General features: G+C 42.3%; 1 long non-coding RNA gene across 3 annotated transcripts; it reads left to right on the forward strand.

The window, feature by feature from the left end:
* Positions 1-47,528: 47,528 nt before the first annotated feature.
* LOC121671825 lies at positions 47,529-115,076 on the forward strand. Of its 3 annotated transcripts, XR_006018632.1 has the most exons (5): positions 47,529-47,628; positions 49,705-49,751; positions 85,669-85,843; positions 93,222-93,311; positions 97,710-115,076. It is a non-coding gene; the product is annotated as an uncharacterized LOC121671825 (long non-coding RNA). The 3 variants fall into 3 exon arrangements; XR_006018634.1 differs by lacking the exons at positions 47,529-47,628; positions 49,705-49,751 and adding an exon at positions 78,226-85,571; XR_006018631.1 differs by lacking the exons at positions 47,529-47,628; positions 49,705-49,751 and having other exon boundaries at positions 78,226-85,843.
* The last annotated feature ends 29,103 nt before the right edge of the window (positions 115,077-144,179 follow it).

Consider the following 144,179-nt stretch of genomic DNA (forward strand, 5'->3'; position numbering starts at 1 on the left):
AGAGTCCTCTTGGAGTCCTGGAGCTCAGCCTGGCACAAGTCTAAACACAGAGCCTTTCTCTGTGTGTGGTAACAAGATTGTCACTCTGGGCTTGTAAATTACCACCCATCAGGAGCAGAAGGTGAGCGTTCTTCTTGTTGATGTAGCAAATATTTTGAGTGAAGTTTTCACATGTCCGTCTTGAGGGATGAGAGAGGACATTAGAGATGCTTGGTTTACGTCTGCGTGTATGGGGATTTTGCATGCCTGCAGGTTTGCTAAGTGTGTTCTTTACACTTTATTTTCTAAATGATGTTGCACCTATGCCAGATAGAAAGTACTGATTTGTGCATCGTCATTTGGAGCACCAGCAATTCCTGGTTATTTGTGATACAGACAAAGCCTTTAGGGATGGAAATGTATCTTCTTCAGACGAACAGGATACTTTCTAATAACTGGCTCCATATGAGTAAAAGCAATAGGATGACTGGAAAATGTGACAAAATATTTTCATTACAATGCATAATGCCTTCCTGAAATTCCAGCTGTGGTTTTCACTGTTTTTTTTAAAAACATTGCTATTATATCTTGTCCATTAGGTTAGAAGACAAAGCTGTGTAGTCAGTCTGAAAAATTAGAAATCTCTGCTATGTCAGAATGATTATTGTCTTGTTAGAATGAAGATCACTGAGAATTTGCTGGGTCTAATCATGGCAAATAATTTCCAGTAGCTACTTTCCAATTTTTGATAATAATTTTAGACTATCTTGTTGACCAACAGACAGCATAACCTGTTCCTAACTCTAGATGGTACCCTTAAAGAAGAAAATAGTCTTGCACTGCGTTCTAAAAACTACTCTAACTTGAACATGGTTCTTGAGGTCTGGAATACTGAGCCACAGCTCAATGCCAAAGTCCTGGCATTTGACATAATGACTTATACGAAAAATGTACATAGTTAAGAGTAAACAGGAGACACATACATGGAAGCTGGAAAATGTCTACTGCCATTATATGCCTTGCTGGCAGTGAGTGAAAGTGCCTGTCACTGGCAAAACATTGAATGCATGTTGAATATAGGTTCTGCGGTCACATCCAGTCTCTGGGTTTTTTTCCCTTTTAGGGGTGTATTATTTTTCCTAATTGGTATGTATTCAATTTCTTCTATTTATCTTCTAAAGTCTGCTCAATAAGACCACAAACTACTGCTGAAAGAAAAGGAAGACTGAGTCAGTTGTTAACATTAATTGCCTAATGGCATGTATGTGGGTTTTAGAGGACAAGAGGGATTGTGAGGGGAATAAAATGGAGACCTCCATGGAATAAGATTTAGCTTTAGCATTCTGGCTCAGGAGAGGAGAAATTATCATTTTAAAACTTTTGGGTTTTAATCTCTGTCTTGGTCTATCTTGTCCACCAGATTTGCTTGCAATGATATCACCTGAAACAAGCATTTCCTGAGTAAATGCATGTAATGTCGATGTTAGAATACAGCAGAGCTTAGTGTGATGCTGGTTCTTTGGCCACATAAGTGGTTCAACAGCACATGTAAGTTGTCTGTGCTACACTGGGTTCAGTGGTCAGTAGATTGACTGTGAGGTGCTCCCCATCAGCACCTGTGGATTTGGCTTCATTAGGGTTTCTACAAAGTTTGTCAGTCTAACCACATAGCTTGTTTAGGATTTTGGAGGACCGAGCCTTCTTGAGGACAAATCATTCTAGGGTGACAAGATACACAAGCACAGCTACAATCAAGACATCTGTAAAGGAAATATCACTCCCTTGCAAATTTATCTGGGAAAAGCACTGAACTTTATAAAAGGCAAAGTATCACTCTAGTAAATCTATGCCAGGTGATTTCACTAGGCTTTTACCAGCAGTGGATTTTGTTAGGGCTTTGCCATAGCAAATAATAGTGCTCTCAGACAGAACAATAAATTAGCACAACAAATTAGGCAACCATTGCAAGTATGCAGGTGTGTTTACTGCCTCATCTGGGGAGTAACTTTTGATTGTCTTGGTGAAAGTAAATATGTTGATTGCCCCAAGCACTGAGTATTTGCAGGGCAGTTATCAGCCCCCTGCAGGTAAAGCAGAACAGGCTGCTGAGATGCTTGGGAATTGTCACATGATCTGTACCACCTACACCTGGCACTCGAGATGGGATGTATGGTGTTTCAGAACAGAATAAGAATAGTCTAATTCTGGCATGAACTCTATCTTTCACCTTCTGTATAACAGGAAGTGAGATTTGGAAAAATTAGAGCAGAAACTTTGTCCCCAGTGCATTCTGCCAAGCTCATGCAGGCAGGATAACTTGTGGTTCTGCTTTTCTGGGAGCTGGGATGAAGGCAGGTACTATGGTAGACCATAAGTTGTCCTAGACGGTGGCTGGCTGATGCCCTTTCTCTTGATTTGGTCACAGACTTGCCGAGATGGATCATGTGCCATATAAAGAAGTAGCTGTGTATTTAATCCATGGGGAAGTAAGTTGTTAGCTTGCATTGAGGTTCAAGCCATAACCAGTCCATGAAGTCAAGGACTGAATTAACTTTGAAGAACCTCTAGTGAATGCAATGCCCAAAGGCACATTCAGTTGAAGAAACACACACTTAATCAAAGTCTTCCATCTGAACATCTGAATCCAGGAGGTGCAGATGGCTCAGATATGCAACTCTAAATGAACAGGTGAACACCTGTTTGAAAATGAAGTTTGTTTTAATCTGAAGTTAACCTTTTAGAGATCAGTGAAATGGAGTCACATTTTACATCTTGCTTTGGTTTCTACAAATATGTTGAATATTTAGTGTAGGCAAGCACCAGAAGCACCGGCCATTAAATATAACTCCTTCTAACTTCTACTTAATTTAGTTAAGCACAATTCTTTCCATCACTCTCCTTTTTGTTTTGCTGCAGGGAGAGGCTGTACTAGTAGTTAGTAGTGAAATGGATCACATGTGCTAGCCATTAAATAGTCCAGTGTCGAGAATCAGAAGTATTAGAAACCTACACTTGGGCTGTCTGATGAATTTTGTGATGCTCTTCTACAGGAGTTAATGCACTCTCCTGCCAAGTGTAGTGTAGACACGTTTTATGTTTGAAGCTTGCAGGATCACACCACAGCAGTTCTGTGAGAGAGCGCCTGCTTTTGTAAAAGCACAGCAATCCTTTAGGGGTGTAGGAAGAGTTTATGTTAAAGCTAGTATTTAACACTAGGGTAGCCCTCCCTTGGGTTTTTAGCGTGTTTAGGGACCTACTGCTTCCTGCAGGCTCAATAGCTTTGAAATCTAGCCAAGAGTGTCTTGAACTCTGCCCTAGGTAGGAAAGCCAAAGGTGGCACCAAAATGTTCATTTTCTGTATATTTCTAAACTTAACAAATAAACTTCAACCTAGATAGATCACTGGTTCTGTGGATTACAGCAAAATGTAATTAAAGGAATAACCGTAGGCTTTAGTATCATCTCACACAATTGTATTAGTGCCCAATTACTTTTTTGACCTCTTTGGAACCATGCTTCCCTTAAAACACTCTCAGTCTGCAGTTCTCACTGTCCTCTCAATGTCTTTTGTGTCAAGCAAATTGATAACTTTAGTATTACATCATGCCCTGGCTCCTGTTTGTAGGACCACAGCAATGTGAAAGGTGTTGTGTGTCTTGAACAAAGTGTTTGCCTGCTCAGTGACTGCTTGCTCAGTTTCTTGGACCCAAGAGGACTCAAGACAGCTATTTTTCTTTTCTGAAATTATTAAGCAAATATGACAATTCTCTTCTGTCAGTGGCTGAGTTTTTGAAGTCAATAGGCTCTTTTCCTGATAAGTTCAGCCTACTGAACTAATTCTGCCACCTCCTTCAGTAGCCTATCTAGTCAATAGTGCTAACGGACACCTTTCATCATCACTCAGGTATGGTGAGATACTCCCTGGCTCTGATTTAGGAAGTAACTCCATCATCTTCCTGGCTGTTTCCAGTAAAGAAAACATTTTGCATAAACTGATACTTGAGAAAGAAAGATGTTGACACTGCCACTGGTTCTGGATAGTCTAGAAAGGGCACCAGAGAGAGTAGGTTTTTGTCTACAGTTGTTTTGAAATGTGTCGTAGGATTTTTGTTAGCCCACAGCAGGTGCAGGACTATTGATCTTGTCTTTGTATGATACTGATTGGAATATGGACCAATCAGAATTGGTGTAGCTGCACAAGAGGCCATAAAGAAGAATTGCAGGTTGTTTATATGGACTAAATAATCCTGGACATCTTATTTTATCTTCCCATGGCTAAAAGCTCAAACAAGATCTTAAAGGTCTGCAGGATCAGATTTAAGTGCTGAATACTCACAAATCATGCTAGGTTTATTGTACAATGGAAGCAGAAAAGTACAGCTTGGCAGCTCACTTGATCAGACCCGGAAAAACCCAACACATAACTGTATAAAGGGGTAGAAGCTACATACTGAAGTCTTGAAAAGGGAGATTTGCCATTCAGTCTGAGAGCAGTTGTATCTCACAACTGTGGTGTTTTCAATGAAAACTTCTTTGCAAATGCCAAGTCCCATAACATTCTAGATGTTTCTAAAAATAATGAAGGGAGAACTCTCTTAATTAAGAAAGAAGTATTTATTTTGTGCAAGATATCATTCGAACATATAATGCATTTTATGTGATGTGTATGTGTAATATTCCTTCTCAACTTTTAGTAGAGAGATTGAGTGCTTTGATGACCTGCATTAAGTCTCATTACTGTCTCTGAAGCTGTCCAGCTAAGAACCAATCACCATAACCAGAAAGTATTTTCCATGTTGATAGGCAGAGATGCCCGTGCTGATGCAAAATGTACTACTGGACATGCAAACTCTTCAGCGTTTCAGGTTCACAGTTTTATGGATCTCTCAATCCATTCCAATCTTCTGTGTTACTTTGAAATATGGTCCTGTCAGACACCTCCTAATGGAAAGAGCCCTCCCTGCAGGTGGCAAGACCACTGGTAATGAATGCCCGCCTCTGCTCTGTAGTCTCATTACAGATAAAGAATGTAGGGTTAATGGGGAGCACTAGTGTCTTACTGGACAAATACTTTCTAGTTCATTTAACTGCTTAAATAAAATATTTCAGGACCTCTAGTTAATAGAGATACTATTACCTTTGCAGTTAGTATTTTTCTTTTTTTTTAATAATCTTTTGTTTACAGATAGAAGGGATAAACTGGAATGCCATCATTCCAGCGGGTTTTTCCCCCTAGATATGAAAGAAGAGGCTAGATGGGGTGAAGTAGTGATGGACATGAACTTCTAGATTAGTGTTGTTTGTAAATGAGATTTTGAAGGCAACTCTAAGGCATTGAGGACTGTGAATATCTCGTCCAGCTTTAGCACTTTTGTCTCGATGAATAATAGAAAGTGTGTAGATGCTTCAAGTCTCTTAAGACAGCATGTCTCAAAACTTGCTCACTCTTTCCCAGCTGTGAGAGTTCATCTCTTACATTACAGTGAAGAAAGAAAAAAAAAAAAAAAAAAGACTTAAAAAGAAAGCAGAAGGGATGATTGCAGTGAAAGAGAAATATTAAATGTAGTTTAGAGCTGGGGGCAACCTTTGTTTTGCAGATTATTTTCTGGCTTTCAGCCTGATCCAGGAAACCACTTCTATCAAGAGAATGAAAGATTAAAGTCAGAAATTTAATTGCTTAAGAAAAAAGATTTACTACCCATGAGGTTCATTGGCATCCAAAATAAGGCCTGTTCTGTAGTGTACACTACATCTCAACCACACAGAAAACTATCACAGAGAAATAGAAATCCTTGCAGCTCCAAGAACAGGCTTCTAGTTCCACCACAAGAAAGTGATTTCTCAATACCACTGGAATGTGGTTTCTAGTACAGAATTTCTGCTTACAATATTCTTCTGTCATCTGGTGAATTTAAAGAATGAAATTATAAAGGAGGAAATATTTTGTTATTATAGATCAAATAAATTAAGGCCCAGTTAGATGAATAGCTTGTTGAGTTATCCATAAGACACTTTATTTTTCTTCATGTCTCATTCATATAAAGTAGTATAAATGTTGCTCTTCTGAATATTAGCATGTGATGCAACACATACTATGTCTTTGGGCTGTCTAGGCCAGTGCCAGTAAGATAGCTCTTCTAGTGCAAAACAGGACAGCCAAGAGGCTTTAGAAATGCCAATTCAGTATTTTCTGAGCTGTGCTCTTATTACTGTCATTATTATGAGAAAGAAAAATAATTGTGTGGTTTTAGTCTTTCCAAAAAAGAAGCCCCCCAAAAAAGCAGCAAAAAAATCCCCCCCCCCCCCCCCCCAAATAAATCCCGAACTCATGCACTGACTACATGTATTAACACTTCGTATTCTAAGTTACCTTGCTGTGGATTACCTGCCTAGTGGGATAAGGGCATTCCTTCCTCAAAGGACAGTAAGAGACGTAATGGAATAAAAATCCTGAAACTTTTCTGTGTTTTACTCTTTCATTGTTGTTGTTGTGGTTTGGTTTTGGTTTGGTTTTTTGGCTTGGTTTGTTTTATTTTGGTTTTGCATTATCAGAGCATAGAGACCCTCTAGCAGGAACTCTGATCTCTCAAGGAGAAGAGAGCTCAGATGAAAGGAGGGAAGAAGAACTGTGGGATAGAGCAGCAATTTGAGAGTCTTGGATGTTCAGTAGCTGTAAGATTAATTTAACACTGAAAAGGGAGGTTCTGGACTCCCAGTCCAAAACCATACACCCTCAGCCATTCTGTGTCTGTCTCCTTCCATGCACTGGGAGGAAAGGCAGGGACTGGGCTCTGGAGGGGAGCTGGCTCCAGCATGCTTCCATCAGAAAGGACTGTGCTGGAGTGGAGCCTCTTGAAAGATGAAAGAAAGGGGGAGACTATGCTTGGCTTTTGTGCCCATGGTTCAGTCATGACAGAAATGGATCCAAAGCAGCACTGACGTGAACCTATGGCTTCAATCAGTGGAGAACATTGTCCTAAGGAGGCTTCTGTATTTTGGAGTGTAGTCTGCTTCTCTTGTGCTTGTCACAGTAAGATCACCAACAACCTTTTGGTAACAACCTTTACTAGAAATGGGCAACTTGGGGAAAAGCCTGAACTTGGTGCCAAGCCAAGGCATTTGGTTTACTTCCACATGTCCAAACACCAGAAATACCGCTAAAGCTATCTGCAGGCATGTACCGTACAAAAATGTGCCGAATTATATACATTGGAAAGTGGCTGCCAAGAAATAATGACAGTAATTATTTTCACAGGCTTTTTATTTTTTTTGGCTTGTCCACATCTGGAGCCTGGAAATAAGTCAAACCTGGGCAATGTGTTGGAATCTGAATTTCAGATTAACCACCTTCTCGGCATCCCTCTGGCAACACATTTGCCCCAATGGCTGATAGACATTGTGGTTCCTCTGTGGACTGCACCAGCTGGGAGCTGTAGCAGAACTTACCTTACCAGAATTAACTTGGAAACACGATCTTCCCTGGATGGGACGATGGAGGATTGCAATCCAATTTAAAAGTCAATCACAGAAGGAAAAAATATTGTCGAGTACTTCTACCTTCTGAATCTTTCAGTTCAGTATTCTTTAGCATGAGCAGTTGCTCCCCTCTTTTCCCAGCTCAGACAGAGAAGCCTATCTGCTTTGTAATTAGCAGGCTGGTGTCTGAAAAACTCTACCCATCTCACTGGTTTAATGTTTCAGAAAGACTTAAATTTGAAAAAAGCATAAACATCTGGGTTTCATTCCTTAAGCATCCTCACATATCCTGAGAAGAGCAGAATGGTACGTTGGATAAGCTGCTGTCTGAAGGTTTAAAGGCTTCTCGTTAGTGCTTTGTAAGATATGACTTGGCATTTTGTGGTACCTTTCACTTCTGGGCTGTATTTCCTTACTTCTTTTGAAGTTTGTTTTCAGGTTTTTGATATTATTGTGATTTGACTAGAAAACTGGTCTTATTTTTGAATCTACAAACTTCTTTTGTTTTATGCCTACCAGTAGGTACCAGGCATTTATGTTAAAGGATCAAGAATTGCTGAGATGTTTTCCTGCAGCCTGTTAGCTCATTCATCAAGAATTCAGTGGTATCTGAAGCAGCTTTCTTTTTTCTAAAGATAGAATAAGAACCACTGTGTTTGCAAGGCTTTATCCCCTGTGCCTTTTAAATAGCTGTGCTTTTTACATGGCAGAGTTGTAGCAGGGGTCCCGTGCTCTGTATGGCACATGTGAAGATGCTGATTTCAACAGGATTCACAGTAGAATGTCAAGAGCTTATGAGGCTCATGTGATATTGTAAACAACAGAAAAGAGTGTGTCAAAATGCAAGGCACATACAAAACTCCCTGGAATGTGCAAAGTGTGTTTTTAGTGTGGTACAGGAGTCAGGGTAACATGGTCTTCTTGTTTGGACCATGTCAATCCTTGCTGCTTTGCAGCCTGCCTGTGCTGGGACATGTGACTTGGTGGCATGTGCAAGAATAGGGTTTTCCCAATCTCTTTTCCTTTTCCTGAACCATTTGTTCCCCAGCACTTAGGTAAGTGGGAATCAAAATTGTTCCTGTGTGAGTTCTTGGCTCTTGAAAGCTGCTGGCATCCTCTAGCAAAGTCTCGCTGGATTTGTAGACACTGTGAAGCTGGTACTCTGAGCATGGAATAATATGCCTTTCCTGGCACAAAGAATGAGCTAATTGAATTAACAGGGGAAAACCTTAGTGTAGAGCAGGTGGTGGGGCAGGACGAAGGTTGAGCCAAGTCTATGGGTGTTCCTTCCGGTGATGTGAACACGGTTACTGATGACAGAGGTGCAAGGATAGACAGCTGAGATCAATGACAGGCAGAGGATGAAGCTCCTCTCTTGTATGCTGCTCTGCCATGGGGTTCTTTTAAATTGCCTATCTCTGTCAAACAAAAGATGAAATAAGTACATAGAGCTTGCTCTGGAAAGACTTCCTCTGTGTCTCCAGTACTTGCTCAGCATATTTTTATTACAATGAAAAAATACTTTCCAGTTAGTCAGCTAAAAGATCCTTATTTGTTTATTCCATTTAACTGAACCATGGAGGTCTAGGGGGAAAGTTCAGTGCTATGTTTGGGAAACAGCATGTATGCTCCTTGATTCTGCTAACAGGAGACTGGTACTTGATCTATCTGTCCTGCCACTGGTGTCAAAAAATAAGATTTAAGTTGACCCTAAAAGGTATAATGAAGTGGACTACTGAAAAAATCTCCTAATTTCTAAGAATCAGAATAATATGTGTCTGATAGCTTCAGTTTAACCTTCATTCACTGAGTGAGTTTGACATTGTCTGAATTCCCCCTGCCCCAACATATCTTTCGCAGTCATCATCCAATCTGCTACTGAAAAGAAAGTTACTATCTCCTTGTTAGCACCAGTGGGATGCAAGCCTGATTGAAAATCCCCCTGAGAGGTGGTAGATGTGCTGCAGGTGCAGTCCTGTGGAACAAATTCCACAGGGAATTTATTGAGGCACAAGGGGAGAAATACAGAGATGCCTTCTGAGTTCTTTCATACCTCCATGAGGACTAAACCAGCAATGCAGCCTGTGTCTCCCAAAGAAGAAAGTTTGTTCTCCTGGACAAGCAGCTTTAAGATCCTATTTTCTATTACTTTAGGAAGTTATGAGTCCTTGGGTATCGATTATGTGCAGGGTGAAGCAGAGACATCCCGTGGCAGCACTTACCTTCTGTGGCCCTGAATCAGCAGGCAATGAACACCTCTGTGCTCTGTTCTTGAAACCACTCCGGGATGTCAGAAAGTCATAGGCCCCTCCATCCTTTGGACTGGAATATTTGCCATATCAGAACTACTATGGACTCTCTAGATTGGAAAAACTACTCTTCAAGGCCTCTGTTCCCACTCTAGAGGATGGGGTGGCATGTTTGTGGGGTGCCTGCTCTGGGGCACTGACATGCGATGAATCCCCTCTGGCTTTGAGGGGTTCCCCAGCAGTTGAGAAGCTGGGGAACTGCAGGATTGCCTGAAGTGTTTGGGAACTCCAGGAGTCATAATAGGATACTCTATTATAGGGAAATAAAACTGAAATGCTTCTTACATGAAAAACAAGCAGTCTCTTCCTTTGACATATTTTATCAAAGTCATTAGTTTTCATCCCAGAGGACAAAAACACCCTCAGAATATCAATGTTTGCAAAGAACGGAAATGTTGAGTGATTTGTGGCTTCTCTTTTTTTAGGGTAATGATGCCACAAAGACATCAGCCAGCTATGTGCTTGCACTTTCTTTTGGAAACAATATTGCTGTCTTAAACTTTCTCAGACTAAAGCTTTCAAGGCTTTCTCAGGGACTGCAGACCTCCCTGTAGCTGGGCTTTTACCAAAGAGGTTCCTCAGGGCTGGAGGACACAAAGAGGGATATCATATTTCTTGGTCATCTTGAAAAGGACTTGCAGCCTCATCAACAATCCCCTCTGAAAAAGTTTAGAACAGTGATGAACTGTGTTGTGAAAAATGCCTGTGGTGGCTGTCCAGCTGTTGTTACACAGTACCTGCAAGGCTCATGGACAGGACATACTAAGGGAAGGGTTTGCAGAATTTGAGGCATGAAGAAAAGATATCCTAAGAGGAGATAAAATTGAGGGGTTTGACTTCAGAGACCCATATGCTTTCATTTAAACCTAGGTGGTGTGCCTGTGTAAAATATGTAAAAATGACTTTGTAAGGATTGAATTGATTAAACAATGGTCAAGGCAAGAAGGAAACAGGCTTGGTCCATGAACTAGAACAAGGTAAAGGAAACTGCTTTTAGGTCTATTATTTATGATATCTAGACATAGCATCATGAGGTTGAATATAATGGATATCTTATTCACTAGCAGTGCTCATCTAGTACCTGTGATGCTGCTTCTGGCTTGAAGCTTTTTTTTTTAAATACACCCTTTGGCTGTATTTATTTGCCACTTATGGCTCTTTTAGTGAGGATCAAGGGTCAGAGGATAGACAAAACAAGTATTCTTCCTACTCTTTAAGTATGTGTTACCTGGTGTTCAATGACCACCCCAAAATGGATGTCACTTCCAGCCCTGGTGGTGGACAGCAGAGAAGTGCTCACAAAAATCATTGCTGGCTTACGGCGAACTAGAAAAAGCTGTCTTCTGGACTGTGATGTGTTAAACACTTGCAGTTCAAGGCCCTCTGGTAGTCTCTAGCTGAGGTACCCACAAAGGCCCCATTGAGCTCTAGTGGAGCAGGACAGCACCCAAGAGACAGATGGATCATGAGGGGTCTTTCCTGTGCAAAGCTCTGGATGTCAATGCCTTGCAGACGCTGTGGAAGAACAAAACATTGGTCTGTAAATGGAAAAGCAAGAAGATCATGATATAAATATTGCTGGAGTAGAAAGCCTTACCTATAAAGAAATAAAAAAATGTGCAGTCAGCTTTGCACTAGACAGCTCTTGCAGCACAGGAGAGCTGTGAAATGAACACCTGGCTGGAAGAAAACTTCTTGGGCATGATGGCCATTGGCCAAGCTCCAGGATTGGAATGAAGACTGTAAATCAGAAAACTTTTTCACTGGTATCGGTGGCTGTGCAGGGTCTCAGAAGCTGCATCTCCCTGTTTGTGCAGGCATTCCTGATTGCAGTGTAGGTGGTCTGAGGCTCTCAGTGTTCCTCTAATTTCAGTTGCCTTCCTCCTGATGAGCAAGTTAGGGATTTATGATGAGAGAACAGTCCAATACTGCTAAACCAGCATGGGAAGCTTTCCTCCAGGTGTGATCTTCAGAGCAGCACAATGGAGCCTGGATGGTGAGAAGACCTGGCTGCAGCTTGGGAAGCAGCTGTCCCCTTTTCTCAGCTCGTGCCCACCACATACCGGGTCCCTGCTTATCCTGTCTCATCTGTGGCAACATGTGGCAGACCTGATCCCTAATGGAATAGCATTTAAAAAAAGGTATTTTTACCTATGCTGATTCATAATAGGTTTATACAAGCTTGACCATGCTTTCATTTTGGACAATCAGTGTGGGTTTTTCCTTATGAAGTAAATAATTGCCAACTCCAATACAGCAGCAGTGTTTTGTGCTTCAGAGATGGTACCTGAAATGAAGGAGAAACAAAGTGCAAATCATCAGCTCTAATCCACTGATCAAAGACAATCAAATTTATAGAGGGGAACAGCTATGAGAATTCTTCCATTCCTCCTGAATCTTACAGAAATTTTACAGGATTCAGTAAGACTGGGTCAAAATTATTTTTATAGTGAACACTTTCTACCTGTAATACGTAATTTAAACTTTGCTTGAAATGTCATCATAGCACTTTCATTTCTTGTTTTCAAAGAAATACTTTGAAATATATACATAGCCTTTCTATGACTTACTGTCTGTCTATAGGTATGTTGTGCAATTTACAACAGTTTCCTTTGTCACCTTGACTACTAACAAGTAGTTAAAATGGTGGCATTGAAATACCAAGTTTTCAAGTATGCCAAAGGGCAGGTGAGGTTTTGCCCTTCTTTCTGTTAAAAGTTGAGTATAAATGTTATATAGGTAACTTCAGTTCTGGGAAAATTATTGGTATCATTTTCTTTACCAGCACAGTTCCCAACCATAGGCAAATTAAAAAAAAAAAAAGAAAAGAAGCCTTGGTGATTAATTCACAAACAGGATGAGAGAAATCTGCATTGTTTCCATGCATTAGTCAGCTAAAATACCCCTGGCAAATCCTATCCCTTTATCACCCTAATCCTTCAAGTCTGGAAGGAAAATGCAAAAGCATGTTTCAAATGGGAAAGCACCCTCAGCCCCTCTCCCTGTTAAAACTTGCTTTTCAGCCTCACACGGTCTTGGGGCGTTATTTGACTTAACACTGAGTTCCCATATGCAGAACAGAAAATTCAATTTACCATCTCTAGGGTCTTGGCTGACAATTATTCCCCTGACGAAAGACAAATGGTTTGGCTTTGTGCGTGTGAGCAAGATGTTAACTACCACTGCACTTTCTCTCAGAGAATTGCTCTGTTGCTCTTTGTTTCGGAAATGCTGACTTTTGAATCTGGAAATCAAACCACCAAGGCGACGCATTGTCTCAGAGAAGTCATGGGCTGCACATCTGAAACACACTGCTCTTCTGCTAGAGATGTTAGCAGTGTAAACTGTATTCTTGATTGCTTTATTAGTTGTGTGTAGTCATTGTTCTTGCTAAAAAAAGGCACAAGATTCGAAATCATGGATATTTTTTGCCAACAAAAACTACTTTGGTAGTTTTACCTTAGGACACAAAACTCTTCCATGTTTTTATCTGGCAAAATCCAGCACTGCAGCCCAGTTCTTTACGCATCATTGAGCCCTGGCTCTGTTGCACAGGAGTGTGGAAGCAGCTGAGAGGAGCAAGTGCCAGCGTAGAGGCTCCTTCAAGCAGAACTTCAGCCTGGGATCCCTGAGGAGCATAAGCAAAGAGAAGCAAGACCTGGTGCACTGGAGGGGGGCTTGCAGAGAGTTATCAGTCAACAGCTGTAAGCCCAGACTCCTTGCAGCTGATAACAGATCTGCTCATTCAGCCTGGCCACTCGTGCATGGAAAATCAAAGAAGACTAAAATCTGTTTGGGGCAGGGGGAGGGAAATTACCCAGCCTTCAGTAAGTGCCAGACTACCACAAAACTGTTTTCAAGACACTGTGTGTAGCAGGAGAAGATTCACTTAGCACTACTCCTTTTAAAGATGCCTCTGCTGGTTATTGATCTGTGACATAGTCCACTCACCTCTTGTAGCAGGAAATTAGAAATATCTGTATTTAGGGTTTGTGGTTTGAATTCTTGGTCAGTAGCAGTTGATAGAAATATTGATGTTTCTCAAACTATAGTTATTTACAAGCCCATGTTGCCTTCAAGCAAACTAGGGATGGATAAAATTCCAACCTACTTTTAATTGGCTAACAACACTTCCAGTTTCTTACTCTACCAGACACTAAAGAGCTTCCTTGTCTATAAGGCTACATGCAGCAATAAAACCGAGCACAGAATAGTGCTTACAGTGTTTTAAAAAAACCCCAAATTTCTGCATCCATGTCTAAATTGTTATAAAACATATGCTTCTCCCTTGCAGTCTTTAGGCTACTAGATATTTCTATGCTTGGCTGCAACCACTTGTGTAGAGCAAGGATCCCCTCTCCTCCCTGTTTTTTAAATGGTAAGGAAAGCTAAGCACATCCCAGAAGGCAGAGCTGCTGCATCCTCTGAAAAATTTTTGGTCTGGATGATGGAGGGGACCAGGAGCCTGAAGAAATACAATGGTACATCCCAGGGAGAGTGCAGCCCTTGAGACTATGATTGCCCTGGAGCAGGGGCACAGTGGAGAGATCTCTATGATACCTCCCATGAATGTGTAGGTGGGAACAATGTGCAAGAACAAGCTTCTTATTGAAAAAAATACCTCTGGATGAGCCAGTGTCAGAGGCAGCAACAAAGCTGTATGCTCAGGACAATGACTAGAACCCAGAATAGGTATGGGCCTGTTTATGATGAGGGTGCTTCACAGGAGTCAAAAGGAATAGGACTTTTGGGGGGAAGATTTGCTGCTATGTCTGAAAGACAAACCTTACAGAACTTACCCAATTAACTCAATAGAGAGGTCTCTCAAAAGCTGCTGGTGCTCATCATCCTTCTGCAACAGCTTGGCACCTCCAACTTGAAGTTTAAAATTTAAACTTGAAGTTTAAAAAGTCCAGAGACTGTATAAACAAAGTCCAGTCTTCGTCTGAAAGGCACTAACTATGCAAATGCAAAGCGAGTCATTATCCTTATGGTCCTTTCATGTTCTTACTCAAATCACTGATGCACCTTCTGTGTCCAGCTGACCAAGCAGTATTTCTTGCATTATAGGATTCTGATTCCACTTCCATTGTTAATGTTCATTTCTTTCTTAGAGAGCTACAATTTCATTATTAATACATCAGTGTAACAGAGCACAGATTACATAAATGCATTTCTGAGCATTAGCTAAATATTAGTTTTAAGAACTAAATATGCTTCCTGTGCCAACAATATGTTCCTCCTTATACAAATACTTTATGGCTACAATTGCAAAAGTACTTGGAAAAGGCTTTTATTGTCTTTAAAAGAATATGGTAGAATAAATATTTTCTTATCTTCTCCTTCTTCTAAGGAAAATCAGGATTTTGAAAAGTGGTTACCATGAATGTTTGAATCTGTTCAATGATAGTATCAGTAAATTTTAAACCTCTTATCCCAATGAGAATCAGAGGGGGAGTTCCTCATGTCTGATCTGCTTCAGTGGTACAGCCTCAGCTGTGGTGTGGTTGTCTCTAACATTGGTGGTCTCTCTAGTCCTGCCTGGAGAGCTGATGTTGTTTGAGCTGAGGAGAGTCCCTCAGCTGAGCAATGGGATGAGAGCAGGGTGATGACCATAGTCTAGTGTCACCTGATTTAGCTGCAAACAGATGTTTGGAGCATGGATGTGATATATCCAAAGTATTATTTTGCTGTGGTCAAAACTGGGCTGCAGCTGTCTGTGGGACTAAGGAGACTTGGACCTGGGTTTGGTTGAACCTATTACAATAACAATTGAGTGTTTGGAGTATCTCCTTGTGTTGACCTTCTTGGGAGAACTGGGGCTAAACTGTAACACCTACCTCCTGCTCCAGGGCAGAAGCTGGTGTCTCATCACATGCTTGGGGGGATGTCTCCCTCCTGCTAGCCTCGGACAGACAGACATTGTGGCTGCAGCTGGTTGTACCAGGGCTCTTCTGTCCTGCATGGATTCCCGGTATTGTTTTGATCCATTATAATGAGACAATCTCCACTTCAGGTCTAATTTCTTGAAATAACAGTAAAAGGACTGGGCTGCTTTATAAGAAAGTTCCTGTGCTTTAATGTTCCCCTCTCACCCTGTGCTTTCATGTTTTAGCCTTAAAACTGAACTTGGGAATTATTTGGAGATCCTCTGAGCAGGTCTCTTCTCATTCTGTTCAGGGAAGCCTCAATGCTCACGCTGCTGAGCTCATCAGTTTTAGCACATCATTTTGGGACCTCTTTAAAATGCAAGCTAGTTGTGTTATCTCCTCCAGAGATATTCACAGGACTGATGCCCTGGTGGATTAAATTAGTTCATGCATTGTAAACAATAGGCTGATGGAGCTGAAGTGCTGAGGTCCTTTTTTAATCAGAGGCACCAGATTAACTTGCTTTTAGTCTTTCAGAAACTCACTTACTCTTAATGAGTTTACCATGATATAGGTCCACAAATTTCCTGTCTGGCTTCTTTTGGCACTCTTAGATAAAAATGCCATCTGGGAAGGAGATTTATTGGTTTTGAGATGATGTCCCTTCCTTATCACCTTGTTTTGCTGGCCCTGAGCTCATCCATGATAGCAGTACTTACCTAGACAGCATCAGTTTGTCAGACACAAATTGTGGAAAAATAAATTTAGAATACCTTGACCTTTCTACCCCGCTAAGATAGGATTTCTTTTTTTCCATAGTAAAACCTCTTGCTAATGTAAAATGCTTACATATATATATGTATATAAATACGTGTATGCATACAAATAGGTAAAATGTTTACCCTTTTTCTAATATTCTGCTCTGCTTCCACTGTAACTCTGCCACAGTTTTGTCATGGAAGGATTCTATTTTGCATCTGTATTTATTTTGCAGAAGTAAGTTTTGAGCTTCAAATGGCATCTATTGTTGTGTGCTAATGCCAGTGCCAGCCAGGGGCACTGTTCTGTGGCACAGTTTTATTTAGAGACCCTTCAGCTCAACACAATTTTCACTATTTAAGTCCATATGTATGGCTGCCCTAGAGGGATGGGTGCAGCCACCGGGTGAAGTTTGGCTGAAGCACCACAGATGCTTCCCATGACATCCAAGTGACAAGGACTTCCCCACTCTCCATTTCTGGGGCCTCAGAAAACTATAAAACATCATTTTATCAAGATGGCACCAGATGTGTGTGCTGTACAGCAGTAGAGGGTTGCCTCAAGAAATGTATGCGATGTGCAAGGAGGGAATCTTTCAAATGTGTTTTAAAAGCATTGCTTTACTTTCCTTGCACTTGTACTTTATTCCCTTATATTGGTTTTCCACAAGTTCCTTACAGCAAAATGTTCCTCTGATGTAGGAGACTGATAGTCAATTGGTTTCAAGGGATGACTTTACAATGATTTTTCTTTCCTGTGAGTCTTTGTAGCTACAGAGAAGGAAGCTGACACATAAGCAAAATTAATTTTTGCTTCTTCCTCTCCGTAAAATTTACGCTTAATGATCTTGCCTCTTCCTCAGTGCTATTTTTTACCACAGTGTCCTAATCCAAGCTCTGATCTCACTTTCACTTAGCGTCTGAGCTCTGATGAGCTGTCAACACTTGATGCTGTCCCTTTCACTCCTTAGTCTCTCATTTAAGAGTGGAGTATTTGACTCTCTCAGTGGCTCTAGCCATCAGCTAAATTTTTACAGGACTCTCTTAAAGGAATATTTTGTATTTGTTGCCCTGTTAATGGAAGATGTGAGAGCTGCATTTGCCTTATCCCAGCATTCACATGGGAAATTATCATCATGTTAAATTACAGCTTCTGACTCCTGCCAGACAATCCCCTGCCTTATCTTATCTATCTACATTTTTTAATGCCATGCTCATCATTATGGCATCTAAGTGCCTTAAAAGTTTTCCATTGCTTCAGAGGAAAGATGCATTTATGGGTGTGTTAGTGGAAAACTTTCCCTGGTTCTGGCTATTTGGTCAATCTCTGTGTGAACAAGGGTGATAAAGGTTAAAGTGAATTAACACTGAAAAAGTGACCTTCTAGTGCAATTACTGCAACAACCTTTGACTTGACAAACCTGATCCTTGTTGATATTTTGCCCAAAATTCATCGTGTGGCTTTTACTTCTGGTTATGTTTAGGGATTATCTGGATTCTGCAATGCCTCTGGCACTGGTGATGGAGTGAGGAAGTGAGAACTGACACAAGCTCTTGCTCTGTTCCTGTTCATGCTCTCGTAGTGATCTTGGGTCTGGTTTGAAGTATTTGAGCCTTTTTGGTCGCCAAGTAGGTGGCACATTCATTGGAAATAAACCAGTCTGGCTTCTGCATTTGAGTTTTACTTTGTACTTCACATCGTAAGGAGACCTGGTGCAAAGGTTGTTGGATGTTAAATAAAACAATTTAAACTAGGAATTGTTGAGATGGCAAGAAGCCCACAAGGGATTTCTTCCTCATTAATCACAATTCTCAGCAAAACCATCATTTATGTCACATAAATGTTCTGGGATATCAGTTGTACACAACTGCTGTTTATTTTTCAACATGTACCAAAAGGCATAAGAATTTAATATAAGGGTTGAAACCCATGTGTGTATACAGGCATGTGCTTCTGCATGTGTGAGTGCTGCTGGCACCCTTCACATGGCAGATCTGTGTCTCTAGCTCTTTTTATTGTCTTCCACTGACTCCAGTTCCTCAGTCTCCAGAGGTCTGGTCTGAAGACAGACACCTGACTAATGCTGGAGACCAAAGCATCACTTGCCAAGCACTGCCTTTGTCCTTGAGACCCCTCCTAACCATCAGGATCCTTCTACGGCTCCTGGGATATCAGATTTTGCCTGTGCACTGGCTGTGGTTGCTACTGTGCCTTTCCTAGAGGTTTGTGCTGTTGTGATGTGCTGTGCACTGCTGCTGCCCAGCTCAGCGCTAGGCAGCAGGCTGTGAACTCTTTGATCCTTTGATCCTCTCCTCAAGTCACAGCTGATCCATGGAGATCCTTATCTGATCTGACAGGTCTCCATGTTTTCACCCTTTGACCTAGAGCAGTATTGGCAAAATTAGCCGGCCCAAAGCAAGCTCATAGTAGTTTATTATTTGCAGTAGAGTGTGACTGTGATGCTATTTCCAGAGCTTCTCTATCAGCTAGGGGGGGTGATGCTTGTACTCTTTGGTGATAATTTGGACTGGGGGAGCAGGCCAAGGGTTGAGGTATTTCAAAGACATTTTACTATTCTTTCCTACTGTTGTAGATATTTCAAGGTAAACAATAGTAGTAAATGCAGATTCTCAAGTCAAAAGGAGTAGCTTTCTGGCAGTTAGTTCTTCCCTCTTGCTAGATCATGGGGAAGGGGAACATAGAGGTGTGACTTGGTGCCAGTGAAAACATTTTAACTTGTTTAACGTCTCACTTAGCTGTACTGCAGGTTGTTTTCTTTTTTCTGTATCTTAGCATAACAGCAGCTTGCAAACAATGCCAGAGTTTTATCTGCAAGTCTCTGCACTGTCAGAGATGAACTTGTTCTGCTGACATGCTCAAAAAGAAAAAAATCACAATGAAACACAAGAAGGAGAGCACTTAATTTGGCCTGCAGTCTGTACCTCATCCCACTCAAACTGGGTCAGTGTAAAGCAAATAAACTGCAGTCATGTGTGTTCTAATGTAGGAGCTGTTGTGCTGCCTTTGATCTTGGAGAAAGTATGAAACTCCTGGATCTGACTCATCAAGGTTCTCCTTCATGCACCTAATAAAAAACATACAAGCCGTCCTGTTGAAGTTGGTAGGATGACCCACCCATATGCCTAAATTCAAGCACACACCTAAAATGTCCGGCTTATGTAGGGAGGTTTTCATCTCTCTTGGACAGTGTTGCTTGGACTTCCACTGAGCTCTTCTACAAGAAGAGAAGAAGTTGAGAGGACGCAGAGGGGAAGAGAGAGATTTGATCCAGATCCTCCATCAGCGGACAATTTTCGCTACTCAAGGTACAGTTGCTAAAGTCTGTGTGATTGGCTTTGCTGCGTGCTGAAAGATTGCTTCCTCCAAGCTTGTGCTCCAATTTCCTGCCTTGTAATTAGCTCTTCCACATGGTTACCCCAACGTACACAGCATGCAGTCATATGATGAGCTTTTGGCACTGGACATCCTCAGCTGGCCGAATCACAAGGCAGCACATTAAATCCTGCCCACCAGGTCTGCTGGACAGTAACACAGGCTGACAGGCAGAGGGGCTGGCTGTGGAGAAGCGACCCCTGAGGGCGGGGACTTGGTTGCATTTGGGCAGAAAGGGATTACTCCAGTGTTTTGAGAAGCGCAGTGCCTTGTCTGTGCCCGGAGGGTCACAGCAGATGCACCAGCCTGCGGTACAGGGCCCACTTGGAGATACCTGCTGTCCTGGCACCCATAGCACAGGTGCTACTGTAGTGGGCTGGGCTGAGATGTCTTTTCCCTGTAATCTCAAGGGAGGAAAAAAAGAAAAGAAGAGGGATACTGTGCTTAGGAACAATGTCTGAGCATCCTACACTGGGAAATCAGATTTTAGCCATGATGGTTTGTTCTCTGAAGAAGAGTAACAATGATGCTCCATCTTTACAGGCAGCTCCAGCCTCAGGCAGATGCCACCATCACCAGGCATCCCCCTGACTGCTCACTGCTCATTCTCCCTGATGGTGTGGCTGACCCTGGGGTTTGGGGCAGCTGCAATTCCCCCCCACTCATGAAAGTCACTGGGCAGCACTGACCTTTATTTTCCATTCCATTATGCCGTAAAGGCCAAGCTTTCATATGGGCCAAATTTGCACCTGACTGCCATAAAAGGCTCTTGAGAAGCCTAGGAGGAAAAAAACCAGGGGGGATATGCTGTGATTTTGTCAAATTTGGCTTGGACTGAGTTACATAGCTTTCTCTGCACAGAGGGGCACTGGACTGAAACAGACAAGAGTTTGACTCCAGGTTTCACAATGAAGATTTACCCTTTCTTTGAGTACCTGCAGTTCCCAATTAAAATTTTAACTTGAAGAGACAGATGTAATTTCATTGGCTCTGACTCCTCAATTTTGTGCAATTTTCTGGTTTATAAGGTTTTATTTTACAGCCTCTGTTTTCCAAAGAGGTGTTTGGTGTCTTGTTGCTTTCATGTCAAAACAACTGGGAGCAAGGTGACCTGAGCTCCTTTCTAGAGCCATGGCAACAGAGGAGCTGCTAAACACAAACAAGGTCAATCCCAAACTTGAATTATGTCAGATCAGCCTCCTGATGAGAAAAATGAAGAAGTGAGAGAGGAATCTACTAGAAAACACCAAATTAGATACGGTAAGCACCACATAGTGTTAGTTTAATGTATTTTAAATGTTTCCAATATGTTTTACAAAAAATTGCTTGAAGGTTATGTACTTGTGGAAGGATGAATATAATCTATAAGGGTTTTTCAGTGGCAGGACATTTGCACCACAACAGGCAGCTGTTCCAGCTGTTCAAAGGAACCCATGGTCCTTCCAAGTCATGATTAATGAAGAGGCATCCATGATCAAATCCGATACATCCTGTCAATACCTTATTTTAGCCCTCTTGATTGTTGAGAGAATGAGCCATGAGTTGTGTTCATCTGCCTCATGCTGTGCGTTGTGGTGCCACTAGGAGTCACTCAAAGCGCCTGCTGCTCTGAGGACCAGCTGCGAACTACCAGCTCCTGGAAACACCATACAGTGCTGCAGGCCCTGGTGGAGCGAGGATGTCTGTCACGGCTGGGACTTGCAGCTCCCCTGGCTGGGAATGGCTTTTCGAGCTTCATGGCTGCCGAGGCCAGGGGCTTGAATGGGCATCCCTTGGGGGTGTTGGCGGGTGACTCAGTGTAGCTCAGGCCCACTTATTCCTTTGTTATGTGAATATGGTGATCCTTGAGTATGCCATGTTCCTCTGCCTGTCTAATGGATCATTTTAAGTGCCAGGTAATGTGTTTTAGAGCCACATCGTTACAGAATAGGTGTGACTCCTTGCCAGAGAACAGCAACAGTCTTCCTCTTGCCTTGCCCCAGTTACAGGAGCTACAGCCAGAGTGTGAGGACAACTCCTTCCCTGCCTGTGTTTCCAGCCCTGGTCGCCTTGTTCTGTGCCTATCTCACCCTCTCAAGTATGACACTTCTCTGACAACAACCCCCACAGAGGAAACAGCCCCCCCACCCTTTGCTGCCCTTTTTGTGTTGCCTGCGCTGGGTATTTGTTTGCAGAGAGCTTGCATCAACACTCCATACTGCCTTAGACTAAGCAGACTAATAGACTCTTTCAACACCTCCATAGTGCTGCCCGCTGTCGTAATCATTCAGCGGTCATGGCTCTCTGCAAACAGCAGCACTGAACTCGCCGTTCAATTACCAATTTATTATTCTAAGATGTCTGGGGAGCAGAGCGGTGATAGCCATATGCCAATACGGCTGTGGGCTGCTTGTGAAGTTTCTCGTGGGATGTGGAGAGCCAAGCCAGGGGTCTGGGCAGTTCTGTCAGGCTGGTGACTGACAGCATCTGACATAGACTTAAAATAACCCACCCCAGAAAAGAAAACACATCCTCCTCCAAATGAATTTCTAACATGTGTAAACAGCTCAGAGGTGGGTGCCTGTGTTTGGGAGTCAAGGCTGTGTTGGCCTGCCTTGTTGACCTACCTTGTCAAGGTGTGCTGACCTGCCAGGACTCCCTGTCTTTAGCAGTGCTGGTTCAGCAAGATTGCAGGCAAGTCCTTCTGGTACTGAAGGACTTGGTTGCTTTGGGGTTTGGTGAAGCCACCATGGAATAACCCATTTTTTTCTGAAATTCACAAATTAAGCAGGAACCAATCCTCACTTTGGGCTGATGAAAACTGAGTCTTTCCTGATGCTGACACAATGGCCTCTGGCTAGAGAGGGTCTCACGTTGTAACACTTGTTCTGGGCTGGTTCCCGCAGTGATCCTTGGAGGAAAGCTGGGGCACAATGACTGAAATAACAAGAGCTAATCATCATGAAAACACATCTGCTGGGTTCAGAGTGTGTACGCTTTGTGAAGTGTGGCTGCTATTAGAAAGCTCAAACTCTTCTATGGCACTAGAAAACTGAGCTTCCTTGAAATATTCAGTTATGCCAAGAAAAAATAAAGACATAGTGGATTTCTCTGCGGCTCCAGAAATCTGAGGAAGCCTCCCAAAACTTAATGTCCACTCCTGAAGTGTCCATATAAAACAATTTATCTTCTTATTACTGGCTTGTCAAACAAGAATCACTTCTAGAATTCTTCCATTCACTAACTTCCTCAACTATGGGTTTTTTTTTTTCCTTTTGTCTCCATTCCCCGACCTCTGTCTCTGCAATTCAGTGTATTCTAAATGCATGCTGAGGGTGTCCATGATAGATTAGTAAGTGGAAGGATTTGTTGGAAGTTGTCTTCTGAGCTGGTACAATCCAAAGCAAAACATTGCCATTTCTATTTGCCAAGATATTTGCAGACTCATTACTCCTCTTAGCAGGAAGGCATCCAAGAGATAAGGAAGTTAAATCAGACCAGTGCATGTATTTTAACATGTCTAAAATCTTGCTTATGCTATTATGCCTCATTCCTTGTTATTGCTGACTTGTGAAAAGGATAAATCTACCAATAGTAAAATCCTTCTGGTAGCTCGCTTATTCCAAATTTCTCTCTTGTGCTGCAGCTTAAGCATTAGAAACAATTTTCTCATGAGACAGCTTTTTATTTTTGTGTGTGTGATGGGGGTTGGTGCTGGTCCCTGTGGGCAACAAGCTGGTTGGTAAAGCATCTATGTTTTATCTGTCAACAACCAGAGTGCTAGTGGATAAAAAAGAGAACTAGGCATTGCAGAGTCTGACCAGGGAAATGCTGTTTCCTCCCTTCATATTCCTAAAACATCTAATGCCAATGTTTTGGTTTGGGAACAGGGTTGACTCTGTAGCAGCACAGCACTTATAGAGCCACCCGACAGGGTGGAGGTGGAAAAGTGAGTATTGGCAGGAGGAAAGAACAGTTGAGGAATGACTGCTCTGATGGGAGATTAAGGATAATGAAGGTTCTGTTGATTGCAGGAGTCCACTGATTTAGGGACTTCACCAAGAGGGATGAAGGAAAGAAGGTAAAAGAAAAGCCTATGGAGAGATTTATTTAATGTTGTCTAATAAGAAGGAAAAAAAAAAAACCCCAAAAAACTAGAGAGAGCCAGAATATATAAAGGTGCAGATGAATAGGAGAAAATATCTATATACTTTCAGGTCATGCAGAGTCCACATTTCTTTGGTGCTTTCTGACCCCAGTTCCTTCCCAGGAATCTTGGAAGATACTAAGGATTCAGCTGGAGTTGTCACAGCTCTGTTACCCACCGGTGCATAGGGTAAGATCCCATCTCCCAGGGAGTGGGGAGCCAGTAGGTTTACTTGACATGATTTTTTGTCATGAGTGTCTAGGTATAAACCAAGCAACATGATAATTCACTGATATCCCACCTAAACTAAAGCATTGCTGCATTTGGAGTTTTGGTGGCATGGCTCTGTAAGAGTACAGATCTGTACCTCAGATGTTCCTGCACATACATTTTAAAAGTTTCTATGAGGAAAAATCCTAAGGATACTCAGGAAATCAAAAAGCTCCAAGCTTTGATTCAGACCTATGTTAAAAAGAGCTACTGAAAAATATGAAGTTGTTAACCATCCAATTCTTGTTAAGCTTCAGCAGAACCTTGCTTTCTGAGTAGGTTTGGAGATGTCAGGTAGATTAAGTGAGCAAGTAGCATTTTCTACCTCAAAAAATGGAATAGATGTTAATAGAATGAATGTTTTGCTTGGCAAACATTGAAAAAAGTCTTCCTTGCTATGCAATGAGGCTGAAGTAATGGGTGTGAAAACATACATTAATATTTTCATTAAAGGTCTGCCCATGCACACCTGTATCTGTTTATGTGCCCTAATGTAAACAAGAGGACACACAAATGTAAGCACAGTGTGATGTTAATGCACATACTTCTAGAGACCGCAGTAAGAGGAACTGCAGTGCTAATCCCAGTTTTTATTCTGTGAGCAGAGATGTAAACTGGAAAGAGCTCAGCTGGCATGGCTCACTTTGCAGAGCCTGGATGCAACTCTTCTGAATTGTGAAGTGGCTGCATTTATTCAGCAGTACACAGTGTGCTTTAAGGAACATATCTTCCTTTCAGTACTCTGGCAGGGAATTGGTACTTGGTACACTGCACATCTGACTCCCTATGCTCTTATTTTACATGGAAACAGGGCTGGAGTCCCAGGTTACTCATGGCATGGCGATAGAGCCGAGCACTTGCACAAAGGCAGAGGTTTGGGCCATATTCAGAAGGTGCAGGATGCAACACATGACGTTATCCCCTTTATTTGTATTTCACCGTGGTGTGGATGGTTGAAAGCAACAAGTTTCCTGTACATATTACAGAAGTACCTTGGAGTATTGTCCTCTGGCTAGGTTGCAGAATATTTTAATTGATTTTTCATCTTGCATTATTTGAGGAAGCTGCAGATTCCACCCCTGAAACTTGATATGAGCATCCAACCCCCACCTGCTCTTTCTTCTCCCTGTTTAGCTATTCCTGTTTGCAAGGGGGTAGCCGGCAAAGCACGTCTGTGCGTACAAATCCCTTCTCTTTGGTGGAATTACATTTGGGATGAATTCAGCTCATTGCGCTTGCTTGGAAGGACCCAAAGAGTGACTCCTATCACATCTCGTGGCTACCACCTTTGGCCAATATTAACAGTGATTCCTGCACAGTCAGCGAATTCTTTGGGAGGAAAAATCCGCCCTTAGTCCCCATGCATATTACAAAGGGTGTTTTCGGCAGCATGAAACTGTAATCAGTGGAGCTCAGCTTGGCAATTTTAATCCCCTGCTGTCTAGTTTGGGGCTGCTTATTATGCAGCCAGCATTCACTCAACATAATGGTTGCTACCTGCCAATGTGCTTTGAGGGATATTGTTAGCATTAAATTTGCCATTTACATTTTCATGTTTGACATAATTGAGGAATGAATGCTCTTATGAAAATTAAACTTGTGGTCCTCCTGGACTACTGTAACCCTGTTAAAATGTAATGCGATTCTTGATGCGTCTTCTTTAGGTTTTTATTAAATAGAATATCCGTATGACTAATTCCCCTGGCCTAAATGTAGGCTTGGAAGGAACATTATTGATAGGGCTGAGCACAAATGGCCCTCTATACTCAGCCTCTAATGGCCTAATAATGCATTATACTTGAATCAGAAATACTTTGAGTTGTAGTGCTTATTGCCATTATTGAAAACACCTGGATGCTCCATTCATCAAGGTTACATCAAAATGGGCCCATTTGTTTATTAGTCTGTCAGTAAACATCTTTATTTAGTTTCATGTTCCTCTCCTCTCAGTAACATCGGAGAGGACAAGACCATGTAGTGTATCTTTCTGTGGTTTGCTGTTATTAGTTTTCCCTGAAAAAGAAAGATAATGAAAAGTTTGGATGGCTTCATGAAATAAACATTTTTCTTGGGCATTGTTCTTTTTTTCCTTTCCCTTTTAGAAAAGGAGGTTAAAGAAAAGCCATTGGGTATGTAGTCAGGATAACCAAATTGCAAAACAAGCAGATTTGCCAGACTAAGATTTTAATGCATGTTTTATGGCAGGCAGCCTCTGGAATATTTTGCTCCCACTGCTACAGCTCTGCTCTGCCTGGAGGAGTTTGCTGTGCTGGGAGGATGCTAAGGGACAGGTACAGCTGCTGGGCATCGCTGGTGTTCACAGCCAGGCATCTTGCATGAGGGAACTGGGCCCAGGCAGGCGTTTTAGGTTTGGAGCCACAACCGATCTCTGTAGTTCTATCAACTGACATCCTAGTTCATTGTAAGCATGTCCCTTAAGAGCTTTTGGCCCTCTTCCTTCCCCCACTAGAAAAAGGATGAATTAATTTATGTTTGCCAAGTGCTTTCAGGCTGGCTAGGGCTGAGGAAGGAGGCCCTATTTTCCATCTAAAGAGGAAAGGGTGTTGAAATATTTTGGCCCTGCAAAACCCCATCTCTCTCAAGCTAGCTGAAATATTTTTTCTTTGTCAGAAAATGTTAGCTTTGACTATTTATACAGGTTTTCTTCTGAAAGGAGAAACTTTAAATATGACATTTTTTGACTTCCATTTCAAAACAGAGAAAAGATCAACATTTGAAATGTTTCTCTTTTTTTAAAAACATTTGAAATGTTTCTTTTTTTTTTTTTAAACGATGTTTTGCTTTGACATTTCCCAATCAAAATTAATTCTCCAGATTCTGCAGTTCTGAGGAAAGTGTAGCTGGAAATCTGATGCAGAGCAGACAGCTCCAGCACTGCTTCAGAAGTGAACTAGGCTTCAGATGAACCAGAGCTTTCCTTAGTTCAAGCTGGAGAAAAGGTTGATTTTCTCTGTTCTTGAGAGTACTGCATTATCCAGTGTTTGATGTCACCCATGAAGCATTTGTACCTTGTCTGTAAAGACAGGCACACTCATAAGTGTGTTTGGCATTTATATTTATGAATTTAATTATACTGCCTCAGCCCTACTCCTTGTTGCTTAAGTAATCTGTCCTTTATGCTCCATCGCATGAAACCTAGTCTGTTCCCAGATCTATGGTTGTACTGTGGCTTCTGCTACCCTGCTGCAGTGCTGGTGATCAGACCCACAAGGCAAAACTTCTGGGGGAGGGGAGAATGGAAACGCTACACTGTGTGTGTGAGTCAGTGGATTACATGAAATATTAGAAGACAGAGCTGCTGCCAGCTTATCTAGTCCATTTTCCAAGCAACCTGAAGAATATGACTGACCCAAATGGGGGTCACACTATGGATTGGCTAGAAAATAATGGAGTTTTAATTTCTGGATTTATTGTCCTTTCCATCCTAGGTGGGCAGCAAGGAAAAGAGTTAATATTTCTGTGGTCTACTTGCAGAGGGTTTGTTGCTATTATAGCTCAGTGTGTGATTGCACTGATTTCAGATCGTGTTCCTGCTGCTGGTAGTGATGAATTGCTATAGTTGGTGTTTGAGGTATTCAGAAATACCAGGGCAGGTCAATGGCTGCTTTTGATGTTTAAAAACCATCAGTTTTGTGCTAGAAAGTTTTCAAGGACAACTTTCCTGCGCTTTTCATCTGTGGGCTCTTCAGACACACGAAAGGGGCAGCACTAAACCTGAATGTCAGCTTCAGATTGTTGCTTGTGGTGCATTCCTCAGTGCATCACTCTCCAGTGGCAGACCAGGACCCAGACTTGCAGGGGCACAATTGCTGCAGTTTAAAGGGATTGGCACCAAAATGCATGATGTTATGGTCCACTGATGGCTTGGGTTATGGCTGGAATAAGATACTGTCAGTTAGCAAAACTATTTGTCAATTTTGACAATATGTCCTTGAATTTATTCCCTTCCTGGATTCAAAAGAAGAAAAAAAAAAAGATTAATAGCATTTTCTGTTCTCATTGGGGAAACACTAATGTGTTCATGACAGCAAATTAAGGGGAATGGTGAACAGGGAAAGACCAGTGCTGAGTTTCATATAGGGTTTGGAATTGCATGTGAGCTAAGGTCCTGGACCACACTTCAGGTCAAGAAAGAAGCATGGGGTTGGCATATGGACCAAAGCCAAGGTCTGGAGCCATGGAACCCAGATGATGTCATATCTGGATACAGGGCAATTTCAGTCTGAGAGAAGTGGGAAACCCTTGCAACCTGGAAGATGTTAGCTGATGCTAGCAAAATTAATAGTTACTCCCCCTTGATCTTGCTACACAGAGCTTCTGGAGGACTGTTGCAGAACTAATTCCTCTCCTCAGATTCCTGCTTCGTGTCCATCCAACTTGAATCCTGGCAAAATACATTTCCTGGAGGATCTTACTTTCTCTTGTTGTATGCTTTATTTTTCCCTAAGTATAGGAGAATACAGCACAGAACCAGCAGAGCAGACAGACAGCTTATACAGTATGGGATAATTCTGACAATCTACAACAGATCTTAGTACATTTGGGCTATTTTATTTTTGCAATATGTGTAATTTTGTTCATAGCATGGGAAGAGAATTAGAAGTTGAAACACTAAAATCCTTAAAATTTATTGGAAGAAAAACCTTGCTCTGAACCCTAGTAAAAAAAATTATATTAGTATTGGCTTCCTCAATGCTCACATCTATTGAGTTTCTTTGATTATTAAGAGAAGCGGTGAATATTTGCAAACTAATCCATCTCCAAATCAATCTTCTTGTACAGCCATTCGGGATCAGTGAGTGCAAGTTCATGATGTTGGAAGAGAGAATGATATGGCAAGATATGAAGCAAGTGGTACCACAGAGCAGTTAACACATCTGGAACACCTGCTATCAATTACTGCTATTTTTGCAGTGATCAGATTCACGGGAAGGATTTGGAAACAGGAGCAAGGGAGATTAGAGGTTTTCAACCAAATGTAGGAGAACACAGAGTAAATTTGTATTTGTATTTGTATTGTATTTGTATCTTTAAATTTGTATTTAAAGAGAGACAGGCTGGATAGGAATACAAAAGTGGCACATATCTTAGATTTAGAGCCAGCCTTGCGAAAATTGTATGAGCACGTGAGCCAGACTCCTCAGGTTCTACTGTAGGTTTGATTTACAGCAAGTCTCTGCTTAGTCACTGAGGCAGGAAAAAAGAGTTGATTCTCTCCACGTGCAGAATCCTGTCATCTTCTCCTCTAATTTGAAGGTATTGGAAATCTGTAAGAACCTCAGGTTTTAATCTAGAAGTTCACAGATATGTAGAAATTGTTTCTGGGTATGCGGAAATGCCCATCAGTCTGAGAGGCAGAAACAACCTAAACCTGAGCAGACCATGTAAATTATTTTGCCCTCATATGCACACATAAACTGGGCTGGCTGCTGATGGCTAACTGTTCTTCCAAAATGTAAACACCAGAGAATCCGGTCTCTTTCTTGTTTGTATTCAAGCTGGTAGTTGAAGTATTCACCCAGAAAATAGGGGGTCAGATCTTCCTGGCCCAGGGTTGCAGGGAGGTCTGTTTTCCAGCTGGATTCTCAGCCTGGCATTGCCTCCTGTGTGTCAGTACCCATGAGTTGGGCATGATGCTTTCTTTCGGCCTTGCTGGATGGTCTGGCTCGCAATGAAGCTCCATCCTACTGGAGTGCCTCCAGGGCAGCAGGGCCCTGAGCCTCACTCACCTTTCCTGCCCAATTCACGCCCATGTGTCAGGAGAGGGTCAGAACATGCAGCTTACAAAGTTTCTAGGGGCAGTCATCCTCTGCTTCTGGTTTGTGGAGGAGCACAGTGTACCCACTGATCTGGAGGGAAAGCAGGACCATGACTGCTGCTCAGAGACTTAATCCTGGCCTGTGCTGACTATGAAGGCCTCCTTAGGTTAAACAAGCCCTGGATGAAAACCAGACACTTTGCTACCAGCTCCCTGCTGGTTGCATTCTGCAAGGAAGCAGGGACTGGGCTGTTTCTGCCCAAAGCCTTATTTGGGAGACTCGGGCTAGTGAAAAACTTGCAAGGCATCCTTGTGTTTTGTTGTGGCTGAGGACTGGGAACCAAATCGCCTTTCCTCAGCAGGTTTTGGGCAGCAGAGAGACTTACTGTATGTCCTGATGCTCTAAGTCCAAGAGGAACGTGGGGCAAGCAGGCAGGCTGACTTCAGCCTTGGCCATGGAGGTTAAAGCCGATGGGTGTTTTACCTGTCATTTGTGTCTTGAAGCCACCGTTGCTCGATGACCTCGGCGCAGGCAGTGTGAGGTGACGACGACGAAAGAACTCTCCGAGGAGGCGTAGGTGCGGCTCAGATGTGCCGGTTTCGGTGGTATCCAGGTTCTGCAGAGCCCTGGGGCTCCCTGGGGAGTTGGATGGCTGATGCCGGAAGACTCCTAGGGGATGAGGGGCGGCCGTTCCCGCCGTCAGCGCTAGGTGGCGATAACCCCCCGGCGAAGGCCGGTCGCGGAGCGACGAAGCCAGCGGGGATGCGGAATCCGGGATGAAGGATGCGCCGCCAAGCCGTGGGGATGCGGCGGCCGGGGCAGCCCGCATCTCCTACGAGAAAAAAACCCAAAACCAAACAACCCAACTGACTGCCTCACTTCTACTCGATCAGATCAAACTTGAGTAAGTGAGGGGTTTAAATATTGCTTTTCCTTCACTTACCTCGGGCTAGAAGGCATCTGGTCTGGCACAGGCGACTGTAGCGAATACAATTAAAATTGATTGAGTGCAAATGTTTTAATTGTATGATGTTTTGTCATTGATAATCTCAATAAGATAATTAAATTAGGGATAATGGGAACATGTTTGGGGACATTTAGGACCCATTCAGACATAATGGGTTCAAAATGTCTCAGCAGAACCAAATCACAGGGGTTCATTGACAATGCTTCCCCTGTGTCCAGGGTGCCTAGAAGCCATACTGTGCCTACTGCTGGGTTTATGACACAGGAAAGGGGCTCCCCAATTCGTGTGGCATTACATGTGTGTGGGGATATCCACATGTGTCTGTACTTCCAGGGCAGCAGCCTCTCTTCCAGTTCCCTCAAAAATTCACTGAGGTTCAGCTGTGTTCCTCCCCATACCATTTCACTTACAGCCCCTCATCGCTGTTGGCCCCACCAAGTCATGACACTTTCTGTCCACACTGCCCCTTCCCTGGCTGTCCACAGCAGAGGGGAAGAGCTAGGTAGGGGCTGTTCTGGCAACCCATTTCTATCCCCTCATCTGAACATGACCTTTGGTGTGAAAAGATTGACACTTCTTTCACGTGCTCTCTCAGCTTTTATTTTCAGCTCCCATTTTTCAGGGAAGTTTTTTTGTTTTGGTTTGGGTTTGATTTGGTTTTCTTTTCTTAATTTTTAAATTGGCTGATGAATCTGTGTATTTAGTCATTTTCAGTGGACTTTTTTTCCCAGTACACACAAGGATCAAACCATTGTATCTTAATAATTTTATGGACAAGGTATTCCCATAGTTCCATGTGAGAAATCAACCATGAGTTCAGCTCTCTTCAATTATGACTGAAGGTAGGCAAAGAAAATGAGGGCATTAGGATATTGAGTCCCCTTTCTACGGATTTTCTATGATCTTATCAGAAATAATATTCTGGATCCTAGTAGCAAAATTTTGCATAATGTTTTTCTCCTGCAGCAGTTAATTTTGCAGCCCTTAGTTTCTTTTAAAAGCCCCTTTCTAGCCCCACAACGGCTGTAGTCCTGGACTTTCTGTTAGCCCAAACCCAAATCCTAGGGTGATTCACAAGCCAGGACACTAATCCACCGAGACGAATGACACTGCCAGTATGAGCTCTTAATTATTTTTTGAGATACTTTTTCAGGCACTTCAGCACTGTTGCTGGTAGTTTATTCACTAGGAACCCTAGTCCTTTACTTTAATTGTCCATAGGCCAGTTCACCCCACTTCATGCCCTCCATCCCAAGCCTTCCCCATGTCTCAGATGAAGATCCTAACCTCAGCCCTTCCTTTCTTTGGTGCATTTCTTACATTCCATCCCTTCCCAGGCTGCAGCTGCAGGTTTTATCATTCTAGCATCCACCCATTCCCATGTCAGTTTATTTTGTAATCAATGAAAATATCTTCAAATATACTGGGACTTTTTTGTCCTAGGAAAGAGTAATGGAAGTTCAATGATTATCCAGTTTGGAGACATCTGGTTAAGCAGTCCCTTGCTAAGTAATGTTTTGGTGAAGGCCCTGCCTTTTCTCAAGCAGATCATTTGTTCAGATGCACTGCATTTTATGTAACAGTTAAGTTAAAATTTCATTAGAGTGGGGAGGAAGTGAATTAGCTAGCTAGTAAATATGGGGAGAATAATCCAAGCTTTCCCACATGTCCAGTGGAGCTTTTGGTGTGGCCTGAAGCATTCAGGGAGATGTGTGTGACCCAGTGTCAGTCAGCAGCTGGTGGCCCCTAGCATTGGCAATTCAGCAGTCTAGTTTCATCTCCTTTGGGTCAGCCATAAATCTCAGCGACCTGTGAGGAGAAAACTAGATAGAAGTGCACCACATTAGCAGCTGAGGACAGAAAATCAATATAAAGTCCTAGTATACTGGCAGTCAAGTAACTGTCTAGAAATACAATATTTTCTCTTGGTGCTCCCTGGAAATGTTGATGTTTCAATAAACTCTGAGAGCAAACTATGAAAAAAATGGGGGAGAGAAGTTCTGGCCTAAAGCTTCAACAGACAAAAGTGGTGCTGTGATTTGAATGTATCTACTGTGATTTGACTTTATCTCGTTATATAGTCTGATCTAAACATGATTTACATATCCAATCAAAAAATAGCATGACTTTCTGTCTAAATTAAGACTATACTCACTGGAGGTGAACACATAAAACCTGAGTTGCCTTCAGGAAACTCCTCAAACTTGTATGTTTTCCTTAGAGAACAATATGACTAATTGAATGGGGTCTAGTGTTCAAGAATTACATGTGCCCATAGATCATCAAAATCCATGACTTGCACTGGAATTTTTTTTCTTTTTCTCTTGTACCCTGTGCAGAAACCTTTAAGTCTTGGAACAAAAAATGGGACTTATTGATAGATCTATACCAAAGTATATTAGGACACAGAGCTGATCTCTACCCATGACACCGAACAAAATTTCAGGAAATTTCTTTGATCAGAAAGGCAGACCAGTCAAAATAGATCAAGAATTGGTGCTTGTATGCACAGGCAGTAGTGTTACTTCATTTTACTTTTAGGAATTGCTGTAACTTAGTCACAGAAGTGGCATTTGGGGCTCCCATGCAAACCCATTTGACACCAATAAGTTACTAATTCTCCCATTTTGCCTGAGTATTTGACCCAAGGCACCAGGGAAACACAAAGAAAACCCTAAAGGGAATGTTGTGCCGTAAACCTCCTATCAAAGTCACGTGAATCAAACCTTAAACTAAACATGAAATTCCCATCCTGGCTAGCAGGCACTACCTGACTGTGAAATAATTGAGGGCTGGATTGCTGCTGCTCACCCAGCTGCTCAGTGGGACAAGCTGGTAGAGTAGTGCATCTCCCCATCCCAAAGCCTGCCTGAGCTGTAGCAGTAAAATTATAAAGAGCTGTGTCCAGACAGACCCCCATACTTTGTGAAAGCTGTACTCATTTATCCCAGCTGAGTTTCTGTCCTTTTAAGTACACTTAGCAATCAGCATTTGTCCCAGTGGTACTTGCCTTTGTGGATGCCCACTAAACACAGTGACTGGTGTGGTAAAGAAAGTACCTGGTAGGCAAACATTGTATGTCTACTTTTCATGCTACTTTGTGTTAACACTCTTGGAAGAGGGGAATCCAGTTGAGAGAACTCATGGAGAAACCTCCTCTCATGCCTTTAGGACTTCTCTTCCTCTCTTTCCCCCACAGAGGGCCAGTGAGGATCTGTGGCAGTCCTGCCCAGCTTGCAACAAATTTGAGGTATATGGAGCCAGAAGTGAGCTCAGACTGCAACATAGAGGAGTCTCCTCAGGGCCATGCAGTGGAATTGCCAGCAATGAAAGTTAGATTTGTAAGTTGGACTGAAGAGCTCATCCGGCATTTTGGAAAACCTGAGGCTCTGAGCCAGAGCGAGCCATTATGTGGGCCAGTCATGGAGAAGCAGAAAACGTTGTCTTCCAGTTTCTTCCCCCAGTGCTGACAACCTTCCCTAGGTATCTTGTGAGCCATTTTCCCCTCCTGCTGTTACACAAAGCATGAATGTGGAGAGCATGACCTGGGCTTGTGGAGCTCAGGGCAGAAGGAAGAATTGTGGTTTCGGGTGGAAGATGGGAAGCCCTGCAGATCTCTTCCCCACAGATTCCCTCATCTACTTCTACTCTTACTGGAAGAGCCTGGGAGAAAATTTAATATGAGGTAAACACATATTTTTGCCCTATCTGTGGGCTCCGCTATGTTTTCTTGAAGATGAGCTGTTAATAGGCATGTGAGTTTATCCAAGGGCTTTTATCTGGTGCAGATAATCCCTTAGATTACTTCTTTCCTCTCCTTCTCCTCCTAGAAAGTATCTTTGAGACAAGTCCCTTTCCCTGCACTTATCCCAAATGTACACTTATGTTATTATGAAGACAATGTGCCTTGTGATTAACTTCTGCTTTTATGTTTTTCCTTTTCATTTTCTAATTTAGCTGATTAACCTCATACTTGTTTTATCTTCCCATTACCTGAAGGAGTTATGTATTCCTCTTGCAGAAAGTCAGTCAAGCATCAAGCCTGTCTACTGTGAGTTTCTCCCTGCATAAATATTTTATAATGAGCTGAAAATAGCACAACATCCAATAAAAATTTAGAAATTTAGGTTAGATTTATATTTATCTCTTTAGGAAAAAAGTAACAGTCAAGGGAAGTTGAATGTTTAACCAAGTTTAGGATACTGAGTGAAACAGCTGTTGGTATTTAATACTGCTTTATTGACCTCTTTCACTCATTTATGCCTTTGGAAGCCAAATGACCTTTTTTTTCAGTGGAAATTTCTGGGCATGAAGTAATATTGTGGTGACTAAAATAGCTGCTGCTCACTTTTATCAGAGAACAGGAACAAAAAGGACTTAAACGTATGTGTAAAAAGCTCAGTGATGAACCCATTTACGAAACTTTATACAAGTGCTCTTCTTTTAGCCATGGCTTTTTAGAATATGTGATTTTGAACTATATTTCAACAAAATATCTCATTTTCTGGGTACCATTCCCCTTTTAGAGATCCTTGCTTGTTTTCTAACATCTGTACCTTCCTTGCTTGCAGTGTTCTTCCTCCACAACTCACTCCCTTTTTTGTTAGACCCAGAGATTGTCTTCCCACTTCCCTCTTTCCTCTCTTCCCTCTTCAGGAGGACTGATTTTAACCAAGAAGGGTAGTAGCAGGAATGTAAGAGTGCCATCCTGACAGGGGAGGTCCTCTGCTGTCCGCCTACTGAGATTCTCAGTGACTGGGGCTGAGTGGGTGGCAAAGCAATGAGATGAGGTTAAAACTGTATTTTTACTTGTATATAGAAAAGAATAAATATGAGTCAAAGCAAAACTTTTCCGTAGTCCTGAAGGAGGTGTCATCAAAGATGGATGGGGTGGATTGCTTAGCAAGGACTCTTTGCAAAGAGTTCAGTGGATGCCTGGGCAACTGTTTTAGAGTAGACACAGCTCCTAGATAGTTAAAGTTAACAGAAACATATCTCACTCTGTATGTATACACAAAAAGAGCAGCCCTTGTCTGGGAGAGCTTACAGTCCATGCCTAATTGATTGCCATGTGTTTTTCATTTAAACTCATTGTTAAAATGGAAGAAAGAGCAGTGACATCTTTAAAAAAATGTTTCAAAATATCTTGCATTGGTTTTGGACTCAGATATAATTGACTGGGGAGAGTGGTAGGCCCAAGCTGTCCTGTGCTAGCAGGGCTCCAGACAAGCCATATACATGATAGTCCTTTCTTACCCTCCTACAATATCCAGCTCCCACTGAAGTCAACAGCCACCTCATGAGGGGTCATTGCTTGGTATCTCCATGTGTGATATCTGAACCAGATGGAAGCTGTAAAGTACAAGGCACAACCATTGTTCTTTTTGACACAGAAATGAGACTATCTAGGCCAAGGAAAATCCTTTCTACCCACAAAAGTCTTAGTTTCCTATATTATGACCTATATCAATAATATTAAAACTCAAAGCTATACTGTTACACTGATGACTTTGTTCCATTGACTGTACAGCTCAGTCAGTACCTATAAAATTGCAGGATGCATTTAAAGTAATTCAATTAGATTTAATTGAATTAAAACTACTATTAAATTCTGCCAAAGGTAAGTCTGTATAATTTTTTTCTAATAACTCAAAAAGCTCAAGTCTGGATGAGTTTAAAATACTAATCCTGCAAGAGAATATGATTGAATAAGTAAGAACATACAAACATTTAGAAGTCCAAATAGATATGAAACTGAACTTTATATATCACATAAATCAGTCATTACAGAAATGGAAATCAATTAGGGGGGGTTTGCTCAACCTCATTTTTGCTCTGCTTTTAAGTATTTAAAGAAAGATTGATTTCGTGCCGTTTTAATTGGCTTAATCCAGCTAAGTGTGGAGGTTCCTGTGTTAACATTAAAAAAACAGTTTCTTATCCTCTGGCCATGGGCAAAGTCTTAGAGCTCTTTCCCAAAGTTGTAGCAATTGCTGACACTGAAGACCTTGTATTTCCTAGTATAGCATTTTAAGCAGCTGCTCTGCTACAGTTTTTTTAAGACTTCCAGATACCCTGAGCCAATCATTCAGTTTTCAGCCAACTCTTCCATTCCTTCCTTTCTGTCTCTCTGGTTGCAGACATGCAGTGGGCCAGTCAAACAATAGGAAAATGAATTAAGGAGATTTCAGCCCCGAGATCTTTTTCCATGGAGGCAAAAAGGCAATAAGGAGCCATTCCCTGTGGTGCTGGTGAGACTTCAAATTTTTAGCAACTGGTTGCTTTTGTCACAAGCAGGGAACTGAACACACACTATTAAATACCAAAAAAGTGCCAGTCATTTCTGTTTTCCATTGTACAGCAGGAAGGATAAGTTGCTTTACATCTTCTGTAGCCAGTTATAGCTGTTAGGTACAGCTTGTATGTCTCTGATATAGCATGGGCATGCCCAGGTAACTGAGGGGCAGAGTGCTGATGGAAACAAGCTGGGAGTCAAATGATGGGGTGGGACTGCAGCCTCAGATGTAGCACTAGTTTTGTCTAGTAGCCTGTTTTGTCTTGTAGCCTGTCTCCTGGGTAGGTGTGCAAGATGTTTACCAGTAAAAGTTGTCTTCCAGCAATTACTCGTAACTGCAACATGAGGAGGTAGTCACTGGGAAACGAAGTAGGTTGTAACTTTGCTTGGATGCTCATGGAAATAATTTGTTAAAAACTATGAAAGAAGAGAGCCTGAGAGACCTGATTCAAGAAACTTCTATTATACGGAATATATTTGCGTAGCCTTCGTCATTCTGCTGGCAACACAGTGTTTGTCTGGTCCTGCCCCGTTGTTGGCTGCACAGGGTCATGCATTGCTTCATCAGATCTTTTTCTTGCCAAACAAGAATAGTTTCCCCTGTAGATGGCTCTGTTTTCCCACACAATTTCGTGAGTGCTCCTGCTTTAGAAATACCACACAAGTGAGATTGAGCTATGTCTATATTTTCCTGTTCCAGTGGGTGTTGTGTTCAGAAAGCAGTCATTGGGATCGGACGCTCTTTAACATGCCGGGTCTGAAGACATCTACATTGTGAATAGTCAGTCACTTTCCAAAAAAATATTTCTTGGTGCTTGATTTAGGACTTATATTTAAGAGCAAAGGTTCAATGTGTGTGCCTAATAATTCCTGCTTGAGCTACTCTGGGCTGCAGCAGCTGGTGTCAAGTACTGTTCAGAAGGATGAGGGTCTGTCGAAGTTTCTGTGCTGCATCTCCTAACCTGCCGTGGATTTTGCCACTACCTGTGGCATCTCCAGTGATATTAGGGTGCCTGGGGTTAGGCAACTGGAGTAAATCCAGAGTTTTCAGCTTTTTGTGTGTGGGGAAAAAAATATCTTTCTGTTTAAGAAAAAAAGAGAGGGAAAGTTTTCACTAATTTTCTTTCTAGCACCTGCAGACCAGAAGCTATTGGTGGGGGATGAACAGACATTGTGACTGCTCACCTTTAGCAAAGCTTAAATATTTAGTGAAATGCTGGACAGAGGGATTGTAATGTTTAAATCTTGGTGTTCAAGAATAGAGCCTGAGCCCTAAACCAAATGTAATGATAGCAGTGAGACCTTTCTAGGGTGCAGAATGAATGCTGTCTAAATGCAGACAAGGAGTTATAATACCTGGTGTTAATTCCTCCTTAATGCCACTGTTGAACTACCTCAGAGAACACCTTTGTTTTGTACTGCTGTGTGCTGGTGGTAGAAATTATCCTACAGTGAAACTAGCAACCCACCTGAGCTCACCCAGCCTGCCTGCCTGCTAAAAATGAAACTGTGAACCAAAAAAAACTTTGGAAGAGATGAGAAAGCTCTGACAACTCTCAGGCTCCTGAACTGTCCATGGCATTTTGTCACTGATGATATACTGAGACATCCATTCAATCCTTGCACAAATTTCTATCCGTTTAGCAAATGCGATAACTCAGAGATACTGAAACTGGAGATTATCTCTTCTAGTTTCCATCAACAGCAGGAACTTGAGCTGGGAGTGCAGGGTGAGTTGCTCGTGCCGAGTGCTGGGACTTCCCGTCACAAGCTGCTGGCTGGGACTCACCTCTATGAAGAGGAAATGAAATCACCAACCTGCAGTCACTGGGAAGAAACTTGGCAGAAGGTGCTATAGGAAGGTCTAGTAAGGTCACCTGAAGTGCACTCTGGGCATCAACGTTGCAGAGGTGTGTGTGGGATGGATTTGACTACACTCTCAAAATAATTGTGAATGTAAAACCAGACCTGAGCTGGGGTACACCCTGAAGTATTGCCCCAAATACATAAACCATTTGAGGTTGAGCTTAGTCTCTCCTGTTTGCAAATACTGCTACCAACAAAGACCCTTCCTAGAGGCATTGTTTTCCTGATAAATCTGCATAAGTATAGAAAAGATAGATCATAGAAGGAACCTAGTTGTGTAAACAGTGCAAGACTTATTAAAGATTAAATTATTGTAAATTATACATTACTTTTAAATTATTACCTAGAGAGATCTAAATACCCAAGAACTTTTCAGAAAGGGCAAACAAAATGATTACAGGTTGGAAAGTATCTTATAGTAGGAGAGATTCCAGCTATTTAGTTTAGTAAAGAGACTAATGAGAAGCGACATGACAAAGGTATATAAAATAATGCGTGGCATAAAGAAGGTCAGCAGGTGCTCCTATTTATCCTGTCTTGTGAAAGAGACACAGGAGGATACCTAATTCAATTAAAAGGCAATAAATTTTAAAATGGTAAAGAAAATGCCCTTTTATGTCACATATAGTTAATCTGTGGAACTCACTGCCACAGTAAGTAAAGACTTTTAGTTGAATTCAAAAATCTATTAAGTAGCTAAAAAAAGACAGAATTGTCAAAAACATCCAAGTTCTATTTTCAGAAGTAATTTGGGATCATATGTACGAAGAAATGTAAGCACCATGCTGAACTACTTGCTGGGTAATACATAGACCATCCTTATTGCAGGGGACAGACTGCCAAGTTTCGATCTTGCCTTTTTCAATTGAAGAATTAGGACTTTTTATTAAATCGAACATCTGAAGAAAGAAAATGTTCCCTTTTGGGGTACCAGGAAAGCTCTGGGGTGAGGTATGCTGTGGTGGGGCACAAGTATTGCCTCAGTCAGAGGAGGGATTTGAGTTTAGGTCTGTAATATTTATACTATGTCTTTGGGTTGCCACTCTGCTTATTGTAATCCCTGGGCTGCCATGGGAATTCTTTATTTCTTGGACAGCTTCATATTGCTGGTATGTATATAGGTGTGATCTGGGCATCTCACTCCTCTCATCCTCAAGGCCTCAGGGAGGGGGTCGTCAAGTACTTAATTTTTGAAGCCCAGATGAGCATAGGGATGTGGCAGACATCAAGCCAATATTGTAATGCTCCAGGATGTGTACATGAAACTGGGAAACCTGAAAATCAACCACAGGTACCCAGGGAAGGCAGGTAGGGACTGAACAGGGAGAGCAGTGTTTGGTTCTGTGTTTGTATTACATTTTTGCTATTTATAATTATGTTTTCAGTGTATCCTGGTTCTTCACTGGAAAGAGTCATATATGCCTTCTCAAAATAAGATTTGAGCACTTACGTAGGCTTTTTAGAAAATGCTGTCTTAAATGATGCTTTCATTAGAATACCCATGTTATTCTAATGTAATAACGAGACAACTGAGGAATAGCAGGAAAAATGAGAATATGGGAGACAGCTTCCTCAGGATGGTTCTTGTTTTCTATGTCTGCTTTATGCAATGGAGATTGACTACCTTGGAGCCAAGTGGTTTCAGATCTAAATGGAAAATGTGTTTCCTGATTCATTCTCCTCTGACTCACTCAACAGTAGATGCACAACATAGGAAAGGAGATGTTCACACAAATTAAGTGTTGCAGGGAGGATTGGGAGTGTTGAGATAAATTTCTGGCTTTTGCAACTCTACAGAATTTCTAATATCTCCTTTCTTTTAATTTCTGTATGTTTAAAAAATGGATAGTCCTTTTGCTGTCTGACTTTGTCATGTTCATTCAGTGTACAAATGCCAGGAAACAACTTTCTATGTGAATGTAGTTCTGTAGTTAATACTGGAAATAGAAATAAGTGTAATTAAAAAGCATCTTGGGACTTCTATAGGAGCTGAAAGGATTTAGGTACTCAGAATTCAAAATTCTACTTAAAATGCTATTGGCATGTGAGTGATTAGCTAGAGATTTTTAGTGACTTTATCGTATATTATATTTAGTAATTCTGGACTCAGGATAGGGAAGGTCCTCATGGATCATGAGGTCCAGACTCCTGATATTTCAGGCAGTCACATCATATATTCCTCTTCATTAATCAGGCTGAGTTTTAAAACTAGTTAGGATTTTTGCTTCCCACCCCATTGTAGGAGTTGAGTCTCTTCCAGAATTTGGCTTTCTGGGTGCCTGAAAACTCTCTTGAAGCATGATGCAGAGGACAAATAATAGTGACAATTAATGACAGACAAGATTACTTATGAATACTCATGTTGTAGTCCGTGAAAAGAGGAAATACAAGGAAATAGAGTTTAGGTTCACATGAGGTGATCCATTTCCAGCAGAGGAGGTAAAAGCAATATCCTGGGCAAAGCATCAGTGCAACTTCATAGGAAATACTGCACATGGCCCTAGACACTCATGAGCACAGGAGGACAGGACAGATAGTGTACCCAGAAAAATAAAAACCTTTGGAGAGGGGACTGCAAGAGCAAAATTTACTCGGTCTAGCAAAAAGACATCTGTGAAGAGGCTATAATTACTGTCTGTGTACATGAGAGGAATGAAGACCAATGAGGAAAAATTGTTGTTTAGCCTAAAATAAAACGTTCGCGTGAGAACAGCCGACCATAAAAGAGTTTGGCTGGAAATTGGATATTGAAAGTTGGGGTGTTCTGGCATGGCTTTCCAATGGCAGCAGGGACAGCAGCAAACCTGTCTGCTCTCTAGATTGCTCTTGGTCACTCTCTGAAAGACCAAATTTGCAACATTCAACTATGACAGCATCAGTGATTCAGAAAATCTCTACTGACATAATTTCTAAAGTAAATGTATGTAAATTCCACTGCAACTTTACAAAGCTGGGTTTTATATACTAACCCAACAGATTCAGCTTCCTCTCTTCTAGCATGTACTGTTCTGCTGTTACTACAGAGAGATTACTCTCCCTTCTTCGTCTCTGTCCTGCCAACCTAAAATACAAGAAACACTATTTATAAGACAGATTCACTGAATCCAAAACATCTGTGATGTGAAGCTGGCTAGTTTGAACAGATATTTCTTGAGAATATGAATAATCAGGATAATTTTTTCCCTGTCTTTTGAGCTAATTTTTTTTCTAGTTTTGTTTGTATCCACCATCATTTCAACTCTGTTCATTTGAGTATTTTGAGATTAAATTCAGTTAAGAAAATAATTAGTGTATATAAGTTGATACATTCTGTGCTAGAGCTGGCTTCAATACAAAGTACATACCAGCCTAATTCTAGTTTATTTTCAGTACTTTGGTTTGTAATGGAAATGACTGACATCTGGCAGTGCTGATGGGTACTCTAACAGTATATATTTCACCAATTATATTTTTAAGACTCTTTCTTATTAAGATAGCCTTCCTATATTATATGGAAAATTGCCCTTTGATCCAAGATATCTCTGTTTTTTTGGAGGCAAAGAAATGTATATACGATTTGAATGCAGCCAAAGGAAAAAAAAACCCCAAACCTGCTTCAATAAAGTTCTCTTCCTCTCATAGACTGGTGGCTTCTGTGATCCACAACATGCAGGTGACATGACCCAGGCTGTCACTACCCAATGGTACAGTGGGTCAGCTTAGGGAGAAGCGTGGAAAGACTGCCAAAAAGATTTCCACACCTCAGTGGGGTACAATGCTGAGTTCTGTGCCCTCATCACTAAAGCTTGGAAAGCATGCATGCAACAGGACAACAAATCTGAGGGACTTAAGTCCTGAGACAGATCCTTATTCCTGAGATGAAAGAGCTAAAACTTTTAACTTCTCCTTCACACAGACTTGAGTTCTGCAAGGATATGTCATAGAAACAGGTGTTTTCCTCTGCCAAAGGAGGAAAAGAACTACTTGAAGGGCAAGGAAGAAACAAAGTAAAGAGCACTAAACAATTCAGAACTTCTTTCCAAGAAGACCTCACCATAAACAGCATGCTGTCTCCATCTCTGTGGAGATCATATAGAGGGAACCAGACCCTTTCTTTTGCTTCTGACATCACTACAATGACATAAATGTAAGTGGTATAAATGGCCTTCTTTACATGGTCTGAATGTACTTACCAATTTTAGCATCAAAGTACAAAATGAGAAGAATAATGTTTTCCTTACTCTTTCAGTACTCAAAATGCTAAATCCTTAAGGGAAAGGAGATTTACCAGGGATTTAGATAAGATCTGAGCATCTTCCCACAAAGTGAGGTAGGCAAATGGAATGGAGGGGTTTGGGCTCTTCAGGAGGGATAGAAGGAGCACATGAGGTAGAGGAGTTGCAGTGTCTGTAAGGGAGAGGTTTGACTGCACAGCCCTTAGTCATTGGGGTGATGTGAATGAGAGCCTCTGGGTGAGGATTAGAGACATGGTAGGCAAAGCAGGTATCATGGTGCCTATTATCTATTGCTCAGGCAAGATACTTGTTGAAGATGGGCACCTGACTAATAGGCATGAAGAAAAAGCAAAGATGTTCAATGCTTTTAATTGTCTCAGTCTCTAATAACACTGATAGACCTTGGGCTGCCCGGTCCCCTGAGCCAGAGGACCACGCGTGTGGAAGCAGTGACTTTCCTTTCATAGACAATGAAGTTGTAAGGGACCAGCGGTATCAGCTGAATGTTTACAAGTCCATGGGGTTTTGATGGGCTTCATCCTAGAGTAATGGAGTTAGTGGATGTTATGGCAGGAACCTTCTCAATCATCTACCAAAGTTCTTGGGAGTCTGGGAAGATTCCTGCTGACAGGAAGCTAGCCAGTGTTACTACAGTCTACACAAAGGGCATGAGGGAAGACCCAGGAAATTGCAGACTGTTAGTTTAACTTCAGTGCCTGAAAAATGATGGAGACAATCATACTGGGTGCTGCTGAAGGACATTTAAAGAAAAATGCAATCATCAGACACAGCTAACATCGGTTCACAAAGGGACAGTCTTGTTTAATTAACTTAATGTCCTTCTATGATTAGGTCACCTGCCTAGTGAATGAAAGGGCAGCAGTGGATGTAGTTTTTCTGGATTTTAATAAGTCTTTTTATACTGTCCCTCACAGTATCCTTCTGGACAGCTTGTCCAGATGTTGTGCACGATGAACAGGTGGACAGTGCACTGGGTGAAGGACTGACTGGAGGGCAGAGCTCTCAAAGAGCTGAAATGACTGGGGCTATAAATGTCTGGCAACCAGTCACCAGGGTGTTGACTCTCTTGAGGGACAAGAGCCCTTGCAGAGGGATCTGGATAGGTTGGAGCATTGGCAAATCATCAGTGGCATGAACCTGTACAAGAACAATTCTGCATCTGAGGTGAAGTAACTCTGGATGAAGGTGCCTATTGGGAGAGGAGTGGCTGGAGAGCAACCCCACAGAAAGAGGACTGGGGTGCTGGCTGACAGGAGGCTCAGTAGGAGCAGCGTGTGCCCTGGCAGCCAGGAAAGCAAACCTCATCCTGGAGTGCATAAGATGTAACACAACCAGCTGGTCAAAAGAGGGGAATATCCCACTGTATTTAGCACTGGTGCAGCCTCACCTTGAGTATTGTGCGCAGTCCTAAGCCCCATCATTTTAAAAGGATGTGAAGGTCCCTGAATGCATTCAGAGAAGAGCACCAAAGATGTGAGAGGGCTGGAAGACATGCCCTGTGAAGAGTGGCTGAGGACAGGGTTTGTCTAGTTTGGTGAGAAGAAGACTGAGGGACAACCTCAGGGTCAAAGCTGCATCCATCAGGGAAGGTTTGGAGTTGATATGAGGAAACATATCTATTGAGAGGGTGCCAAACCCTGGAGCAGGCATCCTGGATAGAGTGTTAATGCCCCAAACCTGTCGGTGTTTAAGAGGCAGTTGGATGATGCCCTGAACTTGTGGTCAGGCAGTTGGACTAGGTAATTGGTGTATGTCCCATCTAGCTGAACTCTGCTCTCCCTCTCCTCTGCAAAAGGTTAGTGGCAAAAATGAGCTGTGGAAGTTTTACCATTTGGCTGAAGTGCATTTTGTATCCCATATAAACACAAAAAATTGGTGTGTTTAACAGAAGATCTATGCAGCTTGGTTTCAGTGGGGAAAGGGAGTATGACAGTGATAGCAGAAGTGGGCTATCTTTGCCATTTGGAAGAGTTGTTGCTTGCCTGGCTCTGCTTTGGGCATGGATCTGAATGTTCTAGATCTGAAAATGACCAACCTTTCTACCACACCACTGTAACCTCCACTTACTGGTTTTTCAAAGCCGGTGTTGTTTCTGTGGCAGTCCTTTGGCACCAGCCAGCCAAGCCCATGGCTCTGGTTACACTTTGGCTTTCCTCCAGGCTGTGGCTGCAGAAACCACCCCTTGTATCCCCCCAAAACTGAGTATGTGTCCCTGGTCCTCACTACGTGACCTCATGGAAATTATCCCTGGTCTGCAGAGAGGGAATAGCTAATAGGGGTGGTCCCTGGGCTGCAGGGTTGGTTTCTGCCATGGCTTAAGAGAAGAGGAATAGCACAAGGTTATTGGGAGCTGAATGGCAGAAGAGGCATGAGGAATGCCCAGCAGCTGTACCTAGTGCATCAGTGTGTACTTCTAGGGAAAGGAGGAGATACTAAGAAGAATGGCATAGAATAGAATAGTATAGTTCAGGCAAAAGGGACCTGTAATGACCATCCAGTCCAACTACTTGACAGCTTCAGGGCTGACCTAAAATTACAGTTTTCAGTACATTGTCCTAAAGCCTCCTAAATTCTGTCAGGGTTGGGGCATTTCTTGTATAGCTTTTGTAGAAAATATATGACTGGCCTGGGTGGAATTACGTCTGCCAAGGTCTGTTGCTGTTCAGTGTCTGGTGAGTCTCGGGGTAGTTCGGTGACTGCCATCAGCATTGCTCAAATGAGACACATGATGGTTGGTGGACAAAGGTTGGAAATGGGTCATTTTGCACAGAGCAGTTGTGGGCTCTCCATAGGTCTCCATGTGGTCATGGTGGTCTGATCATATGGTTTGGTTTTCAGATGTACAGCTTGGGTGAAAAGACAGAGAAGAAGGCAAGGAAAAATCAAACAGAAGAATTTGGGATTTCGTATTTCTCGTGTATTCAGGAGAGAGGATGGATGCTTCTGCATTGTGACAGGATTCCAAAACTGAGTACAAGTTTTTATGATCTGGTTTAAACTCAGAAAAGCAAAGCAAGCTAAGTCTCTGTGCATAAACCAGAAAGAATTTAGAAGGTTCAAAATATTCCCAGAAACGAGATTAAAACCAAACGAGGCTAGATGTTGATGCCAAAAAATGGATGTATTTTATTTAATAGTAAAAGAGGCGAAGAGAAGGGAAGAGAAAAGAAAGAAAGAAATGGAAAAAAGAAGTGTGTATGGGGGGTGGGGGGACAGGGAGAGGTGACAGGGGTTAGGTGGAAGCATATCACCCATCCGAGGGTCCCAACAAGGTCTCGTTGCTCCCCTCCATCTGGTCTGCTGGTGGTGAGGGTCTCCTGTCGCCGCCGTGGCCACGGCGCCACTCGCCACCACACCACACACCAGAGAGTGCAGAATCCCGTGGATTAATGTACGCTGTGGGCCAGGTGGGAATGGCCACGTGCCTCCTCTTGCAGGGGCTGGCTTGACACTGTCCCTTGCAACACTGAGGCTCTGTTGCCTCATCTCTGGTGCAGGGTCTGGGGACCCCTTTGGGGGGCCCCTGTGATGGGCCATGTCACCCCTTCTGCTGTGGATGAGCTTCCCCCCCCGGGTGAGGGTCCCTCAGCTGGGCTCCTCTGCACAGGGGAGGATGGGCGGTCACTGCGCCTCTCACCAGAGGCTTTTCCAGCACGCACCCAAAGCCTCTCCTCCCTCCCCCCTTTGGTGCAGGGGGTCTGTGCCAGCCTGGCAGCTGATTGCCCTGGGGCTGTGGTCTCCACCTTGGAGGTGTTAAGCCTGTGCTCTGTGAATGTCCCCAGCCTTGAATTGTTATCTTATCTTTGTCAGCGAGCAGTGTAAGGCCTCAGTCAGGGCCCCATTCAGGGTGCCATAGTCTCCTCTGCAGCTTTTGTAATACAGTTTTAAAAGTCCTTTAAGAAAATGTTTAAGTCATAAACTATAATATTTCAGTCTCTGATACAAGGTAAGAACTGTACCCTCAGGGCAATCCATCCCCAAATCACCCTCTGTGTTTGTATGCTTGGTAGAAATTTAATCTAAATCCCTTAGATTGTATAGTGACACACTAAGGGCATTCTTAGTACCATCAGAATTTCTCATGGTGTGACTATTCTGAGGAGGCTGTAGGTATGCAAAAGTCATGTAAAGAAAGAAATAGGCACACTTAAAATTCCTAATATTTTAGAGAGGGGATGAAATGCTGTTCTCTCTTCCAGAGCTTTCCCAGAGCCCGTTTTCAGAGAAGGAATGGTGCCTCAAGAGGATGAGAGTAGAAAGAGTTCAGTCCTTCAGCTTGGGATGGAGCAGATTATCCGGAATGGTATGTTAAACTATGTTTACTCATAAGAGTGAGAACTATAGATCTACAGATATGCAGGAAAAAAGTGAGAAGTGGAAGTGCTCAAAAATGGGAATACGTGTCACTTTGCGATATAGTTTAGTGGGTTATGGGTTCAAGGGCTGGACTTGGAGGTCTTTTTCAAAACTAATAGTTCTAATTTTCCTCCATTGAAAATCTGTATGGAAAAACCCGCTTGAAAGAAATCAGACTATATTAATTTGCTTAGCTGTGCCTTTGATGCACATAGGTTTGGAGTTTGTTTGTATATACTTAACGGAGATGCAAAACATCTCCTTCACCATATGCCTTCTCAAGAATAAGGTGAAGGGTGTGATGGAGCTGAGGATACTGAGAACCCACTGGCACAGGAGCAGTGTGTCCCAGCAATAGGACTCCCATGAAGGCACAGCAGACTTACAGCTGCCCACAAAGAAAAAGTGCAGGCCTGCTTCCCTGACAGGGATTAGAGAAATCTTCCCTAATTTTCCAGCCCACACAGAGGTTTTCAGCCCACAAGTGTTCCCACCGACAGCCCTAAAGGCACCACAGACTGACAGAGAGAAATTACAATTCTGTAGTCTTTTGCCTTGTGATTTCTCTTTCCTTTTTCTTGCTGACTTGTTCTGACTGGGAAGATTTTTTCCCCATAGTTTTGAAAGGTGATATTTCTTCTTAAAGGATCATGAGAGCAAAGGGTCAAATCCTTGCCTTGTTTTTGTTTTCTCCTTTGTATGTTGGATGCATTCACTGGCTCATGTTCCAGAGTTGTGATTGGCATCAAATCTGGCAGTGACAATTGTCTCTACTGATCTCTAGACTTCATTAAATTAGATAGTTAACATTCAGAAAAAGACTTTGCTAGTTTCTGCCAAAGTGAATTTCCTTGATTTCCTCCTTAGGCTTTTTCCTCCCCTGCCTGGCCCTGTTGTGGTTTTCTGAGCTGACACAACACAGTAATGGCTTTTTGTGAGTTTCTTGCAGGTCACCTTCCAGCTCGGGGCTGGGGCAGAAGATTGAGGTAGGCAGGACTCAGGAGCATGCCCCAGCCCTGAGGGGCTGCACAGCCAGCTGAAGTAGCCCCTTGTCTTGCAAAGGGGTCAGGATGTACTACTAGCCTTTATTTTCAGTTTGACTCCTGCACCTGAAGTAAGAGAGGTTGTTTGCATCCTGCACTCCCTGGAAACCCTGCAGGTAACCACAGAGCATGCGTGGTTACTAATGCCTACCGTTAGTAGGGAGTGAGAGGCAAGGCTCATTTGCTCTGTGCAGACAGAAATTTACTGCTTTTGTGATAAAACGACTTTGTAAGAACCCATGATGGTAATTTTTCTTTAGCATTCCATTAAGTTTTCACTGATTTTAAGACTATCGTAATGCAACACTGAGGTCCTGGTAGGCAGTGGGTTTCCTTTGATGCAGACATGTGCTCTATTCATTCTGCTAACTCTCTAGAGCTGGTGATGATGTGGAGGCTTTCACTCTTGTCACCTCAAAGCAAGTTCATGCAGCTGACCCTCAGAAAAATAGTTTTAACCCTTTATAATTGTGTATGTCTCAGAAATCATGGAGAAGTAAGCACACAACTTCATTAAGAACCCAAGGTGTTATGCTACTCCTACTGAAGCATGTGGAAAGCCCATCAAAAGAAAACCACTCCTGACCTGGCATTCAAAACTCCTCCAGCAGAAAGGTTGCATGCACAGCATAAAGATTAGATATCAGTCCTGGGTCTCAGCCTAGTGTGAAGCAGAATAACAAGTAGTAAAATCACTTTTTGAAATATGTGCAAGGTTCATGGCATGCAATACTCTAACTAAAAAAATTCCGGTTTTGCTGATATGCTTTTTTGGATATTGATAATAAGTGATGAAAGTGCTTGCACACAGGGTAACAGTAGATATGGATCTTCCAGTCAGAAAATCTTCACATCCACCAAGATCTGCATCAATTTTCAAAGCTGTAGTTGTTCATGCTTATAATGGGGAGATTTTAAAGATTATTGATCAGTGTTTGATGCTAATTAGCATTTCTAAAAAGGTGTTTTTTCCTTACTAGCTGTCCTTTCTTGAACAGATCCACATGAAACCTTCCCACTCAGTAAGGTAAGCATCGAGACAGTACTTATCCTTCATCCCCATGGTTCACTGCATGAACTCTGCCATCCTGACCACTGTTTTTTGGCAGGCTTTTGTGGATTGTTTTTACTCACTCTTTGCTCACAAACTATAAGTGCGCAGCAGAGGCATACGCACACATTAACTGGGTAATGTAAGAATGGCCTCCAAATTATAGGTACTCTGTCTGGGTTGCCAAAATGTGGGTTGGTCTTTATATGCAGTTGGGCACCTAGGGTATGGCTGTGGTTTTTACAGAGTTTTGCTAGTAGCCTGTAATATGTTAGACAAAGATTACCTCTAGTGCAGTTGTGCTGGAGGGTCAAAATGTGTGTGAAACAGGAACTGAGAAACTGAATCAAGCTTTGTGATTATTTTAGTCTAATTTCATATGGAAATAAGGTTTCAGGCATCCCACTTATTTGGGTGTATGTGCATGTGTGTCTTCCTGCTCCCTGGGTGCTTCCTGGACCCACTGGCCCGGTCTGATAGTGAAGATGGATTATCTCTTGGTTAATTAATGAATGTAATTAATGGACATGGTGGGAGAGAAAGGAGGAACAGTACTGGTGCCTTCTCTTAGAAGAGAGACTTCAAAGTGAATGCAGTTCTTGCTAGAGGTGGGATAAGCCACCCTGGAGCATGGTGCCTTGGGAAACCACCCATCTGAGCTCCTGCTCATTCCACTGTTCCCATCCTCACATTCAGTGGCTGTGAACACCCGTGGTGGTGGCTGGAGACTGGTTCTCATGCAGATTTGTTGATCTTATTACTATTGCCACAGGTTTCATGGGTGCATCTTCAATACTACCGCACATATACAACAAGGACAGATGTTATTTACTAAGTGTTTTGAGATCTGTATGTTTGATGCTTTTATTCTAGGACAGGGAAAAGGCACACTGAAACCAATTTGATTTCAAAAGAGAATGGTCTGGGTGATGCTGGTATCGAATTTAGTGACAGCAAGGCTGTGGTAAACATCTTCCTTCAAAAATATTGAACTCTGTTCTCAGGCTGGAAAGCAATGATGAGTGATGCTGTAGCAACATAATTCATTATATTCAACATAATTCATATATTCATTCTAACTGCTGAATTGTCGGTGCCAATGCAAGGTGAAGTTTCTAATTATAAAGACTTATTCTGGTGACTTTGGACTGTATTTCTTTGAACGTAAAATATGTGTGATATTTTTCTTTCTGTCAAAGAAATTGAAGGTGTCTCTTTACCTAAAAAGAAAAGAAAAAGTCCCCAGGAGAGTATCAGAGGATCAATTTTTCAGCATGGGATTATACAGTTTGGCTGTATAGGCTTAAGGCTTTTAATTTGCTTACACATAGATAGACTTACTTGAGCTCTATACATCACCAGATCAATGCAAATCTATTTAATAGAAACTTGGGTCAATATTAAAAGAATTCCATTAACCAGCAATAAGGACCCTGAAATAATATGATTACTATAGGCTTCCAAGCACACATAAAGAATCAAGGATTTTCTTCATACTAAGCTGAAACAATACTATTGTGGAAATCCCTCCTCTGCTCCCTGCCTCCTGAAAAGTAAGAATGAAAAAGGATAGAAGAGGCTGTACAGATTTTTTAATGTCATTAATATTGTCTCTTTAGGTCAGCACCTCCAAGACATGCTAATAGTGAATGCTTCTGCAGCTTGTGGTAGAGAAAGTGTGATGGGCAGAAAAGGTTTGGGCAATTACTCCAGGGGAAGAAGAGCGAAATCAATGGATTCTGAAGGACACAAAGCAAATGTGATATTTCCAGAAGATAAAGTTGTTTTGTTTTTTTTTTTTTGTTTTTTTTTTTTTGTTTTTTTTTTTAATCTTTATTTTCTCCATGGTAAGTAGGGAAAAGAATAAATGTTCTTTTCCTATTGTTTTGAACAGCAAGTCCCATATTGCGGTCCTACTGAATTAACTTTTGAAGGATAAGTTTCCTATGACTGCAGGCCACAAATATGAAATCTGCAATGCAGAATATAATTCTGAGGCTCATAGTTTGGTAGTAGGAAATCAAGATTGGCCTGGAAAAAGTTACCACTTCGCCTGAATGGAGGCTACTGTCGGAAACCCCCACTGGTTTATTTTGTGTGACAGATTTCTCTTATAAGCAGCAAAGATACTTAAAGAGGCCAAAAGGACATCTTCTAGTTAGATTAAGCCTAGGGATTTGCAAGCAAATTGCAAGCAGTGTGCATTAGCAGTCTAAACCAGAGACTTGGACGCCTAATTCTCCTTAACCAATCTTGGGCATCCCCTCTGCTGGGAAGAGCAAAATGAGAACTGGCAAAAAACAGATACTGGGAGGAAATGGATACAGTATCCTGGCCATCTGCATTGAACTGGCCACAAAATGGTGGTGTCTGACTGTCCAAGGTTTCTAGTAGAAACTCAAAATTAGAGGCCATGTAGAAAAAAATATAAAGTTTACAAGGTGCAGAATCAGGTAAAGAATTGTGCTTTAGGTCAGCATTCTGCAAGCATTTGTTGTAGCTTCTTTGTAATGAGTTAAAAAAGGATTTTGGGATGGCATTTGGGGAAGTATTGGAGGTAGATGTGCAGGTCTGAAAAGTGTAAAATCATGAGACTGGTTTGCAGAGATAGTCACCTCATTCCAAAGGTGCTGAGCCAGCTGGGCAAGAGGGATTTGGAAGGTCTGGGATCCATGCTCAAAATTTGTATTTGAGATAGGGCATCCATGAGTTAGGGAAGGATCAGGAGTGGAAACAGGGTAATTTGCACCTGGACCTTCTAGAGAAGGTTTTAAACCCTTCCATGCCAAGGCACAGAAGGCCACAGCCTCCACTTTCCCCTGTTTCCCAGGATCTCTGCCTCCCCCTGAGTATTTTACAGCTAGTAAACTTTCTCCTCAACTTCAAGTGCAAAGAGTTTTTCTCTCCCTCTTTTTTTTTTTTTTAAGGAGAGTGTATAGAAATTAGATGCTGCCACCCAGGACACTATTGTTTTAAAATGCAGTCTATGAAACACAGTGCTGCCTCCCCAGGCTGTGCAAGAATGCCAAGGATAGTTCTAAATACCAAGATATTAACCATTTCCAGCAAAGTCAACACCATTCTCCATCAGGTTGCAGGTGTAGGCAAATGGTTCAGCAGAAGCTGAATCCTTCCTCCTGCTTGGCTTACTTGCTTGAAGGAACTTTATAGGGCAATAGCAGCCAAAAATCTCCTTTTTCCTAATATAAGGTTCTGCTTCCAGTAGGGCAACTTACTGGTAATTTTGTAGTTTTCCCTTTTCCAGCAAGCCCTGTCTAATATAGGCAAGACTTAGATAGATAGACTTCCCCGGGCTAATTTAGGCATTTTGTCTTCTTGCACTTTAATTTTCAGTCTATATTTTGCTACTTGGTCTGCATTTCTTTAAAGAGAAACCTACTACTTTAGCTTTGTCCCCAACCACTGCTTGCTCAGAGCATCTTGGACTTGACATTTAGAGATAAAATAACCTCCTTCATGTTAACCCTTTCATTTTTTAAAAAGTATTTGTGTTTTAAAGCATTTTCATCTGCTTTCTTCTCCTTACCTGCTATTTTGCAAAGTAAACTCCATAGAATGAAAATATTTAGTAAGTAGGTATTTTTCTTTTCTGTTTTTCAAACTAGCTGAACTTTGCTGTTCCAGAGAGACTTGGATGAGCCATATTTTATGTGGATTTAGGGAATAGGCTGTGTGAGGAGCAAAGTTGTGTTCCTAAGTAAAAATACTTTTCAATAGAAGTTTTAAGGATTGTGTATGTAACCTGTGAACAGCAGCTCATTCTTTTGAATTATAATATGGGATATTATGTCCTGAATGACATGACAGTCTTTGGGTTTCATGGCAAGTTATCATCAGGCTGTGAGAAAGCATATTCTGGAGGTTTTTCACACTCCCCTAGCCCCACTGGTGCTGGGACTCAGGGTCTCCTCATGAGAAGTGCTAATGCAAAATGCATTGGCACTTGCTGGCGAGAGAGTTGGGCCTCTTGGTACGTGGGTCACTTGTCCCTTTTCAGCCCATGGGATACAGGTCAAACCTCTCATTACAGGAGGAGAGAAGGGCAATAATCTTGTGATTTAATGCTGCACAGCAATAGTATTGTTTTAAGCTATTTCTCTGTTGATTCCCCCATTTTCCACTTGTCAGAGTAGATACCTCTGTGGTCTCAAGATGGAAATTGCTGAATAAATAAAAGCTGGAAAGCTGGTCTCTGTGCAGCAGTAAAATCTTAGTATTGGAAATTGATGTCTATCAATAAGGTTAATTATTAAAATTTGAAAAGCATTTGGGCAGCAAGGACTGTCTAATATATTCAGGTCCTGGTGTTAGCTCACACTGAGAACGAAGGCTTTTCTCTTTCCCTTTAACATGTTACAAACAGTTAATTTAGCTGATTTAGCTATTCCTTTCATCCACAGCTCCTAAGCTGTGCACCTTCAGCAGTCTTTTCACTGTGAGGGTCTGATATTTGTGTGCTTGTTTTTATAAATAAGGCTGCTTGCATTCAGATTCCTCAACATGGATCTAGAAAGCTCAGTGCATATCTTCATGTACCTGTCCTTATTCTCCCCATCCTGTGTTCTCCTACTAAGCCATAGCCTCCCAAACTCTGCTCTTGATGGCCTGTACTGCAGTAGTATCCTCAAACACCCTCCAAGACAGGGCAGATGTAAATAATTAATTATAATTTAGAGCCTAAGCTCTAAATGCAAGAGGGTAACATTGTTCCAAAGTGCGTAAGATAACACCTGCTGAATAATGCTGCTTTCACACAGTCTAATTCTTTACTGCTGTTCTCCAAGCATTAGCCTAAACAAGCCGGAGACATAAAGGCATTTTTGAAACTTTGCTGCCCAGCAAAGTCTCTGTCATTTTTCTCTGTTGCAGAAATCAGAGCATTTGGAAACTTTTGCCTTCCAAATCGTAGCACTGCATGTTTTATCTGAAGTAACCTTTAATGGAGCGCCCATTGATTCCTTAAGGACACTTCCTTATGTCAGCTATATCTCATTGTTTGGGAATTTGTTCTGATAAACACTGCAAATGTTACTGTGTTAAATTTTATTCCTTTACTTGTAACTGTGTCCCTTTGGACCACCTACACCCTTTCCATGGAGCTCTGGAGGGCTGTGGAAGATGAACACCATTTTGTGAACACATTATTCCAGATGTACTCTGTACCCTCACAGGGTGAGAGCAGTGCAATACAGTTCTTTGGACATTTTCCTCCTGCTTTAAATTTTCAGGCAGCTCTGGAAAGATAATTACCATTTTGACATCACCTATCTGGGAATGTTGATTACTTAAACACTGTTCTTGTTGACTTTACTCCCTTTAGCTGTTTTTGATCTAGACATGCTTTGCTTTTTGTTTGTGTGCTTGTCTCAGAGACAGGGTGTGTTTCTTTAGAATATGTATTTTCTCATTTATTAAAACCTCATATTGTGGCAAGAGACATATCTGGTAAAAAACCCAAAATATTTAAGAAAACAGGGTTTATAATGCATGGAAGTGATTCTTTATGGTATTAGGTATTCTGGGTTAATGGTTCTGGATTCTTCTTACCTGAGAAAATCAGAATTATCACCTTAAAATAGAATTTATAACCATGCATGAGATTATTTTGTAAAAGGAAATATTGTTTGGATTTCAAAGAAATGTCATGCAAGAATAGCAGAGTGAGAAAAGTAGCACAGCAAGTTGAAAGCCATGGTTTAAGATGCAGCTAGAGGGGTACAACTGCCTGCATGAGGCTTGTGTGGGGACACCTCTGCAGTGGGTTGAGAGGTAAAAGATTCTCTTGTTGCTATTGGAGCTGGCAATTTTTGCCATACTTGTTTTGGTTGGGTTTTTCCCCCCACTGAAAATAGATTACTGTTTCCCTCAAGTACTTTGTTAACACTGGAATAATAAACAGTATGTCTTTTATGTGACAGAGTACCTGTCTTAGCCATACAGACAATAAAGGGGCTAAGATGTGCTTGAGCTGAACATAAACACTGGAAAGGATAATGTTTTTCGTTAAGTGCTTAGTGCTTCTGGCTGAGCAGAGTGGATACCATGAGCCACTTGCAGAGATGTTCAGGGCCAACGCATCTTTCATAAGCAGCTAAATTAAGCCTATAAATCTTGCATGAATGAAAGATATGCTCATGTTCACAGATGCAACAGGTGAAAGTCTATTAAAAAATAACAATGCATGTTTTAAATAGCGTGAGAAATTCAGTCTCCTCTATTCATTTTTCACTGCATTTATAATTGTTTTCTTCTCTTCGGTTTATCTGATGGGGAAGATCTGCTTGATTGCTGATGTCCCAATGCAGCTTCATCCTTACAGTCATTTGTCCACTATTATCAGCAGATGTAGCAGAGCTCTTGGTCCTCTGTGGGGCTGGTGTCTCCCAGGAACCTCAGGCAGCCCTCTGATACTCTTTTTCGTTTACAAACTGGCTTCGATAATGAGTTACCTACTTGTGGAAAGCAGTGATTCTCTAGTAGGAAGATACCTCTACCTCTAACAATATCTTTGCATCAATTTAATCACAATGTTCAGTTCTCCCCCACCCATAATATTCTGCTAGATTTTCTGCATAAATTTTGGAATGAACTGAAGAGACGCCATAAGGGCAAAGCCTGCTCATGAGCATACTGATTTAAATCTAGGCCAATTTAATTGAAGCTAATCTTGTTCCAGACATGTCAAGAGCAGAACTGTGTTTTACTGATTTTTGGAGTCTGGAGTAAAAGAGCAGTAGACTGCCTTTCTGTGGGCAAACTAATATGTACTGATAAAGTCTGCTAAAAAAAGGTAAACATTTATGGGGGTGGTTGATTTCTTATCACAATACCGGATACTGTAAGTTTATACTGGAAGGGTAAACCATTATGAGAATGGTTGAGAGCAGTAGTTGTTGGCTAATAAAGGGAGTCAAGTGAAAACTTCTGTAGGAAAACAAGAGCACTGACAGCATATAAGAAAGTGGCTGCATTTTTTGGCCACAGACAAAGCAGGGTCCAATGGATACACAGCCAGAATGAGCTGGTAGATCCCCATTTTCTTGAGAGGAACCATGACCACTGCATTTGAGCCAAATGTTCAGTGTTAGATCCTGTTGGAACAGAGCAAATGGGTAGATGTGTTTACCCAGCTGTGCCAGCATCCCCACGTTCTTCTCCTGGGGAATCGTTGTGTGAGGGCAGGTGCTTGGAACTGTTTCTTCAGCTCTGACCCAGAACAGGTGCAACCTCTGTCATGACTCTCCTGCTCTAGGGAGGCTGGTGATGATGTATTTCATGTGAGTCCAAACCTCAGTGCTGAGGTAGACTGGGAAAGAAAAACAAAACTCTTCCACTAAAAAATTCTTTTTCAGTGATAATCAGAGCAAGTTTTTTTCTTCTACCTTTCCCCAGTGCCAGCAATCTCTGTGCATAATCTCAGGTCTTCCTTTCTTAAATTTTTGTCACCCAGCCAATTTTTCACTCTAACTTTTTTCACCTTTTGTAAAATTTCTCCCTTTTTGATTGCTGTCTCTTCTGCCTGGCAAGGCCTCCTCATCCTGCCTCTGCAGACGGACACAGACGTCACTGCACCACATACAGGTTGATGTGTCAGCTGGTCCTCTCCAAGGCATGTGAGGTGAGTGCAGTGGGTTCAACACTCTAAATAACTTTCTAGGTAAGAAGTTCAGGCTCCCAAGTTAAAAACTCCTTGAAGGGAGACTTTGGCATTTGCAAAGTGCTCCTGTTCTCTCACTGCACAGGCCAGCAACATCTCCTGCCCTTTTGCTGTTTCCATCAAAGCCATCACATTGTGAGCCTGTGTGCTGGTTGGTGGGTTGTGATTCCCTTGCAGTACCCACAGTTCTGTGCACACTTGGGCTCCTCCTGTGGCCATGATTTCTTCTCTGTTTGATGACACTTACCTGCCTTCACAGAGTTGCTGGATTTCTGTGTGGCTTATACTCACTCAGCTCCTCAAACCAGCTCCTGGGATATCTCACCAGCCCCGTATCAGCAAGATAATATAGTGGGAAAATGGTTTCCTACCTCACTGCTAATTCCATCACCCTTCTCATTCCCTGTGGAGACAGTTAATATTAAATACTTGCCAGATTTTAAAGTGAGCTATTTTAGGGGGAAGAACCTCAACAGGTTGGAGAGATAGGCAGAGAAGAATAGTCCGAAATTCAACAAAGGCAAATGCATGGTCCTGCACCCGGGGAAAAGTAACCCCATGTACCAGCACAGGCTGGGGCTTAATCTTCTGGAAAGCAGCTCTGTGGAGAAGGGCTTGGTGGTCCCAGTCGACAACAAGATGTCCCTGAGCCAGCAGAGCCCTTGTGGCCAAGTAGAACAGCGGTATCCTAGCGTGCATGAGGAAGAGCATTGCCAGCAGGTCGAGGGAGGTGATCCTGCCCCTCACCCTCCTGGTGAGGCCACATCTGGAGTGCTGTGTCCAGTTCTGGGCTCCTGGGTACGACAGAGATGTGGGGCTCCTGGAGCAGGTCCAAGGGAGGGCAACAAGGATCACTGGGGGACTGGAGCATCTCTCTTATGACGAAAAGCTGAGCAAGTTTGGCTCGTTCAGCCTCGAGAAAAGATGACTGAGAGGTGCTCTCATAAATATCTATCAATATCTGAAGGAAGGGTGTCAAGAGGATGTTTCCAGGCTTTTCTCAGTGGTGTCAAACACTAGGACAAGAGGCAATGGACAGAAACAGATGCACAGGAAGTTCCACCTGATGAGGAAGAACTTCTTTACTGTGCAGTGACCATGCACTGTCACAGGTTGCCCAGAGAGGCTGTGGAGTCTCCTTCGCTGGAGATATTCAACAACCACCTAGACACAATCCTGTGCTATGTGCTCTAGGATGGCCCTGCTTGAGCAGGGAGGTCGGACCACATGACCCACTGTGGTCCCTTCCAACCTTATTTATTTTGTGATTGTGTCAGCCTTCATTTTCATTTTTATTTTTATTTTTTCCACCTACTTTTCCAACATTAAGGTTTTCTAAGAAAAGCTCATGACTGTAAGATTAAGTAGCAGATATGCCCTTGTGTCTCCTTTCCACCACAGAAGGAGGCAAGGAGCCACAGGCCAGGCACAAAAAAAGTCTTTCTCCTCCTCTCCACCCTCCCTCCCTCCCTCCCTCCCTCCCCACACTTCTCTTGATCTGCTGGTGGCTCCTAAAAGGATTAATTAGAAAGATGTGAGCAGGGGTTGGAACGTCAAAAAACAATCGTCACTTTCATATCTGACCCCTATCACCAGCTGCAGAATTAACAAATTGAATGTCGTCAGCAAACAGGAGTTGCAGATGATATGAAGTTCATTACTAGCAGCACAGGGCTTGTTTTCAAAGCCCAGTTTAAACAACTCTTGCTGATTAAATTCCTTGCTGGGGCTCCTGCCAGACACATTTAGAAAATACGGATGTCTAACAACTCTGTCTTTCTCTGCCTGTCTTTTCTTTTTTTTCTGCCTTTTTTTTTTCGTTTTTTTCTTTTTTTTTTTTTTCTTTTCTTAACATGTGCCAATTATTTGTCTCCTATCTGCAGGTACTGGCAAGTATCAGCGCTCTGGTCCCACTGTCTACAGCCTTATCCATTTGGCGCCTGCTCCAGCCCTCTCACATTACCAGCAGTGGGGTCTGTTTTCAGCTGTGAAAAGCTGTGAGCATGACTCCATTCTTCCCCTCCTCCCACTGCAGACTCTCTCCCCCCTTTTCTTCTTTCCCTCTCATCCTTCTGCTCCCAGGGCTCCCTTCAAGATCTGTGAAGCAAAAAAAATCAAACCTTGGTAACCTGCTAGACAGTGGCACTGGGGATTTATGACCTCCTTTGAATTGTGTGGCTGTGGCTCCCCTGCATGAAGCACCCAGAGCAGCTAAAAGCCCACTGAGGCAGGTTGCATGACGGATCGTCTTCTGGGTGAGCTGGAATGGGATGGGGAGGCACGAGCTGTAAGCAAGCAGATGAGAGAGCCATGCGGATACAATTCAGAACTACTGTCTAAGCTTGTCTAGTTCAGGAGCTTGAACATTCCCCATACTGTTCTTCCCCTTCCTAAAACATCTTTTTGCCCTCTTTTATTTGATCATTTCATGTTTGTCTTGCTCATGTGATCATAATTTTTCTCCACCATTTCTCTAGGAAGTGAGGATGGAGGGATGGAGGAAGGGGGGATGGATGTCTGCTCCTTCTCACAGTAACTCCAGCACTTGGCAGGTTGGGTGGCTACCCATCTAGAAGAAGCTAGATCTCAGAGGTAGGTTGTTCCTGCAAGTTTGTGAAAGCAGGAAATCCCAAAGAGCAGAGACATCATCAGGGGTCTTCTCTGGAGAAGATGGCCAGCCCTCACTATAGAGAGGAAATATGAAGGTCCCAGCCCTGGGAAAACCTTGTCTAGGCACACACAGAATGAGGTACCCAGGAACCTGATTATGAGGCATGCATTTGTAACAAAACAGGCGGTGTTTGCTCTACTGATGCTCTCTTTTAAGCTGAATATCACAGCTAAAAATGTTGAGCCAAATTGGTAGAATTTTCAAAGATGCCCAGGAGATGGCGTGGAAAATGACTGTCCTTTGGGGGCCACGTAGAACTAGGACCCTGCTGCTAAAGTATCTTCTTTTTGGCAAACCTGCTCAGAAGAAAAATACCATGGATTAACCAAGAAAAGTACTATTTAGCTATCCTTTTGACAGTGAAATTGTGGTATGAAGGATAAGAATACAACATAAACTTCAAATAATTTTGTAACATAATTGGGTCTTTTCAGTATCATTATTTTTCCCATGTGGGAGGTATTTTCTTTTCCCACCATGGCATTTTGGTCCCTGAAGGGATTGCAGAAGTTTATAAACACAGTCACAGAGATCTGCACATACTGCTAGGTGGCATTTTGGGTTAGGGGGTGCTTCATACAAGAAATAGACAAGTATGAAGTTTTTAAATAATTTTTTTGTTCTTTACCAGCCATCTCCCTCATGGTAGTATTGACAGTTACAGGATATAAAACTACATCTTTATCTACCCATTTTTTCTCATTTCCTCTCTCTGACCACCTTTGAGATAATGTTGCTATAGAAAATGACTGATTCAAAGCGGCATGTCTAATTTGCACATTCCTCATTCCTAGGCCTCTTGCATTTCCTACACTACATTCTACTGTTTCTGGTTTTGAAAAAGAAAAAGCAGCGTCCAAAATGAATTAATCGGGTTTGGCTTGTCTTTTCCTTTTTGTCTCCCCTTTTTTAATGTAATTGAATGCACTGAATTGTAAGAAAAATTACACTTCACCGATGTTTTTCACTTCCAATGCTCCTGCTGATATTATTTTTTTGCTTCTTCCTGTAAAAACCAGGGCATTTTGTACATAGCTGTCAGTGACCAGGTCTCATTTTGGCCTTGAAAACCATTACATACCTGCAAAGTATTCATCCAAAGTCCACATTTGAAGTTGACTGCTGTACACAGTTTGAATTCCTCATGTACGTATGCTTGCACTGATTACTACTCAGCAACTGGGCACGCAAGTGCACAAAGCATCTCTAGCAAGCAGGAAGTTATTTTTGGAGGAGTTTGCCAGAGCATGAGTTTGCTGCACTGCTGAGCAACCAGCACGGAATATCTGTCCTACATGAGGAAAAATCCACTACTAATGCCGTGTTCTTGCCAAATAATTGCAGTATGAGCCTATGGAAAGTCTTGTTCTCAAATCCAGCTAAGCCTACAGGACAGTATACATCCGCAATACTGGCTGTCATTCTCAGCTGATTGGTGGACACTGACCCAATATTTTATGCCAGCATTCATTCAATTCCAGCAAAAGGAGAGGGCTAGCTAGGTGCAGGAAGCCCTGGATTAGAGAAGTCCCTGATGAAGTTCAGCTGGTAGAGTAGGGGTTGCAGAAACTTCCAGCAAGGGTTACCCCTGTATTGCGCAGATAGTCCCCTCAGCTCAGCCAAGCTGAATCTACAAGATCCAATGTCTTTCTAGTACCAAGTGCCTGGTTTTCATTCTTTCATCCATCCCATCGTTGTTTGGACAAAGCCTTTTTGTCGTGCCAACTCTAGTCTGTGGTGGTTTGCCTGCACAAATCCTTGTTCTCTTGGGAGAGCCCATTTCAGTTGCTTTGAAAAGAGGCTCGGACAGATTTTCAAGCTACCTCACTCATGTTGGGGAGCAGCCCAAGTCTTTGGCTTGCTCTTGCTTTCCTGAAGCAGCTCACACACTCCTCCTGATACCCAGAACCTCCATGGATTAATTGATCTCCAGTCTATCAGAGGCTCTTTCAGCTATTGGTGAGGAAGAGATATTGCAATCACTCAGTGCCAAAGCAAGTTTTGGGCACCTTGAGGTCTCTGTTAAAGCACTTGCTTTGATGTGGCTTTTCTGGCTGCTTCTGGTTTGTTTGCATCTTGCTATTGAACACCTTGCTTGGTATCTCTATCACACCTTTTGCATCAAATACAATAGTGCTTAGGGTGCTTGTAAGCTATTTTCTTTGGAGAGGGGAAAGATGATGCAATTTAATTTGTGTTGGCCAAGCCCTACTGCCCTGAGGGAAAGAGGGATCAGTTGCTATGAGATTCTTGTTCATGGTATGAAGCCCCTATGTGATAGTGGCTGGACAATATTCTTTCTTGAGGTATTACCTGAACCTGGCTAATCATATTTTTCTTGCCCTCTTGTCTTCCTTTGCTTTTGTTCCTTTCTGTTTCTCTGACATTTATTGCTTCCAACAAAACCCCAGCAATGTTGCTTCAGCCCTGAACCTCTGCTGTTGTCCGTTGCTCCAGAGCCCATGGAAGACATTTCCAGTCTCCCAGCAATCCAGCACAGTGAAGAACTAACTTCTGTCACTTTTCCAAATGCAGGCTGGGGGTTGCGCCCCACAGCCATGCTCAGATTTGTGCTCCAAGGTGTTATGCTGGAGGATAAGTCAGTACAAGTGATCTGGGTAGTCATGACACCTTGCCCCATTGGTGTTGGCAGTACTTTTCCAGTCCCGCAACAGAGCTCTAGCTGGGACGTCTGGGGCAAGGATTTCACATCTCATTTGGAGCTCATGTTAAAGGACCTCACATTAAAGAATAAGTTAATGAAAATCCTGCTCCTCCCCATTCCTCTAATCTGGTAAAGTCATAAAAAAATCTACTTGCAAGGAAGTGCGTTAAGCAGCCTTTGTGGGCTGTGACACAGAGCACAGTAAACCCCATGGCTGGGGCCCTTACTGGGAGGGACACCACAGAAGTACCATCTTCTGTGTCCATACACAATACTGTAATAGGGTTAGCTCACAGTAAAAGTGTAATAATGCTATGTAATATAAATATTTGCCATTTTCTCTAAGGACCTCTCCCACAGGCGGTTTTCTTGCATCATTCAGTAATCTAAATTAAAATTACTCTGCCCATTATCCAGTTTTTAACAATTTCTGCCTGTATGCTTGTTCCCAAAGATGTTTGTTGTGGGATGCCACTTCACCAGAGGACAGGTTAGGAATATATTATGTAACAATAGTGGTGATGCCTTTGTCTGTTGGGTGAGAAAGGGAACAATGTGTAACCTGCTTGGAGTTCTTCTTCTTCTCTCTTTAAGTCTTCCACTATGCATTTTCTTACCAGACTACCATGTCTCCCACATTCCTCATCACTTGCTCTTGGAGATTACTGAGGAGACAAATATCCCTGTTTCCTTCATTTATCCCACAAACAGCACTTCTACTTGAAAGAGGAATATCGAGGTGGTTTTATTGACCAGTTTGCGTGTGCACCTTCTAAAGGGTCTGTGCTGGGGCTGTGCCTAATTATTGTAGAAACTTTCATAGCAGGTGGTGTTTATAATTGCAGAAAAACAGAGAGCACCACAGTGCCTAGGTCACCACCTGCCACTTCCATCCCTCCTATCTCTCCTCTCTCACCCTGAGCACACGAGCGTATTGCTGGATTATTTGTGCCCCTTTAATGAGTGCCCCTTTAACTCTCCACAAAGCTTGCTGCAGTCAGCAAGAGATTTCAACGGTTTTCTTTTGGGACCAGTCCTGCTGTGACCTGAGTTTTGACCTAACTCAGCTAACTTAGCTGTAGAGGGTAAGAGTCTGTTTTTCCGAGAAGGTTACTGGGGCCATCCTTGCTTTATGTCAAAGGTGGAAATGCTCCTTGTGATGTCCATGTGTTGAAATCCCAAACTCCTGTGGATCCCAGGCTGAGCCTTCTCTTTTGAAGGCTTAACCCAGACCAAAGCCATCCACACTACCATGCACAGAAATCAGTACGTGCTTCCTTCCATGCTCAGTACCACTATCCTTGATACTAGGCCTTGCTGTAGGTAGTTCCCCTTTACAGCTGCTTCCCCACATTTCCTCGTTTTCTCTGATATTTACCAACCAGAGAAGGTCCTTCTGGACCAAAAACACTCTTCTCCCTTTGGTTACCCATACTGACCAGTGCTACAGAGAACACGCTTTGCTGTAGTGTAACTGCAGGACAAGGAAAGGCTGGTTTGTGCCATCAGCCTTGTGTAAGGCACTCAAGCTCAAATGTAACTGATTAAAATGTGACAAGGCTTTTTTTTTTTTTTTAACCTTGTTTTCGCCTGTCTGCTGTCTCAGTCCTGGACAGTCTGTGTACTCACCTCTGTGACTTGCAGGGATTTCAGTTCTGACCCTTCAATTGCAGTCATATGAACACCAGTCATCTGGGTGATTAAATGGAGTGTGTGATCCTCCGTTATCACGTACTATAAAATCCAGAAGTGGCAGATCACCTGGGCCCATGGCAGGGCCCAGAAACATTGCCTGGCAATGCTGTTGCTCTGTTGCAGGCTCTCAATTATTATACGGTTTGATTTCTCCATCTCAGTCTATTGCCTAACACTGACCTGGTGAGAGGCAGCTGCAAATGGCTATTTGCATCAAAAGCTCCCCGGTCACTCCAGATTAGAGCGACCACATCTTTTCCCAGCTAATGAATTGCTCCCATCTGTGAAATTACAGCTACTCACTTTTGTTTTGTTTAAATCAAAACTGCAGGGCTCATGTGGCAGGCTGTCTGCTGCCTCCAGGTATCCAGCTCTCAAGCCATGATGCCCAGTGAAAGGCGAGAGGGATCACTGCGGCTATTGTTTTGTCACGGGCTGTTTGTCTGGACTTTGACAAGGAGCATACACAGAGCAGCTCTGGCCTTGCATGAACCATCCGAGCAGAGAGGGGAATGGCTTTAGGAACCTGCTGGAGACCTGGGTCTTGCTGGCCCATGATGAGTCAAGGGAGATGCTTTCTGTGTAATGCTCTCCGTGAGTCTGACCTATTGATTGTCAGGAGTCTCAATAAATTTAGATCACTGGTTTGTGTCTGCACTCCCTAAGCAGGGGTAGGACAATGATTAGCTGCAAAGATCAATAGGGAGGAGTCTTTTAATCGACCATGTAAAATGTATCCTTCATCACTGATGGTGTGTTAATTGGGATTTAATTCTTGAGGGGCATTCTCCTGTCCCTCCCAGTTTTCTCTCTCCTCTTGAAGCCCTTGTTGAGAAATCCAGGGTAGCTTGAAAGTTAGAAAGATGGAGAATCAAGGTTTTATTATTTTTTAATTGTTATTTCCACTGTATTCTGTCCATCTCCATCCTGAAATGTCCATCTGCAACTTTCTGAAAAAGTCCTCTTTCAGTGGCATTCACCAACACGAGTATATTTAGCATTCTGTTGAATGTTGATGTATTTCTCAGCCAAAGACTTGGTGCCTGACTACTTGCTGGCAGCTATCAGAGACACACAGGTCTCTGAGACGCTGCCAGATGCCCAGGGAGACAACAACCCATTGTCCCAGAAGCCTGGGACATGGAGGGCACATGTATCCTGCAAAGAGCCTTCCAGCCATCCCCACAGTTTATCTGCCGACTCTTGAGGATGCATCTCTCCTTCACTCTCTTAATTTTCACCTGCGGCTCAGATTTTGGACAAGGAAGGGGCAACAAACTCTTAGCCTGCCCATGTGGCTTGGCCTCAGAGAGGTTTAGGGACAAGGCACCTTGATCAGTATGATAGCCTAAAGGACTAGTGTCTTTCCTTACTTCTTCAAGGAGTGCAGTGCTTTCCTCAAAACACAGAGGTCTGAAAAGAAGAGAGCTAACTTTCTTTTTCATAAGCATGTAAGATGCATGGTTTGCTGGTATTTCTTTTTACATTGTTTTTTTTTTTTGTGAATAGGTTAATTTCTTTTTAGGTAGATTTTTAGAGCAGTGGCTTATCCCAGCAATTAAACATCTAGTCCAGAGTCTTGTTGATTCTGTGCAATAGGAAGAACAAAACCAAATGTGAGAAGAGAAGAATATGGTATGAACTTTACCGTAGGTCCTACTATGCTGTAATAGCTATTTTACTATTTTGACCACTCCAGGAAAGTCTGTCGCTGTGTCAGCCTGCTCCTCATGAACAAATTCAGGAGTAGTGCCTGTCCTCACAGGTCTCACGCCCATAGCGAAAAGTCTTTCAATTCTTTAGTTTCCTTTGGTACTTTCCAGTTCAGCCTTGATGAAGCAAATCCTGTCACAGGCTGGAAGATGGAATCAGCAGCATCCCAGCTAAAAGCAGTGGCATTTTTTCTTATTATAAATTCTTTAATCTCTTTTAACAGATGACCTCTCTAGGGCTATTGTATTACCTTACTGCTAGACTTCTGACAGGTCTTCTATTTAACTAAACCAATAAATATGTATATTTGCAACATATATTTCAGTTATCCAGAATAACTGTACAGGGTATTTGTTACTCAGTAACTAGCTTACAATTAATATTGAAAATTATTGCAAGCTATGTGATTGTATGGAGATACAAAATTCTTTGATACAACATCCATAAAATTTCTTTTTTTTAGTTAAGTTGAATAATTAGTAAATATTCATACACAGGTCCTGAATTCCTTCATGCTGCAAAATATTTTGGGGAATGGATGAGTAAAGCAAAGCAGCGAAAGGAGTCTGTCACCCCAAACACAGTCATCTTCCACGTCTTCAAGGAGGGCCTGTGGTGGGAACCAAACTCAGCTCTGTGCCCCATCCCCATGGTTAAGCCACCTTTCTTAGCAGCGTGTCCCTCCTTTTTCCTCTCCCCAGGCTTGTGAAACAGTGGGTTGCAGTTTGACAGTGCAGGGGACGGTGAGAGGAAAGACTGCACCAGTGGTCCCACTAGCACTGCCAAATCTGTGTGAGGGACCAGAAGCTTAGGGTGAAACCTAAGTGTCTGCTGATTTCTGTCACAGAGCAGCTCTGTGTGAAGGCTTCTTGTTGTTGTCATTGTGTCCTCTCATTTGAAGGGAGGCCTGGTGGTGAGTTCCTCAGACCTGTCTTTTTGCTGCACAGCTATTGCATGTCAGCCACCAGAGAGAAGTTTCTCTTCAATACCGTTTTCCTAAGGGAAGGGCTTGGGAGAGAGCAGTTGAGTTTTTTCTAGTGCTTTCTTCTGTGATGGGATTAAGCGGGACCTGCTCCTTTAAAAAGTGTCCCCTTCCCCATCATCCTCCCTCCTTCCAATTACAGCACTAATTTCAGTAATGGAGCATTAATGGAGTAATGGACTGCTGAAGCTGGCCTGAAGGAACTGTAGTGCTCAGCACAAATTGAGTAAATAAACCATATATTAGATTTCTAAACAATACTTTTAGTCTAGTCCCCAGGGAAAGAGAGTTGTCAAGACTTACTTAAGTCAACCCAGCAAACCGTATGCAAAAGATCCACCCATTCATACCCTGGAAAATGGCACCAGTGGCCTGAAGCATCAGCGAATCTCTCACATAAATCTCTCCTATCCTGACAAAGAGCTTTGTGTTGTTTCCTTCTCCCAATTTCTCTTCTTTGATTTATTTACCAATAAGCAGCTTTGTGCCCGTTTTCATTTGTGTCCTGCTAGAGAGCTGTCCATGTATGTTGATAGAGAATGACTTGCAATTTTAAGGAGAGTTATCACAGAGCCGTACAAAGTGATGGATGAGAGTAGTGCCCTAAACCATTTTCAGTCTGGGAAAGTCCTGATCATTTTTTTCTTCCAAAAGCAGCAGCCCTCTGTCAACATTTTTATTACTTTATTTTAAAAATAGGCTTTACACTACCTTAGCTAAATAAATAGGAATGAGTAATGAAGTAATGACTATCTGGATTTACCCCACTAGCACAAGGGTGACTAATTGTAATTTAGTTACCCTTGAATGTGTAGGTTGCAGTCGAGGTTTTCCTAGGCAGTGTGCAAGCAAGGTGAGAGCCAAACGCAGAAGGTGGGGACTTTGAAGCAAGACAAAGGCACAGAGTAGCAAAATGACCTTCCCATGTCACTCCCCAGGTCAGTGGGAGAATCAGGGTTAAATACGGGACTCAGATAAACACCATGTCTTCAGAAAAATTTTTGCATCTTGAAGGAATAATCATGAAAAGCCATAATGCCTACAGGGCAGCATCTTGTGGGTGTTCAACATCCCACAAGATGATTATTTACTTTCTGTGAGCTTCAGTGTGATCTAAGAGCAGTCTTTTGAGCTTTTGTGGCAGAAACGAGGAGGGGTTTTTCTGCTTTTATTTCCTCTCAACCCTCAGGCAGTCAAGAGAGAGTGAAGAGTTTAGCTCTAGTTTATAAGTTTATTCAGCTTTTTCTTTGCTAAGAATAGGATAAACAATGGAAGCTTAAGCTTGAATTTAAAGAGAGAAGATTGGTTTAGTCCTGTAATCAGACTGGAGATGGGGTCCGAACTGCAGCATTTTATCAGGGGCAGTTTTATGCAGACATCATTAATCTGTTTCAGATGTCTGACACTTAGAGCTTGGGTATGTTAAAATCACTCCCTCACTTAAACTCCGGATATAGCACGTGAAAGAATCAAAATCCACTGATGTACACCAGACCAAGATGATGTAGTGTCTCTCAGGGTATAACTCGGTGTCACTTGTGTTCTTTATTTTTTTATTGGGGGTAGTTTTGATCTGATAGGTATAAGAAAAAGCATGCACCCTGTGCTGGTAATAATAATCTAGCAAATTTAGGCATAAAATCCTGAATTATGCTTTTACAACTGACCAGGATAGGTAATTTGGGCATGCTCTGAGTATGCAGAGGAGCAGCATTTTTTTTTTCTGTGTGGGAGGATTAACGTGTTGCTGTATGAGTAATTTGTTAGGCACAAAACCAAGTAGGTCTCCAGGAGTGATGAGTTTATCACTGAATGCTCACACCCAGGAATATGGATTGAAGAGCTTGGAAGTTGTCTGTTCAACATTTGAAATGGTATGCAAATCTCACGTTTTAAGAAATAAGCTTAATAATGTTTCCATTGAACTCCTGAGCTTACTGTTTTCACAACATTAATGCTCTTGAATCCAATCAGACTGCTGAGCTCCTCCCTCAGTACCATCCTCTTTCAAGAGGAACAGCTCTAGCTTATCTAGCTTGACAAAATACTGAATCTGCAAACTTCAGATCCTTCTTTTACGAAGCCTGCATGTCTCTCCTTCCTCAGCATGAATTCCTGGAGAATGCTGTTAGTGCACAGCCCTTCATCCCTCCTTGATACATTTATTACTCCTCCCCTGCAATTCCTCCTATCTTTTTTCCTTGGCACTCCAAAGTTTGAGAACTCCATTTCCTTCTCCTAACTCTATCACTTCCACAACTGAGTCCAGCTACTTCTCTGCCACTCTTCATCACATCCCACCTCTTTCCACCCTAATCTGCAAGCCTTACTCTTGTGAGTCCCTGCCATGGATGCCACTTGATCCTGCCTTGGTTTTCTTCATTTCAACTCTTACCTCACATAATACACTGTTTGCAAACACTGTTTGAAGTTTTCTTCTACCAAAATTTCAAGCTGCTTCTTGAAAGCTTTCAGGCCTTAAAGCTGCACTGTACATGCAGAAGTACAACTTACACAACATACTTCTTCTCTGTAATGTTCTCAGGAGGAGCAAGGACCACCTTGATGGGAGTTTTCAGCAAACATGTGCTTAGCCTCAGACATCTGTCATGGAAACCTTGTCCTGAAGTTTTGCAAGACAGATGAAAATAAAATTTTGTGATGAAAAAAAGTCAGGGATCTTAAATAGCAGACTGTTACTTGGTGGTTAGTTCTTTGGCAATCGGAATGCACAGGGCTGCCAGCTTTTTTGGCCTTGTGCATGGAAATCAGAGTATATGTATAACAGCCTGATTAAATGAATATGAATGAACTTTTTCAATGAAAGGGATTCCAGAAAAACTATCCTACTTACACCTATAAATCCTGAGCTATTAGATTGCTCCTCCATTTTCAAAACCTTTGTGATGTGGCTACACACACTAGTGAGATGACAAAACGATGACTGGAGATCCCAGCTTTTCTAGTCTATTTCCTATGGTCAGGAAGGGAAAGTAGCGGGGTTGTTAAGAAGAAACAGTTGTAGAGGATTTTTTTTTGACATGGCAATTTGTTAGGTGGACCTGATCTAGAGCTGTCTGACATAACTGGGATCTGAGAAAATACAGCCTTGTATTCCTTCCCTGTCAAGCACTGTTTGCCTTCAGATGGTGATTTGGAAGGTGTCTCTGTTATGTTTGCATTTTGCTTTGTGATATGGGACCTTTAGCAATTGCCAGGAAAAGTATAGTTGTATCTTAAGGGTGACTGATGGGGTTTTTTGGTGTTTTCCTTGGTTTGTTTTGGTTTTTTCCAGAGAATTCCTAGGTATTTTGTGAAACTCCCTGGGTGCTATGGGACTTTTCCTTTCCACCACTCCATTGCTAAATATTTTTACAGACTTAATTCCTTTTAACTTATCTGAATTCTATTTCATATAATCCTTGTTTTCCCATTCAAAGCTGTGTTGTCATGTCATCTGCACTGAAATACTCCTGTTGTCAAAGACAAAAACAACTGCAATATCAAATAATTTTTTCTTCCTTCTGCTGAGAGTTTCTCTCTAGTGGAAAATGTAGGAAACATCTAAAAAATTTTTATGCAAGGTGAGTGGGGTTTTTTTTTTGTGCTCTAGCATGTCTGGAAGAGAAGACCAGGAGTAAGATACTCAATATGCCTGATCTGGTGCAAATGCTGTCTTGCATTAGGGGAATAATCTTTCAGACACCTCTTGGGAGCTGTTCAGCTTGATCTCTTGGGTGGTTTGTATCATTCCTGTGAGGGAAGTTTGGATGGGAAAAAAAGATGTTGCTTATAGATATCTGTGTGTATTCATCTTCACCCTTCTTCTACTCCCAAAACTGAAAATTTGGCTAGAAATAGATATTCTCTTGGAAGAAATCCATTGGAACACAAGAAACCTCCCACAAAAATTTCCAGTGAAACTTGAACAGGTTTGTAGTAAACCTAGCTTTACCACTGTGACTAGGAGAGTGCCTGAAGTTGTCTGCCTCTGAGCCTTACTCTGGCCTTAGATTTCTGTTGGGTTTATTTCACTTGTCCTGGCAGTAATTCAGGGTGCACGGGATATTTGTTTTTCCAAATAACATACCCAACATACCCAAGTAGATGGCCCATGTAAAAGGAGAAGGAAGAAAAGAGAGGTTATGGTTTCTAATCTGGGCCAGTATCTTCTCTGCCACCCTGGCCTGAGTGGTGGGCCCTATCAGGGGAACACCTTCCAAAGAGACACCCTGCATTAGTGCTGGCTGCCAACCTGAGAAAATGGTGCTGGCCAGCTCTGCCTGGTGCTCCCCCTGTTCCTCTGGTCCCTGCCAACAGGGCTGTTAAGACCAGGAAAAGCCATTGGGTGGGTGACAAGTGCCAAAGAATTTGCTGAATGTGTTGGGCTTGATAGCAGCTGCCCCTTGCCAATTGCATTCCTCTGCTGCAGGACGGATGACAGAATACATCCCAGACCTTCCTCCCAGCAGGAGATAAGCTCTGGAGCCCTCCACAGAGTGGAGCTGCGTGTGTCCTTTTCCCCACATGGTGTGAAATTGGTTTTTCTGGCCTAGTGGCTGTAGGCAGCTGGTAGAATTTTTCTTTTTATTTTTCATTATTGAAGAAATTTTGATAAGTTTGCATTTAGGCTTGGTTACCTGGTAGGTAGCAGAGACTTCTGGGGTTTAACTGGGTCTGGCTCCATCACTGAGGTATGGAACAGAAAACTGGGTTGTGGCAAATGGAAAGGAGGGCATTAAGGCACACAGTTCCACAAAAGGTGCAGTGCAGTTTTCCCCCACCCCAGATGGCTGCGTGGCACTGGGCCATGGTAGGTGCAAGCCCAGGAGGGGAAAGACGATGCTCAAGAATGTGCCGTTACCTATTTCCTCAGGTTTTCCCTCCTTGGCAGAGCTGCACGAGGACCGCAGACTTGGCAGGCGTAATGCAGAGCTGTCTTCCCCTGCAGCTCTCCAGGAACCTTCCCTGGCACTTTGCCCAGCTCTGGGCTCCAGGTGCTGTGGTGGGGAGAAGAGCTCTCCCAAAGAAACTTTGGGTGTATCTGTGCACTCCTGTGGAGTGCAATGCAAAGGTCCCCAAGTGACCCTTTACCACACTGGGAGATGAAAATAATTCATCCTCCTCTTACAAGCCCTGATTAGTCAGGCACGGCATTGCACCTGCAGAAACATCATTGCTTCCAGGACTGGAATGAAAGTCCCTGCACTATGTGGAGCCTCCAAATAGGTGGACACCTCTGCCTTGTGCTGCAGAGACTCTCTGACTATGCACAAATTGGGCAGGCTTGAGACCCAAAGTAAAGGCAGAGCAAGATCCTGCTGTTGTAACAACAGATTCTCGAGTTTCACAGAGATTTTGGGCATTTTGAAATTTTTTTTTGAAAATATCCCTAAACGTCTGCATGGAATAAGTTTCCAAAATAAAACAAGAAGGAACTTGAAAATCTTCCTCAGCTGCTGTTGTGCTTCCTTATGCAAAACCCATTTAAGCCCAAATCCCAAAAGAGAAACGGTACATGGAGTCTCATGGTATAGTCTTTGTGTATGGCTACCTCAGCCCCAAAAACAGTTTTTAAAATCATTGGACATCAGGAAATAAAATGTTCAGAGATGTTCAATTGTCACAGGTTTCATGGCAGTAAATATCTGGTTAGAGGATAGACAACCTATTCATGCCCCAGCTGAGGAAAATGGAGAAGTCAACCCATCATAATAAACACCAGAGTTTTCAAAAGTGCACACATCCCTGGCATTAAGAACCATTTCAGTCAATACTTTCTGTATATTAAACACCAAAAAAATTAACTGCAAGATGCAAACTTTCAAAAGTCAGTTCTCTTTTGTCCTAGTGTTTGCAATGGCTACAATTTCTGAAGGCACTGGCTCCCAGAAAACCCCATGCACTTTGATCCATCAGTAATGTCTATGAATTTCCATCTCCTTTTTGGAATCTGTAATGAATGAGGCTGTGTCTTTGCATTGAAAAAGGACAAGAAGGTCCCTCTTCCATTACGTTGCCTTTTCTTGTCCCTCCTGGGTGAAATGTAAGCCCCTGATTAAGAGCGCTCTTCAGTCACAGTGCATTTGCCTAAAATCCCTTCCGAAAATGACGCCTTTCATTCAGTATTGTTATTGAGTTTCTGCTATGATATATAAAGTATTTTCCATCCTTCTGCTCAGGCAACAGGGAGAAATTAACAGTTGGTGGAAGTTGTTTATTGTCAATGCTGTTTTCTGTGGCTTGGGACAGGGGAAGGAGCCAACAACACCAAAGATCTCAGAGGTAATGCTATGGGAAGACAGTACAAGCTCTCACTTTTCTTGACCTTTCTCACTTTCTTTCTCCATTTCTTCTCCAGCTGCACTATCTAGCACATCTAACCTCTCCCTCTTCCATCAGTATTGCTTCTGGCTCTTGCCTTGCTTTTGAAAGTTCTTTGGGGACCTCTATTTCGCCCTGTGTATCTGTTGTGCTCTAATGTTGAATTGCTAACGCTCCCATGCACTGCCACAGATGCAGGGAGACCTCACATGTTTCAGAACAGGACCGTACTCCCACCACACTTCTAACCAGAAGAGACAGGTGAGTTAGGTACTTTTAAATCTCATTTGCCAAGATTTTTCTTTCCCCATTGAGGATCCAGCCCAGAATTGATTTTTGAAGGAATTATACTGTTTTATGAAGCTGTCTTTTGTGGGTATCTGTGGACCATGATGGTGGACAAAAAGGGTTTTCTTGATTTATCACCCTTCTGCATCACACAAGTAGAAATGTCGGTGATTTTTTTTGTCATATATATCTTTTTATAGAGGTCCATGTGTTGATCACATGTTGAATATAATTTAGACGTTTGGATCTTTGCAGTCTGGAAGAAAAAGGCCAACACTTAGCTGGAAAAGCCAGGCACTTGGGAAGCAGGAATGGAAAGGCTTATAGGGAGGGGAGAGGAGGTAACTGAGGCAAGAGGGAGCCCTTGGAGAGTGGTCCTCAAACCGCGCTGTGTATTTGTCTTTGATGCTGGCAGAGCTGTACAGGCTCTACAGGAAGCTCTGCACTGCTGGAGGACTGCTTTCAGCTGAGACACTGGACCCAGGTCCTATTTTTCCTGGCTCTGGTGACTGTCCAGGAGGAAGTGAGAGATCCTATGACACTTTTTGGAAGAGAAGGACCTGATCCCAGTGCTGTGGATAAAGTTTCCTGTCTGGCAATAAAATACATTCAGCTCTGCGGATGGTATTAACAGGTGCCAACATCAGGCTCTGCAAGCTGTTTGTTAAAGCTGCAATAGTCCTCAGCTGGTCTAAGTCAGGAGAGCTACTTAGATGGTGTCACTACAGGAATTTTTCCCTCTTCCTTTGCTTGGAAATTATTTCTTTCCTTTTTGGTTCTAAGGTAAATTTGGCAGAATAGAAAAAAATTAATTATATCATTGAAACCTGCTTTTTTACGAGTCATGATATGAATCTAGTTTGGTGCAAAATAAAGGTTATATACAAGCAGTTGAACATAGGCTGTCTAGTGACATACATTTCTAGAAAGGTAATGTAGAACACCTAGAGCTAAGAAAGTTTCTGGTGCACAAAGAAAAAAAGTCTTCCAGACTGACAGAAATAAATATTTTGAGAATCCAGTTACCAATGGCCATCCTTGAAAGAGGTATCATGATAAAGGGGCGGGAAGGGGGGTCTGTGTCTGGGCAAGTTTATTTGTTGATTAGCATTTAAAGCATTTTGATACCTCAGGTGAAGGTCAGCCCATTGTTGTGTTTTTCCTTTTTGCAATTAGCTATAGGCGTTTTGTATGGAGCACAAAACATGAATAGCATCTCTTGAAATTAATACTGAGGTGGGTGGAAAGGAAGAACAAGAGAAACAAGCAGAAACTTATTTAACAGGCTGGTTGCTGAACGGTAGCAACGTGGCTTGACTCAAAGCATTACTGCTTTTAGCACATGATTTATTGCTAATGCCCCTTCCCATGACTGGCCTTCAGCCTTTGATGTCAGTCAGCTCTGAATTAATTACTTCATAATGCAAAGTGAAAGTGCAGCAGGTTTGGTTTATTCCCAGTTGCTTCCTGAAGTTGTTATGTTAACTTGCCTCGTCAGTGTTTGCTCGCTCTCTTACCCTCCCGCAAAGCACCTTCTCATTTGTAAATCCAAAAAGCTGGCAGGGGTGTGTGCACCCGTTGTGTTGCCTTGTAATAAATGCAGCCTTTTAGCCAGGGCAAGCGAGACTGATGTAGGAATGCAGGAGATCATATCTTGGGGGGAAAATCAATATTAAGATGTACAATTGCTCCCATGGTATTGAAAGAATTAGTTGATCTACATGCCAAATGACAGCCCCCTTGATAACAGGGATTATGTGTCCTGTCTTTCCAGGCTGTGCTCCGTTGGGGCTGCTCTCTGGGTCCCTCAGGCAGACACAATCTAATTAGTACAACAAAGACCAGGTCGATTTAAAAAAAAGAAAGGCAGGGGCGAGGGGGGGGGAGATGTCAGCGAGAAGCAGTCTCTGGAAAAAGTTGCAGAGGAGGAGCGGAAAATTGGGAATACAAGTTAACCGTCAGTTTGGCTCCACAGATGCTGGAAATTCAGACCCATCGGAGTATTACCAGACAAACCCCGAATTAGCAAGCGCTTACTGCCTTCAAAAGCACTCATTTAATCATGCCCTCGGAAAGGAGGGAGCTTAGAAAACGAGGCAGTGTTGGGCTGAGCGGAAAGGTGGCGGCTTGGACCCACAGCTGCTTATCCACTGCAGACTCACAGACACCTGCTGCAAAAGCGGCTTGTGAAAAAAATGCTTAATTACAGAAAAACCCAACAACCCAGGAACAAACAAAGAATCTAACACTTTTCCCCTTTACTAAATTATGCTTATGTGCAGACGGTTTTTTGCTTTTTGGCTAAGGCTTGGGCAATTAATCTGTACTGCCCATGCTAAACACGAGGTGAATCATTCTCCAGACGACAAGGTGAGGTTTAAAGTGGCCTCTCTGAGTGGAGAACTGGTCTCCATCTGCCGCAGTCACAGCAAGGCAGATGCACCCCACTGCCAACTGTGAACAGACAAGTGATTCTGAGACTCTGTAAGTTTCAGAGTTGTTTTAAACTTGGTGAGTAAGTGTCAGCAATCCACTCTGAACCCAGTATGCAGCCACCTTAGTTGGAATAAGTGCTGGGTTTTCCCTCCTGGGTGCAACTGTGATATTGGCTTTTTCAGGCGCTGTATCTGTTCTATTAGTGCATCCTATCAGCCCCTCAGCACAAAGATTCCCTGGCAGCTTTTGGTGAGAACCAACTGGATGGATGTGGAGTGAGTATGTCCTCAGTGGGTGTGAATTGACCTGGATTCAGAATAAATCCCCTCCTAAATGGTGATGGCATAGAAGAGAGATACTCATGCCTGACACTGGGCTTGCACATGACATTTTTTTGGTAACTTTTTGACAACAGGTGTTAGTACCTTAATATTTTCAGTCTTGGTTTGCTTTTAGACACACAGAGAGAGTCTTGATCTCTTCATAGAGTTCATGCAAGACAGACACCACAGCCCTGGCCTTTTGCAGTTCATTCCGAATCTTGTCTTACGGGTGGATCCTTGATTTATCCTGTCTTTTATGACCGTGCTCCTGAAGTTTAATTTAATTCATTACCAACACACCTGAAGTGCTTTGGTGGTTTGATCTAGGATTTTGACGCAGTTCTCCCTCCAAGGCAAATATTGCAATTGCTCAGCCATGCAAATGGGTGCAGGCGTCTTCAGGCTGTATAATCTGATATACTTAGGGGACTGGATGGCTGCAGGAAGGCTTGCTCACATCTGGAAGTTGCTTTTTTCCTAAGGATCATGAGCACAAGGAGTTCAGGCATTCTTGCACAGCTCCCCACTGACCCTTGAGTTCATGTCATCAGACCCAATCTTGTTGTCTTGGCAAATACTCACACAAATAAGAGCACTCTAACAATGGGATCTTTCTTTTCTTAGCCTCCTTCTCCCTCTGCTCTTGTCCCTTGCTGCCTCCCTCTCCTACATTGGAGATAGAAAATTTGGAGGCAGCGAGGATGAGATCATTGCTTTGCAAGGAGTGACAAGAAAACTGGCTGCATGATTTGGGGCTCTGCATAGCCTTTTCCCAGGGAGCAGATCTGATATTATTTCCCTATCCACAACTGCACAGAGACATCAGCACTTTGGAGACGGTGCTTGCCAGCTGCTTGGGGTAAGACTGTAGATAAGGCCCAGAGATGAGGAGCCATCAGAACACGAATGTCTAGCACAGACTTTGCATTCCTGGCTTTGCTGTATTTACTTACTTAAATCACCCAAGCTTATAAACCATAGTTAGCAAGGCATAGAGTCATTACCCATTCCAGGGAAAGGAGCAGCCTGAGTCATGTGGGGGATGCTGTGTGGGTCCACATTGCACTTTGCTTGAGCTAAGAATATATAAGATACATGAATTTATAAACAGCTTTTAGACTTGCACTACTCTTTAGTAAAAAGTTATACTGAAGCACTGGAACTGGGGGCTCCAGATTCCTATGGATTCCTGCATCAGTGCTGCTTCAAAGCCTCACTTCAGGCTTTGAAGCCTTGCTCCACACATACATTTGCTAGGATGTTCCCCTTCCAACACAGTACTTTTGTATTCACCTGGACCATCGGATAAAAACCCACATCACCACACCTGAGCTCTTGCCAGCTGGCAGGCAGACCGGGCTGCATGCTCATGGATGGCAGAGCAGCTCCAAAACAGCCAGGTGTCTCTTGTATTCATGTTATAGCTCATCCTTTAGCAGAGGTGCTGAGTATGTGCCCCCCTTGTTCCTCCAGTCACAGTTCTCACCAGAACTGCAGGAATTTCCTGCACTGACCGTCTGGACTCAGACATGTTTTTGCAAGTGTGTGCTCTTTGTTTTCACAGAAATAGAATAAAAAACAAACGAGAAGAAGGAAATTCAATAAAAATTACATTTGGTAGACCCAGAAAAAAAATCGATTTTTTTAAAGAAAGACTATAATTTAAAAGCCCAGATGCAGACATTCCTTACTATCCCACTCCCACTGAAAGTTAGAATTGAAATCACCTAGGACTCAGTTCCTCATGTGTGTGTAGTTTGTTTTCCTTTATTAAAATCAACAACAAGAAGTCTGTCAGGGATTTTCTCAAACATCTTGTACAATAATCTACACCAACTTTTTCACGATACACTTTCTAGTACTCTGCTAACGTTTTGGTTTCTAAGACATTGGAAGGTCTTGGGACCACTTTTTGTTTGATATTTTGCCTGTCATGGACAACACCTGCTTAGCTGGAAATTCAGTGTACTCTTGCCAAATAACAAGAACTCATGCTTTGTTATGGGGTGCTATGGCATTTATATCTCTTGGAGAGGCACCATCTTTTGCATAATCATCAGAGCAAAATGTGGGCTGCTACATATTCTAGTAAGCACTTGTATCAGCTGAGGGCAAAACATTTCACTTCACCCATTTCTCTTTCTATAAAATCTTGCACTTTGATGTGTGATGCTTTTTTCTGAAGGATTTTGCATCAACACACTGTAAGCTGCTTCTTTGCATGTTGCAAGTTTAATTCCTTGCTCTGGCAGACTGTAATTGTTGATACAAGCTGTAGTAAATTACCATGTTATTTAACAATTACTTACAATGCATTCCCTGATCATTTGGTGCCTTGGGATATTGTGCCTAATTTCAGGTTTAACAAAAACATATTGTGGTCATTATGTCATTATGCTATGAGAGTATAAAGAGCAAAATAGAGCAAATCAGATAAAGTTGAGTGAGACTTAGCTGTCTGCATTGGAATGTTAGGAACAGTGTCTCTCACCCTTGCAGGCCACAAAGATAATTTCATGACTACTAAGTAGCAGTTGGTTTAAAAAAAATCTATTAGGCAGTGTCTCCACTCTCAGGGGAAATGTCTATCAGCAAAACTGATTAGAGATAAGGGTAAGCAGATGTCAAAACAGAAGACCACCAAAGAACTGAGGTCCTGAAGGGAATGGGGAGAGATCCAGCAAGTATTAAATGTAGGGTGGATTGCTGTGCCATGACTGGGGGGCAATCCTGCCCTCCTTTCACCTCCAGGGAGAGTTTTGCTGGAAAAATATTGCATTCTTTATGTTATATGGGAGAAGTCTGAGTTTCACAATCGTTTTTTTGGGTGAATTTGTATGTGTGCATGTGGTTTGTTGTTTTGGCTTTTTTTCTTCCCGCAAATTGCTTTTTTAACCTTATGAGTGAATGAAAATTAGAAATGTTAGGGAGAACAAAGAACTGTGAGAGGATGTTCTGCAGAATTTCTTGCTTTTTCTGTATCCATGGAGGAGCCAAATTTAAATGATCTCTTTCTGTAGAAAGTACTTCTCCATAATACTTAGTTTTGTCACAGTTTTCACCTGAATTAACTCTCCAGTTATGGGGCTACATAAGGTTTAAAGAAAAGCCAGTAAAAAAGGTCTTATTGAAACTTCCATTGTGGGAGCAGATATGTGAATTTCAGTTGTTACTGAAAAAAAGGTGTAAGAAAATGTAGGCTTTTAGGAAGGAATTAATGAGAACATATCATTTTATAGGTCAAAAATAACTTTATATGTCAAATTATTTTCATGCATTGACATGAAATTTTTGATAGTATTTCACATCCACCCTACTTGTCCTTAACTTCATACATGTAAAATGTCAGGATTTGTGCTGGTCTTGCTTCCCTTGTCCTTCTCTGCCAGCCAGAGAGGACACAAATCACTGCTCTGCACTCTTTTTTCAGAGATATGCCCACATGCATTGAATGGGGCTTCAGGCAACCTTTGCTAGGTAATGGAAAAAACATTTCTACATCACCATGCAAGGCCTGTGGGAGAGTTTTTCATAGAATCACAGAATGGTTTGGGTTGGAAGGGACCTTGCAGATCACTTAGATCCAACCCCCGCTACCATGGGCAGGGACACCTTCTTCTAGACCAGGTGGCTCAGAGCCCCATTCAACCCGGCCTTTTACCACTCAGTTTTGCTTCTCCATCAAAGAGATGAGACTTTTATGTCAGCCTTCTCATTTCTAAGGCACTCAGGAATGCTCCTCTCAGTGAAGCTCTCAGCAAGACAGGCCCCCAGCCAAAAGCTGTCATTGCTTAGGGCTGGGTCCAGTCTTATTTGTATATATTTGAACATACTGAGCTTTTTATTTTCCTGTTATTAGAGCAGCTCATTTTCTGCTTGGGTCTCCCAGCTACCTGTGGGGTATTGTACTTGACACCTCCAAGGCCTCCAGCATGGGCGAGGCAGGCAGTGTCAGGGCTGGAGGAGAGCCTGTCAGATGCCAGGCTGCCCTTGATGCAGACACTGAACTGACGGCATGCTCTTGCTGAGATGGGACAAACTCTGTGCGTGCACAGGATCTGCTGGGATGCAAGCAGGGAGAAGGATGCATGTGGGGAAAACTGGAAGCAGGGGAGCCCTAGATTAAGAAGATGCTACATGATAAGCTAGTTGTGGGACTGATACTTCAGGGAGATTTGCCCCTGTACCATTTGTAAATGACTTGTAGCTGCATCATTGTCCCCAGGCAGGAGGGGTTTTGCAGACTTGGCCTCCGTGCCTGGTTCCCTGCACTCCTCTTTGTGCCCAGCACTGAAGCAGGACTTTGTTATCTGATATGTGGGATGTTGGAGGAACTGGGACTTGTCTGGCAGTCCTGCTCCCCTCCCATGTGAACCTCGGCCTGCTTCCCATTAGCCGCTGCCTGCAGTGGGTGTGTTATCCTTACCCACCTGGCCTGGCACATGTCTGCCATCCTGTTCCTTCTGAAGAACACCAGGAAGATGAGCAACAGGCTGGGTAAGTCCCCACCAGCAGAGGTAACCATATATATGCAGCCTTTTCCCTTTAGCCTTATCATGAAAGGAGCTGGGAAAAGTTAGGCAAATCCCAGGTAGATGATCTGTGCACTTTGACAGCAGCTTCAAACCTTCCACAGGACTATCTGCCTTCTTTTGCTGAAAGAAAGGCTAAATATTATTTATCCTGAAGCACATTTTTTCTCCTCTGCCAGTGCTTGCAACAAGTCAGGGCGAATTACAGAGGCTGCCCTTCCCAGGTCATTCTGTACCTCACTTCTGCAGTAGCCATGCCTGCATGGCACTTGTTTGATGTCTCAGGTATTTTTTGAACTGCTAACTTGGGTTTGTTCGACTTCTTGTTGTCTAAGATCTGGACCTGGGTTTCAGCATGCCTCTACCAGCCAGACTCCTCCTACCTTCCCATCTCCATGCTTCCAGAGCCGTGCTGCCACAAGGGGAGATGTAACCTGTCTCCACAACCACTAGTAAGAAACTGGTTTTCAGAACACAAGTTATCCGTATCCCTCTGTGTCTGATACATAGGTGGGGAGAAGCTGTCCCATCCCCAAGTTGGTTCTTGGGTATTTCTGGCCTTTTGGAGGAAGGTTCTTGGGTATTTCTGGCCCTTTGGAGGAAAAATGCCAACAAAAATAGTAGGGAAAAAATGTGCAAGCTAGAATTGGTTTTTTTCATTTGTTGATATTTTTCTACACAAAAATTCAGAGTTTCATCCCTGCTGCTGTTAGTACTAAAAGAGAAACTGATGAAAGCCAAAGTAGATTTGCTTCATCGGATACCATAATACATCATTCAAAAGGTGAGTTGCAAACAGTGGTTCTAATCTTATAACATTAACCTCTGCCACTCCTCCCCCCAAAATCCCAGCCACCTGGAAAAAAAATGTCTTCTTGTCAAATAAATGATTTTTTAATTCATTGATATATCCGGCAGTGAAATGGATTTCCTTTTTTACAAGGTATGACAATTTTTGCTATGAAATATTTCCATTACAGGAGAGTTTGATTGATTTGAGAAGGGTCCTAGGTAGCAACAGGCTGGTCAAGAATAAAGTTGCCTGAACATTTATGTAGAATGCTGTTTCTAAGTGGGCTAATGCTGTTCCTAATAAGATTGTGTAATGTTTGTAAAACAAGTGCAATATTATATCACTTTTATATCCCTCAATTTGGCAAATACTCATGTTTTCCACTCTTCCTTCTGGGAGGAGTCGTCTATATGACCTGAAAAACTTTTGTCTTTCTTAATGACTCAAGTTGAAAGCAAACAGTACTGGCGTGTGCCAAATATTGATCTGATCCTGGAAGAGGCCGGCCAGCTGTGGGCTGCTCTCAGTGGAAGCTGTACATGGTTCAAACTGCCCTTTGATCAGGCATCATCGCTTCCTGTCTTATTTGTGAGCCAAAAATCAGAGATCTGCCCTCTGTGGGGAAAGTTGAACTGTGCCACTCTGCTCCTCTTTCCTGTGCTTTGTCCTGAACTCTTCCCTATGTACCTGGTCCTTCAGCAATTGCTGGATAACAAATCGGTTGCTTATTCTGACTTTTTTGTACAAGTGGAGAAAAATGCATTACTGAAGTGAGTGTCTCTGACAGATGCTGTACAGGATGCTTCACCCAGAGATATGACCTCTGTGCTGAGTTGTGAGGTATCCTTTCTTTTGAGCAATGCCCACTCTGGTGGAGCGCAGGCTCGGTGCAGCAGGATTGCTGGACAAGTCACCACAAAGACATGGCCTCAAAGACTCTCGGTGGAGAGTGCTGCTCACTTAGAAACATGAGAGGGCTTTCTTCTGTCTAGTGCTAGCACTAGGGAGCCAGGCATTCTCTCTCTGGTTTTGTCTAGAATGAATTGCTATGGCTTCTCCATCACCTGCGCAGTTGCCATAGTATTTTCAACTTGTCTCTAGAGGCAAGTCCCATGCAGAGCTGTTGCAGATCTTCAAGTCCAGTCCAAAATGTGGAATGGCAGTGGCATTTCTTGAGACACCCCATCATGTGTCCATGACACCCACATCAGTTTCCCCATTTTGCCAAGGGAGACAGACCCACTGTGAGCAGGATTGATGCCTGGTCCCCAAACCAAACTCCCCTTCCCTGCCTGCTTGGCCTGGCTCAACAGGGCCTGGGAGACCGCAAACCAACCACCTCGTGGTGCCACTGGGACTCATCACCTCTGTGTTTTGGATGAACAGCCCTGTGTGCATGTAGCTCATGAGCGATGGGTGTGGTCATGTGGGCACAGCTGCGATGGCTCTGCCTCAGGCTCCTTGCTGCCATGACCACAGGCTGGGACCAGCACCAGTATGGAATCACTGTTCTTAATTAGAGCTATTTTAGTGGAGACTGCACCTTCCATGGGAGAAATTATCAGGATTTGGGAAATGCCAGACAGAATCAACTGGAAAAACATGAATCTTTTTGTTGGCATTCCCACACCACGATTTTAATGTTTAAGTTTTTTCCCCTCACTCACAAAAAAAGACAGTTGATGCACAAAAAGCACAGCTTTAGCCCAAAATGGTCTGTTCTCTGTTGCAGTGGCTAAGTCCACTTTACACCCCCCAAGCTGCCCTAAAAGTGGTCTCTCTCTACAACACTGTGCTAAAAAGTTCTTCCTTTGTCTAGATTCTGCTGGTCACTGGCTCTCTCCCCCTCCCATCCCTTTTCCCATTGGCCCCTGTTATGTCACTCAACCTTGCCTCTGCCCCCTAGCCCTCAGACTATTGCTTTTGGATGCTCTGCCCGCCTTTGGGAGCTCTCGGGACAAAACCGGCGCAGGCGTTCGGTTTTGGGTTCTTCACGCCTCTGTTCCCTTCGGGCTGTTGCCATTAAACGCCTCGGAATTGCAGGCAGAGAGCCCCTCTCGCCTCTCTGTCTCCGGTTCGTGCACAGCCTGTGGGTGTGAGCGGCTGCTCGCCACCACCTGCGAAGCTGAGATCGTGAGCCCGCGTGGGTGCTACGAGAGCGCTGCCTGAGCGTGTCCACGAGGGACCCTGTGGGATAAACGTGGCATCGATCCGCCGAAGCCCTCTTTCCATAGTTCGGGATTCGCTGTTACTTTTAAGAGAAACTGGCTTTCCTCCAAGCTCATACGCCAGAGGCTGAATGAGCTAAATTTAAATACCAAAGCATTTCAAATGGATATTTTACATTAACAGCAATCTCATTTATTTTAGTTTAGTGTTTTCACATAGTTTTTCAAAGTTAAGCTAAACCCACTGTATAAGAATGAGTGTTTCATTAATTTTTATAAGAGTTATAAGAAGCATATGTTTTAAAGCTTCCTTTTGTAACATAGCGAAGTATACTGTAGACATGTTTATTTACATAATGGCTGCATTAGAAGAAATTTTCATATGGAAAAATGCAGCCAGACCAAGTAATGGTTACCACAAAGTTAAAAAAAAAAAAAAAATGATATGGGGTGGCAAGAAGCAGAAATAATTAAAAAGTGAAAGGAGTGGATGTGATGTTTTTTTTTTGAGTACTCAAAGTGAGCACATTTCCACCCCTATCACAAAGCCAATGGAAGCACAGCATTCTACAGGAAACTTTCATGAGAAATCACAAAAAACTGTTCTGTGAAAGAATTGAAATATTTCACCTAGAAAACCAGGTCTTCATCTTAAAAAGGTGAGAAATGTTGGTTTTAACTTTATTATTCTGGTCTATTTGCTGTTCTTTTGTGTTCAGTTTTGGTTCAGGTTTCATTTTGTTACATGTAGCATGCACTGTGTATATAACATATGTAAATCAAGTGCTTTACTATGATATAGCAATAAATGAAAAGCACACAAATGTAAATGTTTTTACAATAGCAAAACAAGAATTGACACAAAATAATCATACCTCTTTTGATGAGAAAATTTGTGATATATCTTGGGTGGTGGCAAAAAAATGATTTTCCTGTAAGGAAAAAAACCCCGCCAGCATCTTATCAGCTCAAAGTTACCACAAAAATTATTGAAAAGGGTTACAGCCAATAAACTACATCAGCACATCATCTTACTAGAATCAAGTCAGCAGCTACTGTAACCTCCTTTTGTTTAAGGAAAAGTTTGAAAGGAGCCTCAAAATGTAATTTGTTTTTATAGGCTTTCAGAGCTTAGTAACTGTAAGCCTGACCTTAACAGGAATTTGAATTACCAGTTAAAATAATTTATAGAAGATGCACTAAAGAGGTTTTATATATATAAAAGACATATGTTTTCTTCTCTGCCTTGACTGAAGAGCTGTTGTTTTTGTAGGCATGTGTACTTACCTTTTGTGGGTAGTTTCATAATCTAAGCTTTTCAGCAAGAGGGTAGGTTTTTACATCAGGTATATATTTTGAGGAAAGCAGAAGTGTTTCACTTTATCTGAATACTAGAAGAATATCACCAAGATTTTGCTTTCAAAAAGCCTCTAGGATTGGAACTATTGTGTCCAAGACCAATTGGTCCTAATGTAGAACTGGAACCTGTTGTAAGCCATTAAACTGGAGCTAAACCCCAAATAATCTGGTGAGTATATCAGGAAAGCGGCAAAATTGACATTGCCCCACTGTTCCAGGGATTTGTTTCGACGTTGGGTAACAACTCTCTTGACTTCTCCCTGCAGAAAGTTGTGTAATGTCCTGCTCAGTGAAGGCATGCATTCCTGGAAGAGCGGAGGTCCTGAGAATGTCAAAAGCTCTTGAAAACAGGTCCAGTTTCCACTTTGCCAGACGCTATGCCAAAGACTGCTCTGAGAGCTAATTTTGGATAATGAGCAATCAGCAAGGGCAGAACATCCTGTAAGTATCTACAGCTGAACACTCTTAAACAAGATTGGGATCACCCAGAGCTTTTCTCCTGGGTGTTAATATGATGATTAAAGTTTACAAGAGGCCCATGGTTTTATTTTTGTCTTGTCCCATCCAATGGCAGCTAGGCAGGAAATCTGCTTTAATGCATCGATGTTTTTGGTCACCTATGTGCAGAATGCCTGACATGCTTGTGTAGAATAACTGCTATATAAATTTAGTCATGGTTGCTGTATAAATGGTGTTAGGCAAAAGTGTAGCAGGATACTCGAAAATGTAATTTGGATAAATATCCTTTTACTGGAACATCTGCTTTAGTCTGCCAGAGTGTCTTGAAGTACAAATCTTGTGTTGTATGTAAAATAGATACACTTACAGATGTTTGAAACATGCAAATGTGTGCTCTGTCACTGTAAGAAATACCTCCTCTGAGCTGGCAATGTCTGCTGACAGCACTGTATACTAGCAGATCCTGTTGTCTATTGTTATGCACGCTTTTCCCCACAAAAGTCAACATGAGGCCTCCTACTTGCATGTTTTTGTGTAAATTTCTTTGTGAGTGTACAGAGAACTGCCAACATTTGGAGGGCGGCCTACTCAATCAAATATGTAGGGTTGTTTCTTCCGCTTTCTGCTTCTGTTCTTTCTCACCTTTGTATTTAAAAGACTGTCTTGAACAGATAGGATCTTAAGTGAGTCTTATCAAGGTCAGAGCTTGTTGCTCTGGCATAGATTTGAATACGAAACTTTGTAGATATCTGATTCCCAAACATCTTTGGAAGCCATGTTTACCACCAATAGCTTTCCTGTAATTGTGGTCAAATTTCTGCTTTCTTTGTTTCATTTCCATTTTTAGAAAATTCATCCAATTTAGTTAAATCAGAAGCTGATTTAATTTAATTTAATCTACATTTAATAGGGTTCTGCGAACAATTTTCTTTGTTTTTTGGATTATGGTTTTTGACTATTGAGTACAAAGCTGAGAACAACTTAAGTTTCATGAGGATGAATTTATATATTTCCATTTTTCTCTCTTAAAAATGCTTCAGACTTATTTTTTAAGAAATGAGTCACTTTTTTTCCTTTTTTCTTTTCTTTTTCAGCCAGAAGAAAATGAAATCTCATGCCAATGGTAGTTTTTATCTCAGAGTAGTTAGAATGGTCACTGTCACCAAAAGAAATGCAGGCATGCAGAGCAGTTGCCCCAGCTGCAGGGCTAGGACATGCTTAGGGAAAGTTTTCTCAGTTGGGTCCCTTGACCATGTTCCATGCTGTACAAAGCACCTGAATTTTTTTGGAACTGGCATTCACCTACATGTGGAATAGTTTGCCAGAGGTGTTTTTTGGTACCTCTCTCATTCACACTGTAACTCTTTCATACAGAGTGGAAAGCAACTTTAGAAACTACTGAAACATGATCTCCTACGTTGACCTATAATTTGGCAGTTTGAATTTAAACCTGTTAAATGTGCTCAAGTAACTTGATAGGTACCAATGGGCACTTTCTTTAAGACCCCTCTGGGACCTGAGGGGATAAATTCTTTGCCCACATTGCCTGGTTATAGGCAGGTGGGGGATGGCCAGCTCTGACTCATTTGTTCACCTGTAGGTGTGTATGTGCTGTTTGATATGTTCCCAGGGCACCACATCTGGGTTTCATTTGCTGGTCATTTGGCCTGGGTGTCCCATACCTTTATATAATATCTGCCAGCCTTGTGCCAATGTCCCAGTGATCATGGGACATGTCTGTTGGTTGCCTATACAGGGGCAATTGAGTTGAGCTACATCTGTCTCCTGAGTCTTGAAGAAAACTATCTTTAATGTTGACAATTAGGGCTCGATTAGCTCTTTTTCTTTCTCACCCTACTTAATCTTGAGCAATGCGACTAAAAAATAGTTGTCTAAATTATTTTTACTAGCATGTATGCATGCATAATATAAGCAAAGGGATGACGCTACATCTTTGTGGGAAGGTTTCTGTGGGCAGAATTGCAAATAAGTAAGAAAACAGCATATTGGAAAGTATTTGTTATGCCATTTTCCCAATTAGGTTTAGAGTTGTAAATATGGAGGTCTTCTGTATTAACTGCTGAAATTCTTTGTGTAAACATAGATGGGTGTGGGGAAGAAAAAAACACAATCAAGAGACTTATCTTGGTAAACAGTTTCAATAGGTGTTCTAGAAGAACTGCTGAGACAGGCTTCATGCTCAGATCTGGGTTGAATCACCAGGATGTGAATATATTCACTTGGGTGGGTGATACACTTGGGCCTGCCGTTAGGCTCAGAGAGAACAGAAACAAAAGGAGAAGAAAGTTATTTGTTTATCACAGAAAAAGAAGGAAACATTTATGGGATGTCAGCTCAAATGCTGAACTTGCTTGATGATTGGATAGTAAGACTTCAGGGCAGGGACTGAGTTCCTCCAATTTTGTGCCTGCAGTGCCACTTGGTTCTCAAGTGATCTTAGTTTTATAGGCTATGTCCACTTCAAGAATATTGCAGAGTGAGATTTTTATTTGAGTTTTTTCTTTTGCTGCTCACACTGAAGATGAAACTATGATGAGAGTCTGGTTTCCAGAATGGATTTACTTTTGATAAACTTCTGGTATCCATAAGCAGGATCTTGTCCACTGTGTTCAGTGAAGAGAAGGTCAACTCTCCATGTGGTACCCCTCTCTACATTTTCCTCAGTGGTGAGTCAGCTTAAGGGTTGACTCATATATACATGGCAGGAAAGAATGAAAAAGACAGAGACCACTTTCCAGTGGTACCCAGTGACAGGACCAGAGGCGATGGGCATCCACTGAAACACAGGAGGCTCTGTCTGAACATCAGGAAACATTTTGGTCATCAGGTCAGTGAAGGTGACCAAGGACTGGCATGAATTGACCAGGGAGGTGGTAGAGTCTCCATCCTTGAAGATAGTCAAAATACAGCCGGATACAATCCTGGACAACTTGCTCTAGGTGACCCTGCTTCAGCTGCAGGGGCAGACCTGAGTGGTTCTGATTTTGAAATAGCTCAATTATCACAGATTCTGGATATATTAATCTCAAAAGTTCAGAAACATGCAGAAATCTCCTGCAATTCTTGAAGGTTCATTGCACCTTCTAAACCTGAGAGTGTGTTTGCTTTGCTGTGAAACACTTATTTAGCCCTTTTCTATGAACACACTTGTGGTTTGCAACTCTGAATCATGAAGAATGTTCATATGTTTTTGGGTCCTTGTACAATAGCCACAAACACCGATAGTTATTAATGGTCTAGAATGGCATATAGTAAAAACATGAAAAGTGAACCCAGAGGGAAATCAACCATTAACTTCAGAAGCAGAAAAGCTTTTGAAGTTGGAAATTTGCTAGCTGTGGAAGCTTCATCAGCTCCTTTTTATTTACAGTTTGGTCTCCAAATGTGATGCTGGTAAAAGGACAGAACAGCTGGAAGAGAGTGATTTTCTTGCCAGGTCCATGGACCTCTGATTACAAACACATGACTGCATGACATACAAAAGTGACAGGGTTAGCAAGCATGTTATGCTGAAGGTATATCACCATTTGTAGAGTTCTGAGAGATGAAAACACAAATAATGAGCACTACAGCAAAATTTAATAAGCCAGTCTTTGTAGCTTTTATTTGCACAGAAGAAAATAGCACATCACATTCTTTCTTGGTTTCCTAAAGTTTTCTAATAGTGCAGATTAAAATAGATGGTGCATGGGAGTCTGTGTGTATATGCACACAGTGGGTGTGTAGACAAATACAGATACATGTGCATATGATATAGATGTATGTGCATATGAACGTTCATATACCTGCACGTATTTCTATGTTACCAGTACATGCAGAAGGCTAGTCACACTCTCAAAGCAGTGCACAGGACTTGGCCCAAACTGTCCTGCATGTGTGAAAGAAATAGTTTATGATATATCAAAGAAATAAAGAAAAAAAGGCAAGCAGCCCATTAAGTGAAATCCCAGCAACTGTGGCAGGATTCATGCACTTCATTGCTAGGTAACCTGCATTGCTTTTCAGAATGTTCAGAATTAATATTCATTAGCTAGCCATAATTTTTTAAATATATAAAGTCAAACCCCATACAATTTAGACTACATTATTTTCCTGCATACCTTTCAAAAAGCAAGCAAATAATAACAATAAAATAATAACTTGTTCTGTGACACAGTGAGAAATATCATGTTAGTGGTTTGTGTTGCATCAAGGTGTGCACTGAAGTACGCAGTGTCTCCTGTCCAGCTCCCACACTTCCATACCAGCAAAAACCACACAGAAGTGTGTGGTTATAAAGACTGCACTGCAATATTTTTGCAACTGCTCTGCTGGACAGAATGATATGTATTTTTCAGTAATTTTATATGTCTGAAAGAATAACAGCCACTACAAATTTGCACACACTCCATTAATTATACATTTTGGATTTTGAAGGCAGATAAGTTACTGCTTGATTTTCACTCCAAATATTTTGCCATTCAGATACATTTCTCCCAAACATCATTATGTCATTTTCACTTTTATGTTACAGATTGATATTTGTAAATTCAACGGTATAGGAGTTAGATTTGGTGTTGAATTAGCCTAAAACTAAATTGGAATCACCTGTGCCCAAAGTTATTTCCAAAAACATAACACAGTTAATAAAGCTATTTTAATGAATTGGTGCTTAATTAAACAGTAATTTTAACAACAGCATGAAGTCCCTTTTTAGATGCTGTTTGGTTGAAGAACAAATGGTATCAGAGAAGTTGCCTCTTCAGAGTATAAATAAATGTAGCAAAAGCAGAGGCCAATGGCAAAGAAAAAGGTCATCAGGAGTCTGTGAAATCAGATGTGGAAAATCCTACTTTTATCTCCCCCTGTTGTTAGTCACTGCTCTCCATCTTTCTACCTTCCCTGCACATTCAGCAAGTGCCAGATCAACATTATCCGAAGGATTTTTCCACTTACATCTATTCTAGCCGACAGGGATGACGACAGCCCGTTATCTGTTGCTGCAGATCCAAGGAGCCTCAGTCAGGGATCCTGCGGCGCTTGGGTTGATACGAAATGTAGAGACAGTCTCTTGGTCTGCCTCAGCGCAGCTGCAGCCTAAATACATGTCACGTATCTCACTCCCCAGGCAGCTGCAGAAAATGGATCATGCCAGTGCTCGCACACCCAGCACCCACCATTGGCACCGATAGCGCCCTCAGCAGTGGGGTGCAATGGAGCACTTGCCCCAACAGACATTGATTTCTCAGTCCTAAATCAGCACTGCTGGTACTCTGCTGCTGGTGTTACCTTTTAGCTAATATTTGAGTTAAACTACCAAATAAGTTTAGGCTGATTTACCAAATCAGTAGGCCGATTTTAGCATCAGTGGTACCTGGGAAGAATCGAGGTAAAATTATCTGTACCATTTGTTACATCTGATCCTAGATGCATGTTGCTAATGGATACGTGTATTTCCTTACTGGTATCCATACTGGTATTTCAAGGAAAATAACCATAACCACAAGATCTGCTGTTTGCTTGAGGGTTTTTCAGTTCTGGTGGTGCTTTCTGAGTTATTCCCATTTTTGAGTTTGTGGTTTATATTGCCACATCCTCAAAAAATGTATACAATAAGCAAAACACCCTCCCCTTGGAAGCCATTTATTTTCCTTCCATATGCACATCCCCATGCTTACTTATGCTTATATTTAACATAGATAGAGTAGGTAGGGAGATAGACGTGAGGAAGAATGTTGTGTTTTAAAGTCATTGGAGACAGCAAAGTTATGCTGCCTCTCTTTAGTAATAACAAAACAGTGCTTATAACTCTTATCGAGCAGTCTGCGCAACGTCTACATCCTTTCACTAATTTCAACAAACCGTCCCAAGGAGTGGGAAGATTAGCTGTGGGGTTGTTTATTCTTGGTGGAGTTATGGACATGTTCTCCATGAGTGAGAGAGAGAAGGAAAATAAGATCTTGTTTGTATCTATCTGATCTGTTCTGAGTTCTTGCAGTGGGAGAGAACAATGCCAAGAGATTTAGGATGCAAGCAGATGTGCTGCTCTTCCTGATGGTGTTTTCATATTAGGGGACTTCACAGCCCTTTGTTCCCTGCAGCCAGAGAAATGGTGGGATGAGGAATGTTATGGCAACTGAACAACCACTTCTTTAAACATCCCACAAAACCCCACAGTGTCCTGTATTACGTGTGTGACAGTTAGTGCCTGTAGTAAATGCATGGACATTAATTGCATGATAGGCATTAATAGAAGAAAACCTGTTAGGATTCTTTTTTTTTTTTTTTTGCTTTTAGGCTCAAAAATTTACAATTTCCTGTCTTTCAGAAATACTGATTTAGTCTTCAGAGCCTGAATGCTCATTGTGAGTTTTCATCATGGCAGGAATAAAGGATATTGTACACAAGCATCAGGATAGTAGTTGATCTCTGTATCTTTTGTTTGATATGTGAACTGAGAAAACAGAATGAAAAAATTTTCAGGATTAGCTTTAACTTAAATTAAATGGAGATAATGTTCTTTGTGGGTTCTAATTTTCTCTTTCTCTGCTTTTATGTGTGTGTGGGTATGTGCACACATGCACAAACACAGGTTCTTCAGGTGATCTTTGCATGATTTTGGGGGGCATTATTTTATAATTGAAAGAGTGACTTGGAAACAAAATTTTGTTTTAAATTGAAACAATTTTTTAAAAAAAACCCTTAAAATTATTTTTGTAAAATATGTAATTCAGAAAATTTTTCAGCTATTTGGATCCATTTTTTTCTGATCTTATTAGCTAAATTCCACAGGGTTTTATGGATAATTTTGGTTAATGTATGATTGCAAGTTTCAGTAACTCCATTTGTGTGAAAACTTTACTAAGACCCACCATGGGTAAGGATGATAAGGATGATAGGGAATTAACATCTGTCTTTTCCATGACAGATCTATAGACTAGTCAGTGAAGGATAACTGAATTCAGCTTTCAGGTCACAGGGGAGATGACACTACAAAAAGATATTGTAGACTATATATTGAGGGGACGCTGTTGGGAAGCAATCTCAAATTAGAAGTTAATAACAAAAAAATTAAAGAAAATGGCTTTTTTTGCTGCTAAACCTGCTTGCATAGATTTTCCCCTATGCACAACTTGGTTTTCCAGTTCTGCTTTAGGTGCACTACCCAGTAAATAAAACTCAGTGCAAACTTAGCCACAGCCCCATCAACCAAGTTATGCCAGATTTTTGCCAGTGAGCCTGACCCCATGGAAACTCCACCTATACATGCACACTTGTATAAGTATTTGGTATTCGTGTCTGGAAGTTATAACAGAAACCTTTGCATTTCTTAGTCTTTTCCCTCTCTGGATTTTGCCAGCAAACAGCAGTAGGCTAGCAGCTCTACATGGAATCTCCTGGCCAGCAGCTCTCACCAGGAACAAGAGTCCAGGGCAGGAGCTTCAGAAAGGTTAGGAGTTATTTTAATTTTTTTTTTTCTTGTATTGCTGAGGGAGTTTGTCTCAGTCGTGTTTATCTGGTGTGGAAGAGGAAGCTTGCCGGCAGCATGATGCATGGGCGGCGAGTGCCGGCATGAGGTCATGGCGAAAGGGAACAGAGCCCGGCTGTGTCGCACGAGCTGGGGAGGGAGCTGATGTGGCGCAGGGCGGCCACTTTATCAATTAGGTAATGTCTGGGGGAGATTGGGGGGAATTTCATTACATTGTGTTGGGCCATGCTGCTGATGTGTTACCAAACATCTGCGAGGGACCCTGCAGTTTCTTGGGCAGTGTGGGCTCAAGTGGAATCTTTCTGCCATGACTGAGCAGAGGGAAGGGGAGGGAAAGGGGAAAAGTGATAACTTACCTCCAAAACAAACTCCAAGAGAGATTTGTCTTTGATGGACTTCCCATTGAGGTTTGGGGGAGATCCTGATCTGTGCATTGTGTGATGGAGATGGTGGGATGAAATGTTCATATGTGCTCAGCTATCCCAGCCTGTTGCACATAGCCTTGCTGAGCAGCTATCTTTGGAAAGCCCACTAAGACCCTTTGTAAAGCCTTGAGGATTTTTTCCCCCCACTTTTACCTTTTGAGAAAGACCAAAAAGCCAAGAGATGTGTGAGAAACAACATGGAAACAGTGGTGCCAGCCTTCCCTTTTAAAATGGAAAACTAGTGATTTGAAAAAAAACTTACCGCTAAGGGCCAGCTCGACATTCTGATATCTCAGAGCCACCATAAATAAATGACCTACTTCTCCCAGTACTCCCATCAGGAAGGCCTGTAAGCAGTCCTCCACTCACTCACAAGACGACGTGTATCTCTCAGGGATGGTGCAGTCGCCATGAGCCGCCCCACTGACAGAAAGTGTCAGGTGTCCGCTCACTGAAGAGTGTGCCCTGTAGATATTTCTAACTTTGAAATCACAGCTGATTTTTCTAACCTAACCTCAGGGGAAGCAGCAGAGGTGTAGAGTTTACCCCCTGGTTCCCCATCCCAGTGAGCACTGAGATCGCCAGGCTCCCTGCCATATGTGTTGAGTCCCAGCAGCGTTAAACAGTGCTTCCCCAACATGTGCAAAGCAATGTGCCCCCACCCGAGAGGGTAGAAAATTGCTTAAGTTACACATTTTGTTTCTGCCAGCACAAGGATGACACGTTTTCCCTCCCCCAGAGTGCCAGTGAGCACCCAGACAAGGGGGAGCAGTGTGCCTGGGGGCTACACAGGGGCTGGTCCTGCGCCTGCCGAAATTCAGCATAAATCAGGATTAGTGCTGTAGCATCTGGGGAGCTGCGCCAGCAGGGAGCTGACGCGAGAGGGAAATCAGGCCCCGTGGAGCAGGCTTCCCGAGTGACATGTTTATTCCTGCCAAGCTCCCATCTTTTATCCCCTAAACAGAGCAGCCTGGTAAGCCCCTCTAAGTCTCTGGTATGCTATACTGATATGGGAGCCCTGCTCTCACTCTGCTGGAAAGCAATGTGGTGGAAAGGGACCAGGACTACATTTTGGCATCATCAGCCAAGGCCTTCACTGCCCATTCAAGCACCTGGAGGTGTCCTGCCGTGGGGTCAGCTTTTTTTCAGACTCCAGACGCTGTCTGCAACCTGCTGATGGAGAGGGAAGGAAGCAGGGGAGGGCAATGGAAAACTGCTGATCGGGGGAAATGCAGCCCTCTTTGTCCTCCCTCCTCCCCTTCTCGCCTGGGAGCAATTGATTTAGGAGCTTTTCTTAAGTAAAATTTTCATCACGAAAGAGCTTTCTTCTGAGAGTAGCTGAGAAATTGTCTCGCCCCCTCTCTCTTATTTATGTACATATATGTGTACGTTTCTGTTTAGGAGGAAGTGCATTTCCTGACCCAGGTGGCAGGTACTCAGACTAAGGGGTTTATTCACTATCCTTGCCTGGAAAACAACACACAGTTGTTGGGCTTAAGGTGTCACAAAAAATGATCAAAGCATCATTGCCAATATCTGAAAATTTCTCATTATGGATTATAAGAAATAATAACCTTGACCTTTCCTTTGAGTCTGGAAGGAGTGCTTAGGAGACAACAAATAGGATTCCTAATGTTTTCAGCATTAGAATTTCAATAAAAATCAAGTAAATCCACAGGGTAACAGCTACCCTTAAAATCCATGGTATTACTGAGATAAGTTTTGGGTTTCTTCTGAATCCATGCTCCTCTTTCTAGACTTTAAACACAGGATATAAGAGCTGTGTCCTGCTTCTTGCTCTTGTGCATGGACACCTTGGCAGGGCTATTCCGAAGGGCAAAGATGTTCCACCAAGATATTGAGGGACTCTACATCCTCTCCCATGGAGTGTTTTGTACGATCCAGGCCTCAATGCTCTATGTTGCACCATGGTAATTAAAATATATTTCTAAAAATTCCTTAGGAAAAAAGTGTCTCCTGTTTGAAAAAGAAACAGGTCAAACTTATAAGTGAGTCCAATTCTACAGAATGTAAAAACAATCATATTTTCTTCAGTAATTGGGGAGGTCTTGCCACACATAGAAAATTAACCTTGATCACTTCTGGAGACTTTCAATATTCAAAATGGTAATAATGAGATACAGAGACCCTACCCTGAACTAGACATAGTAGAGCTTACAGGAGTTTTCATTAGAAAAATCCCCATATAGAACATTTGGTTGTTTTCTCTTTGGTCCCACAGGAAAATGAAGATAATTTAGACTGTGGTAAGTTCTTCTTTCCCTTACCTTCTTGTGGTTTTCCGGCATTAGTCTTGGAGACAAGAGTAAAAACATATGAAAACAATTTTTTCCCTATTTCATTTTATTTGTTAATTTTTTTTTTCCTTGAAAGAAGTCTCAGGGTATTAATTCTGATTCCCTGAAGAGAAAACATTTTAACTGTTCAAAGAAGACATTAAAACTGGAAATGTTAGTTTCTTTGTTGAAACGTTATGTGAAAATTTTATGTAATTATCTGCTTTTCTAGATTTACAAAAAAAATCAAAACAAAGACCTGCAGAAAGGCAAGAGTATCTTTAATTAATACCATGGAATGAACACCTTTCAAAATACCAAGTAATTTCAGAGCTTTTGGAAGATGACTTGTTTAACTGAACAAAGAGTATTTCCTGAAAGAATTCATTGTTGCTTAATGCCTGATTTGTAAGGAAAGCATGCTATTGAAAATGGCTTAACTCCAAGATTTATGTACAAAACACAGACAAAAAAAGTGCCACTTTGTCAGTAACTGCTATTTTAAGAAAAAGCAGTAGTACCTAGTTTATACAAATCATTCTGCCTTTGTAGATGATCATGTAAATGTATTCTACTTTTCATAAGAGTTTAAAGGAAGATGAGATTTAGATATCTAACCTATAGCTTTCCTAGAAATGAACTATTTAACAGCTCTTTACTAATGCCTGGATATTAATACCAGGAGATATGTGGAACTATTGCCCCAAATAACAGTCAGGGATTTCCCAAAGCTTGGAGCCCTCCTTTCCCTTGTGTAGGACAGAATTAGTGGCAGTGGTGTTGTGACATCCCTGTATAGCCCTTTGACTGTAGCCTGTTGGGGTGAGCAAATGCAGGTTTGAAGTGCACTTAGTCACTACTTTGTGTGTATTTATTTAAAATGATACTCTTTTGTAAACTTTCTTGGCAGTAGAGTCATTATTTGAACTAATTTAGGAGATTAAACATAAAAGGACCGTGATACAGCAGTTCACTAATGAGAATCACTTTAGGGGAAGAGTCTGATCTTCTTTCATGATGAAGTATTAACTCCTTGGGATATCAGCTGCCAGAAAACAAACCAGAAGGGACTGCTGGGCTTCTCACCCAGCCAGATGTTGACTGAGACCCCAGGGACCAAGAGGACCGAAAAGAGACTTGTTAGAGGGAAGTAATAGCATTTGGGAATGGCAGTTCAGGAGATGGATGATGGTCTAAAAGGCTGCCTAAAAAACATCCAGGAGTAGATACATATACCTTTGGCATGGCTGCACAGGCAGGGAAATGATTTTTTTCCCAAAAAATTGTCCTCTTTCATATCAAATTAAAAATCAATATTAATGCCTGGATTCAAATACTACATTCAAAGTTTGGAATTAATGGAGGTTTCTAAAGTTGTACAGAGAAAAGAAATCATAAAGTAGAGAAATTTGGGGATTTGTACATTTTTTCGAGAGATTGGCCAAGAGGTCCTGTGTTTCACAATAAATTTGGTTCTATTTGAAATTTTCTTCTCTAAAAACTCTGTCAGTAGACCAGAATCAGTGATATTTTCCCTATCTCTGCCCTCCTGGAACCTAGGTTTCCTGAAGAACGTCTTCCACTTGCAGTACTCCCATGTTCCACTGCAAACTCTTATATTTGATCTTTCCTTGCAGACTACAGGAGCCATGCGGACTTGAGAAACACTGCTCACAATGATGAAGCTGAGTCACAGAAAGGTTTCCAGAATCTGGATCACAACTGGCTGTGCTCTGGGCATAAGAACAACTTATACAGACATCTCAGAATAAATGTTTCTTCATCTTATTGCACAACATTCAGTATGTATTTTGCATACACGGAAAGAAAGAAAGTGATACAGAAGCAGCTGTAACAATAAAAAATTTCTTGTTATCTGCTGCAAGGGAAGAGCTTGCGCAAGCCCAAAAACGTTCCCATCACTGCTTTCTTGACATGATTGCTTCTGCTCCCAACCTGGTGCTGCTCTATTAGGAAGTAAATAGAGATTCCTCTGTGTCTGAGGACAGCTGTGAGCTAGAATTTACCAAAATGCCCTGCCAAACCCGTGTCCCACCTGACCCAGGAGAAGGAGTTTCTGCTCCACATGTCTGCATCAATACCCATCGCCTGTAGGAAATCTCCCATCCAAAGAGATGGGGAAGGCCCTCCCTGCACAAGTGCTGGCCTGGAAGAAAACAAGGCTATGAGAAGCTTGTGGTGAGCAGCCTTTGTCTTAGCCTTTGCTGAGAACAGCTTTTGGTACTCTGTAGAGCTGGATAGTGAGGTATCTGGCACTTGCTATGCACAGGAAGTTGGTGTGGTGGGTCCATTTGACCCTTTTGGATAGGAGCAGCATGAGTGACAGCAGTAGGTTTGCTGGGCTCCTGCTTGCATGGGACACTGTGGTTTATTGTGTACACACCTGGTGTATGTTGTCCTTCTGTGCTGTTATCACAGCTGAACAGAAATTGTAACACCACTGTGTTACTATTCTTGGTGCAAATGCTAATGGCCACCTAAGTCTAGAAAAGTAAATAAGTTGTCCATGAAATGCTACATTCCGGCTGCACTCAGCAATGGGAAGCTGTCTTGCCTACAGCCCTCTAATTAGTGTGCTTATGAATACTCAGTTTAAGTTGGGCCTTTTTCAACCTTACTTCAGTCAAATTAAGTCTTCTTAAGTTATATTTTGTACAATGGAGGCCTGAAACTTCTGCTGATCCCTTGCAATCTGTGTGAAGCTTGCTGGTGGTAGGTAGGACAAGTGTGAAGTTATTTATTTTCTGAGGTGGGGTTGTTTTTTTTTTTACCCTAAAAAAAAGCTAAATTTCAAGAAGAGGATAATATATTCCCTTGTTTCCAGAAATTCATGAAGTCTTTTGCCTTCCTGGCCATATCAGCCCCATGCCTTGAAATGCTTTTGCCTATTGGCTTGTGTGTGTGCACATACTCCTGCTGCAAATTTTTGTGTGTGCATATTTATATCTTGGTGGCTGTGTTGCCAAGGAGCTCTGAGAGAAAGCAGAGCTGAGATAACTTCTAATCCACCTTTCTGTGATAATGTGGCGCAAAGTGAAAAAAGCCAGGGGTCTTTCTCTGCTCTAGGTTTGGTAGACTGGGGCCTTTAACACGCACTTGGGACTTTGCTCTTTCTGTCTCAGGGTTAGTGCTTGGCAGGGGAGAAAGCAAGTATCTGGGTAAATGGAAACTGTAGGCCTTTGCTTGACGGAGACTTAGAAACGGAATGAATGTTTCTGATTGGGTCTGGGCAGATGGCCACTGTCCTGTTATCTGTGCCTTCTATCAAAGTGCTCTGTTTAGTTTTCCTTGTCCATCCTTTTGGAAAAGGAGTCACAGAGTTGGAGGTGTGTGAGTCCTGCCTGGGCTGCTGTTGCTTTCCTGGTTAAGAAGAGGGATGGACATAAAATGATTACCATTCCTCAGTAGTTTTTCAAATGTGGAAGTCCCTGTCCTTAGTTTCTGTTCCCCTGGAGGATCTCTGGACTGTTTGCAGAGGCAGCAGGAATCCAAAACAGGCAATGACCTCCTGGTCCTTTCTTTCATCACAGAATTTTGTTGCTTTTACTCAAAGCAGAGCCCCAGTTTTCCTTATCTGGTAGAGTGTCCAGACTGTTGGACCATTCTGTAGTTGGGTGATGATCCTTTCTTCTTCTCAGAAACTCTTCTCTTGAGTTGAGACAGCCATGCTTGAGCTGCAACGCCTGATGTTTATCCAAAACCCTGCTAAAAGCAGGTTTGTTTTTGGAGTAGGCATTGTCTGAGGAAAGTGTTCTTCATAGCAGAATTCTTGACTTGGCTCCTGCCTTCATTACTTGTACATAATATAATGCGTGCTTCTTGGTAGCATGGACTTGCAGAGCTGATTTTGCTGATATTACCCTTGCGCAGCAAATAGAAAGAGACAGTTTGACAGAGAATCTTTGAGGGATAATTAATTTTTCATTTTGACAAGGGTTTCAATTAAGTGTGTTACTCTTCTTCATCTTCTGGATATCATGAATAATGGGCCAAATGTTCCCATGGTGTAACTGCATTAATGACCACAAATAAGATGTAAACACATGCGCCATCATTTGAAGTTTTGTCATCCATAGGCTTTTTAGGATGTTCAGTGCTTTTGCCTTTTCCATCTCCATTTGTTGTCTGGCTTGGCTTTTCGGAGTCTTATTAGACTATAAAGAGAGATCTAGAATATGGAATGCACACTTGGCTTCTCGCTTGTAGTGTTACTGATAGGATGATATGTTCTATAATTTAATGCTTTTGAATGGATGCATGCCAATGAAAAGGCAAGGCATCCATACTGGTCCGTTTATTCTCAATAAAAATAAAAAGCAAATAACAAACACAGGTGACAGTTTTGTTGTACAAGCTTAGGTTAAAAGACATCAGTGACTAATTCTGCCACTTTCTGACACTGGGGTGTTTGGTTTTACAGCCTTTCCTTTCCACTACCGTGATATTTGGGTTGTAATTTCTTACCCATGTAACATTTGCAACATATCAAAAATAGTAAAATAGGATCGTGGTTCTTGCACTAGCTAAGCTCAAGATGTAACTTGTAAGAGGTCAGAGCTCTGTTATTGCTATTAGACTGCAAAGGGCATCCTCTGTGCTGACTCCAGGCTCCAGAAGGCCAGTGTGTCTTCTCTTTTTGCCTCCTGTTCCAAAATTGCTCTTCCCAGCTGCCACTCTTCCTGCCTGTGTGTCCATATCTGCTTCTGTATCTCCTTTCCTACTTGCTTTCCTCATTCATCTGAGCTTCATTTTCATGTCTCCTTCCTCTTCTCTGCTTATTCACCCCTTTGCAGCTTTGTCAGGCTGCTCTCATTCTTCTCTGCCAGAGCATTATCAAGGAAAGCAGAGGGCACAACACAGGCAGCTGCTGTCAGCTCTCCTGTCTGGCTCCACGGAGACCTCAGATAGACAAGAGAAAAGAATAATTGCAACAAGCATTTCACTTGGCCCTTTAGCCCTGGGATGCTCTGTGGAGACAGCCTAATCCAGTTGAACACAAGAACTGAGGGAGGTTGGAGCAAGGGACCATCAAGGATCTTTGCAGACAAGCTAATATGTTCCAGCTGAACATTTGTGAGCATTAATTTATTTTTGCAGAGGCTTTGAATACGGGCACAGGCAGAAAGCACATTCTTGATGAGATGACAAGCTACTTCCCAAATGCTAGGTCTCCACTCTCGAGCACAGGAGATTGCAGAGCTCTGCACATGGCTGAAAGACACCTCTTCATCAGCTCTCCATCACCAAATTATGAAGTTAAGGGAAGTCTTACCTGAGGTGAGTGCACTGAAATATTTCAGCATGGCAAGTGAGTCAAGATTGCTAACAAAGAGAGATTCCTGCTAGAAGGGCAGTCTGTGCACAACTCCTGATATAGCTTGTGGGAGAATAGGAGGAGAATTACTACCATTTTTGTTTTAATCCTCTCTGCTTCTTTGTGGTTTCAACAACAGCCCCTTCTCTATCATATTCACTCCTTGGTTCTTCTGCTTGTTTCTCTTTTTGAAGCACCTTTAAAACGTCTCAAAACCAATCCCTGTTTCAGACCTTCAGACACTAAGGCAAATGATGCAACAGCTTTGTGCCCCTTCACAAGACTATAGTGCTGCTTGCCTGAGCAATGTTGGGTTCCCTTCCTCCTGTGACTGGTGCACAGCTCTTGGGACATGACCAGCTCCTGCCTGGTCATCTCTGAGACCATGCCTGTCTTCCTAATCTCAGGTGAAGCTGTGGTGGTGGTGACTTGATTCCTACCTTGCTGGTACTTCAGATTCTCTTCTCAAGTCTGATACTCAAAATTGCCACTTCATGCTGCTCTGCCAGTTGATGTGCTCATAGGATGAGAGTGAATTTTTGTGGTGGATATTACAGAGTGATGAGAAAACGTGGTGTTATGGGTCACTTGAGCCAGGTTTTTTGCTAAGCATTATGTTGCCTTGGGGGTGCTATGAGGGGCTGGCAGAATCTTATCTTTCCACTTGGAAGTCTCACAAGCCCTCTCTCTGAAAAATGTATCCTTCTCAGGGGTTCCCATGGATAGCTAAAGTCATCATGACCTTTGTAGGGCTGTGAAACCTATTGGTGTCACTCCACTATCCAAGTCAAGGTTACTGTGATACTTCAGGGTCAGATCTGGAATCAGGGTTCTCCCTTAGCATCTCTTTCTCCAAATGTGTTTGCTTTGGTCATGGTTTATGAGATGGATCTAGACCACAAAAACTGCCTAAATGGAAATCTCTTGTGTTTTGTTATGGGCCTTTTTTACTGGATTGGTGTCTAAGCCTGCTCTGTACCTGTTCATCAGAGAACGCTCTTTCTTTAAATAATTATCCTCAGGATCCGACTTAAGTGAGTAGAAATAAATGTGTGCAGAGTCAGTAGGTGTTGTGAGAAGAGGAGCAGAGCCTGCAGAATTGCCATTGCTCCACTGTCTTCCTCCAGGCTCGTGTTCTGGTGATACAAAAAATAGAGATTAACTGAGTGTGCAAGGTGTTCAAACATTAGGAAAATCATAGTGAGAAAGCAGTTTTGGACTGTCATAATTGTATTATGAAGTGAATAAAATAAAACCTGCATGCTTGAGGAAAGTGCTTTAATGTGAAGTGATACCTGCCTTTAGCAGAGTGATTCTCAAGTCCGTTCAAGAAGACAAAATGCTCATATGTGGAAGAATAAAAATGTAGCATGTGTGCCTATAGAACAAGTTTTTGTTGCAGCTGAGTAGTTGTAATAGAGTATCATAAAGTAGAAAACAGAGAAAGTATTACATATTTCAGACCCAAATGGGAGAACAGTGCAATATTTATTAGAGGCCGGACACTGGATCTATTTAGAAAAAAAAAGAAAAGCTCTACTTGGAATTTGACATCTGCCTGGTAGCTGGATCCATTCCTGCTTTAACAGCCCACACAGAGTGACACTCTGCAAACACAACATTGTCACCTGAACAATTCACTCAACAGCTCGCTCTGCTGTCAATCACAGCAGACGTGTTTCTCTTCTTAAAAAAATTTTTTATGCCCCCTCATTTTTTTTCTTTTGTCTCCAAGTCTTTGTTGATGTTGACAGCTCATCCTTTGGCCATCATTCATCCTGGCTACTGCAAACTTTGGAGAAAATAAAAACCCTGCTCCCCTAATCAGATTAGAGGGCTTGCAAATTGAATTCAGCCCCTCTCAGTGTCCCCTCAGCTGGCTGTCATTAGGAGCAAAGGCTGGCCCTTGGCAGAGGTCCAAACACCAGCTAACTGAATTTGAGATGCTGGAGTCTTGACAGGCCAACGAAGGTAATTGAAGAGCTGTGGGGATCTTGTAAAATTTCAGGCAGTAGGGATTACACTGGGGGGATCTTCAGGACCCATCAGTAAAAAGGGACAGACCACCGAAAAGCAGCTCTCCTCATTGTTAAGACTGACACAGATGAATAGAGGAAAAATACTGAAATGCAAAAATTAGGTTTTTGACTTACTGACTTCTTTGCCCCCTTCTCTGCCTCTGTCTTGACTGAATGCCCAAATCCAAACATCATTGACTGGTCATAGTTCAGAAATGTCTGGAGGCCTCAGCTATTCTGTAAACATGAGGAAATAGTAAATGCTGTGTTTGAATAACTTTAGTTCTTAAAATATTAAGAATAGAAAAGCAAGCATACAAACTCATGCTTAGATTTATTTTCTGAAGTATCTTATCCTGGAGGCCTGATAAGTCTTCACTCCATATAACTTTGCCTTTCAGTTCAAGTTGTCTTGCTTCAGCTGAGACCAGCTATTTCACAGCAGAACTCCACGTTGCCTCAGTCACTGATGTCTCTTCTATCATTAGAATTTGCTAAATATACCAAGGCAGAGGGGAAACTCTTTTTAGCCAGTGTTCCAGCACTTGTAAGTACTTGTCTCGGCAAAAATGTTTTGGATTTTATCCACATGTAGAAAGGTTCTGATGGGGAAAACATTAATGTTACGGTCTGTCAATACTTGTGGATTTGGGATTACTTTAGCAAATTGTTACACCAGAGGACAGGCACCACAGATCCCATAGATTTACCAGAGCAAGACTAACTTCAAAAGAGAATAACTGGACCTAACTGTGCTCCTTGAGGTGCAGTATGCAGACCATGGAAGAGAAGAATCCCACTGTAAAAATGTTAAGTCGTTTAAGAAGATCTAAACTAATGATGAGGCATATAGGTGGACCTGTCCTGGGCACAAGAAAGTAGCACAAACAGTGCAGATGCCCTCCCTATCTGTGCACCTTCCCCTTTCAGAAGGAGCAAGCTGATCCCAGCAGCCTGTATCCTTGATCTCTTTAATATCACAGTTACTGTATTGACTGTATCCTTGATTAGAAATCTTCACGTTCGTGGTTTTTAAAAGTCACACTCTTCCCTCTGCACCATCCCCCAAGAGAAAGATGTTTTGCCGAAGAAAACCACATTTCAAGGACTCCAGGCCTGACACACTCTCAGGACACTTCATCTGTTTCTCAACCCAAGCCCAGCTCTATGCCAGCTACATAATTTTAGCTGAGCTACTGGTGCATATTTGGTCTCTCACCATTTAACATTGTTATCAGCTGCCTCAGCCTCCCATCCATCATTCGAAGTACAGTTTAGGAAACCAGAATAACACAACATACATTACAGGCAGTCTTCAACTTCCGTAGACTTGCACAGCCCTAGGGATGGCAAAGGAGCTATGCTCATTTAAAAGCAAAAAATAAAATAAATTTCTAAGGTCTTGTTCTGTTCATGCAGTGTTATAAGTAGGACCAGAAGTGTAACCTGCTGCTGAAATTGTTGATCAAAGTCCAACTGCCCATAACTTCACCAGGTTATATCCCCTTTCAGTACTAAATGTTTGCTTTGGACTGGTTTAATATGATAATGGGGGATTTAAGACTTTAGCTCTTCTGATCATTTATGTGGAAGACCACATGATGCCATATGATATTCCCAGTGTGTGCTTCCTTGGGTCTTCCTGTGATTTATAAGAATTTGCCATTGTTCTTCTACTGATGGCTGCTGCATAGCTGGGCATAGTCTTTGTGCACTGAATGGGATCTGTGCAAGGTAACAGAACTGAACACACGGTATGTTCACCACCCATGGGCTGATTTAAGGGTCACAGGGTAGCCATGGTTTTGGCACTTCCCAACTTGTGAGTGCTTAACTCCATGACCTGCCTTTTATGTCTGTTCCTTTCTACTTTTCACTTTAGGATGTGGGGTAATCTTCTGTAGAGAGGGGATGAAAGGAGGAAAGAAACATGCAGGCTTATCAGTTGGAGAAGGTAACTCTAAAAACAACTGGAAGTGTGACATGTACTCTCTTTCAATAGGGAAAATGACTGGAATGTCTCCATCTATTGTAGAACATCTGAATTTTCTAGGGAAAAGTTATTACATTTTTATTGTATTTTAAAATTTGAATTAATTATCTTTCTGAGTAATTAAAAACAAGTCCAGCTTGCCTTTTTTTTAGGGGGGGAGGTGGGGAAGGACAGGAATGGTGTGTATAACCGACTCTTTGCCATGAGTTTTGGGAGGAACATATTTAACGTGGTACATGCAGAAGCTGTACAACCTCCTTAGTTACTAGAAACCAACAAGGTACATTTTGGGGAACTTTTAATGACCTGAAGGGGCAGAGAAGTCAAGTCTTCATAGCTTAATCATCTGCCACCTAGAATTGCTGGGTTACATGAAAGCTGAATTCTGCTAAAAATTTGCAACACAGATGCAGAGGCCTCTACATAGTCCCAGGAACTCATTAATTCCTCTTCATTCTGATAGATCTGAAATCACTTCAGGATGATCACAAAGGCCTCAAATTAAGTTCAGGTGATCTCTTCTGTTGAATGACAGCCATGCCCTTAAATTTACCAAGTTTGAAAGCCTGACATAAAACATTACACTGAATGTTTTTCAGTACTCAAATATGAGTATTTACTCCCAAATAGCAACATGAAATAACATCCCAGAGCTTATCCCTGTACTTGAATGCATTGAATTTTAAAAACCCAAAACACAGTTTTTAAATCCTCTCAGACTCCAATGAGAGACTCCTGGTAAACTAAATATGGGTAGAGGACCCTTTTGTCTTGTCCAGGCCAGAGTGTGTGACTTCAAACTATCAAATTGATGACCTCCGCACTCCTGATAACACTGCCTTCTGTACGTTATACTTTCCATCTAGATGGACATATGTAATTCATACTTCCTTAGAACAAGATATTTCAGTGACTACTAGGCTTTATGTAATAGGTTTCTATATAACTGTAAAGTATTACTTGGGAAGATCAGTACTCACAGAATAGGGCAAAAGAGCATTTTTTCTTTTCCTAAACAGCAATATTTTTCTCTTCAAGCCTTCTCCTTCTACCTACATTTTGGTCTGCAAAGAGCCCTTTGCATGATAGGAAACTCTATCCACCCAATCCATTACTACAGAAAAACCTTTGGAAACTGTTGGTCAGCAGTGGCCAAAGTTGAAAAGGGTGCACCTTATGTAAAGAAACTCCAAGAGGATTATGACTTGACTATGTTTGCAGTGCCCCTATGGAGCAGGGCCTCAGTTAAGCAGAATGGGTATGTGGTACCTAGCAGCTGCCTCTTCCTCTACATATGACAATTGTCATATGTATACATCAACTGGTGTATATTCAGCTTGCTTTTTATCCTTGGTCTGGTTGTGATGTGTGAGGTCTCTAGCTCAGGTGAGGTGAGTGAAGAGGGTGTGGGGATCTTGATCTTTGTGCTTCTGACTCTGCTTGTGAAGTTTGTTATTGTCCTAGAGTGCTTCTTTTTCTATAAGATGTACTCCAAAAGGAGACTTGTCAGGAATTTGCCATGAAACCACTTTAGCAAAAGCCTCCCTTAAAGAAGAAAACAAAAGTCCCTTCAAGAGCTGTCCTTGTTTTCTAACCTAAGTTTGCATCTTCTGCCTGCATTTTTCGTCTTCTAAAACTTGACAGATACCTCCTCTTGCTATACTACTTTTCTAATAGGCAGCCTCTCCAAAGTGGCCTTGTGTGTGTTGGCTGTACAGCTGAGAGTGAGGCCTCACTTTGTGTAATGGTTTAATTATAATGTCAATGTGGATTCATTAGCATGACAGCTGTCACTGTAAATGGGTGAGCAGGGAGGCTTTTGGACCTCCTGGGGTCAGGGTAATTGATGTAGTGAACAGAATACTGTATTCACTGAACAATGGGATGGGTTTCCATTCTGACCCGGGAAGGGCAATCAGTGTAAGCGGGGAATCGATAGCAGCTGAATTTTCATCCATGATCAGATTGATTCAACCATGTTAACCTTCATGTGCATATTATATTCTGCTGGAGCCCGGGTGACTCTAGCACACCCTGAAGAAGGACAGGCAAATGCTGATGCTTTCATTTTTAATATAAATCTTGAACAGACACAAGAGCAGCTGCAGTTTTGCTCCACCACTCTGATCAGAGGAAAAGGGGATCTGCTTGAACATCTGGAGGCAGTTTTTTATGTTTGTTTGCCATCGCTTCCCCAGTTCTTACTCTTCTTGACATTTATTCCACAGTTTGTCTTCCTTTGCCAACTATGCCTTTGGAAAATGAGCGGTACTATGCTATTAGCTAACAGCACAGTATTGCTCATTTTCCTTAAAGGAACTTGCCCCATGGAGTAGCACCATATTTGTGCTGCCTTTGTGGGAGTCCTGGTAAAGGTTTGTGATATTTGATATCTACTACAGGTTTGTTTCTTGGCAGGTCCATCACAGATCTTCTGTTGCTATTTCTCCAAATGGAGTTTATCTCATGCTGACGACTGATTTCTGAAATATTTTCTCATCTAATTTTTTGGTTCTTTTCAGTGTTACTTGTGCAGTTGACCAAACATATAAACAAAAGAAATATTGCTGGGGAGTGCAAGAGTTAAGAAAAATAAGGTGTTAGTGTACAATCTGTAGGTGTCTTCTGTAATCTTTGTAAGGTAACCTGCATACTAAATTCATTCCTCTAAACATTGAGCTAGGTAAAAATAAGTTGAAGCAAAGAAATTGAGTAAATTATACTTAAAGGTGGCATTGACATCACTGTTTTGAGGTATCTTTTATTTCTTCCTTGACAGGGTAAAAAGTGCTGACTAATTCTTTTGCTGATGACAGAGAGAGGTGTGTAGAGACTTTCTTCTGTTTGTCTTACAAAATTAAAAAACATCCAGTTTCCCATGAAAATAGAATATTCTTGTTTGAATTCATACTGAATAATAAAAGTTAGAAGATGCATGGCAAGACTTTTAAACTGCTGACAGCCTCCTTTGTCCTCTGCAACCATGGCTCTTTTTGTAGGAGAGAAGCTGTGTGCATTTTGGGGAAAAGCACACTCTAGTACCTGTGATTCAGCTCTGCACCAGCTCTGCTTATAGTCAAACTTGAGTTTTGGTCTCCTAAGGCTGATCCTTCCACATAAGCCTGATGTTGGGAGAAACCTGCCCTTTGCTGGTCCCTGCCTCCTCCAGTGCTCTGGCACTTGGGAGACTCAGATGTGTTCCAAGGCAGCTCCGAGGATGTGTCTGGAAATACAGAACACACATGTTGGGTGTAGGAGAACAGTCTACAGGGAGAGAGGGAGTACAGATACTTGGGGAAACAAATGGACAATTAACACCAGTGATGGGAAGATCTGGCTGAAGTAGAAACTCTGATGCCAGCAAAGCAGAGTACAACAGGACTTTCTAACACTTAATGCACATTAAAGTGCACAGTGAGATGAGCAGGGAAGTGTGTGGGCTAGGGTGTGCTGAATGACCACTGTGTCACAGGCTCTTGTCTCACTCTTAAGGTTACTGCAACTACCAACAACCCCAATGCCCTTGCTCCTGAAGAAACATCACTCAGCTCCCTTAGTGAGGATCACACACTCCAGGCTACAAAGCCAGGGGGGAGAGATTTGGTTTCAGGGGCTTCGGTAGAGCCCTTCCAGGAGATTGCTTCTGAACACATCTGAGAACAGGAATTGCATGAGGAATAGTATACTTAAATAAACATTTTTTCCTCTCTAACACCCCAGTATAATCCTAATTTTGTATCTCTGGCATCTTCAGTCTATCTTTTCAGTTTCTAAGTATGAAGAAGCTCAAATATCACTGGATGCTAAGACCTATTATGCAGCCCCTTATTTGCCATCTTTGTCACCATGGGCAGAGATCTTTCTGCTCTGCAGGGACTGAAGGAGTTTTGATTAGGAGTTACTGACATTTGGAGAGAGGACAGCACAATTCATACTCCCCATAGCCCAGCAGACAAAGGTGGGATTGCTGAATACCACACTTTCCCTTTCCACCTGTCACACTATTCCTGTTTAGCTGTACATGAAAGTGCAACTCTTTATAACAGAAGAAAGGCTGTACAAATAATTTCCAAAATTGGGTTGGTTGTTGCTTGACAAAAGTCACTGAGAAGGGTCAAAAACTCCCAAAGCTTCTCCTGCCTTGGGCTGCTTAACTTTTCAGGAGATGAGAGGGAAAATAGATTGTCTGAGATGACCAAGTATTGAAATGGGAGTACTATATCTGGAATGACTGTCTCAGTCCAGACCTTCTGGTAGGCTGCCCTGGTTCAGAGTTTTGGGGGTGTTTCACTGTGTTTATGTTAACATTGTCTTCAGCTGTTTATTATGGTGGCTTTCTAGGCATATATAGCATTGGTAAATGCCTTTTTTTGGTTGGAAATGTATCAGTAGAAGCAGATTTCAGAAAAATTAAATTCATGGACAAGAAAATAGATACCTTCAGTAGCAAGCAAAGTTATGTGAGAGATTCTAAGTTTGAACCAAAAATTGACAAATATGTTTTCCAAAGACTAGGAAGAAGTGACACTGCAGTTAGTTTGTTTTAGAATAAGGGAAAGCTCTGCAATAAATGAAGATCCCCAGGCACACACAGGGGCTGGAGATGTTTAGAGTTAACCTGCTGGTTAGGGGGCAGTTTTTAAAATCTTCTGTTGAAAGGAAGCAACTTCCATGATTAAACTGGACTTGTATAATTCATCAAAAGGGCATTCTCTGTGTCCTTTCCACCAAATGTATCAACCTACTTCGATTTAACACCGCACATTGGAAACGCATGTTTAAGATCTATACAGTGGATATCAACCTGTACCTGGTTAAAATGTAAAAAAAATATTATTAATACTGATAAAGGATAGAGAAAGGAGAAAGTAGGGAGAAGGCACAATCATATTGACTCCTGAGGAGGCTTGTGTATGCACACACACATGGTGTCGCCTCTGTTGGTTGCATAAGTGCTTTTAAAATAATGAAATTACTTCCATCAGAAGGAGGAGAGAGATTCTTGCATGATATGGCTTTTGGGGAGGAGGGAGGGGGAGTAGGAAGGTTTGCTTTTGTGATTTAAAAATATCTATAGCTGTATTTATACCAGCCAGGGAAGTTGTGTTGCCAAGTCTTTTAAAGCTTACAGAGGAAACGCAACACAAAGCAAGAAAAATATCTGTGGAAGTACTTTAGAATGAGCTCCAGAGGGGAAAAAAAAAAGAAAGAAATTTCCAAATGCTGCATACTGTGTGGTCTTTAGACAACTACTTTGAGGGAAGGAAGAAGAAAGGCTGTATAAAATGCAAATGTACATACATATGCCTCCTGGCAAACTGGCCTGAAGGCTGTGACCAAAAGCAAGAGGCTTTTGAACTTTTCATTTTGTTTGTCTCTGAAAAGAAGGAAGAGGCCCTACTGCAATAATCATCTTCCTAAGTTTCTATTCTGAATAGCATCAGAATTAAAGAGAGAGTGTACAGCAGGAGGAGATGTTTCATTTGGAGGAGGAAGGGAGACCCCTCCTGTGAAGTATTTCCGATTTGATTAGTGTTGGCTGAGGTAGGTACTAGGAAATCAGGGGACATGTGCAGTGGGTTTGGTGTCAAATGGCTCAGCCAGAGCCATCATATAAGTAGAGGTCATAGAAGCAGCCCACACTTGCACTGGGGAGGGCATTAGTCTGGAAAGTGGGGGGGCCCACACAGCCAGATAAGAACTCATACACTCTGTGTGACAGGGACTGTGCACCATGACAGGAGGTAGTCCTTCCAACAGCCCTTCTGCCTTTTCCCTTCTCCATCAAACCATGATTCATAACCACTTTCATCTGCTATTTTTGGTACCAGTCCAGGGAATAGTCTGGCTATGGATGAGCAGTACTGTATTTCTCTGGGTACCAGTGATAGTAGTTGAACGTTTTTGAGAACAACCACCCTCTCAACCAGTCAAGAACAACTGGGCAAGTGAAACATCTGTGCTTCCTTACTAGAACATTTTTTCCTCCCCGATGGAATAAGGTACCATTTCTATATAACTAGATGTGCGTGCAAAGTATTTTGTAGTCTCCTGAGAAACTGCAGCAGAAAAAAGATTTCTTTAATGACACATGCTTGTATAGAATTTACACTTCAGAAAAGAAACAATATCAAGGGAGTTTTCCCTCAGCTTATAACTGTTTATGGACTAGCACCTCTCCTCTCCTACTCCCTAGCTAGTCATAAGAAATAGAGCCTGCCACAGCTGACAGCAAAAGCAGCTGCTGCATGTCTGCAGTGCTCACATTTGGCTCCTGCTGTGCAGGGTTCTGCCGTGCTACCAGTGTGTTGGAAAGGTTAATGTGAGCCTCAGAAGCATGCCTAGAAAACCAGTCCCATGGACTGACCACCTTGGTCTGACTGCTTCAGTGTTTGAACACCAAGTGGAATGTATAGCTGCGATCCCTTTGTTTCTTGACAGAAGCTGTAAAGTCAATGTAGTACATGACTTTTTGTCTGCATGAAGGGTCTAGGAAAACGTGTTTCCAGTGGTAAGATGGCCCATTTATTTGTCTATGAGGAATAGGCAGATTAAGGAGAAATTCTAATTTAAAAATGCATGTTATTCAAGTAACTACTGAACAGTGCAAAGAATAAACTGACTTTCTTTTTTATTCAGACCTCTTCTGGCAATGTGACTCTTATGTAAGGGATTGATGCAACAACAAAATCTATGTTACATCACTATGTTTCAGTCTTCCTGGCCAAGGATGATGACATACACAAACATATATAACCTTACTCAGCGCTGTCGTAGACTCTCTGTTAAAAATAAAGCTAAGACCTTCTTTCCTAAAGTCTCTCATTCTTCCTTAAGACTCCTGTTTTCATTTCCCTCTTTCTCCTGTGACTATTAGGCATTCTCCCTGAAATCCTGGGGACTGTCAAGAGAAACGATGACATGTCTTCTCTTGCAAGTAGACCAGAAGTCTGCAGTGGCAGAGTCAGAACTGATTGCCTATCTTATCTCAAGTCGCTGGTCTCTAATTCAGGCTTTGGCAAATATCTACTAGTCCTGTTTTTTTTCTGGAGCTACAGGTTAGTGTTTAATGTATTACTTTTCTGGGACTTTGCCTATCAAGAATGAGAAAAAAAAGCTTTTGCCTTTTTTGATACCATCTGGGAAGGGACTCAAATCAAAATTTCAAGTCCAGAGAGCCCAGAAGGTGAGAGGGTGAAGGACTGAGGACCTGGTTTTCCGCCGCCCCTGAAGGATGACAGGCCACGATTTATCAAATAGTAGATAAACTTCAAATCAAACAGAATTATGTCAAATTGACTTGAGAGATTCACTTTGTCCTTGACCAGTGGTGATTATTTTAAAATGTGTTTATTGAAGTGAGATCCTTGCCAAGAAGGAACCATAATAAAAGGAAAGTCTTCCTTTGTCATTAACCAAGTTTCCTTCATCACTGTGTTATGAAAGAGGTTTCAGAGCAGTCCAGTATCAATACCTACCTATCCTCTGTGACCCATAAGCCACCCCGAAGGGTGACAGACAAATAGTGTCTCTCTGCATGACAGAATACCACCTTACCTGAGACATCCAGGCAGTTTAATTCAGCATTGCATCTTTTCTATGCCACTGGATGAGCAAGTTGCTGTTAAACTTGCAAGAGAACTAAGTATAGCTTGCATGGTCTCATTTTCAGAAATTCATGGCTGTGAATTTAGACTTCTTGTTGTGGTCACAGTCTGTCTGTTTGGAGAAAATGGTGTGACCATACAGCTTTTTTGATAGCATCTACCCGAACCATAGAAGTTGATATGAAACAACAGGCTGTATGGGTATCTGCAAACCCATTGCATGAACCCATGGGCTACAAGGCTAAATTTGACTCAGTGCATCTTGGTATCTACTTCTTACTCAGAAGGAACAATCTGTCTTCAGAAAAAGATGGGGAGGGGAACTGCTGGTTGAGGGTAGAATAACTTCGCATACTAGGAGGTGATCACAGATATTTCCTGCTGCTGGTCCTAGATTATTTCCTTATGTGGTAGTTCAAAGATGCCATGGAAATGGTAAACTAGCATGAGCAGCCTGGTTAGCGTGATGAGCAAACTTCGCTGTGCATGTTGGTAGAAAGAATGCTTTAACATTTCTGGGTGATGAATCTCGGACATGTGCATCCATGCTGTTATATTCAGCATAGTGTTACAGCAGCTTGCTCTGTCCTACCTTGCAGGACACCAGTCCATGCACCAGTCCATCTCCCATACATACCGAAGTCAAATTATTCAGTGGAGTTTTTTTTTCTGAGAGAGGCATAATGACACTAATCTGCTGTCTCCACATTATTGCACTCAGGCATGGTCATGAAGCCTAGGATAGAATATTTTCTGTTGAAAGGGATCTCCAGTGATCCCTAGGTGTAGTAAAACTGCCTGATCACTTCAGGACTGACTAAAAGTTGAAGCACATGGCATGATATTAACATCATGCTAATTGGTTTTTTTTGGTGGTAGTACGCTCCCTAAAAGAAGTTCCATCACAGAATGAAAAATATCGTGTTACAAAATTTGAATAGAAAATTTCTGCAATGCAGTTATACTTTTAGATAAACAAGGCTCCACCCTGTGTTAGTGTATCATTGTAGGGCAGGAGCACTTTTGAAGTCTGTCTCCCACACGTCCCCACTTAACATGCTTTGGTTTGTGTTGTGAGGCAGTCCTGGAGGTCACAAACCTTGTTTCTTCTTTGTGGATGGAAAGCAGAGGATGTGTGACCAATGTGCTCCAGCTAATAGGTTCTAAGCCTGGGGGAAGTGGGTGAGTCCCAGGCTGAAGCACCCCTTCAGTCAAGTGCAGTACGCAGCTGGGTTCTCTCCACCATCTGCTTTGCTCTGCAGGTCCCCTCCTACTGCAGCAGAACTGCATGCTATGGCATACCTACCTTTTTCCTAAGACTTTAACCTGTGGCACATGTTATTTTCACTTGCTTCCTTTTTATTGCTTCAGTAATTTCATGGAGTATTGAAACTTGACTACCTCAATCCATGGGTTGTTCTTGGTTGGTTGGTTTAAGCTTTCAGTGGCTTCTGAGGTTTGCCTGCTATGTCTCTACCGTACTTTTACCAGAAACTGGACATCATCTATAGCTTGTTTTGGAGGCTGATCAATCTGCTGCTCATGCCACGTTCCAAACACCTCAATAGTTGCTTCTATATTGTAATATGTGTTAATCAGTCAAGTCTGGTCTCCGTATCTAGCATAACACTTTTGTCTGCAGGCCTATCACGTGCCCAACTGCACAGGAAACTTGCTCAAGGCAAAATCTCTGGTCAGACAAAGCCACCAAGCAACTTAATGGTATATTATCTGCTGATTTTTTTTTTCTTTTTTTATTCCATATAGGAAAAGAAAGGCCTGGTGGCTCTTACAAAGAACTTGGTTTTGTAACATTAATACTACCCATTTTGTGGCTTCTGAACAATTCTGTACTGTGGTCTCAATTAAAAACCTCTTCTGTTTATAATAATGTGTAACACCAGATCTGTTGCTGTGTTTGCATCATTATTTGAATTATTGTGATTCTACCATGTTGCTCTCTAATTCAGCATTGGTATATACATAATGGGTGGGATTTTCTGTAGGGACTGCTATTACTCTAAGCCTTTTCCTGTTGAAGCTTGTGTAGTCTTAAATCTGCTCGTAATAAAATGGATGAGTCTCACTTCTGATGATGAGGAGTTTTACCAACAGTCGTCACTTCCTCAAAATCTTTCTTGTTATTGAGTCATCCTGTTCTCAGCCCCAGATAAAGTAGGGCCGGTCTTCTATGAAATACTGACCTACTTCATAGCTACCACCTGTGTGTGCTGCTGTGGTACGAATAATGAACACTTCACATGTACGTAGTTCTAGCTGTTTTGTTTTAAGCCAACAAGCCAAAGCCTATAACATTTGGCTTGAACTCTTTTTTACCAGTGCTGGCGTATGTGCAATATTTTACAAGCATGCTACTAATCAACTTGCCCTCTGATTTATGTTTCATTATCAAGAGAGCTGAAACTGTTTAGATAATTCACGGGCAAGATACTGATGCTTTCTGTTAGTGAAATTTAAAAAAAAAGTAAGATCTATCAGCATGTAATATGACCATAAAATTAAGCACAGCCACAGCATCCCAAACCATACCGATTGAATCATTGCAAAAATGCATTTGAAACCAGGCTTTCGCTTCCAATTCTTGCAGTACATCAGGGGTTTCAACCGCTCCCTGGTAACAATAGCCTTGGCTCCTGGCAAACTTGGTGGGAAGGAAGGGAGGAAGCCTTTGCATTTTCAGTGTTGAGACAAAAGAAACACAACTTCTTGTAAGTGGAATTAGCCCTGAGCATCTTGAGGTGGATTTTGCCTGGATTCTCTTGCTAATATAGCACACCATTCTTACCGCACACTGCCATGTGACTGCTGTGCAAAGCACTTTCCACCATGACACCTAATTTTGTGGTTTATGATAGCACCTTACTAAGCTCAGAGAGGCAACAACTTGTGCCTGCAGCACAGCAGCAAATTTCTTGGCCTTTAGAGTGAGCCAAAGCTAATGGGTGCTTTGGACAAGCTGTCCCTGGAGCAGGATGATCAGTGGCTGCTTGTGGCTTGTGGCTGCTCTGCTCAGCCACTGACGACAGACGCCTGTCAGTCAAATGTACTGCAGATAACGTGCTGTGGATGCCAGCTTTGTCCCCCTCCTGAGCCAGCAGTGCCCCAGAGGCCAGGTGTATGGTGTCTCCCAGCCTTGTCCACTGTGGCACGGCCATGAGGAAAGGCTGCCAAGGCCTACTGTGAGCTGGGGCATTTCCCTTCTCCTTCCATGCCAACTTGTTTGGGTAGTCCCATTCATACTGAAACTGTTGCTCTTACTGTCAGGATCCTCAACTGACCTTGTTACCTTTACAATGACCTTATTGGTCAGACATCACACTGTGCTTACCAAAGAACCTAACCTAGTTAGTGTTTTGGAGTACTAGTCTTGGTCCAGCCCCTAATGATTAAAGGAGAATTTATGTTTTCAGGCCAAGACCTTGAGAAATAAGATTTTAGTAGCAGAGTGACACAAGCCATCCTCATTGTACTTTCCCTCTTCAAAAAAAACCCCAAACTCTGCAGTTTGCTCTGTTCTGTTTACCAGAATATGTGAATGGCTCTTTATGGTCTCAACTGTCATCTTAAAGATGCTAATACAGTAGTTATTCAAAGATTTTCACTGGTTCATTCATTAAAATTAAGGATTTTTTTGGATGGAGTACAGAAAAGCCAAAGTTTTTCTTGGATGCTGAATTTTCAGTAAGTGACTGAAAACCAGCTGATGTTTGTTAGGCTACATTAAGCACTTAAATGAGCTTGGATTGGAGAACATGGTGCATGGACCATGCATGGAATGAAGACCTTTCTTTTTGCAGCATCATGTCAAGGTGTGTGCACCATTTTAGTGCCTTATGTCAGTTTTGACAACTGCTCTCCAAAGTCTCACAAGTTAAATAATCAAGAATAACTCCAAATGCACACTGCTCTGAGGAAAAATTATCTTAGAAATTGCTCTGATCAAGAAATACCAGAGCATGTAATACAGTCAAGAGATGAAGAAAGGGCAATGCCCACCACGTGCTTAAATAAGTCAGAGGAGGATAAGCAACCCAACCTACCTGATGTGGTTTGAGGTGAAGATCCAGAAGAGTGCTTGATTTTGGACCTGAGTGTGGAGGAGCACCTGATATCTAGCACTTTGCTATCCAGCTTGGCTGTGGGAGACAAAACCACAGCTTTTGAAGGTCAAGGTGCAAGGGTCAACAAGTTACAGCCTGTTTCTTCTCACGGTGGAGTCAATTACTGTGCTGTGGGTGATGTGGTATACTCCTCATCCAGCACAACGAAAATTCAGGCTGCTACAGCAACACAGGTCATAGTTCCAGGTACTGCACTTGCAGCTAGCTGAGGTCTGCAGATTTCTAGCCCAAAACACATAGCTCCTTCCATTGCTTGGCCCATTATGATCCTTCTGACTTTACCAGCCTCTGCAGTCCCTTTGGTGAGTGTGTTTGTATTTTCCTTCTGTTTTCTCTCAGCTAAAAATGACTTCAAAATATTTTGGCACTTTCTCCTCTATGGTGAGAATTTGGCCGGGCTCTCTCTGGGAATAACTATCATCCACTTGCAAAAGAGCCCAACCTCTCTGAGCCTGCCTGTGAGCCAAAGCTTTTATCAGGGAAAGTTTAATTCTCTTTAGCTCAGCTATGACTCTATTTCTGTCTTGTTGCCTCTTTTGGGTTAGATGGTGTGATTTAGGACTGACACCTGGGAAGGTCATGGTGAAGGCATCTTCCCTGAGGGAGGTGGGCAAGGGACAGCCTGGGTTTTCTTCCTCTTCACACGCTGAGAGAACGTGCTGGAGAAATACAGCTAGGAGTTTGAAAGGGGAGAGGGGTACCTTCATCTCTGTGCTCCCAGCTATTGAGGAGGATGACTGCCATTCTGTTGGGGCTGTGTGGGCATCTGCCCCTTTTTCCCCAGACTTTGGCTCCCCCATCCCCAAAGCTCATCTTCAAAGTCTTTTGTCCAGTTACACCGAGAAAACCGTAAATCTGTACCCTTGTTTAGTGTGGCATGTACTCTGCCTCTAATCCAATTTCCCTTCTATTTGTTCTCTGTACAGCCTCATTTGGCCTGACAGCTATTTAATAAACCTATTTGCTTTTCTTTGACATGAGGCAGAAGTGGTGGGTGTTGAAGAGCCATAAGGCCCTAGTGGACAATGAAACCCTTTCCCACTCAACACTCTTCCAGCCTAGCACAGATAAATTGTGTAGAACTGGGAAATTAACCCATCCTATCCTAAAAAAACAACAACAACAACAACAACAACAAAAAACCAACAACAAAAACATTTAAAAAATGAAAGGAAGTAAAAAGAGCACAGCATTCACAGGCCGGTCCACAATTGATCCAAGTTCATTTCTTACTCCTAAATGGGAATCCCTCTCTGTGTCTGCTGATGAAGATCCACAAGGTTGTAAGACGTTTGAAGATGATTACTTATGCACCTTTGTCTTTGTCACCTATAAGAAAGCAAAAAATTCAGAGACACTGGCATTTATTTAAAAAAAAAAATCCTGCCTAAGGTATTCAGGAACAACTTAATCTGAGAAGTTGAGAGAAACTAGACTGTTAATTTACACACCACAAAGATGTTTTACAAAATGTCCAGCCTAGAGACCTTTCCATTTGGTTTCCATGTATTGTTTCTGTGTTCACCTTTCTCTGTACACTCCTCTCTCAAACTAATGTTGACTGTGGAGCACTGCATCAGGTATCTTTTACACAGACTCCATTTTAATGCACATCCTCTTATGGCTCAGATGGAAGACACACAGACTCTGCAGGCATGAAGATAATAAAAGATCAGTATTTACATATATAGCTGCATATGGGAATGAGAAAGATTTTTCTTTTGATGAACTTAAAATAGAAAATAAACTTACCAAAACTTTTAGCTTCCTAGCACTCTGCAAATTAACAAAGAGACTTTCTTTATCTCTTTTAATGATCTGGCATATATACATATATGTAGGAATCAAATGCCCACCACCTACATTCCAGGGTAACGGAAAAAGACAAATGTGAATTTTGAGTCTGCTTTTCTTTTGGATCTGGAATATTATGTAGACTTAGTGATAACAGAATGACAGATTAAGCAAGTAGAATATTTCCTGCCAATTATTCCAGCTATTTAGTACTGGGTAATTGTTTCTTAAGTGGGCTTCTGTATTGCTGCCTGTAGACTTTCATTTTGGAGCAGAACCTTACTGAACTAGATGCTGTATAGAGACACAGTGAAAAGAGGTCTTTCCCAAAGAAACAATACAGAACATCTACAAGGAGCCATTCATCTGACAACCCAACCTGAACCTGATACGTGTTGTAGTCTCAAGGTTATAAGAAACCTCAGTGATGTATGGACTGAGTTATCCTTCTCCTAATTTTGTTTCTTATATATTTCTGATAGGCAGTAAGCAAATTAAATATCACTTCCCCATATCTTTCAACTAACACAGCAGGTATTTTGGTTTTTTTGACCTTTCCTTCAAAGCCACATTTTCTATGATGCATAGATATGTGTTCAAAGCAGCACTGTTCTTCTTCAGTGGCATTGTCCCCAAATCTTTAAAAAACTATTCTCAGTCATTGGAAGGATTTGAAAAGATACCTGAGAAGTATTCACTTACAAATACACAACTACAACTACTCCAGTATACCATTTTTCTTTGAAGTTCCTGGCTTGCTTCATTTTTGCTGCAAAGGAGGAAGGTCAGCACCAGCAGGAAGAGGTAGTGCTACTCCCTGATGTCATGTGGGAGCTATATCAGCTGTGGCAGCACCTATCCACAGTGAAAGGCCAAGTGGCAAGCTGAAATATGTTAGAGAAAAGACTTGCTGGCAGATTGATGGAGAACTCTGACATATTTCTGTAAACCATAATACAAAGGGAGTTAATCAAGATCAGGAGGAGTGTCTGTCTTCTTGAGAAGTCATTTCCCACCTCAATTAGCTGGCAGTTTAGGCAAACATAGGCAGTGGTTAGCCCCCGTCAGTCTGAGTGATGCTTTCTTGAGCAGCTCTTATAGTCCTGCCTTCACTGAGTCTGTGACAATGCCTCTGGCCGCTGGCAGACTTTGTCAGCAGAGCCAATAAATCTTTATTGGCAGGCTTAGCTTCATGTTTGGCTCAACTAATGCCCCCTCTTAAAGCAGAGAGGAAGAGGAGGAAATATCTAGGCTCAGCATGCACAATGTCTATTAGAGGGCTGGCAGGGATTTAATTTCTTTGTTATATTGATTGTCACATTTCACGAGAGAGCCTGTGTATGTCTCTGTTGCTGGACTGGTCTCTTTTGGGATGTGTTTTTTCTCTCTCCCTGTTTATGTGCTTGTTTGGTGTTTCCTCTTCTGGAGTGACAAATGTCCTAATTCTGCAGTGTGGTCTACGTGAGCTCTTTGAAGAAAAGCAGTATCTTGTACAAAATGATGACAAAAAATCCCCAAGACTAGTCATCAAGAGGGAAAAAGGAGCCTTCAGGCTTGTAAGCCTAAACAAAGGCAGGCCATAAACATGTGGTAGAAAGGGATGATTTAACCTTTTTACTGTAGTCTCTGATATTATCCAGTATAGGTTACAGCCCTTTTGTTTTTCACTCTCTGGATTTGGCAGACCTCTGCTCCCAATCTTCAGTAATGTGTTTTTTCCACTGTCTGTTCTCCAATTTTTGGTGTCCCTTAGCATAATGAAATTCTGTGAATTTTCCTTCTTGCCCAACAAATGCCCTGTTACTGCTTTGGATCACACTGGAGGCTCTTTATAGTAGCATGAAAGCTCTCAGGAGTGACATTCGATACACTGACAAATTAAATATTAAGTCTCCAGGTCTAGTTTCCTAGTCTCCTATCTTGCAAAGAGTAAATTGAACTTTTTTTTTTTCTTACTTTGGGTCACCCTTTGATGTTCCAGATTTTAGAGCAAAATCATATTTTTCCTTTCTTGTCCATTCCTAATGAGAATTCCTCTAGCTGTGCTAGGTGAATATTCTGGGTGAATGTTGCAGGAGCACATAAAGATTGAACTGGGTGCCAGTGGCAGGCACTTAGACTCCTCCACTGACTCACCAAAGTAGAAGGGTGGCCTGAATGGCTCTTACCACCCTAGGTAAACTGAGCTGCTTTAATAGTCCCAGGTCTAATTCAGGCAGCTATCACAAGTAACTTATGCAACTACTTTTTTTTGGTAGACAGCCATCTAATTAGGAACTACAGAATGTGGTATGAACTCAGTCAAAAGCTTCCTCTTTCCTACACCCTATATTTTGAGCTATTTCATTATCAGGAATAAGACAGGAATTAGTAAAATCTCCCTGGTAGAAAACTAGCTTGTATGAAAATAAGGGTTTATTCTGGAGAAGGGGTTTGCAGACCTATTGCAGGAGAAGCAGGTGCTGACCTCTTATCTCTGTGTCATTGGGAAATGCTGCACGAGGATAACATCCAAGTATTGCAAGGAACAAGTGTTTTGCAAATGGGAGTGCAGAAAACCGCTGCTGTGGCAGTACATTTGTCGGTGTGACACGGATGGCTCTCCAAGGGATGTCCTCATGCATGTGTGTGGCTCTTTTGGGTATCTGGGAGTAAAGGGGCAAAACCCCAGAAAACCTCTTCTGTCCTGCACTCGGTGCTTTTTGGTTGCAGACCCTGAGACAAGAATGCTGTCTTCTGGTGTTGGACCCTTCTGAATGATGATTAATACTTCAGTGCTGAGCCCTCTTGGTAGTATCAAGGATGTTCACCAGTGCTCCTGTAGCTGCTGGTAGACAAAGGGGTCATGGAGGTGGTCTTGCAGTGAACAATTCAGCCATACTGGTGCCTCGTTAATTGCTGCTGCTAAATAGGATTGAGGGCCCAGGAGTTTGCATTCTTGGCTCTTCTGTTCTTTGCACCAGGGTGCTCAGGAGCCACTGCACTGCAATTACTGGTGTCACCAAAATAAAAATTTCCCTGAGAGAGAATCAAGCCATAAGATTATTTTTTCTTAGTGAATTCTTGATTGTTAGGTCAGGGAATATTCCTCACCCCTAGTGCTGGGGTGGTACTTAGCAGATGGAGCACGTTCCTTCATGTGATCCTCCACCTGAAGGAAGACACCAAAAAAACCCCGAACTATTTCTCCCTGCGTGGAAGAGCAGCTCCCTGCCAATGAGATTAAAATATCACTGGCACTAGACATTAGTCTAAAGCATATTTGTGTTCTGACAGCAAAATATTCCCCTCTTGCCCTTTCTTCTCTCTTAGCTACTCCTTGTTCCAGCCTCAGCGCCTCGTTACTGCTGGGAGCATGGCTGCCCCAACTGAGCCACCTCTGTGTCATCCCATCCCACCTCTGCCCTCTTTTTGGCAGGTCTTGTCACTAATTAGAAGTGTTACTACTTTGCAAAGGAGCGGCAAGGGACTGCGAGGCATTTGGCACGGCACAGGGTGAAGCTGCCAGGGCCCTGGTGAGTGTCAGCCATGGAGGATGCTGGCAGCTCCCTGACGCACTTGTGTGGATGGAAGAAGCCCTATTTTGGGTGTGCAAGGCCATGTGGAAACCACACAAATTCTAAATAAGCCCCTTTTCCTCTCCCTTTGTGGGCTAGAGGGAGGTGAACTGTGGCTGCCTTGTGCCTGGTGCTGCATGAACCAGGTGTGAACGTATTTTGGGGACAGCCTCTGCACATCAACAGGACAAAATTGTCACAATAGCTTGCAGGAGAATCTTGTCTGAGAGGCTTTTGATTTGTGCTAGCAAGAGGTTGGAGATGTCAATGCCTTCATGAAACAGAAAAGATGGCAGCACACGGACATCTTCACAATGCAGGCCTCAGACTCCAGAGATAGTTTGAGCTGGGAATGAAGGTTTTGAAATCCTTTTTTCCCCTTCAGCCATTTCCTCTTTAACATGTTGACCCCAAAACACTGGCAGTGCTCGAAACGGTTGGCACATCAGCGCTCAAACACAACACTCTCTATTATTTCAAATTTATGCCTTAGAGCGGCAAAGATTCAGCTAAGCCTTTGAAGCATCACGTAGCATTTTTCTCAAATCTCTTTCTTCTGTTGGGAGTCTCTTTGGTGGGAGGCAATAACAAAAAATATTCACTTGAGTGTCTAGAGGGGCTGATGCAATGTTGCAGTTGTCCGAGTTCCTCTATGCTGTAAAACTGCCCACTCGATGCATCACCACAGTCCTTCAGAACACCAGATTTATAGTGATTGTGTATGTTATGTCCTAATAGTGTTATCCCAAGGGGAGTGTTAAACAAAAGTTCATGCAAGTAACTTGAGATGGCTCTTGTCATCATCAGAAGTTGGGGGTAAAATGTTTTAACCTGCAAGTGTAAGCCTGCAGTCCTGGAAAGCAGAGACCAGGATAATGCTTGGGTATGCTTCTAAAAATTGCAAGGAGGGGGTCAAATATTCAGAGCAAGTTTGAAAGATGAAGATACAACAATCTCAGACATCATCTTAAGCCCCCCTATGGAGTATCCCACTGTTATCTGCCCTGAATGCTAACCTCCGACACCGCATATTTGCATTTCCCACTGTATCTGGAGAAGCAGCCTGGAGAGCAAAGGATGAGGCTGCTTTGTCCTGGAGCTGTTTCCCAGGGAAGTGATGCCGTCCTGCTCTGTCTCACTCTTATTTTGGTGCATGACCCAAAAAGAGTCACTTGAAATGTGGCAAAAGGTGAATTCTGTAAGAACCCCTTTCCTCTGAGAGGGTTGAAAAAGTTTTACCGCTTGGTTTAACCAAGGCTTTTGCTATCAGCTGGCAGAACTTGCAGCCTTTTCCTGCCTGGCAGTTGCAGACAGGGAATTGCTGATAGCCTGTCTGAAATCTGTCTCTTGCTCTGAGTTGACTCCACAGCTACCTTGTCTGGAGCAGTTATAAGCTCTGGGAGATTTATGTATTTAAAAAGGGGTGGGGGTGGGAAGAAAAAAGTCTGGCCTAACCTCGGAGTCCTATGGGACTGCAAGAGGAAGCAAACTGGAACCCATTTTCCTATTTCTTTCTTGACCTTATCCGAGAACAGCCAGCCTATCTGTAAGTGGCAACTGTGGAAAATGTGCTCTGGCCACTTGGTGTGCAAGATAGGCAAGACTCCTAAAAAATCTTCTCCACAGCTTATCACCTTTCTGCTGGCTCCACTGCAAACTAGTGCCCCGGTGCAGAAGGAAACTGGCTGTCTGTAAGGCTGGACAGGGCCTCATCAACAACTGATAAGCTCCCCTGTGAACATTCAGGCTCTTTAGGGTTTACTGTCCTTTCAAATACCACAGAAGCTCTAGCTGGACAGATTCATACACATACACATGTATATCAGTGCAACTGGTATTTAACGTCATGCATCTGGTTCTCTCTCACTCTTTTTGCTGTTTCAGGGATGCTGCTCCTATATAATTTGGATGTAAGTGCAGTAGGCCTGTGTAGCATGTTTTATAAAGTTGGATAGAGGCATTTAAAGATAATTCTCCTAGCAGTTCCCTGGTCATAGTGCAAAACTGTGAAAATTCATCTTGCCATTAAAATAGTAGTAGGAATAGAAGAATTGAGGGGGTTCCCACTGTGATTTTGGGACAGAAGATGTCCACAAAAAAATGTGTGCCTGGAGGTTGTTCAGAAGGCCTAGCTTATTTTAAACTGGGCCAGGGAAAGTGTGACAAGTCATTGTTCAAGTTTCATTTTCTGCTATGATTTCAGTTAAAAGCAGAGAAGTAGCACTACAAAGCACTCTTCTTCTGCAAAACAAGCCTGCCCAATTTGGGGAAAGCAGTTTTACTAAAAGCAATTAAAATATGCTGCTACATGAAAGAAGCACAAGGGTGCAAGGAGACAGTAAAAATGGATCCCACATGCTGAAATTCTGCTTTATATTTTGAAAAGCAATTCTCTAAGAGAAGGCTTGATTTGGTCATGCTGAAGCTTGAAGTGAGGTAAACAGCAGCTCTGTTGCTTTGACAGCACTTTAAATTCCCAATCTTTGGAGCTAACACTTTCAAACCGAGGTTTGCATCACACTAAAGGCTTGCACAAATGGGGACACTTAGTGGACAAGTTATGGTTCATATACATGACCACTGTGGCTATACAAAACTGCAGCAGACTGGAGCAAGGTGGGCAAGAGGGATGGATGTCTCTGGGGGAGTCTGCTGAAAGCACTTTGACTTGATTGCTTTTAAACATGGTTAATACACAACGGATCTAATCTTACCAAAGCCCAGAGCCTCAGGGTTTCTCTCTGCCACTTGGCTAGGGAATTGTTTAGATCAATGTAACCTGTAAATCTGAATAGCTAACAATTAAACCGACTCAGTTCAATAAACAAGTAAACAAAGCCACAGTAAAACACATCCATTCCCCATAGGGCATTTTCAATGTTAGCTTGCCATTGCAACTGCAAAGCATCAGACCTCAGAAGCCTGATGCATTCAGATCCAGAAAATTCTAGCTGGGATAACCAGGTGCATGACTTCGTGCTGAAATAAGAGTATTTCTGTGCTTGAGAGACTGTAAACACTGTGCATGATTAGTTGTTAATGAACAGAACAGAAACATGGAAAAAGGGAAGAGAAGATCATTAGGTGAGGTGGAAACTCTCTTGGGGAAAGTTTAGTCTCAAAGACAACAGTCTGCACACCAAGAACAACACTATAAAGGAAAAGGACAAGGAATTGCTAGTTAGGGCTGGTATTGCAACGCCAACACTTCTTGTACGGCTCTGGTAAGTAAAGCACATGTTGATCCTGTCCTGGATTTTTGTTTTTGTTTTAAATCCACCAGCAAAAGTGATTGAAATATAAATGGCCATGTACTTATCCAATAGGACACGTACTAAATAAGCTGGAGGAAACACACTGTAATCACTGGATAAAATGGATCTGAAGCTGTACCATTAGGGCAAAACTGCTGTTACTGTCCCCCAGAAACCCTTGCTATTAGAAAGACAGTGAAATTAAAATTAAAATTGTCCATGCTTCCACTGTAACAGAATCTAACACATTTTTAAATATATGTGTGTGTGTGTGTATATATATATATATATATATATATATATATATATAAGTAAATGGAATGCCAGCACAAGAAATAAGGAGATTTAAGAAGGAATAGGAAGCTTAAGCTGCAGGGAATGGATGTATCTGTCTGTACTATGCACAAAAGGACTATAATGTATTTTTATCACAAATTAGGTTAGTCAGTCTTAACAGGTGATCTTTTCAGACTTCTAGAAAGAGTTTGACTGCTTTGGCTGTATAAAGAGGTAGAATAATAGCTGTAGCTATGTGGGCATGTTGGGTTTTTTATATGTTGGGGTCTTTTTTACATTACACAAGATGTCTGTAACTTTCAGGGTCTACAGGTGCTCCTGTGTCATATTAATGTAAAATAATGTCACGCTGAACATCTTTATTTTACGTGGGGCTTTATAGGTTTAATTCAGAAAAAGGCTTGGCATCCTAGCATGCATTCATTCCTTCAGATGACAAAATTAGTCGTACAGTGACATCAGTGATGGGACAAATATAAATTGAATGAGGGTAGAACAAGAAATCCCTTTTAATGCCATGTTAAATAATCACCATACATAAATTATCTAGCTGCCAAAGGATCAAAAGTTTGTCCTTGTCTCGATGATTTCAATGGTGCATTTGTTTTCCTTGGTCGCCACAAAAACTACCTGACAGAATCTGTTACCCGTTGTAATTACCTGGTGGTGGGAGCTTGGGTTCAACCCTTTCAAACTTACATTTAGTAGGACTCTCACCAGAAACCTCTGGGAAAACACTGGGAGAAAGACAGTCTGTGTTTGAGGTCTGTACAGTTGGCTTGCTGTTGCAGTGCTCTGTAATGCATAGTCTTGGTGGATACTCACTGGCAAGCACCATTTCCTAAAAATGTGTGGTCCCTCCGTCCTCTTGGGACATGGGAAAATCTCTCTTGACAAACCTCCCATGGTCTCAGCCCTCCTGAGTGGGGGAGCTGCTCACCCTACAATGCACACCATACACACCGCATGGGTACATGGTCATGGTGTGGGGCAACACAGACAGGAAAAGGGGTTTGGATTCTCACTGCCATAGTTGTATGTCCCTCCCTGCAAGACTTAATCTGATAATTATGGTCATGTGCAATTCTTCAGCAACTGTTTTGCTGGTTTTAATGGTAGAGGAATTATGTGGTGTTTTTCAAGTCATCTTTTTCTCTTTCTCCCTATCATGAAAACCTCCAGCTTTGCATCTCTGCTCTTTTTTCTCCTATTCATTCTCTACCTGGCATCTCTGTGGTCTACTTCATGTAGAACAATAAAGTAGGAAAGGCAATTTAGGCTGCCAGGAAGCTTTGAGATCGCTTGTTAATACACCTATTTAGAGCTTGCAGATGTAGGGAAGCATACTGCTATTCAATATAAATAGATACATCTGACCCGCTCTCAGAGACAGCCCCATCGAATCAATTCCTGTGAAGATTTTTAGGGGCAGTGAATTTTAAGAGCCAAGGGCCTTGGCTATGGATGTTTTGGGTGAGCCTGGAAAGCAGGCTGAACTGTTGTGTTTGGTCCAGCTGCTGGGAGGAAAGCTGTCCCTCTAGTGATCCACTGCCCCACAGTGAGAACAGTGCTCTCTGAACTAAAGAAAAAAAGGATGAAAAAGTGAAGTTCAGCATTGCCAATTCCCCCTTCCCCATTCATCCTTCCCCCAGCTGGGCAACAGCATGTGAAGAAATTGTGAATTTGTCCTCAGGCTACCAAACTACTCCACTTCTCCCTTTGGACCAGTTACAACGTTTATGAAGGCTGTAGTTTTATAGAAGAAAACTGTCCTGCTTCCTTAATGAGAGTGATCACTGTGTCTGCTGCTTTTTAAGAATACAATAACTTATTATGTTAAGCCTGTAGGATGTTTTTTTGGCTGGGGAGATGTTGCATACTGCAGACATCTGACTGGTTTCTGTGGTGTCCTGCCTGGTGTCAGGAATGATGGGGATCTGCTGTTTTGGAGAGAAAAGAACTGCTGAAACCGGATGGATATGTCAGCATAGAAACCCTGTAAAGCAGGGCTTTAACCAGAGTCCACTGAGCAGTCCCACTGGTTTTAATCACACTCAGAGAACTTTATCTAATGTCCTTTGAAGCAGATGACTCTTCCTACTTAAATGAATTCATGCATAGCTGTATTTGTGTGAGACTAACACAGGCCTGCATGATATAAAGTGAAGCAAAAAGTCATAGACATCTCCATTACCCCTCAAAAGCAGACGTGGTAATAGGAATTAGTAACTCTAATATCTAAGCTGTACTAGGAGCAGAGTTTATTCTTTGCTCTGTGTCTGCACAGCCCCTTCCGCGATGAGTGTTAGCCCCAAAGGGCAGGCATATGTGACAGTGCTCTGCCAGGGGTGTCAGGACTGTAAGAAACAAGAACTAAGGGTCTGTGTTCTACTCTTCTTCCATTGCCTCTCTGTTTTCCCCCCCGCCATGACAGGAGGAACTCAAAGGCTTTGATTGTGGGGTATATTCCACTTTCGTTGTTACGGGAATGTGATTACATGTGGGAGTATTTAAGGTTGTTTGGTGTCACTGGTTCATTTCTCCAAACAAAATGTGGAATCCTTGAAAGAGCAGGACAAAATGTTGGAGGTATTCAAAGAAGACAAGTGACCCTCAGCTTGCTGTCTCTTGGCAGACCTTTTCCCTGGGGTACAAGAGGTCATTGCAGTATTTTGCTGCTGCTTGGCTCTGCTTTAGCATACTCTGTGTTTTTCTTATGTAGAGTAATGCCAGTGCGAGATAATGGTTCATTTTTCAGTGTTTTACCATACACAGACTCCAGCCAAAACCAGTCTGGTAATGGACAGAGGGAAAGTGATTGGTCAAGGTGCATGGTGAAGCAAATTTTTTGGCATCATTGCTTTCAAGAAGTTTGTGTTTTCACAGAGCTGGAGGGCATGATCTTAGGAGTGCTGCATCATTGTCCTGACAGAGCATGGGCAGATGACCCCTGCTTACTGGCCCAGCCTCACTGGGGTGAAGGTATCTGTTCATCAAAGATGGGTTGGGCTACCTGTAGCCGTCCTGCACTGCAGTCCCTACAGTGACTTGCTCCTCCCTAAAGAACCTATGGCTCCTGGAAAGAAGATGCAGGGTAGGAATAGGACATCTGTGGAGATGCAGAGCAAGTCAGTGACCTCATGCACAGGGTAAGTGACCAAATGTAGAGCATAATTAGAGATTTAGGAAAGTCCAACATTTTACTCCAGCTGCTGCCACTCTCATGCCATGGTCCTGTGAGAGGCTCAGCTGTTTCCTCCCTCTTTCCATCCTTCCTCTCTTTTATTGGCTCATTCAGAGCAAGAGGTGAGAACCAGAGAAAACAAGTCTTGACCTTACCAGTGCTAATAATAACAGAAATGATAGGTCAGGCCAGCTGGCACCCTATGGGATTTCAGGTAAGTGTGAAGCCTTTGTATATAGGAGTTGGACGGGGAGAGGCATCCTCCCTGAGGATATGTCTTTTTAAAATACCTGGTGCTAGAAGGAATGTGGTGTGCTCTGAAGGCAACATGCTTTGGCTGTTCTGAAACATTTTTATGAGGCCTGGGATAAATCAGCTCTGGAAAGTATGAGTTAGCAGTAATCAGAAGAGGGAGGGAGTTTTATCCAGGATGTGGGAATGCAGTCTTACTAATGCAGCTATAACGTGCCAAAGGAGATTTCTGTGGGTCCTGCAGTGGTGGTGCTTTTCTCTCTCTGCAGAGGAAAGGCAGCATGTGGCCCTGGCATCATCCGGGCTTGAAAGTCTGGAGCTGCCCATGCCTGGCAGCTGCCCCATTGAGGAGGAGGGCTCCCTGGCTTGGGTGGGAGACTGTGGGGCTGATGCACTGGACTCACTGGGTTCATTGCTGGAAGAGTCAATGGGGGCAGTAGCAAGTGTTAGACAGGAGTGAGGGGGAAGGAAGGTCAGCAGGGGGAAAGGAGTGGTGGCAGTTGTCCAGATGCCAACTATAAAACCAGCTGAATTCACATGAATCCCCAAATTGTTTTGTTCTTAGTATATTGTGCAAATACTCAAAATATAATGATGCTGTCTTGGCTCTGTTGGAATACTGAGTGTCAGGGATGAAAATTTTGGGGTCTACAAGGAACTTTGACTTATGTTTTTGAAGATTTATGGGTGCTGCCCAGCCAAGAAAAACCCACACCCTATTTGGGGCACCTTGTCCCTCTTGTGTCATGGAATATGCATTGGTTGCAGTGTTAGGAGAGCATGGCTGATGATGAGGGTGCTTGCTGCAGAGGGGAGAGACCTCTCTGGTGGTGTCTGCACTAGCATCTCTTATGTCTGATGTGCCAAGTTTTACTGAGAGAGCAAGAGCTGCCTTTTATAGAGTAGTTCAGGCCTTGATGCTAGGGACTGAAGTCTTGCTTACCCATCCCCATTGCTCATGGAGGGATCCAGCAACAACTGCTGGTCCTTGGGCTTCCACTTCCTTGGGCTTCCTCCTCCTCCAAATTTCTCACTGAAGTTTACCCTCAAACTGCCAGTTCCTAGTGCTTGGAGTTTGAGTGTTCTGGGTCATCCTGTACTACAAAGCCCTGAAAGTGAATGGATCCTGAAATGTACACACCTAGGAAATGTGAAAGAGCTCCAGCTGCAAGTCTGATACCCAACTGAAGGCCCCCATCTGCATTTGTAGCCAGCCATGCTGAAATGCAGCTCGGACCCCTAAAAAAACAGTGTAATCATGTACCCGGGGAGCTATCAGGGAAAGCAAGCTGTGACAGTAATGTTTGGAAAATGCTCTGGGATGAAAGACATGCTGCAGATTAGGTATCTAATCAATCTATGTTTCTACACTGAGGCCATCATCTCAGGCCCCATTTTTTCACAAGCTAAAAGATCAGTAGATGCTTCAGGTAAATCCCTAGCCTCTTTGCTATAACTCTATGGATTTTAATTTTTTTTCCTTTCTTGTTAGTGGCAAGAAAAAACACATTAAGTCTATGTACATGATGCTGAACCAGATTCCTGGTGAGATAAACCCCCGTGGTTGCAGTGATGCGGGCCAGCTGAGGATTTGGTCTGCTATTTAGCAAGTTTTTATGTGAAAGTATTATTTGGAAACGTCCTTTGATATTTCCCCTGGTGCTGAGCACATTTCATAGCAGGAGTTATCTGAAGATTACAGCTGAAGTCAGGATTTTTTTGCAATGCTTACAGCTGTCCTGTTTCTTGCACAGTATAAAATGCATCTGCATCCTTTTAGGTTTGGAGCAAAGTAGGCTTTATTGGAAAACAGTGTCCATGCCGGAGCGGAAGCCACTGGGGACAAGGAGATTTCTGCTTGTGTAACAATTTCGACATGTCAAAATTACAACTCTATCAGTTTTGGCGAGCATGACTCTGACTGGCGGTGACTGGAAGTGGAACGGGATAACTGTAAGGAAAAGGCCTGGAACCCAAAAAAAATACAGGCAGGGGTGACAGGCAGCCATATGGGATGGGGCAGGATGGGGACATGGACACACTCCCTGCCAGCATGTGGGATTTAAGAGGAAGAAGAGTTGATAAGTTGGCTGTGGCCCCACCAGTCAGGGCTGCCAGTGTCAAAATGAATGGCAAAATAAATATTTCGGTATGTGCACGTGTCTCCCTGGCCTGGAAAAAGCCCACAGGGGATTTACATTTGGAGTGAAGTTAATACAGTTTTTTTGAGCATACAAACTCTGGAGCACAAATAACATCTTCAGGTATAAGCACAGTTGCATTTACTCAGTAGCCATCTCTCATGTAAAATGACTGAAAGATAAAGGTGAGTGACTGGTTCAAGTCATGCAACATCACCTTATTCCTTTCAAAGTCCTCTGGGTTTAGTTCCTTTGGCTTTAAAATAGCACATTTTAAGATCTTCTTGCTAAAGACCCATAAATTACTTAAGCAAGGTCACATGAATGTGGTTCTTTGCATGTTAAAGTGGTTGCAAAATAGGCATCTTCAGACCATAAATATGTGAGTTTAGGCTCATCTTGTCTGAATCTTAGACCACACAAGACCTCGGACACTCTGTAAAACTACCAATATTTACATATTAAATAGACAGTCAGTAGCCACAAAGAGTAAGTGGGATAACTTAAACCAGTGAGCCAAACATCAGGCTCAGTCAAAATAAAGAATGAATTTCTACAAGGCTCTGTTAGGGAAATATTAGAGGACAGGAACAGATCTTAGATCAAAGCTGATGTCCTCCTCTTCTGGAATTATAAAGTTTATTGCTAAAAGAAGTTTTGTAAGGTATTTATCACACTACCTTCTGCATGCCAGCATTACACATTGCTAACAAAGTCTACATGAGATGGACTAAACCTTGAAGGAGTTGTAAGTAAATGAGGAATTTTAATTGAATGTGGACTTTTCTTGTTTGATTGAGTGGCAGCTCATATTTGACCTGGCAGTTTGACATCTTTATCTGTGAGTTGAAGTAAAACCATAATCTGGAGATAAGGCAAAGACTACCTGAATGGTAAAATTGGGATGACTAAGCAGTGATATAAACTGGTCTGAATGACTTGGTAAGTATAGCCCTGTGAAACAAGCTGGTACAGTTAAAACACCAGTTTGTATACCTTAGAACAAAAAATACAGCCCTCATCTACAAGAAAAGAGGCTGAATTCTTAAAACCAAGAGGCTATACCGGCTATATTGGGCAGAAGAAAAGCAGGGGATTGCAGCATAGTACTCCAGTTCTCTTTGCAGTAATGTTTACACGAATAAAGAGGTTACTGAGCTCTGAGTTTGCCTGTGGCTGGAACTGGTGAGAATGATGCTGGAATACTGCAGTTTCAGCAAGTTCTGCTCGTGGGGTGTATACCAAGAGAGTACAGAAACAGCTATAAAACAGAACCAAAGGATGGAGAGAAATCACTTAGAGCTTCTTATGCATGTTTACCCTCCATAAATGTCCTCCAGAGAGGCATCTTCACTGGAAGAGAAGGCTGAACACCAAAGAACTTTACAGTCCACTGAAGCAAAACATAACCTGAATTTGTGGCTAGAAGCTGAAGCTGGACAAATTAAGCTGAAAATAACACACATTTTTATTACAGTGAGTCTAATCACTTGAATACACTAGTGGGGGGAGGGTGGATTCTCTGGCTCCTAAAGTCTTTACATCCAGACGGATGCCTTTCTGGAGATAGTCTTTAGCAAAACACAATTTATTGGACTTGATGCAAAGGTAACTTGGTGAAATGTAATGACCTGTGATATATAGCAGGTCAGACTGCATAACAGAGTGGCCCCTCCTAGCTTGGAGCATTACAAATCTATGAACACTTAAACCTTAGGAAATTATGACAGCAAGCTGTAATATTTTTCTCTGCTGAGATTTCTCCAAAGCTCCTAAATAAATCTTTATATAAAAACCAGCACTGATTTTTTTTTTTTTATCTTGTTTTTGGAAGAATGGTTTATAAGATTTTCTTTTTCTTTTTTAAGTACAGTTAGGAGGCTCTAGCACTAAACCTTTCCAAGAATAGGGAGATTTCTTATGTTGTACCTGAGGCCTCACCAAGCTATGTAACTTCATTCTGTTAGGCTTTTCAAAACATTTCCCATAGCAATTTGCACTTTCCGCATACCCTGATACCAGCTTTAACTCTACCACTCTGTTGGCTGCCCATCCCCTGCTACAAAATTTATACAAAATATAAGGTTTTGACAAAGCAGGCTGACACAAGAACCCTATTCTCATGAGAGGGAGCTGTTAATCTACACACTTCTCACAACAGGAGCTGGGCTCAGGAATTGCCTTTTCTGTGCTTTACCTCCTCATTTGAAGGGGATAGTTCTGCATTATCAGGAGAGCTGTCTCAGAAGCAGCACTTTACGCAACCTCTCCTTGGAAGATTCTGTGGGGAAGAAGGGATGCTGGGTGTAACTTAAAAAGAAGGTATTTGAGTCCCTTGTTGAGGAAGCAAGTGCTTAACTTTAAACAGGTGCTGAAGTCCATCAATGTAAAATAAATAAATGATCTGTGGAAACATTGCAGCATATACTTAAACATAGCCCTGTGCTGCCAGTTCTAATGAGTTACAGCTTCAGTCTACGGAAGCACTTGAGGAGCTGTGTAATCCGAAGTGCAGGAGAAGTCCCTTCACTTTAATGGGATGGTTTGTGTACTCAAAGCCATCCTCCTCCTAAGTGCAGAACTGGAATAAAGTGCTCTGAAAAGCAAAAAGAAGCAAATTGGGGGAGTGTGGTGAGCACACACCACTTAATTTGTTAGTGTTTATTAGTCACAGCAAATAGATCCACAGGTCTTGGGAAGGATGGAGGGGTATGAGGTTTTCAGGTGTGATTTTCTTTGGGGAAGGTTGGGGGTGTTTTTAGAAGAGGGGAAAAAAAGAGAAAACCAACTCAAATTTAAACAGTTCACAGCAGTTCAAGAGTAAATAAAAACCTAAATCTTAACCTGGTGGAAACTAAAGGGAGCTTGCCTGAGATGTTCAATGATTTAACTCTAAGCAGGGAACGAGCTGTCTCCTAACTCCTTAGGCAATGGATTGATGGTTGGTTGGTTTGTTGCTAAAGAGGCAACTGTTGTTGATTCAATTCTTGTAATTCTTCCCTTGTTTCTCCCCTCTCAACCCTATACTTAATGCAATTATTTAAAAAGAAAAAAAAAAGTAAAAGAAAGTTTGGCTTTGTTTTCTTTACTTTTTTTTTTCTTTTTTTTTTTTTCAGAGATTATTACTCCTAACAGTGCCTTAACATAATCTCACAGCTGACTGAACACTACCCTCTGACCTTTCTTTCCTTGGGGACAAACTCAGGTTTAATTGACGTTTGTGTCTGTGAGCTCTGCTGAGGAGAGATTAGCAGTGGCTTAGCTAATTAGTATTTAAATGTTCACTAATGTTCCAGTGGATTTGTCAATTACAGTCTTATTAAAAATTGATACAAAGATTTCAATTTTTGGAAAAAAATCAACAATGTCAGAGCTGATTCAATTTCTCCAGAGGACTAAAGAAAAAATTAAATCTGCTATTATGATCTTTTCAGTCATACAAGAAGACAAGGAAAATATTTCTTATTGTAAATGGCCCATATGTTTCTCAACATGCAAATATGTTCAATTCTTGTTGCTGGGTTGAAAAATTTGAGGATGCACAAGCTCTCATTAGGACAATTTGGAAATATTCACACTCTAATTAAATGTGTTGATGTTCTCTCCCAACAAAGCCTTTGCCGTTTGAAATACTAGAAGAATCTTCCAGACAAATTTAACACGTGACATTGGAATAGCTCCACTGGTAATACAGGATATCAATCCCTTTAGAGTTGCCCATGGTGTACATGATACACATTTCACCCAGTGTACTCAGTGTGATCTGTAACAGTTTTTAGCCAAAGAGTTTCAATTTCAAATTAAATCCACAGTTTATACAGTAAATGATGAAGGCAGCTTCTGGCTGTGGAAAATCTTTAAATGATCAAAATAGGGGCACCTTGTTATAAGTTGAAAGCTTTGTTCTGACCTGGTGAATGAGGGAAGATAACATAATATAGTAACTTGCTTAGAACCAAACTTCTTTTAACCCCTTTCCACTAAAGTATTTCAGCACACAGAGCAAGTATGCAAATATATTAGATTTGGATCAAAGTTTGAAATTTGGTGCCCTAAAGACAGTCTTTAAAGAGATTTCAGAAGCCATCTATATAACCTAAATACACTTGACTTTTTTTTTTTTCCCAAAGATGCTAAGGTATTACAACAACCCAGCAGGTTTGGTGTGTTAGGAGTTTCAGCCACTTAGGGGTTGCACACCTTCTGCAAATGAAGCTAGTTTATTTGGAAATGTAACTAAATGTAACTGTGGATTTTGGTACTCAGGAAATATAAGGAAATGTTTTCATGTGCATTAAATATTCAAGAATACTGGTGTGATGGGGAAGCCCAAGTTCATTGACCTTCCAAGACAGCTCTAATTTGAGCTGCAAGAATGTGTGATTCTTTTGGGGTAGGGTTTTTCTGCTGATGATTTTAAAAAGAGTTAACCTATATTAGCACAAAATGACTTTTTTCCCTGTCTAATGAACAACTAAGAAAAAATGCTTTGGATTGAACTAGTGATGAGAGTGTTCTTAGGTTTACCTAAAACAAAGTACATTTCATTTCCAGGTGCTTTATTTAAACTTGAGAAGAGGTTGTCCAACGTTTAAGAACAACACATATACTTTTAGTTCTCTTTTTTCTAAAGCACTTAGAAACTAATACCAATCTCAGAATTGTTGTAATTTACCCAGCTACTTTTCTTCTGGTATTTTTCCTTGATGAACTCTTTTTCTGAGAACCTGTGTCTCTTTTGGAAAGGGGCTGTAAATTCATAACTGCCTACATGATTTCCAGTCATCCCTACCACCCCCAAGTCTGATGCCACGGTCCAGACACATCAACTCATTTGTGTCCTAAGGGTCAGTAGGTAGTTTTTTGGTGAATCTGGTTGGAGATCTTATTAGAATAGAGGTGTTTTCACTGAATATATTAGGAGAAATTCTTGGACTACAACAAAGGAAGTAGGAATCACATGAGCTCCTCTTCTCACATCTAAGCAGTGGCATTATCTCCTTCCATCTCTTCTCCCACCCACCACCATTTGGGTGTCCTCTTCCCCCACTCTTCTTTACCCCTATCTCATGGCCTCCTTCAGGAAGGACTGCATGCTCAGGCGCAGGGGATGCATCAGCAGGGGTGTCAGTAGCACATGGTGGGGTGCAGACCTGAGCAGACCCAACCCTGCATTACTAAAACTCTCTGTGGTCCCTGACTGAGAAGATACTAGGCTCTGTCCTTCCTAAAACATCCCCTTGCAACCCAAAAGCCATTAGTTACAGTTATCAGGGAAAGAGTTTTGGTGCTGAGTTTGAGATATTAAATTGGAGACATGGGGTGAGCAAATTCACCTCTGCATCCTACAGGGCTGTCTGGCATCAAAAGGTCCCAGCCCTTCTGCTGGAAAATGGATGTCTGAGGTAGTCCCAGGACATTGCCCTGCCTCCCCGGAGCCCTGATACTGTGGGTGTTAGAAAAAAGCCTTGATAGGGGGAAACATAAACAGATAAAGACATCTGGGGACTGTAGCCAGCAACTGTGTTCTGGCACCAAGAGCCAAACCGCAGCCTTGACACTGTGAGGAAGATACTTGCTGGAGTCACTGCTCACCAGGAGGAATCCAAGGGGGCAAGAATCTCCAGTCTCCACCACTTGCTGGAGGATGGGAGCAGGGGTGAGGGGCAGTGGCATCACTTAGCAGCCCGACCAGATTTTGGGGAGGGAGAGGACACCAACACCGGGTTGTGGCTCCAATCAGTCATCAAAGGGACATGACCCATTCCCAAATTCATATGCTACTTCCTGGTACTGTGAGTACCCCGGAAGAGATCACTGCTACCACATCCCGGCAGTATCTGTGGGGTTGGTGGGATGCCACATTGCACCCAGAGCCAGCTGCTGGCAGGGGAAAGTTGGCAGGATGGAACAAGGGATCCTGACCCCCTGCCAGAAACCCATCTCAGCTTATCAAGGCACCATATGGTAAGGCAAATATGGCGTCAGTTGTTGGGGGGAAACTCCGTGTGGCCAAAATGGAAATAAATAGAAATAGAACAATTTCCTGTAGTAAACTGACACCCCTTGAGAACAGGTAAGAACGAAGGAACCAGACTGACTTTGGTTTGTTACTCCTTTTATAAACGCATTTGCTGACAGTAGCAGGGTATGTAATGTCTGTCTCTACTTGATTGGCATATCTGTTCTGCTCATTGCCTTATGAAATAATACATACTCATTTTAATTCCTTTCATCTTGACTTTTTTTAAATTGAGGGGCCAACATGGTCTTGCTGAAAATACAGGATACAGCCATTTTTGTTAAAATTGTATGTTGAGGGAAATGAACAATAAAAGTAGTATCCCAGTTGTTAAAAGCCAGATAGCTTTTATACTGTTTTGTCATCTTCATTCCCCAGAATATTTGTAGTACAGGGAGAGTCAGCCCACTTCCTGGCTTCTTGCATAATGTAATGTGTTGCCCCTAAAGCTTTGTTGATAAGAAATGATTGGCCAGGGCTCATAGCAGTCCTCCAAGAAATGGGTCACTTTATCCCAAGATTGGGCAGGAGGGGGATGACAGCTGCATGAAGCAGCTCATCTGCACTTCCAGAGGAAATGCATAAAGCCAAATTTTTAACTAAGGAATAAAAACAGTAAGTATCCATGTAGCCTAAATCTGAAATAATAAAATACTGGACTCCAAGAAGAAAATACCGTAAGAATCTATTGAATTAAGTGCCAAACTGTGTGTAGTATTGACTTGCTAATTTAACTGACAGTTTTAAATGACCTGCCCAATCCTTTTTAACAGCTGAAAGTTTTGCTTTTTGGTTCTAACAGGACATGGGAAACATATTGTCCAGGTCAATCTGCTTCTGTCAGCTGTCAGGTAACACATGCAATCAAAAAATAAGCATTATCTTGGTCCATGGAATTAAAGGGAAAGGGTGGAAAGACAAAACAGTCCTTCCTGCCTTTCAGTGAAACATAATGTATATGTTTAATCATCTTCTTTTAGATACAAAAGCAAGCACATTTTGTTTTGAGAAGTCAGGGGGAAAGGAGAAAGCAGATAAGCTAAGGAAAGGATAACTGACAGATAGGCATCAGCATCATCTTCATTTTTGAACAAATAAGAATTTTAATTTATATTGAAGCAAACCTGAAGTCACTTCTATTCACTGAAAGCCCAGACTAAAGTACACTGAAGTTGTAAACTCCCCTTCAATGAAATTGGCTCTCAGTTGAAGCAGGCTTCTTACTTGAAATGAAAGTTATAAAATCGTCCTGAAATAGAAACTTGACCAGGGAGATTTGGGTGCACTGAAATGTGTGAGCAGCCCAGCAGTGGGCTCCTGTGTATGGAAGGTGGGCAGCCCCATCCCTGACACACAGCTGCCTGTGCACGTGGGCTCTAAGTGCAGGGTGCTGCATGGAAACAGCCTTGGCCAACTGCAACCAGATGGTGAGGGGATGAAAGCTCATAAAGGATGCCAGTATTTTAGATAATTTCACAGAGGGTTTCTGCTTGGCTGAAGGCACAAGGAAACTCTCTTGCTTGGTGTTTTGCACAGCCAAGTGTTAAATCACTTTATATCAGAGCTGAACCTCAACCTCATCGCCGTTAATCTTCTTGATTGGTTAAGTCTTTTTGCTTTCTGTCAGAAAATCTGAAATCTGAGTGTCAACGATCAGCACATGAAGCCTTTCCAGCAGTGCCCCCCCTTTTCCACCCCTTGTCCCCTGCTGCTCAAGGGAGAGAGCGCTCACTGTTTGCCAACTGTACAGCCAGCCTGAGCTGCAGGTATATCCTTCTAATACTCAGACTTCCTTGTGTATTTGAAAGTATCAGCTCTGAGAATCTGGCATCCTTGTTAAATGAGAACAGTGCTATGAGGAGAAATCAATCTTAAATCACAAAAGGTCAAATGCAATTCCAGCTTCCATTTGTAAGTCACTGACAGTATTTACCTTTTCACCAAAAGCAAAATCCTGTTCTTTCATGAACAGGACCTGGTTTGGGCTCCTAGGTGAATAGCTGCCCTTGGCATTAAGAGCTATCCTCCCTAGACTGTGGAGTCACTGCTGCAACCATCCTAGGAGCTGTACTGTGGGTGAAAGTCTCCTCCCTGCCCACCATGCACTGGCTAACGCTTCACTCATCCTCAAGGCAATCCATGCAGGGCACCCAGATTTCCTCCCAGAGAACATAACCATAGCAAACACCTGCCTGTGTTGTGGGTCTTGCTTCCTAACTGCAGAGGAAGTGATATTCAATGAATTACAAATATGTTTTCTTTTTATGTGAGAATTCATACCTTCTTGTCCATCAAACCTCTTAGCCAGCCCATTTGTGACTTAAGCATGATGTCTGACTGGTACCTTAGTCACAGGGTATTATTTCAGTTTTCTAATTGAATCATGAAAAGATTTATCAAATGAATTAAGAATAATGAAAAAAAGGCAGGGTGATGCATGAACAGGCAATTGAATATGGACATTAGGAAGATTAATAGGCATGTCGCAACTACTCATATCAACAAAACTTCGGTGGTGTAAACAGACCATTAGCAAATAAAAGCAGGATGCTAAAAAGGTTAAAGAGGGCAGCCACTCAGAAATCAAATGAATGTTTGGAAGCAAGGTTTTCCAACCTGGCCAAACAGGCTGTGGAAAAGAAGCATCTACTCCCTGCATACAGCAAGACTCTCTGGGACCATTCTTGTGATGTGCAGATGTGTGAGATTCACTGAATGCAGAAATTCATCTCGTGATCACTGCCTAGTGACAATCCTAGTTTGAACCACAGTCACTTCACTGGGTGCCTTGGTGAATAAGGCTGCCAGAAAACTTGCTCGCACAGTGTGCGCACAGCATGTGCCACTGTGGACCCTTTCTTGCAGCTTGTCCCCTCGGATCTGACAGAATCACAGCAGAGATTTTGCAGAGAAGCTTCACCCGAATTTGGAAGGTATGCTTCTGGTTAAAGCCGGGCTATTTCATGCAGAGGATAATGTTTGCACTGAATGTCAATGTGCATTTTGGTTTGGTCAGGATAATGCCTAGCCAGTGACCTTATTCAGCCCCAATTAGCTGATAACTGCCAGCCAGTCGCATTCCTCATTGTTAGGAGTGAACAAGGCAATCATGGGAGAAAGGTAGCAATAATAGGAACAGCTAATTAGACTGTGAGTGGTGCACAAGGCAAAGAAAGGAGGAAGAGGGATGTGAGAGTTCCTAGATGGTCTGGCTGCCAGCTGAAGATGAAGTAAGGATCTGGAGCCCAGGACATAAGCGTAAGGCTCAGATCAAGGTTCAAGTCCCTCAGCTTTTACAGCCTTCTCTCCCAAGCCCTTTGAGCACATCTATGTCTTGCAGCACAGCACCCTTGCAGCTCAGCTCAGATAGGCACAACAGACCGTGACACACAGGTGCCAGCTTTAGTCCCAGAAGGACAGTGGACTGGTGATTGCAGTGCCCTTCCTGACCCCACTGCTCCATTCCTGGAGAAGGCACTGTACTTTGCCAGCAACAGCCCAGTCTTCTTACACTAGTTCCCTTTTCCCTGAGCAGTGGTGGATTCCAAGGACTACAGGGAGATATGGACCTCAGGTATTTTAGGGAGATAATAGGAAAGTGGCATGTTTTGTGGGAGCCCGTTCTAGCACCTTCAAGCAATCATAGAATCATTGGAAAAAGCTTTCAGATCACAGAGTGCAGCTGCTGACGTAGCACTGCCACTAAACCACGTCTCTATGTGCCAGAGTTCCCTTGAGGACTTTGTGCCCACAGGAGTTTAGTATCAAGAGCACTGATACTCATCAGATTGGAAAAACCTTCTTTCTGAAATACCCTTTTAGAGGTATTTTTCTCTATTAGGATTTTCTCTATAGGATCTGTAGAAGAGCAAAGCATCATTTGGAGAACCTGAGGAAATTCTTCATATACTGCCAAGATTTCCAGATGAGGGGAAATATTTTCCTTTAATCCTATTGCCACATTCAGGCCTTATACTTCCTGCACAGTCACTCCAATTCCAGTTTGTTGTATGTCACTCGGGAGAAAAATGCATACTTATTCCAGCTTATTTGTGCCTACAAAAATACCCAATCACAGTAGAATAATCCTACTGAAACCACGAGGTTGCCAACATTTCCTTACCTGCAGACTTTTTTGTGTGCCTGCAGAAAAGTCATTAACATGGCATTTTTAAAAAGTGTTTGCTGTGGGCTATACCCTGCTTTCACTAATCCTCCTAAAAATCCGGCAATTTCTATTAAAGTCACTAGAGCTGACCTGGACTTGCATATAGTTTGAATAATGAAATCTGACCCTCTGCATCTATACGAAATGTGGTTTTCCATGTTCTGCTTCAGGGGAACCATGTTTCCTGAATTGGATGGTGGGTATTCCAGACAATTATTGATTAGAGCAGGTACAAATCAGTGCATCATAAGAGGGTGGGGATCCAGCCTAGAAAGCCCTGATGGTTTGAATTGCAGGGAGGCAGGGAATTTATGTAAGCCTGCAGAGGCAGTCGTTGGAGGGGATCCCTGATTTTAGCAGAGAACTCGGGGCATTACTGTGAGACAGATACAATAAAGTGTAAGTCGTTAGGCAGAGAAGATAAAGCACCACTTAAGGGAACCACTGACAGATGGGAGTGTGGCTCTGCAGCTCTGAGCAGGGAGAGGCTTGGGTGCTTGCCCCTTCTGCCGCTGAACCTCCTCACAATGCCTGGAGAATAAAAGCCTCATGGCATAATGGTGGTGGTGATGACAAGGGTAATAAGGCTCATGATAATAAGGACAAGCAGGGTTTCCATTTCCATTACCAGAGCAATCGATTGGAGCTTAAGGTTTTTTTCTGCTTTTTTTTTTCTGTCATCTAAAGCAAGTTCTGTAAGGGCTGCAAGATAAAACCCTGAAAAAGGCCTTTAAAAAGGTCTTTGGGAGCAGTGTGGAATTTTAAAATCTAATCTGTAATTTAAAGAATGAAAACTAATATAATTGGTGTACAGTCTGTTTCCATTAGGAGAAAGATACTGCTGGGTTCTTTCCTCTCAACATAGGCTGGATTAACCATACAGGTGAACTTTTTTTTTTTTTTTTTTTTTTGTAGTTCCCCTCTCTAGGGCGTTTGCAGAGTAACGGATGCAGCTTTTGGCCCATTATACACACACATATTTTGCTCGCCAGGATGGAGATAAAAGCAGCTGGTTCAACAGAGGTAGTTTTAAAACTACAATAATCTCAAAGCTGCCTACATGCTTGAGAGGTGGTGGCACCTTGCTGCTCCCAAGAGATATAGGCTGCAGCACTGGGTGGCCCCTTGGCACAGAGGGGTGGTGTGATGCCCCTGAATCCCCACTGCACTCCTTTGCCAACACCTGCCACAACTGACCACTGCAAACAGATAAATCAGCCTGGGCTGGCCTCAGCTGGAGTCTGTGCCAGCAAAGTGAGGTAGGGACTGCGAGGGGAAGAGGTGCTGCATGATGCCTGGGGCCATGGAAGCAGACAGGGGTTATCCTGGAGGGGCTGCTGGCAGGGGAGGTGGCGTGAGATGGGGGTGAGGGAATAACCTGGCTTCTGCTCAAGGTAAAACCACCTCTTTCCTTACCAGGAGCTTGGAGCCAAGGCTGAAACTGAAGTGCTAAAGAAATAATCCTTGCCCAGAGCAGTTGGCTTTGTTTCAGGATTGAAACTGGGAGTCAAAGATGTTTTTATGTCAAGACTTGCTTGAAATCTCTCACTGTGGTCCATTTATTTCAGTCTGTGGCTGCTGGGGATGCATTTCAGATGGGTAATGATATTTGGGAGCTTGAGGACAAACTTCACTTCCTAATCAAAATGTCTCCTCTGTGCTCTGCTGTCTGTTGCTCATGGCTGTGAGATGCCTCAGATGATGCTTGCATACATTGCGATGTTCTGAGTGTCACACAACAAGCAGTTGTAAGCTGTATCTTGTGGGAGTTTGTTAAGGATGCAGTTTGCTATTTCTTCTCAAAAACATGACATACAGACATACATGGCCATCAGTCAGGTGTCCATGCAGACAGCATTCTATCTGGAGGAGAAAATCAGTAACTATTACGTATTTTAACTCCCTCACACCATCAGCTTGCCAGATTGTATCTGGAACAGTAAACCTCAAGTAGATGAAATAAAGGAGAAGGAGCAAATTATTTGCTAAGTAAGTATCACATTAAAATAAGTATCTTAAGTTAAAGTCTGTAGTTCAAGCAGGACTGGGCAGATGTAATAAATATTTGGTCGCATGGGATGTTTCCACAGCACTGAGAAAAGAGAGTGCTTAGCAGATGAGAGAGAAAAGCCAAGAGCAAAGAAGGATACAGTAGCAATCTTGCACAGACAAATAGAAATTTTGTCCCTAAAAAAAAAGATCTGACATGAAACTGGAACCCTTTCTTCCATTAAAATCCAATTACATAGTCATTCCTCCATCAGTTGGATGTCCCTGGAAATCTCAAGCTGCAGCATTTTATTGAAACCATTTATGCACGTCAACAATATGTTTTTTGCAGTG

The sequence above is a fragment of the Corvus kubaryi genome, unplaced genomic scaffold, assembly GCF_017639235.1.
Source record: "Corvus kubaryi isolate FWS band 111438036 unplaced genomic scaffold, C.kubaryi_AGA036_p1.0 37398, whole genome shotgun sequence".
Taxonomy (NCBI): Eukaryota; Metazoa; Chordata; class Aves; order Passeriformes; family Corvidae; genus Corvus; species Corvus kubaryi.